The 127,638-nt window shown below is 33.7% G+C and overlaps 3 protein-coding genes across 5 annotated transcripts in view; all 3 read right to left on the bottom strand.

Annotated features, from left to right (window-relative positions):
• The window catches only part of LOC147382917 (uncharacterized), a 25,420-nt gene extending 2,713 nt beyond the window's left edge, over window positions 1-22,707 (bottom strand). Inside the window, exons 1-18 of the mRNA XM_086427241.1 lie at window positions 22,131-22,707; window positions 16,718-16,935; window positions 14,449-14,554; window positions 14,208-14,309; window positions 8,337-8,396; window positions 7,437-7,515; window positions 5,237-5,384; window positions 4,150-4,273; window positions 3,800-3,980; window positions 2,905-2,933; window positions 2,546-2,694; window positions 1,843-1,945; window positions 1,590-1,685; window positions 1,426-1,481; window positions 1,184-1,307; window positions 471-533; window positions 277-336; window positions 22-183 (exon numbers count right to left, since the gene is read on the bottom strand). Coding sequence (XP_086283367.1) covers window positions 22-183; window positions 277-336; window positions 471-533; window positions 1,184-1,307; window positions 1,426-1,481; window positions 1,590-1,685; window positions 1,843-1,945; window positions 2,546-2,694; window positions 2,905-2,933; window positions 3,800-3,980; window positions 4,150-4,273; window positions 5,237-5,384; window positions 7,437-7,515; window positions 8,337-8,396; window positions 14,208-14,309; window positions 14,449-14,554; window positions 16,718-16,935; window positions 22,131-22,304 — 2,034 coding nt within the window. The 5' untranslated portion in view covers window positions 22,305-22,707. The remainder of the gene's footprint in view (window positions 1-21; window positions 184-276; window positions 337-470; window positions 534-1,183; window positions 1,308-1,425; window positions 1,482-1,589; window positions 1,686-1,842; window positions 1,946-2,545; window positions 2,695-2,904; window positions 2,934-3,799; window positions 3,981-4,149; window positions 4,274-5,236; window positions 5,385-7,436; window positions 7,516-8,336; window positions 8,397-14,207; window positions 14,310-14,448; window positions 14,555-16,717; window positions 16,936-22,130) is intronic.
• Window positions 22,708-28,056: 5,349 nt separating this feature from the next.
• On the bottom strand, window positions 28,057-30,702 carry LOC147382916 (pentatricopeptide repeat-containing protein At1g26460, mitochondrial-like). Of its 3 annotated transcripts, none has more exons than XR_015173661.1 (3): window positions 28,946-29,767; window positions 28,373-28,851; window positions 28,057-28,259 (listed from the first exon to the last, which is right to left on the bottom strand). XR_015173661.1 is itself a non-coding variant. In XM_086428561.1 (3 exons), exons 2-3 carry the CDS (start codon window positions 29,105-29,107, stop codon window positions 28,423-28,425), a joined length of 591 nt encoding a protein of 196 aa, XP_086284687.1. In that variant the 5' UTR covers window positions 29,108-29,193; window positions 30,479-30,702; the 3' UTR covers window positions 28,057-28,422. The 3 variants fall into 3 exon arrangements, 2 of the variants coding, with proteins under 2 accessions (XP_086284687.1, XP_086284686.1); XM_086428561.1 differs by adding an exon at window positions 30,479-30,702 and having other exon boundaries at window positions 28,057-28,851; window positions 28,946-29,193; XM_086428560.1 differs by having other exon boundaries at window positions 28,057-28,851.
• A 7,528-nt stretch (window positions 30,703-38,230) lies between these two features.
• LOC147382915 (uncharacterized) lies at window positions 38,231-102,519 on the bottom strand. The gene is made up of 24 exons (XM_086429156.1): window positions 102,172-102,519; window positions 89,791-90,008; window positions 87,279-87,384; window positions 87,038-87,139; window positions 80,629-80,688; window positions 79,074-79,152; window positions 76,191-76,338; window positions 75,104-75,227; window positions 74,754-74,934; window positions 73,866-73,894; window positions 73,507-73,655; window positions 72,805-72,907; window positions 72,576-72,671; window positions 72,412-72,467; window positions 72,170-72,293; window positions 71,459-71,521; window positions 71,265-71,324; window positions 71,011-71,172; window positions 70,686-70,759; window positions 70,507-70,600; window positions 69,770-69,906; window positions 69,613-69,693; window positions 68,812-68,917; window positions 38,231-38,375 (listed from the first exon to the last, which is right to left on the bottom strand). The coding sequence occupies exons 1-24, from the start codon at window positions 102,343-102,345 to the stop codon at window positions 38,292-38,294; spliced, it is 2,610 nt and encodes an 869-aa protein (XP_086285282.1). The 5' UTR covers window positions 102,346-102,519; the 3' UTR covers window positions 38,231-38,291.
• Between the last annotated feature and the right edge of the window lie 25,119 nt (window positions 102,520-127,638).

Genomic DNA, 127,638 nt, shown 5'->3' with positions numbered 1-127,638 from the left:
GATACACATATTGACAAATACCTGAAGGCCAACTTCATTCACTTTCATTTCAGCATATTTTAGTTGCTCTTTGGATAGGGTGATACCAGTGTATTTGCATCCAGTTTGTCTAACAACTTCTATAGCTAGGCTTCCCCACCCAGAGCCAATCTCAAGAATTTCATGCCTTCTGTCAATTCTAGCCTAGATACATACACACACACACAAAATTAGAAGTTTCATGCATTAATTAAATCTAAAAAAATAATTTGATGAAATTGTTCTTGGGGGTCTCACTTTTTCAATTAGAACGGACAATTTCCTTAGTTGTGCATCTTTTAAGTCTTCATTCTTCGTCTGTCAAATGATTTACACACATTAAAGTTAGTATCATATAAATTATGTACAATGTATAACATGTAAAATAGGAAAACTTGAACTGCATTAACGTATTGCTAAAGATAAACTCGTCAGAAGGGCATGAGATGAACCTTAAATATTCCAGAGGAATACGTCATTGTTTCATCCAAAAATAGAGCGAATAGATCATTACTCTAGAGAGAGAAAAAAAATTGAAGAAAAACTATTAGATTTATAGAAAAGTAATCAAATTAATGCAACAATAACATTATCAAGAAGATGAAAACTACAATTGAAATGGGAAGAAAAACTATGCTCAAATTGGAATACTCAAGAAAACAATCACTAGCGACATGATCTAAACCTTGATATGGTCAATTAGACTACCAAAAAAGAATAAAAAGAATTTTGGAACCTAAGGTTCTTCTATATATATGGGAAGCGTTCAGCGGCCCTAAAGAGAGCCAAACATTGTGCCAAACATTTTTCAAAATAAGGGTTACAAGTTTCAGAATTGACTGATTTTTTGTGAGGATGATCTCTATGGTGAAGAGATCATCCTCACCAAAAATCAGCTCATTCCGAAACTTTTAACCTTATTTTACAAGTTAAAAAACCGTGGACTGTTTGTTTTTTGTAAACCACTTTTGATGGAGTTCGAAGTTTCGGAATGGGCTGATTTTTGGTGTGGATGATCTCCTAACCCATACATTGAAAAAATGTTTGGCACATCGTTTGACTCTCTTTAGGGCATCCTAACGCCACCCTATATATATATATAATTAAAGAAAATTGAAGAAAGATTAAGTATGAGAATTAAATATCTATATGAACAAAAGCAGACCAGATCATAATGTCGGGATATGTTTCTGCGAGCTTGTGTGAGAGTGTTTTTCCTTGACATGTGCCAAAATAAGTACTTTGCAGATGCAATTCCGGCTGTAAAAAGCAATGGTGTCCACCAACCCCTAAAGGCAACAATTGGTCAATGTGTAAGTTCTAAAACTCAACAAACAGATTCCTAATTAATAGACAATTATTAAAAGTAGATTTTGCAGGAAAAAAAAAATAATACTTAGAAAATACCTTTTATTATTATGCTTTTTAACAGACTTTTTTAAATCCCTGTTAGCAATAAAAATCTGTAGAACAAAATTAGACCAAGGGAAATTTATGGAAGTAAATAATTACCAAAGTTATTTTGACAATAGAAGCTATTGTAAATTTGGATTGCCAATAAACTATTTTACCATGAATAAATTTAGAAGACCTTCTTCTTTATCTACAAAAGAAAAATCTCCATTGATGTATGCATCGGCAACGCCCAATTCAGCTTGGGTAGCAATCTGTCAAACAAATGTTGATGTTTCTTAACAAGAAGGTGTATTAATTTCAATATATATTGAAAATGGGAGTTAAATAAAATGGCTACTTTTTCCTACTTGCACACCTAGTGGCACATCATCATTAGAAGAAAAATGGAATATATTTGAAAGGACTTACCTTCCAGTAGAACTGGGGGCTGTGAACTTTCAGGACAGATTTTAGACTACATCTTTTGTTGGCTCCTTCAAAACAAAAAGAATTTCCTCCTTCCTCCAACAAACTGTGGATATTACAAAGCACCCAACATCTAATATCTCAAGTAAATCAAGAGTAAAATTGGATAAGGAACTGAAATAATCATGGAATGAATGTGAAAATCTTTGAAAAAAAGTAAGGAAAGGCTAGTGGAGAACATCATAAATTGCGATGCACAGAGCTGTGGGGGTGCAGGGGGACAGTGAGCCTGTCGGGGCGTCCTAAATTTTTTAACTGGTATGAAAAGGTTAATCATGTAAAATTTTCTTCAGGGTTTTCTATTTTGGGGAGTTTTACATATTTTGGTAACTCTCGATATTATAAATAGAGATCTCTAAGGCTGTAAAACTTATGAGAAAATAGTAGTTGTTCTTGCTCTGTTTCGTGGACATAGGTACACTGCCAAACCATGTGTCATTGCCATTTCGATTTTTTCACATTACTCGATGTCTCCCCAAGAAGGGTCATAGATTCACAAAATTTGGATAATTCAAATAAAGAGAACTAAAAGTTTGGAAGATATAGAAATAGTAGTAGAGTTGGAAAAGAAGCCAGAGATTGCTAATTGCAAATCAAAATACATGAATGGAAGCTATATATCCCTAAAACTAGGAAACATACTTACATTAAACAACCTGTAGTGATAAAATTCTCAAGGAACCTAGTAACGAAAAGGCGCGCTCCTGTTTCCATCAGAGAAGGAACCATATACTTTATGTCTCTCAAAAGTACACAATTCTTTCCAAGAACACTATATGCAGCAACCATGCCAGCCTGCAACAGAACCAGACTTTATTTATGAGTTATGCATGACATATACGATGAGTCTCATTTTAATAATAGTTTTAGATCAATCAAGTAAATAGGAATCACCATGATTTGCTCAAGACCCTATATCATTGGACATGAGTAGGACACAATGCCATAGATTGTTTCAAATACCAATATTAACAATTCATCAAGGATATATCCAATAACCATTACCTTCAATCCATCTTCGTGGAAGCCATAGCCTGTAAACAAAGTATCTTACTAAGTCATTGTCCAATAGACAAAAAGAAAAAAATAAACAACAAAAATATGTTTTTTGAACAAAGCAATGCCAAGTTCTATGACCTTGATACAATAGTGACTTAGAAGTATCCTTCTCGAACTTGTAATTAATAGTTTTGAGCACTAGAGAGTTATTACTTCTAGTATAAATAATTGAGCGAATTACCATTTCGTGAGCTAAAAATGAGTTATTTACGATTTCGCCTAACTATTCATTTTAATTACCAAAACATGATTGATCACGCTCTCGTTAAAGAAAAATTCAGAACAGTAACGAATTTGGTGGTTTTAGAGTGACAATTTCGTAGGTTTAAAGTGACTATTTCCAATTAGTCACTTTAAACCTGTGAAATAGCCACTTTAGAAACTTCCGAATTCGTTATCGTTAATGTTTTGGTAATTAAAATGAATAGTGAGCCGGAATTGTAAATTCGTCAAAAGTTGATCACTTTTTCGTAAATATCCCTAAATAATTCTCTTATTTCTGTATCCACTTCTGTAAATAGAGAATGGGTTAAGACTTCTAGTGTAAATAGTAGAGAAGGAGCACTTGATGCCGGTTGAAGGCCCTAATATAAAGGAAAAAAGAATAGTCAGTTTGAGGTGCTAAGAAAGGTAGGTTATGGGTTCATTAATTTCCAACATGTTACAACGCACTTTATGTGGTTTCGTCAAACTTTCAGTTTATATCTTTCACAAATGGAAGGCAAAACAAACATAAACACTTTTTTTGCATCAAGTAAATTATGAAGAATTTGTTTATTGTTTCTCAGGTTAGTCTAATCATCTACATATTTAAAATAGCAATTAAGAAACTAGAACTCACCTTGGTATGCTCCACAAAACCATATTCCTCTCTTCCCTTGGATTCTGTCTATCTCAAGAGAAGCTTTTGAGGCACCAACTGATGGAACAGGATAACTTGTTGACCATCTAAGCAAGGTATGTTCTGGTGTATAAGGTGGATTGAGAGTCACAAAGAAAGGTGGTCCGGTTTCAGTAATATTCTGCAAGTGTACAAGTTCAATATTATTAGAGCACTTCAATTGCCGGCAAAGCCATATTGAAGGGCATAATGTTCTATTCCTATTAATGTTAGATCAATTGTATATCAACCATATAACAACTTCAGAACACACAAAAATAATATCTTACAAAAGAAGATATGTCACAAACCTGAAGTACATTGAGCCAATATGTCAAACATACTTTATTGGATGCGGTTCCAAGATAATTCCATGCACTCCATGCTGTTTGGTTTTGGGGCATTAAGTTTTTGTCACGATGAAGATAAATATCACTGCCAATACAGCATTATTGAATGATTATGCATTTAGACTTTAAATAATAACAAAACAGAACCATTCATTCATATCTTGACAGCGCAGTTTTATAAAGCAAAAAAAAAAAAAAAAGCATCAGAAAGGACAGCAATAAAAAAATTTCTTAGATATATATGAAGCAATGCTTACATATATTTAACACTTCTAACCATCGAAAAACTTTTGCACTGCAAGTATACATGTAATGATCAAAAGAAAATTTTTATAAGACAGTGGTATGACCAGCTATGCTTTTATGGAGTTGAATGTTGTGTCACAAGCAATTAAAGACCAATTGCATGTGGTGAAGTTAGAAGGAATATTCAACTTGAAGGTCTTAAAAGAGCATAGGAGGAATATCCAAACAAGCGTCGATGGAGATATAGAAAGCAAATACGAACTTGCTCTCTCCTTGGAAGAAGGGTCACATTTGAAATATGAAAAATCAGATAGTTAACTCATGTCCAACTACTTATAAACTAGAGATATTTATGAAAACATGACCAACTTTTGGCAAATTTACAATTCCAGTTCACTGTTCATTTTAGTTACCAAAATGTGAACGGGAATGATATCGGAGGTTATTGCCACTATATAAATCAGTGAGATTGTCACTTTAAATCTGTGTTCTCGTCACTTGAAAAACCTGTGATTCTGCACATTCACCTTTTGGTAATTAAAATGAACAGCTAGCCGAAATCGTAAATTTGTCAAATTCAGCTCACAAAATGGTAATTTACCCTATAAACTATCACTACAAAAGGACAATAGTCTATAAATATACCCCCATGTGCTACTCATATAAACTATAGACATTTACAAACAAATACAGTAGCACTGATGTCTGATTCCTACAAATTATAGCTAGACATTTCTTAACAATGGCACTAAAGTAATTCAAATTAATTACGCAATTGAAGGAAATGAAAGAAAAAACATACTTGTAGACGTATTGGTAAGCACCAAGTACTCTTGTTTCCTCAGATGTGGCTTGTTTTCCTAATATACTCAAAGAATCTGGTGCATTAAGAGATATTATGCACCCATCAAACATTTCTTGTGAACCATCTATGCCTGATACAATGCAGCCTGCAAAAAAGTCTTTTCTTTGTTTAAAATCCAAACATATCAAATATCATAGTTATTTATATATTTTAACATTAAATTCAATCAAATTACTAACTACAACCTTCATTTTCAAGGGCTTACTAATGGGAGAGGCCTTCGATAAGCAGGCAGCATGGTCAATTCATGGTGCATGAGTAGGAATTAAACTCTAGTGGTGTGTGCAAAATGAATGGTGTGTCTTAATAAAAAAATTAAAAATCCTTACAATTATCCAAAATCAATTGAGTAGGGCTAATTTAGAGTTTGACACCTTATATCCCCAGCAGAGTCACCACTATAATAGCCTAGGTTTGGATTTAGCTTGCATCTTCCTGGGTCCAAGCTGACTAGGTCACTAGATATCATATTTTTTCTTAAATGGTGAGGACTTTAGTAATTTAATCCTTTTTAATGATTTTAGGGTTTTGATTAGAATCACCACCTAATTTTATGGTCTAAGAATAGAACTACAGTATGAGGGTTAGGTAATATAATTTGAAAGGTGTTAGACACCTGTTCTACCTGATAATTATCGACCCATACTAGGCTATTAAATAATTTAGGATAATTTTATTTGTTTTTCCACATGCTCTATTGAAATTAATGCACTGTAGTCCCTCACGAATGGGAAACAAATTGATTACACTATTAAAAGACATTAAATATGCAATGTTAGGGTAATTATAAAAAGGTCACGACCCTTTGACTCCTAAGAATGACTCATGAGAAAACACATATGATGCCAATCCTTTAAATACAAAATCCAATGGTTGAGATTTATCCTTGGGTAAGTATCTCCGAGATTTGTGTTATCAAGATACTCATAAATCTCAACCATTGGATTTTGTATTTAAAGAGTTGGGATCATGTGTTTCTTTCATGGTCATTCTTAGGAGTCGACAGATCTCAACCCATTACAAAATTAGAGAAAACTATTATCTTTCAAGAATACTCCATTTTAATTTGAAAAACAGTAATTTAACATTTTCAGAACTAACTTCTTCCTAGTTTCTATATTAAATGGTTAAAAAAAGGGGGCTACTAGTTGCAGACCACCCACTATAAATTGCACCTAATCACTTAAAAAAAAAAAAAACCTTGAACTCCATTTGCATGACTACACTCCAAAAAAAAAAAAAAAAAAACTGAAAAGGCTGCACTCCTTTCTTCTTCTTCTTCTTTCTCTAGTATACCCACACAAACACACACGAAAAAACAAAAAAAAAAAAAAGTCAATTACCCTACCAATATTGTCTCTTCTACTTAGAAGTGTGTATAAAATTAAATTAGGGTGTGTTTGAAAATTGAGTGTTGGTGCGAGAGTTCACAACTCGCGTAAGTTGCAGAAATTTCGATGTTTGAAAAACTCAACTCACACTAGTCCGGAACTCGCCAAACTCTCCAACTTGCAATTTCTTAAGGATTTCAATATTCATCAAAGTGATGAAAGTTGACAACTCTCACACTGTTTACAAAAAACAGTAAACAATCAAAGAAATTAATTCCAAAATGATAAATACCCTTTTCAGAATTAAAATGAATAGTGTCCTAGAGTGATAATTTTGCAATTTTCAATACCATGTTAATAAATAGTCATGCTGGGGTGACTTTAAAATTTACATAGATTCACACTTAGCTGATGTGGAAGTACACATGGAATCATAGATGTTTTTCACTCGCATCTCGCTGAAACGAGTCGATGGTTCTGTACTTCCATCCACATCAGCAAAGTGTGAATCGGTGTGAATTTAAAGTCACTCCAGCATTATTCTACTAAATAGCCTATTGAAGAAAGCCAGTTTCGCATTGGGAAGCCAAGACTCATGATGAACCCAATACATTAATGTGACTCCATGAATTGGTGTGAATTTTAAAGTCACTCCAGCATTATTCTAATAAATAGCCCATTGAAGAAAGCCAGTTTCGCATTGGGAAGCCAAATGTCACCATGATGAACCCAATACCATAATGTGACCACATGAAACTATGCTTCAGGAAATAGAGGAAAACTATCTCCAAGAATAAAAAAATTACCTCCATCATATGTTGAAATTGAATGTACCGCACAACCAATTCTTAATTGACAACCTCTTGTCTCTAGCTCTTCTCCAACCTGTTTGTTTCTCTGTGTTATTGATACTTAAAGAATTTATGCTAAGTTAATACAAGTACACAGCCACCCTACACAATGGTGTAAAATCATAGTTTCAAATCTCGTTTTCATCTCTTATTCCGTTCATAGATGAGACCGAGTTGTCTTGGGCTAGTCAACTTGTCTTGCATGAGATAAATCATTTAACTCAGTTTACAATTATTTGTTCATATATATTTAGGCAATGTTAACATTCAAGACCTCATGTGAATGTTAATAGTGTCCATCACATTTACTTTTCAACAATACCTCTGGTTATTTTGTCTTTTTGTGAAAATGAAAATGATATATTTTATATAATAAATGCTTGTTGGTATTGATTGTCAAAACATTAAATGTTTGTTGGCATTGATTGCCAAAGAATTTATTATAAACAAGGCATTTAAATCTAAAGACTAAAATACACTTAATATTTATTATAAAAAATAAGTATTTATTATCATTATCTTTTTTATTAAAATAAAAAATGAATAGAGGTATATTATTGAAAAATGAATGTATTGGAGAACGCTAATGTCCTTACAAGGTCTTAAACATTAGCATCCCCCTTATATAATTATATGAAAACAATTACAATTCTTTTAGAAAATAATAACAATTTGTTTTTAATTAGCATTCCTCTATATAATTACAAGTTTTATTGACTCATCAGAGATTTTCAAAAAATTTCCCAAATCAATTCATTTATCAAATGATTATGTGAAGGTTGATATGCGGTGCAAATTCATCTCGTCAAAGATGAGATTTGAAATCATGTTTAAAATCAAAAGATAAAAATGTACCTTATTGACATAAGTACGTGAACTCCATCTTATTGCTAGTTGTTGAGGACGACCAAAAAGCTGCACAAAGAAATCTCATTTTAGAATACTTAGAAGACATTACACATGATGACTACATAAGAAGACTTGATTTGAAAACTACTAAGTAGAGAAGCCTAGTAACTTAATTTGAAAATCATATAGAGAAGCTTAGTAACTAATACCTAATGCTACTTAATTTGTAGAGAAGGTGTCAACTTGCTTAGTTGGTAAAGGCTATGAGTGATTATACCAATAACACTATCATCGAGTCATTGATCTTATTAAAAATAGACTTAATTGGTGGCAACACAAAAAAAATTTACTGATAAAAATGAAAATTCAACAACACCATCAAAAACATGAATAAGTCAATGTAATTGAAACTCAAAACCTATCAATAGTTGTTTTAGAAATGAATCTAATAAGAAATATTAATGATTGGTGGTTGGATATAAGAGCCACCAAACACATATGCTCTGAGAGAGACATGTTTTCCTCCTATGACAACGTTGGAGATGAAAAATTATTCATGAAAAATTCATTCACATTCATTGCTATCGAAAAATGAAAAGTAAATCTGAATTTCACATTTGACAAGGGTATAACTTTGAATGAAGTGCTTCACATACAAACATTCGAAGAAACCTGATTTCATATATTCTTTTAAGTAAGAGAGGTTTCAAAATGGTGTTTGAGTATGATTTCAAGTCTTATTAATAATCTTACTTCTTCTGCTTATGTTTTTGAGTATTATAATATCTGGTATGTTAAATTAGTCCATTTTAATAATAGATCGGTTATTAAATTAATGAACAATGGTATGATTCCTAAAGTAAATATTGATACATCTTAAAAATATGAAATTTGTGTTGAATCCAAATTTGCTAAAAATTCTTTTAAAACTGTTGAAAGATTTACAAAACTTTTAGAATTAATACATTTTGATTTGTGTGATCTCAAATATGTTCAATCTAAAGGTGGTGAAAAATATTGCATTTCTTTAATTGACAATTGCACTAGATTTTGTATAATTTATCTTTTAAATAATAAAGATGAAGCCTTAGAAATATTTAAAATTATAAATCTGAAATTGAAAATCAACTTGAAAAAAAATTAAAATTTTAAGATCTGACCGAAAAAGAGAATATCAATCTAATACTTTAATTATATTTTGTTAAGAAAATGGTATTATACATCAAACTATTGCTCTTTATTCTCCCCAACATAACGGTAGAGTAGAAAGAAAAAAAAAACTTTTGAAAGACATGATTAAGTTCAAGTGTACGTCTAAATTTATAGGCAGAGATATCTTTTTATATTTTAAATAAAATTCTATTAAAGAATTCTGAAAATTTATCTTTTGAACTTTGAAAATCTAGAATACCTACTTTTAAATACATTAAAATGTAGTGGTATTTAACCAAAGTGGTTGTCTCCTTGCCTAAAAGAACCAAATTAAGTCCTAAAATTATAGATTGTATTTATATTGGGTACGCTATTAATAGTAGTGCATATGGATTTCTTGTGTATAAATCTGATGTAAATGGTATTAATCCAAACATTATCATTATATCCAGAGATACTGAATTTTTTGAGGATGTATATCCTTATAAGGATAAAATAGTTAAAATTTTTGAAAAACCTTTAAAAAGATCTCATAATGAATTATCTAATAACAAACTTAAATAATAAGAATCTGGTATAAAATTTAGGAAAAGCAAAAGAATTAAAATAGCAACATCCTTTGAACCTGATTTTATTAATGTTCTTTTAGAAAGAGATCCTCAAATTTTCAAAGATGCAATTTCAATACCTGAGACTCCATTTTGAAAAGAAACTATAAATAGTGAAATAGATTCAATTATGAGTAATAATACTTGGGAGTTAGTCAATTTACTTCTTAATAATAAAACAATTGGTTGTAAATGCATTTTCAACAAAAAATTAAAATTCATTGGAATTATAGATAAATATAAGGTCAGATTAGTGACTAAAGGGTACAAACAAAAAGAAGGCATTAACTTTTTTGACACTTATTCCTCTATTACTAGAACCATTTCTCTTAGACTTTTTATTGCTATAACTTCCATTTATAATTTAGAAATTCATCAAATAGATGTAAAAACTATTTTTCTACATGAAAAACTTGATGAAGAAATATATATATATATATATATATATATATATATATATATATATATATGGATCAATCGGAAGGATTTATAATTAAAGAACATAAAAATAAAATTTGTAGATTAATTAAATCCTTGCATAATTAAAACAAGCTCCAAAACAGTGGCATGAAAAATTTGATAATGTAATGATATCAAATAAATTTAGAATCAACGAAGTTAATAAGTATATTTATTATAAAATTATAGTTGATTCCTATGTGATTATTTGCTTAGATATAAATGACATGTTTATTTTTAGATCTAATATAAATGTTGTGAATCAAGCTAAAAAATTATTATTTAGAAATTTTGACATAAAAGGCATAGGTCTTGCTAATGTAATTTTTGGAATAAAATTTTTAAAATGTTAATGGATTTGATTTATCTCAATTTCGTTATATTAAAAATGTTTTGAAACATTTTAATCACTTTGATTGTATTCCTGCAAAAATAGATTTTAATCTAAATTTTAAATTGATAAAAAATATTGGTAAAGGTATTTCTCAATTAGAATATTCTTAAATTATTGGTTGTTTAATGTACATTATGAATTGTACAAGATCAAATATTGCGTATTTAATAAATAGATTAAGTAGATGCACTAGCAATCTAGGACATGATTATTAGGAAGCTGTAGTGAAAATCATGAGATACTTAAGATATACCATGAGTTATAGGCTATATTATAATAAGTATCCTATCGTATTAGAAGGATACAATGATGCCAATTGGATATTAGACTCAAAAGAGTTAAAATCCACTAGTAGATATATATTCACACTTAGAGGTGCAGCAATCTTATGAAAATTTACCAAGCTAACATGCATAACTCGTTCCACCATGGAATCTGAGCTTATTGTCATGGATAAAATTGGTGAAGAAGCTAAGTGACTTAGGAATTTTCTTATTAACATTCCTATTTAGCTTAAGCTAGTATTTGCTATATCTATTCACTGTGACAACTAAACTGTCATTGTGAGATCTAAAAATAATATATATAATGGAAAGTCAAAGTCTATTAAACGGAGACACAACTCCATAAAACAATTGTTCTCTAATGAGATTATTTCCATTAACTTGTAAAGTCTAAGGAAAATTTAATGGATCTTTTAACAAAGTGATTATCTAGAGAGTTAGTTGCATTAACTTTGAGGGGCATGGGCCTAAAGTTTATTGATTAAAAATTACTTCAATGGAAACCTAACCTAATTGATTAGAGATCTCCAGATCTAGGTTCAATGGGAAAACCAGTTGGATGTGATTTAAAAGAAAGCATTAATGAAACATATTGTTCAAAGTCCATTCCTATGAACTATTTAGTGTTGCATGTAAAGAAGAAAGATTAAAGTATAATTTCTTAATGTTGTCTATACTTATAAAAGTAAAATATAACATGGTATTTATCATAGCCATACCTAAATGAGTGTAGAATTGAGTCGATTCTATGAGAATTTAGGCTAAACTCTCTAAAATACTCATGATACTAGGTTTATTCAAGGCCAACATGAACACCATCGATAGAACTTGATAGTTGATTGAGTAACCTGTGTCTATAGTTTATTATTTTGGTTTACACTAAAAGTTGGCAGTTCAATCCTTAAAGTCCACTGACCAACTAATAAATTCAATAGACTTATACTAGGTATAGTTCAAATCTAAAAGACACCTCTACTGAAATATGATTGTTCAAAAAGTGCTAATATATTTATGTTTTCTGCATTCATGTGTGGGATCGTTGGAATTTAGAGGGTTGAATTTTAAAACCCTTTAACATTCAATGGGTTTAAACCATAGGGAAAAAAATTCAATCCCAATTTTTTTACTATATTCTTTGTGCTTTTTACTTTTGCTTTATGTTTTATGTTTTAGTTGTTAATATTAAATTTTCCTTGTGTAATTTTAGTCCCACATCGATTAAGAGAAGAGTTGATTTACAATTCTTAAATAGTTGTACTTTTAATAGTTTTAAAGTTAATAGAAATAATGGATGAGCTCACACACGCACTAGGGCCCAAGAGGAAAACCCAAGATTCCAATTGGGATTTGGAACAACCGGTCTGAAAACCTTAATACGTGTGCGCACGTACGATGTGCATGCATTTTTAATTCATTTGTATTGGTGTCTGTTTGAACTAGTACTAAAATATTTATTCTGAACCAGTACAATACGAAGAGATTTGTGACCGTTTTAAACAATCATTTTTTTTAAAATTTATATGCTTCTGTTTAGTCGATTTAACACACACACACACACACACACAAATTTATCATCTCTTACTTAAAAAATTTCATTGTTTTATCGCCATCAATATACTTATATTCTTCTATATGAGAGCATACAACATTGTCAAGTTTGAAGTTAAGTACCAATTAAAGTACACTTTTGGAAACGTGGGTTGTTGTATGTTGGAAAGCGAACGCCTACAGACTATAGTATAGTAGCAGGACGAATTTCGTTTTAAGACGGTGCTTTATGCATGCCTCAACCATTAATTTAAGGTAATGTATTTATGTTACATTCAATTAAAAAAATCATGAATTATTTCAAACTTATTCTCTCTCTTTCCATAAGAAATCAGTGCACATTAATTAACATTATATATATGCCCTTGTATTTTATTTGCGAAAAGGATTGTATTAAGGATGTCAATGGGTAAGCATTTAACCAAAATCAAAATTAGAACTTATTGGACTGTTCCAGGTCCCTTTTTATTGGAATTGACTAAAGTTAGGTCTCTCGGAATCGAGAACAGATCCTCTGCAGTAGTTTTTTCCTGTAGTTCCTTGCAATGGTTTTTATAGTGATGAATCGATTTTATAAATAAATATAAAATAAAAAATCAGCTAATGGATTTCTTTTTAAACCACAAACAATGGCTTTGAAAATGACCAATCCTTAAATTCCTAAATTTAAAGAGTGTAGATTTAGTCTTTTGTTGATGTGGCGATATCTCAGCAAAATTGAGAAAATTCCTATAAAGAAGGATTTGAGAATTTTCTTTGGAATCGTGACAATTTGACTATCCCATGTGGCACACTCAATCAACTCCCCTAATGTGACAAGTTCGGAAATCATAGATCTCTACACCTCGGGATACATAATTGCACTTCCCAAAAAAAAAAACATTGTGTCCCGAGGGAACCATGTATCAGGAGGCTTATAGATCTAAGGCTCCCGAACTTATCACGTCAAGAGTGTCGATTGAGTGTGCCACGTCCACTACAGGAAAATTGAAAAATTCAACAGAAAAAATTGACATGCAAAGTTCCACGAATTTTAGAAATTGAATTTTGACAGTCTAGGACCGTCGAAATTCTTGATGTTCCCAGATTTCAAGGCTTAGAGTTGTCGAATTTTTCCAATCCTTCATTAATTTAACAGTTTCAACTCGTCGAAAAATAAAATTTTGACAATGAAAAACTCGACTCTAATTCGACCCTTTGGTCCATCGAATTTTATGAAATTTAATGGCCCAGGGCCATCAAATTTGGTCTTTTTTCACATTGTGGTGGGGTAGTCCGATTATCAGGACTCTTTTCTTTGTACTATAATTCCATGTAACCACCTTTTAGTAGATGCAATGAAATTGATCATCCTCCTTTAATTTCTCTTTGTTTTTATAAGTACTTTTCTCCAACCTAAATAATTTCTGAAGTAAATTTAAGGAAAATATACCTGAAGTAGATGGTGGTTGCGGAAGAAAGAAAGTACAGAAAAAGCTGAAAAGCTCATTATTCCTTCTAAAGGGCACGACCAGATGGAAGCACATATTGGAACCTATAAGATTTCATTATAAAGACACCAATATTTTTTGGTTAGTAAAAGAATGAAGTATAAAACCACTTGTAACAACATTATGTATAGTCGATTAATGAATGATAAAATCTAACAAGATAAAATACATCAGTAATCTCACAATATAAGCCTTCTGAAATAGTTCAGAATAACCATGTAACTTGATGAAATGTCCCAAAGTTTCATTGCGAACGATGTCAGGGTTGCACTCAAGATCTTCAAGGTACCTGATCATAATAGTAAGGGTGATTTACCAAATCATGTGCTGAAAATTGAAAAATTACCGAAACAGCACTTTTCATTTTATTCTGAAATTGATAATTTACAGTTTTCATAATTAAAATATTTTCGTTAAAGTAGGGGAAAATTAACTATTTTGCAAAACATAACTTTTTTTAAATTGTTTCACTGAAATTAAAACGGCAAAAGTATTTACTATTTTTACAGAATAAGAAAAAAAAATTCGCACTTTAACAAAATTATTTAAAATTTTTTTAAAAAAAAGGACAATTTACCTTTTTGGAATCACAATGAATAGTTTACTGTTTTGTGAAATTTACCCTTTTGGGGCATTTTTTCCTAATAGTAATGTAGTCAAATAGATGAAAGTTAATAAGCGGGCTAGCCTAATACACTTGGTAAGATTTCAAATTTTACAAAGGGACATTAGGTCCACATGGATTTCCTCATTGACAATCCAACCTGTAGAATATTTCTTGGAAAAACATTGACTATTAAGAGTTCATGAAAAACTTTGATTAAAAAAAATCTAATATGACATAATGGTTCACTTCTAATATTTATCCCTCTCATAAGTAGGGGTTGGGATTTAATCTCCCAAAAATTTTTTGGGGATGTTTCTCTATTTTATTACCTTTTTCTCTTCCACTCCTTTCCAAGAATACTACTGGAAGCCTCCAACTTTGTAGTCTTTTTACTTCTTCACAGTTTTCAATGATACCCTTTTAACTTAATTGTATTTCCTCAACTACCCCCCCTAACCCCAAAAAGGATGCTAGTTCCATAGGCACTAACAAACTCTAGTTTATATAATAAAACACAACAGGTCTCTTTCATAAATTAGTTCTACAAGAGTTAGGATTTAATCTTTCCATGAATCATAAGGAACAATTTCAACTTCATTCTTTTTCTCTCCTCATTTTTCAGAGTGCACTAACTTTATTATATTTTCTCTTCTAATCCTTTTCAATAATACTCCCTCCAACTTTACTATCCCCTTAGTCCTATAGAGGATGATCATATGGTAGGCACAGGCAAACTCTACTCTCTATAATAAAACACATTGATTGTTTTCCCCCAATTTCAAATTCAATCTTACATGCATCTTAAGGAATATTTTCAACTTTATTCCCTTTTCAAGAATACTCCTTTAATTTTATTATATTTTCTTTTCTGCTCGTTCTAATAATACCCTTCTAATTTTATTCTCTTTCCTCTTATTCTCCCTTTGATGTAGGGCAAAAAATAATGTTCCAATTAGTTCCTTAATTCTCAAAAGAATATTGAATAATTGAACATTAACAACTTATTAATATATTCACAAAGAATACTAAGTAGAAAATAAAGAGAAAACTCTCTAAAAACATAATTTTTATTAATTTCGAACTTATTTCTATATTGGAGTTACAATATTATTTATAAAAAAAGTCATATTCCTAGAAAATACCAAAATACCTAAAATAGAAAGTGAAAAATATCAAAAATAGTAAAAATGAATTAAGCATGAAAATAGAAACTACTTAACCTTAGAAATATGGCAGAATCAATGGTGTATGACTCTGACTTCTAAAACAAAATTTATTACCACAACGAAAATTATCAAAATAGCGAAAACGCCGAAGAAATAAGGTAAACGAATGAGATGAACTTTAAAAAAATCTCAATGTTTCCATTCAAGAATAGGTCTCTTCAGATGATTATGACTCTATTGCCTATCTAGATCCGTGGACCTAGACCTTATGCTTGGACATTTGGTGATCCAAGCATTCCATGAATTATTCTATAGCAAAAGAACCACGTACAGCCTCAACTGAGGTCCTCATTTGGGCCATGTAGATTGTCATATTAGTTAGTCTTCTACAATTGTTATATTCTGTGTAACCTTCCTAAATTGTTAAAAAATATTAGCAAATTCATAAAACTCTCAACAATTAACTAGAAAAGAAAATATTTCAATATCAAATAATGAAATAATATTGAACTAATCAACAAATAAAACACATTCATTAAAATCTCGATAATCGCCGAGTATTTAAAAAAATCTATGATTAATTGATAATTTAACTTACTAATTGCCGATTTTTTCAAAAAGACCCCCTTTTTTTCAGTGATTTTTATGAATACTTGATAATAAAAAAAATATTACTTACTTGATAACATCATACTTAAACTTGACTGTCTCTCGGATCATTTGGTAAAAGTAAGGATTCAGTAAGTTCTTCTTTTGTGCAAACAAACTTGACAAACCGTTTCGGCTTCCCCATTCGCAGCCATGGCCTTTGTCTAAGCTCACAGAGAACGACATATCTGACGTCTCCATATCAATTCCAAGACTCTCAAAGAATTCCATCATATTTGGATACGTGATCTGTCCAATTATCCAAACCGTCCATTTTCAGTATCATTGTATTATGTAACTAATGCATACATGGTCCACCATATTGAATTATACAAACAAGGAGTAAGAACATTGGAGCAATATATATTAACTAGAAAATTTGAAGATAAAATAAAGAACAAAGAATTTCTTGGTTTGACAGGCTAATAGACTTTGACATATTTCTGAATTACATTTGCGTGACAAATTTAGTTGGGCACCTAATCTTATTAAGGCTTGTGGAGCCCATGTGGACTGCCACGTTGGTCAAATATCACCTCATCAACAAACAGATTTTTGTCTCTATACCACGTGGTGCTCTCTAAACCATAGAATTGATCGATAGGGAACGACGGAAAAAAAAAATCACAAAGGATCAGCTCCCGAGAGTTTGGGACACTACGTGAAAATTGGAAAATTCGACAGAAAAAATTGAGAGGCCAAGGCCCACGATTTTAAAAAATTAAATTTTAACAGTCTAGGACAGTCGAAATTCTAAATATTCTCAAATTTGATGGTTTAGAGCTGTCGAATTTCTCCCATCCTTCATTAATTTGACAGTTTTGATTTTTCTAAAAAGAAAATTTGACAATGAAAAATTCGATGCCAATTTGACCATTTTGTCCATCGAATTTTATGAAATTTGACAGCCCAAAGCCGTCAAATTTGGGCTTTTTTCACATTGTGGGAGTGGATCCTCTGTGATACTATTTTCATGTAGTTCCCTATAGTATTCTATCAATAAGGGAGAGACCATGTTGAAAAGTTCAACCTAACACAGCAGCCATGTATTCATCATGACTTGGATCAGATTTGAAAAAAAATTCAAAAATCACATCTTTTTCAGCCAGATCAAATGGATTCAAAATGGTCGGTCACTGAATTCCAAAATTTCAACGAACAAAATTTGGTCTCTATATGTACCAAATGGTGGTCTCCACTACATGAAAACTGAAAATTTTGATAAGAAAATTTGAAGGGCCCAAACCCACAAATTTTAGAAATCGACGTTCAATGGCCCATGGTCGTTGAAATTTTTTATGTTCCCCAATTTGACGGCTTAGAGTCATCAAATTTCTCCCATCCTCCATTAATTTGATGGTTTTGATCCGTCGAAAAAAGAAATTTGACAATAAAAATTTTGACTCCTTAGTCAGTCGTATTTTATGAAATTCGACAACCCAAGGCCGTCAAATATAAGTTTTTTTCACGTTGTGCTCCAACCATCAAATTGAACTACAGGAAAAAGAAAAAAAAACAGTATCACAGAGGATCCAATCCGGAGAGTTTGGAGCAGATCCTCTATTGTACATTTTTTCCTGCTGAAAATACAATATTCTAACATGGCGGCCATGTATCATGACTTGGATCATATTTGAATTATTTATAAATAAATAAAAAACATATCTTTTTCAATCAGATTAAACAGATTCAAAATGAATGGTCACTGGATTCAAAATTTTCAATGAACAGATTGTGGTCTATACTACGTGGCGCTCTCTGAACCGTCGAATTGAACTATATGATACTTGTGAGCATCAAAATTTTGAGATGACCTATACAAATGTGGACAAATAAAAATAAAGTCCTTAAAAGTCATAAATAGGCCCGTGCATTGAAATTGAGCCTATTGATGGAGAATGGGTCTTTTTCTAAGACTTGGGTTTGGGTTTTTACAAATAAAGCCTATTATATAAACAAATTCAAGTGATTCATATTAAATGTTGAGCCTTAAACTCCAAATTAATGAGTTTGGCCCACCAAAAGTCCTCAAATTTGGAATTTGACCAAATTAACCTTAGACTAACTAATTAAAGTTCAATAAGTCAAGGCATAGTTGGAAAGCAAAAATTACCCAAAGGCTATAAATAACAAAAACCCCTCATTTGTGAGGAATCAGAATCACTTTCTCTCAGAACATATAAGTTTTTCCTCTAAAGAAGAAGCTCTCAAACCCTCTTCTAGACAAAACAAGTCTCTTAAAGAAAAACTTAGATTTTGATTAAGAGAAAATCAAGTCTAAAAGCCCTTTTGCGAAAGCAGAAAATATTTTTCAATCGATCAATCATGAAGTTCAGAGAAAAGAAATCCATACAAAGACCCTAGAGAATATCAAGCATCAAAAGTAACAATCTATAAGTCAAAAGTCACCCTCTTGATCAATCAAACACGAAACACGAGGAGAAGAAAGCTTCACATAATCATTTTGTATTTGATTGTTAATCAAAGGATTGATCCTTAAGAAATGTGTACCTCTCTTGCCAATTGAGTTAATCTTTGAACTATTTGGACCATAGAAGAAAAGAGTGATTGTTTGCTCACACGTCAACACTATTTTGACATGTGGCACTAATACATAAGCAATAAGAGGGAAATTTTTCCCTCCTACCTCACATCCACTTCCCAAAAATCTTTATTTTTAGACTTCAAATCCTAGAAGATATTGTGGGATCCAAATAGATTATTATATTGGCAATCAAACACCACAACTTTTTAGATTTCATGAAAAATCTTATGGTAAAAAAAAATTAAATCTTTTTAAGGGTTATCAATGGTGTTGAAAATTGACGACTACTGAACATTCAAATTTAAAATTAAAATACAACAATAAAAAATAAATTTTTTTTAAATTTTATTTCTTTTAAATTCTCTGTCAAAAACATAATTAGATGCCACGGGGGTTATAGAGGATGAAATTCTACGATTTTTTAAAATACAATTTAATAAAAAAAAACAAATTATTTTTCAACGTTGAAATTTAATTGTAAATTTGTGTGTTCGGTAACCATTCATTTTCAACATTTTGGTCAAGCTCAAAATTTTTTATTTTTTATTATTTTTTGGATTTTTATTTTAATATGACTTTTTTCATTAAAATTTAGAAGTTAATGGTGTTAGACTGCCATAGTTGTAATCCATGTGGGCCCAAAGACCTACTTATGATTTGAAATCTAAAATGATAAAATTTATTGGTAGAGGACGGGCAGGTGAGAAAATTTCTCTCTCGATGCTTAGGTATTAGCGCCACATGTCAAGCTTCTAATGTGCAGTGAGCAAATTTTGAAAAAAAATTTAAATATCACTCGTTTCGAGTGAGTCAACTCTTTCGTTGAGACATAATTCTTGTGCAAGTGAAGTTTGGCCTTGAACACTAGCAGAAAATGACTGAAATACCCTCACTTTCAAGTTTTGAAAAAATATATTTTTTTTATTTTTCTCCCAAAAGCCAATCTTACCAAATATTAATCTACCTTGCCTCAAGGCCTCAACCCTTAGTCGAAAACTCCTCTTTTTTTTTTTTTTTTTTTTTTTTAATATAGCAAAATTCCTGTTGTCTTCTAACCTCCAAGGGATGGAAATTAAAGATGGTCAAACCCATGTCTTAAGAAGTGGAGGTCTTGAATTCGAATTCGTCCTTATAGGGGCCATCACACGCATTGATCCAAAAATTACTTGATGCATATAGGGAAGGGTATTGCACGTGTGACCCAAGGATTAATCGGATGTTCTAAGAGCTCAGATATGTTGATTAAAAAAATTAATGTCTTCTACTTCCAAAGAATCCCATGCATCTTATTCTTGAAGCTTAAGGATGAAAGAGAGAGGATCTTAAGAGTTGAATACTTGAGTGAGTTGAATACATTAAAGAGATTTGCTATTGGCACTCCAACTTTCACTTATTACATCCCAAAATTTTAAATTATTTATCACACCCCAATTAAAGATTAAAACACACCCTTCAAGCATTACAAAGGTTTTACTCAAATTATAATTTCAACATTGCAAAACATTATAACACTGATTCACACAATTTCAGTGATTTTTTACCATTAAGATTAGGTTCATATAAAATCCTAAACCCAAAAGTAGAAATTTAGAAAAGAAAAATGAGAGAGCTTCCTACTAGCACCCCAACTTTTACTTGATCTTAGCAATTCACTTATTTTCATTATTTTCAATTGGGTTGTAATACGTAAAAGTTGAGGTGTCAATAATAGTTCTCAAAAAAAAAATTAGAACCCCAACTTTAATTTATTCTCAACTATTTACTTTTTTCAATCTTTTAATAAGAGTGAAATAAGTAATAATTGGGGTGCCAATAAAAACTCATGATTTTAATCAAGCTTTTTTTTTTTTATACTAGTGATTGAATAAGATCGCTTATGGTGAATCTTTTACACACAAAAGATCAATTTGTTGGTGATGTGAATCCATTGATAATAGTCTTAAGAATGATTTCTGCTTGTTAGATTCAAATTCCTTTTCAAGAGATAATATCCAATGGAATAAGTTATTAAACATTATAATTTTTTGATACATAAGCTCACCAAGGGATGGACCACATATGCATACGAGCAATTGATCTCCAAAAATGCCATGTGACATAAAACGGATTGCTACCTGACCGTACTCTTAATTCATGTCCTAGATCTAATATGAAAATGTACATAAATATTAATGATTTTGAAAATTAACTAATGAACTTCCAAATATAGAAAGAGTCGTGATGAATGCAAGCGGTCTTAGTACAAGGTGCAATCATTATTATTCATATAAAAATCAAGAATAACAATGAATGCATGCTGTTTGGGTACTTAGTTGATATGGCAAGGACACAAAATCACACATTTTTTTCTTGTGTACTTCGATGAAATCGATCTATGATATATGAACATGTTCCCTTTCCACATCAGCTGCGTACATTCATAATGACTTAAAAATCAAATCCAACAATCCGATAGCATTACCTTTTCTCTCCCTCAATATATATATTAGCAATAATGGAGGGAAATTAATAAAGAGTCATGACAATCTGACTTGGGCACGTGACATACTCAATCGACTTAACTGAGGTGATAACCTTGAAAACTGTAGATTTATTATTCTCGAGATAAAAAACCCAGTTTTCATGGGAAATCGTAATGAATATCTGGAGGAGAACAGATCTACGATACCCAAGCCTGTCACATCAGGTAATAAATCTATTGAATATGCCAGGTGTCAAAGTCAGATTATCGATAGTGATTAATAAATGAGTAGGGATCCAGAGAACAGCATCCCATAGCTGAGAAACGATTATGATTTTTGGTAGGACCACATAAAAATACCAGGTGGCATAAAAATAGCGGTATCACCTGACAGTGGTTGGTTAGGCGACACCCTACTCTTAATACATAAAGACTTACTGGATTGAAGAGCATGAATCCAAGATCTAAACTGACACCATCGATCGTTACAGTCTTGGCATGGCCGCCCAAGTAATTCTCCTTCTCATATAACACAACATCAACTCCAGCTTTCGCAAGAATGTAAGCCGATACCAATCCATTGATCCCTCCTCCAATCACTGCTACTCGCATCTTCGATCGATCTAATATTCTACTAACAGTTGTTTCACTGAATCAAACCTTAAATTTAATGAAAGAAATAAAATGTTCAAAATCTGTTATTTCAATTTAAACATAAATTTCACTGAAAAAGGATTTCAAATTTGTTCAAAATTGTAAGAGAAGAAAGAGAATGTAATTATGAAATAACTTCATTAACAAAATTATGTGTTTGTAAGATTTTGGACGTAAATATATCACAAATACGGAAGATTTCTTGACAAAATGTATTTATGAAATAACTTCATTAACAAAATCATGTGTTCGTGAGCATTTTGGGTGTAACTTCATCACACATACGAAATATTTCTTGACAGAATGTATTTATGAAATAACTCTATTTACAAAATCATGTGTTCGTGAGCATTTTGGACGTAAATTCATCACACATACGAAAGATGTCGTGAGAGAATGTAATTATATATGAAATACCTTCATTAACAAAATCATGTGTTCGTGAGCATTTTGGACGTAATTTCATCACAAATTCAAAAGATGTCGTGACAAAATGTAATTATATATGAAATATCTTCATTAACAAAATCATGTGTTTGTGAGCGTTTTAGACGTAACTTCATCACAAATACGAAAGATGTCTGTGACAAAATGTAATTATATATGAAATACCTTCTTTAACAAAATCATGTGTTTGTGAGCGTTTTAGACGTAACTTCATCACAAATACGAAAGATTTCGTGACAAAACTTCTTATGTGTCCTCCTTTCAAGAACTTAACAGAAAAAAAAAAAAAAAAGGGAAAATGCTGGAATGACACAAATGATGTGGTGGCACGCACATAACTATTGATGCTTTTTACTCGTATCTCGCAGAAAAACATCTACGGTAATATGCACGACACCATATCATGGTTTTACTCCTATGTCTCCCTTTGTGTCACCCCAGCACGACTCAAAAAAAGAAAAAAAAACTTCATTAACAAAATGTATTCATGATCATTTTGGACATAAATTCATCACAAACACGAAAGATTTCATGACAAAATGTATTTATGAAATAACTTCATTAACAAAATGTGTTTGTTATCAAAATGTATTTATCACAAATACGTAAGATTTCGTGACAAAATGTATTTATGAAATAACTTCATTAACAAAATGTGTACGTGATCATTTTCATGACAAAACTTCTAATGTGTCCTACTTCCAAGAACGAAAAAAAAAAAAAAAACTTTAAGAGAAAACCCTTAAAATGATCACACTTCGATTTAACTTGTGCTACTTGAATGTTACAAAAAAAAAAAAAATTGAGGAAGAACAAAACCGAAACACTTGGAATTACCTGAAATTTCAAGTTTTCTGAACCACTGAAATTAATCCTTCAAACAACTTGCATTGGACGAAATCTCGAGTCCAATTTATGGAAAGTCTTGCATCCTATTATGGAAAGTGATGAATTCTATTTATGGAAAGTTATGGGAAGACTGCCGAGGGTCTTAAATTTGCTGTTTTATTTCCACAAGGAGTTTTGATGTCCATTTCCTTGAAAATGCCTAGTAGGTAAGGCATAAAACAGGTTGGACTCGGATCGGATCTAATTATATCCATATTCAAATATGGACAAAAATGGGATCATAATCCAGATCCGGATCTGACTTGCATCATACTATCTAATTTTTACATTTGATAAATGTTCATAATTGATTTATAGCCATTTAATCTGAAACATTTTTTATATAACAATAATTATTTATAACTAATCAAATTAATTTTTAATTTTTGTGTACAGCTCTAACAAGAAAATACCTGAATCTCATACGATTTTTGGACCCATCAATTGTGATGCAATAAATATACCTTTGGAATGGTGCATCAAAATTTTATGTTAGTCACAATAGTAAATTATGTTTTACATTAATGTATCCCATCCTTTGGTACGTGCTTCAACCTATCTGTCAGCTGACTGTGATTCGCATAGTTTTATTATTATCATTATGGTGGTTGAGACAACCTACCTACTTAGTGGATTTAGATAAAATGTAATTGGGTTTGGGTTATGATAGTGTTAGTCCATCTAACATGATTATTAAATGAGTCAGGTTTGAATTCTAATCCTAAACCCATTCAACTTGTTTTGACATGTTTAATTATTTTTATGTCATTAACATATAATTTTAAATATATTAATAATTATTTAAAAAATAATTTAATTATTCATTATTTTCTAAAATTTTCTAGAGCCTTTTCATAATACTTTTTTTTTTTTTTTTCAAATTCTATAAAATATAAAGAGAATTTTAAGATATTTTGAAAGTTATAAAGGGCAAAATTCTATAAACTTAGATTAAAAAAATCAAAAGAAAATTATTTTTTACCATTGAACTTAATTTATGGTTGTGTGTCATTAATTTTAGTAATGGTATTTTTTTTATTGGTGATGGAAATGGAACTTATTTTTTCCAATAAAGAATATAATTTTATAAAATAGATTAGGGTCCCGTTCGCTGGCTAACAGATTGGCAGACGGATTGGCAAACTTCTTTTAACCGTTCGATTAAACGGTATCTGACGGACGAGATTGAGTCTCATATATACGTTATAAGATTTACAATTTTACAGCGCCATCCCTCAAAATACCGTTATTTTGTGCTTCCACCCTCTCTTCTTTAAACCCCTCACAAAACTTCTCTGTTCTATTCGAACAGAACTCCAAACCTCTTCGAACTCTCTCTCTCTCTAACTCGCTCTCACTCTCGCTCTCTCTCTCACTCTCTCATTCTCTCTCGCCTTATTCCTCGCTGCAACTATTCCTCGCCTGAAACACGAATGGTTTTCGCTCTCATTCTCTCTCGCACTAACACGAACACGAACATACCCTATTCCTCCCTGCAACCTGCAACTCACGACCACGAACGGTTGCAAATCTCTCGCCCTATTTGACAGAACTGTAAGTTTTTAAAAAAAAAAATTTGGAAATTTCTCAAACACTGTATGGAATTATTCTATGAACTCCAGGCTTTCTATTATGGACTTTTTTGAGAGTGATTGATTTGAGAGAGAAGATCTGAGAAGCTATTGTTGATGTTTTGGTCTTCTTGTTTTTGAACTTTTTAATGTTCTTAGTTGTTTTATTATGATTATGTGTTTGTATTGGTGATTTAGTTCTTGATTTCAGATGCTTCAAGTTCAAATCAAGGATCTAGATGACTTATTTTCTAGAAAATATTAATGTTTAGTGAACTGGGTTGGTGGTTGTTTGTTCAGCATCTTATTGATTTAAATTTTGAAAAATTTTCTTCTGGAGATGCTCCTTTTCCCCCGTCTTCAAATGATGGTGCTCATTGGGTAATGGGTTCACTTATGCCAGTAGATATTTTGGGCTTAAGGTGGAATTTTTTTTAACATGCAATTTTGATTTCTTATGAACTTGGTTACTGAAAGCATTGTTTGTGGCATCTGGGATAGACTTTTCTTCACCAAACACTTTTATTGTCATTTGTAAGACATGTTATTTGTGGATATACTCAAAGCCAACTCCAAACATTTATCCCCCCAAAAAAAAGCTTCAAATTCAATGAGCATAACAACAAAATTCAAGAATTAATATTGAGCATGTATGAGCATGCAGACTGCCAATCTCAAATTTGTTTACTTAAAAGTGTTAAGAACCGAAAAGGAAAGAAATAATAAGAAAAGTCTCGATGGTGAATCTTATTGATTTGTTTGGAATTCTTTCTTGGGTGTTTTCAAGTGATCACTTCATGATATCTGTTCATCTGTGACTTAAAAAATTCTTTTTTTTTTTTTTTTAATATAAGATATAGTATATGGAGATACTATCTGTTATTTTTTGTGTTAAAAAAATGTTTTTTTTTTAGTGATACTATCTGTGACTTAATTTTGGTAAATAGTTCACCTGTTTTCAATAAGCAAGAATTACCCCTTTGAGTGGAGCTCACCATTATAAACTTACAACAGGGTGTGACCACAATCACTTGCACGTAAAAAAGACCAAAAATTCCCTTAGATAATTTTAATACTTGAGATGCACCTTTCCTCGCTTTGCACCCAAAATGCATCTGCATGTATTGGCTCTTTTACATTTGTGTCACGAAATATGATCTCAATTTCAATGGTGCATATTATTTGGAAAAGAAATTTCCATCAATCTAGACTTAAATGGTGCATTCTTGGACAATTTCTCATTTTATTGTATGTATCATTGTTTGGCATCAGGATGCTACAGACAGGAAAGGAATCTATGCCCGATGATGAGTCATATGATTTGGTCATTGGCATGCTATTTTTGGTCACAAATCATTTTCATCGTACGAGGAAGCCAGAAGGCACTTTATCGAAGATAGGCGTAATCGTGATATAGTTGAAGAAGAATTCCATGAAGTAGAAGATTAATTCCATGACTTGAAGCAAGAATTCCATGAAGTGGAGCTTGTGGAGTTTAAGAAAAAATCCAATGTATTCAAGAGATTTCATGTAATTTATATAATTATTTTCATATTGTCTTTGTTCATGGGTATGTATTTTCTTTGAACTTAATAGTTTTTAAGAGAATAATTGATTTTGAATCTTGATGAGTGAATATATATTGTAAGAAAGAAAAAACTAGATAATATATAAAATTACTATGAGTGTTCTTTGACCATCTTGCTCTAGTTTTACTAAATATAGCAAAATATGTTTCATCAACCATTAGCAATTTCAAGGTACATAGTTATAAATAGTTGTCAATATCATGGAAACCTGCAAGGCAAGTTGTTGGAATTGAAAAGAATTCTCATTGGATTTTTAATAAGAAATTTTAATGTTTTACTGTGCACCCATTTTATCCAATGATCATGACCATCCGATTGACATTTTGGAATTAGCTTGGACAGTTGCAGGTACCTGATCATATCGATTTTTGGGTGAATGGGTCTACCAAAGGCACGGTTCAGATTTAGATTTTAAGCAATAACTTAGTAATGATAAGGTACAAATAAGAAGTGTGAAACTTTTCCTGAAAAGAAGAGATTCCAATAATCCATCCAATTTACTTGGCAGTTAAAATGAGTACTTAGGCCAAAACAGCCAGCCAGTCATGAATGATCAATAGAATTTCTTTACAAATACATTGAAACTAGATACAACTTTTTGGGTTTTGTACACAGATACAACAATTTATACTTTTCAGAATTCACAAATTAAAGTAGAGAGCTATAGAAAGTCCCACTGCCAGTAAATCTTCTCCACAATTCCTCCACCGCTACAGGAGTGTTTAAGAATCAGGCTCCTGAGGCATCTTGGTCTCACCTAAATGGGGCATTGGTGTTACTGGTGAACTATGCCAATGAAGGGAACCAACTGATGACAAACGAACACTTTCACGGCGTAGTTGTACTCCAGAAACTTGTGTACGGTCTCTAGTATTATTGGATGAAGACAAAGAAGAGGCTGTAACTCTTGAGGTAGGAGGATGTGGCAGAGGAGTGAGATTACACAAGTCAGCAAGTCCATCCCACCTAGGCAAAAATTGATCCACAACAGTCCCAGCCACACTGCATTCTAGTTTAAGATCATAAGAAACTATTTCAGCTGAGATTGTACCTTGGAGGAGATCAATATTGAAGTGAGATTACCTATATCAGCTGAGATTGTACCTTGGAGGAGATCAATATTGTTGTTGAGATGGAATGGCAACATCACTTAGCATCTCAATGGAACGACAAAAGCCAAATATGCAAAGTCGACAATTTAATTGTTTACATTTGTTGCTGCAATATAAAACAATGCACCAATACAAAGGCCCTGCTTGGGGTCCATGTAATCACTCTCCTGAAAGACTGAAATCTTTGAGAATCCTTTGATCTCCCTTGCTTCTTCTGCCCATAGATGATGCAGGTGGACTATAAACGTCCCACAGAAGTATTACTTCTGCTGCATTCCATGAAGTTACCAAAGAAATATACACTCCCTGTGTATGTATATAATAAGATAAAACACGTGTATTAAGAATGAAAATAAAGTCAGAAACATCAGTTGTGAAAGCTTAATTGTAGGATTACCCAGACAAAAAGCCATACATACCGAATCCAATGTTTCAAAACCCTTCTTGGAGCACGCCATAACCAGTGGATTTAAAGAAGTAAACGGAGAGAATAGATCTTCTGCCTCAGTAGTAGAAATCTCATAAGCAGATTCAAGCTCATTAAGAGTACTAAAAGCCCTTTGTAATTCCCCAATGATGCGTGGGCATATATCTTACCAAGGTAAGATTCCGGGTTTGGGGCCCTCTTTTGACCCAATGAGCGCCGCAGTATGGCCCACGATGCATCAAGAAGCGTAGGACTGTAGGTCCTACCAGCAGTTCCAAGAGTTGACACAACTAATCCTTCATCAGCGGAGAGAAGGACAGGAGGTCTTGAGGTCTCACCACGAGCTATCCATCTGGCGAGGAACTCCAAGGCATAGAAAGCCAACTTGCCATTGTCCACTTGCAAAGCAACATCAGCAATGTAGTTGCATAGGTTCCAGCTTGGACACAGGGCTTTGTTTTGATCCATTGTCTAATAACACAACAAGAGGAAGAAAGCCATGAAATGCACATCTCCCACACAAAGACTTCAAGGACTAATCAAAGTCAGTGCTTCAGTATCGTACCTTGCACCTTTCTATGATGGATGCCAAGGTATCCAATCTCCCCGCATTAACACAACTCCGCACACAATCAGTGAACACCCTCATCGACAACATATAACCAGATTTCAGAGTCAAATCTAAATATTTCAAGGCAACATCAATTTGATTTACCAAAAACAGCATCAATTTGATTTACCAAAAACAACATGCCAATGACCAAATCATATGACTCATCATCGGGCATAGATTCCTTTCTTGTCTGTAGCATCCTGATGCCAAACAATGATACATACAATAAAATGAGAAATTGTCCAAGAATGCACCATTTAAGTCTAAATTGATGGAAATTTCTTTTCCAAACAATATGCACCATTGAAATTGAGATCATACTTCGTGACACGAATGTAAAAGAGCCAATACATGCAGATGCATTTTGGGTGCAAAGCGGGGAAAGGTGCATCTCAAGTACTAAAATTATCTAAGGGAATTTTTGGTCTTTTTTACGTGCAAGTGATTGTGGTCACACCCTGTTGTAAGTCTATAATGGTGAGCTCCACTCAAAGGGGTAATTCTTGCTTATTGAAAACAGGTGAACTATTTACCAAAATTAAGTCACAGATAGTATCACTAAAAAAAAACATTTTTTTAACACAAAAAATAATAGATAGTATCTTCATATACTATATCTTATATTTAAAAAAAAAAAAGAATTTTTTAAGTCACAGATGAACAGATATCATGAAGTGATCACTTGAAAACACCCAAGAAAGAATTCCAAACAAATCAATAAGATTCACCATCGAGACTTTTCTTATTATTTCTTTCCTTTTCGGTTCTTAACGCTTTTAAGTAAACAAATTTGAGATTGGCAGTCTGCATGCTCATACATGCTCAATATTAATTCTTGAATTTTGTTGTTATGCTCATTGAATTTGAAGCTTTTTTTGGGGGGGATAAATGTTTGGAGTTGTCTTTGAGTATATCCACAAATAACATGTCTTACAAATGACAATAAAAGTGTTTGGTGAAGAAAAGTCTATCCCAGATGCCACAAACAATGCTTTCAGTAACCAAGTTCATAAGAAATCAAAATTGCATGTTAAAAAAAATTCCACCTTAAGCCCAAAATATCTACTGGCATAAGTGAACCCATTACCCAATGAGCACCATCATTTGAAGACGGGGGAAAAGGAGCATTTCCAGAAGAAAAATTTTCAAAATTTAAATCAATAAGATGTTGAACAAACAACCACCAACCCAGTTCACTAAACATTAATATTTTCTAGAAAATAAGTCATCTAGATCCTTGATTTGAACCTGAAGCATCTGAAATCAAGAACTAAATCACCAATACAAACACATAATCATAATAAAACAACTAAGAACATTAAAAAGTCCAAAAACAAGAAGACCAAAACATCAACAACAGCTTCTCAGATCTTCTCTCTCAAATCAATCACTCTCAAAAAAGTCCATAACAGAAAGCCTGGAGTTCATAGAATAATTCCATACAGTGTTTGAGAAATTTCCAAAATTTTTTTTTTAAAAACTTACAGTTCTGTCAAATAGGGCGAGAGATTTGCAGCCATTCGTGGTCGTGAGTTGCAGGTTGCAGGGAGGAATAGGGTCTGTTCGTGTTCGTGTTAGTGAGAGAGAGAATGAGAGCGAAAACCGTTCGTGTTTCAGGCGAGGAATAGTTACAGCGAGGAATAAGGCGAGAGAGAATGAGAGAGTGAGAGAGGGAGTGAGTGAGAGAGAGAGTGAGAGTGAGAGCGAGAGTGAGAGAGTTCGAAGAGGTTTGGAGTCCTGTTCGAACAGAAAAGAGAGGTTCTGTGAGGGGATTAAAGAAGAGAGGGAGGAAGCACAAATAACGGTATTTTGAGGGATGGCGCTGTAAAATTGTAAATCTTATAATGTATATATGAGACTCGATCTCGTCTGTCAGATACCGTTTAATCGAACGGTTAAAAGAAGTTTGCCAATCCGTCTGCCAATCTGTTAGCCAGCGAACGGGACCCAATAGATTATATGTGTTGGGTAAGGTATACCTATTTATGAATGGGTTGAGTTAGGTTTGGGTTTAAATTTGTTACACGATTATTAAATGAGTTGGGTTGGGTTTGGTAAATTTTCATAATACCCTTACCTCAACACGATTAGACCCCACCCTTCGCCACCCCTAATAATTATTACTTGTAAAATGCACATGCATGTTAACTATTAAAAAATTATATTAATCTTTTGATTAAAAAACCGACTTATTTCTAAATGATGACACTTATAGAGCCTTTGAAGTTACCTAATTGAATATGTCTATCTATATTTCTTAAGACCTTTTTTTCTTATTATTTGAAATTATTTAATTTATAGTAGTTGCAAAGACTTTTAATTTTGAACCTTAATATGTGATGAGATGTTAATCTTTATTATTAAAGAATAATAATAAATTAATCTATCTATTGCAAGCAATTGTATCAAACTTGTGTGTTTGATAAATATGATCTAAGGGTTAAGCTAGGATTTTCTTGCAAGGAGGCAAACTATATTTAATGGTGTGGTTCTGAAGCTTGATGATGACTTGTTTTGAGAGAAAAACTCAAATATTTTTAAATGTAATTAGAAGTTTCTCACAAGTCATCAGCTCATGAGAGAATATCTAAGTCAAGAGGATAATGTCTGTTTAACAACATAGGGCATCTCATATTTACCAAAATGCTTGCACAGCCCCCTTGACCTCATTATTCTACTAGATATTGAATCTATCTTATCTTTCAGCCTCACCTAAAAATCCTACAATTTAATAACGAGGATCAAGAGATGAAAATCCCCTAAAACAATAGAAATTTCAAAAAGAAAGAAAATCCAGAACCTAGAACTATAAACATCATAACAACTCCAAATGCATTTAGATATCCAAAATAAAATGCTATAAAAAAAAATTGGAGATCAAAGAAAAGTAAGAGATTTAGAAGAGATGAAATTACAAATCTCAGTGTTAGATATTTCAGATTTTTATTCAAATTTAAAGCTCTATTTGATATGGCGAAGAACTCGTCTTGAGAAAACTACTCTAGATATCAATTTCTACTCTTTTGTTTATGTATGAACAAGAAATCAAAAACAAATTGAAACCACATAACCCTAATAGCATTTTAAAAAAAAAATAAAAAGTAAAAGTAACAAAATAAGATAGAAACTTATTTTAAAGTTAAATGAATTCTTAGCCTTAGCCGATCACCCATAAAATTCTAAAGAATCAAAACCCTAGTATTCTCTCTTCCTCCTCTTTTCCCATTGACCTCTATATTAATATTCAACAACGAAACTTTCAACTACCAAAAAATTTTGTTTACTAAGATGTAGAAGACTTTGAATGTATCTAATTTTAGGAAGAAAATTTACGGATTTTTGGTTACAAGTTGAAAATAAAGATATTTAGATTTTTTTATTAGTCTGGAAAAAAAAAATCAAGATCAAAGAAGGGCATGTCATTAGTTTTAAAATCAAGGGGTATCTTAATTATTAATCATTTTAATAGGAGAGCTGCTATTGGCACCCCAACTTTTACTTATTACATCCTAATTAAAAAGCTAAAAATTAAGTTAAAGGTTGAGAATAAGTAAAAGTTAGGTGCCTATGAAAACACCCTTTCTCTTTTTTGTTTATATTTTTATTTCTTAGATATAAGATTTTATGCGGTAGTCTTATATCTTGAAATGAGACCTTCATCATTTTAAAAGATTAAATAATCATAATTATAGAGGTTGATTTTTACAATAAATCGACCTCAATCATGATTTCCTTATTCAATCAACAAAATAATAAGAACATGAAAAAAATAAAGAAGACAGGGATTTTTTTACATGATTCAACAAACATGCCTATGTCCACGAGTTCGGGGAGTCGTTTCACTATAAATCTCACGGTTACATGGCCTCCTCACTTCCCCTCCCTTTCTCTACCTTCTTACTTTTTTTCCTTTTACAATGGTCTCAAGCCCTTTAAATAGAAAAACTTTAAAAAGACTTCTAACCCTAATTTAATTACAATTGACCAGATTACCCTTTTATCCAAATTAATAATTACATAAAAGAAAATGAACCCTCTTTAAATGATGTTAAGTATTCGCCTCGAGATACATGTTAATGGTGCGGATAAACAATCTAGATGAGAGACGATTTTATCTCTCCACATATGAGGTGGAGATCGATGTATTAAGAACTTCCTTCGAGAAATACTTTTGACCTGAGTGAGTACCATATTTGATTTTTGAACTGGTATGATACTTTATCCCTCGAGTTTATTTTCTTTCTTATTTTTTTTACAAATTTGAAATTCAACTTTGTCGAGCTTTCATAATAAGTAGGTGTTTCAATAATAGAATTGACGACGAACTGGGCTTGGTTTCCTTAATGAGCCAAAATTTTGACAAATGATAGAAGAACCGACCGCTCTTATTAGATTTTTGCATCACTCATGTCATAGAGTGATGCTCGGGTCCAAGGAGAACCTATTGGGCTTTCGCATCACTCACCTCATAAAGTGATGCTCAGGTCCAAAAGGAGCCGGCCTTCTAGCCTTATTTGATTTTCACATCACTCACCTCATAGAGTGATGCTTGAGTCCAAGGGGGACCAACCTTATTAGGTTTTCGCATCACTCACCTCATAGAGTGATACTTGGGTCCAAGAGGAACCAACCTTCTTGCTTTATAAAAGTTTTTGAATCAACTTGAAGAACTGAGAATTATTTCAATTTGTCAAGTTCACCTTGATTTATAGAGTAAAATTATCAAGGATTTGACATTAGCATCCTTCCACCTTGCTTAAACTTGAATTGTACCAATTTCCATATTTTTGGAGTTATATTTTCCTAGCGTAACGTGGTTTCTAAGGTTTTGTTAGTTTGAGATACCTCATTTGAATTTCTGAAACATATCTAGTAATAAAATAAGACATTAAAATAATCATCCATCATTGGGAGCCATTGCAATCGGGTTGACGAGTTGATTAATCAGGCGAGTGCAAAAATGTGGTGTCTACACCTACCTAAGGTCCATAAACCCTTGATCATCCAAACTCAATCTCTCACCTTTCCCCCTAACCTAAACTTAATCCCACATCACCCAAAATCTAAAATCAACCTATCCACCCTCCCAAATCCAATCCAAAATTATCCCAACAAATTCCTAAAATCCAAAATCATTTCATAACCCAAGCACAAAACACTCCAAAGCCCACAAACCCTTATCCATATCCAATTCATATCTAACCCACAACCCTAACCTATAAATCACAACCCACATATACCAATTACTCTTTTATTATTAAAATGTGACACATGTCATCATCCCCTCTCACCTCCCTCATCAAACTACCCACCCCATCACTTTTCTCTAAAAAATTAATTACCCACATCACCTTTTCTTTAAAAAATCACATCAACGCACACCCTCTCCTAACCTACCCTCATTACTCTCTATAACTCTCAATTCTCTCAAATCAAACACCTCCAACCCATACCTCCCCCTAACCTACCCTCATAATTCCCTAACCCTTATTCTCTCAAATCAAACACCTCCAACCCATACCTCCCCTTAACCTATCATCATCATACCTCCTCCTAATCTATCATCATCATTTCTTATAAACCCATCTCTATAATCTAAACCTACATTTCTTCTTTATCCTTTTCTTTTTACATCTCTTAGCATACAAACGGCCAACACATGAAACCGCCACTAATGCCTTCCTTTGTACCCTCATACGAGAGCACTGGATGCAAACATAAGGGTATCTCTAACATCAATCAAAATCAATAGGGTTGGGGAGGCCAAATTATTTTCCCCAAAATGTTGAATAGATATTAAAGGTGAGGATCCTTAAGTCATGTTCCATTGAAAAAATAATTTCCTTACTAAGTTAGTTAGGAAAGTTGATCACATCACCTTGTTGTATCCGAAAACCTGATCCAATGCTACTGGGTCATAGATGATGAAATTCTAAGAATTTTCAAAAATAAATTTAAAAATAAAACTTATTTTCACAATTAAATTTTAATTTTAAATTTGGGAGTTCAATAGGTTCTTTTACACTTTGGATCAAGTCCAAAAATAAAAATCATTTTGGTATTTTTTTTAATCTAAAATTTTCTATAAAATCTAGAGGGCTGTGGTGTTGGATTGCTAATGTGGGCTCAAATATCCTTAGTAAGATTTGAAACCTTAGTAAGTTATTAGGCCAACTCTTTTCCATTACTATTAGTGTTGGGATTAGTCTTAGAATCTAGTTTCAAAATGGCCATCACCATGTGTTTTTTGTTTTTTTTTTATAACTTTTTTCTTTTCATAGAGTTCAATGGGACTATGTAGCGGATGTATGTAATTTAAAAAGCAGGGGTGCATATCTAATATGGATTAAAACTTAAGTTCTAAATTATAAAAGAAAAAAAAAAGTGCAAAAGTTCATTGGGGCTATAGCCCCCACTCGTCCAATCTTAGCGCCGCACCTCCCAATATCTACCATAGAGTCTCGGATACTGTTTTGAGGTAAATTTGGTAATAAAAACAATATCTAGTAAAAGTTGCAGATCTCGCTAAATCCATCATAAAAATATTAAGTACTTGTCATGATTACATCACCAATATGTTACTCCAGATAGGGGTGCCAATGGGTCGGTCCGGATTCGATTTCAAAGGAATTTAGAATCACAATCATTTTCTTTAGTTTTGTTCCGACTTTTGTTCCGACTTTTGTTCCGGGTCTGATTTCAAAATAAATAAAATTAAAACTGTCAAAAATCATGAGTATCCATTGGTTTTAATTCTTGAGGAAAAAAGTATTTCAAATCATTATAATTTTTTTTCTTTAAAAAAGTTAACATATTATCAACAAAATTATTAACTTCTTTATAATTTGTTATACTAAAAATTTAAATTGATAGTTTTTTTTTTTTTTTTTAAAATTTATCTTAGTTAAAAGTAATAAACTTTTAGAAGAATAACTCATTTTAAGTTTCAATCGATAATTTATATGAAAAATTGAAGAATTGTATATAATATGCATTTACTTTGAAATAAAAACAAATATGTTAAATCATCTATAGTATAGAAAGGAATGACAAAATAAATCGGTTCCGAGTACCCACAGATATTCATTGGATAAAATCTAATGGTTCCGATTCCTATCGGTTCAATTTAATTTTAGACCCGACTCTAATCACTTCCAAAAAAGTTCTGTTTGGAAAAGCTGTATGTAAAGTTGCTGAAGTTGAGAGAAAGTTGTTGTTGCTGTTGCTGAAGCAACTTGCTGAATTGAATATATTGTTTGGTAACATGCTATTTAATTATGCTGTTAAGATGTTGAACTGTTTGGTAACCCGCTGTCTAAAAATTGCTGGATGAAATTAAAAATAATATTAAAAAAAAAAATTATTTATTTGATATAAATACTAATATGTTAACAATAAGTATAAATGTTGATAATTTTGTTACTGTGTTTGAGCCCACTTGTTGAACATGGAGATTGTGCCTGCTCAATTTTCCATCGGTGATTATCTTGATGGACTCGTACATACTCGATGATTCCTATAAAATATGTTGTTATTTCCTAGTTATTCTTTATTTCTATTTTGTTGTTTGTAAGTAGATTTTCTTGGCCTCCTTTGTATAATTGATTTATTTTTTCTAACAAACTTCTCAAATAATTTTTTATTTTTATTTTTGGTTAGTGGGTTCAAATTTGTTTTTGATGTTTTTGGTATTGGATGTAAAATCGATTTGTTTTTAGTATGGTATGAGTACCAAAAGATCAAGGCCTAAGATTCACGTTGTTAATTTTAAAAGCATGACGGTCTCTCTAATATCGATAGAAAATTTGGGGAGTTAAATAATTTTTTTTTCCTTTTTTGAGTTTCTATTGGCACCCAAACTTTTATTAATTATATCCCAAATATTATTACACTAGTTCAAACAATTTTAGTAGTTGTTTTACAATTATAATTAGGCTCGTATAAAATCTTTAATCCAAAAAATAGACATCTAGCAAAAAGGAGAAACAAAAAAGGGCTTTTACTGGCACCCCAATTTTTATTTATCCTCAATTATTAACTCTTTTTTTTTTCTTTCTTTTAATTTGGGTTTAATAAGTAAAATTTGGAATGCCAATAACAGTTCGTTATTGAAAATAAAATTGAATGGGCTCCAGCTGGATGCAAATCGATAGTTTGAAAATTAGGCGAGGTGTATCAAATATCAATTAAAACATAGGTTTTAAAATCTACTTTTGTGTATTTTATAAGTGCAGACAACAACTTTGGTGCAGTGGGGTTATATATTATATTATTATTTTTATTATGTATGTTGTCAGTATGAGAAAAAGGGGTAAATTCTAATATACCTCAAAGGTAGGGGGTTAAATCAGAGTTTTTTTTTTCTTTAAAAAATTCAATGACTTGCCCCTAGGTAGCTCTGCCCCTAACCCCATCTCAAGCGAGAGAGTTTCTGAATTGGTGGTGTTGACGTTGAGTCTTCTACGTTGAAGGACGAATGGGTCAAAAAGACTCGTGTGTGGTGTCGGAGAAGGTTGAATCATGAACCTGATCAAGGTTTTGGGTTTTGTAGGAGATGGGTTGAGATGGTGGAGGCGAAAGGAGAGTGGGAAGGTTGAAGAGGCCATTAGAGAACTTTGAAACAGTGAAGTAACATAGAGGATTGAAGAAGACAGAGTTGAATTTCACAAATCGAGTTACGAACTCGGTGCTTCAATCAAGGGAGGAATCGGGTAGAGTTTTATCAACTGTGTGATTTTGCTGAGGCTCGTTGAAGAGTTGGCAGTCGAGAGAATAGGCTGATTTAGCCGAACGAATCGGCAACTAAAATGTGTTCTCATCGATTCCAAACACAGAAGTTTCAAAAACGGAATGAGTTCGGTGTGATTTTAGCCGTGCGAAGGCTTTTCCAAACGGAGTATAAAAAGGAACCAGAACTGGGGTTTCTGGTTCGATTTCGGTTAAATGGGTACCCATTAACAACCCTACTCGGTAATAAGAGTTGTCGATCTCAAGAATATATGTAAAAGTTGTAGATCTCACTAAACCCATCATAATAACATTAAGTACTTGTTATAATTATATCTACTAATGAGTCACAGACACTGTTTGAATGTAAACTTGGTAATAAAAGTTGTAGATCTCACCAGAAATCTACAAGTAAACACTGTTTACAGCTGCAGGAAATTTTGTTAAATAGAAAATGTAACATCTCTTGCAATAATGAAACAGAAATCTTTATAGAATACATAGCAAAGCAACAGATGAACAATTGGAGATGATTTCACCTTGCTTGAATGAGAAGGCTCTCACTACATCTTCAGAGGAAGCATTGATAGGCTGAAGGCATGCCTTCGTATGTAGCGTTGAAAGCTGAAAGGTTGCCTGGACGTGATAAAACAATCTACATGCACCATGACAAGAAGTCAAATAATAATATGAATTATTGCTTTTGGTGTAAAACTACTAAACAAATGGATCATAAAACTTAAAATTCAACTTGGATTTTTCTTGAAGAGTTAAAAATATTGAATAAACAAAAAAATATATAATGTGCCTAGCTACTCCATAACTCAATTATATAATGTAATGGTTTTAAACCAATTGTTGCAAATAATAAGAAGCATAGTTAATGGGCAATTTCGGAACAGGAATAATTAGTATAGAGCTTTAAAAGTATAACAATAAGAAAAAGAAGTTTGCATGAGAGTACACTTCGGAGGGATAGTTTTCTTGGGTCTAGATAGCTTTTCATATGACTCTAAAGTCCAAAGAACCATCACAAAGTCTATTTTAATTCCACCATATTCCATAAAAATCAGAATTTATTGGAAGATAAAGTGTAGGGAAGCATTAACTGTTCGTACCCCAGTACGATTACCAAGAAAAATTTCAGTCCTATAACTCCCTCTATATAACTCTGATTGAGATACTATCAATTCTAAATCAATCATTAAGAAGTCTAGTTCAATAAATCAAATTACTTAATAGTAGTTAGTTTAGTTTAATTTAATTATTTTAGTTTTTTCATGTTTATGTTATTTTTTGTCTTTTCTAATTTATTTGTATAAGTATATAAAAAATATACAAGGAGAAATAATCAATCTGATTTTTTTTTTTCCAGAATTTCTTCACTTCTCTTTCTCTATATCTTTTCTAAAACCCTAGATCAGTTTTTACATGTTATAAAAGCATTGGTGACGACAGAGAAGATTGAAGGGAGCCCCAAATACTCCCCATAGGTGCTATCACAACCCACAGTAGCCACCACAGGTGTTACCACAAGCCACAACAACAACCATAGGTGTTGCCACAGGTCCCCATAGCCATCTAGGTGTTGTTGTAGGCCTCACAGTCACTCTAGGGGCTACGTAGGTCCCCACAGCCTCCTTAAGGGTTGTCGTAGGTTCTTAGGGTTACCTTAGGTGGTGTTGCAGGTTTCCTATTTCAGCCATCTAGACCCCTTCTTTCGTCCGGAATGAGACAATAGGGGCCCCTCTTAGGTTTTAAGTAGTTTGGTAGTGTTTTCGAGTAATTTTTTAGTGTGATTTGGACTCTCTGAAGTCATGTCAAAAGTAACTTCAAGGCATTCTACCAATAACGGGTTTGGATCCTCGCAACTCAAAAATGATAATTCAAACCTCCAAATCACCACAGTCAAACTCAATGGCACAAATTACCTAGAGTGAGCTTAGTCTGCGAAGTTAACCATTCATAGAAGACGGAAGACAGGCTATTTGAATGTAAATGAGAAACAACCTAATACTTTAAATCCTAAGGACAACCAATGGGATGCTAAGAATGCCTTGGTTATGTCATGGTTGTTGCATTCAATGCAATCTCATATTAGTCAAAGATTTCTCTTCTTGAAGATCGTACAACATAGTTGGGATTCGGTAACACAAACTTACTCTCAGGCTCAAAATATTGCGAGACTCTTTCCGGCTACTTTTCTGAATTACATAGCATATAGGAAGAGCTTAATTACTACTTACCCTTCAATTGGGAAAGTTTTAAAGATTGTGCTCAGTTTAACAAACATATTGAGATCCATCGTACCTTTTAGTTCCTCGCCGATTTGAATCCCAAGTTTAAGATGGTTAGAGTTCAAATTTTGACCAAGGATCCCCTACCTTCTTTGAACACCTTGTATTCTTATGTTCAAAGTAAGGATAGTTGACTTTTGGCTATGGGACATCTGGATATTTATGTAAGTGATAGATCAATTATGGCAACTAGTAGACAGGGAGATGGACAAGCTTCAAGAGTGAAGAAGTTTGATAAACCCACCCGAGCACCCAATAGTAGAGAAAGGCCGAAGTGTGACCACTGTAGAAAATTTGGACATATTCGAGTGAAGTACAAGGACTTGATAGGTCGTCCTGAGTCATTTCAACCTAAGGGCTGATCTTCTTCCACTCATCATGTTTTTAATGCTAATATGTCAGATAATACTCTAAGTTTTGAAAACACCTTCTCCAGCAGTACATGCACCATTATCTGTGGAAGATATTACTCGCTTGAGAGCTTTATTGGATGGTGCCATCTCTTCCTCCGCACACATAGGTACTCCTGCCACTACTCATCATGTTTCTCATCTACTCCAACTTCTGGATTCTTGATTTAGAAGCTTTAGATAACATGATAGGTATGTCGTATTTTTGTTAGTCATATATCCCATGTTCAAGCAAGAACAAGGTCCACCTAGCTAATGGTTTTTTATCATCCATAGCTGATAAATGAACCATCATAATCTTTCACAACTTTTCTTTGTCCAATGCTTTACATGTTCCTAATCTCACTATTAATCTTGTGTCTGTTAGTAGTATTACAAAAAATTTGAATTACGGTGTTATCTTTTTTTCTTTTCATTGTGTCTTTTAAGATTTGATAATGAAGAGGGTGATTGGCAATGGTCGTGAAGCAGATGACTTGTACCTTCTCAATGTTTCAATGTCTCAGCGCATTCCACATGCTCATATTTCTCATAGTAATAGTAATAGGGTAGTCAATAAAACTCCAATAATACGAGGGCATATTTGCTTGAGTCATGATTCTTGTAGACACCCAAATTTGAGCGGGTACTCGATGCAAAATGCCTCAAAAATCGAAAAAAAATTGGAATGGGCTCCGAGGCCCAAACTTACAAAAACCCAATGAATTTTGTCATTCATTTTTCAATAAATGACCCAAGGCTTCTTACGTGGCCCACGGACCAAAAACTTACTCACTCAACTCAACTCCCAAACCCATCCTTATCCTACCCACTACCCAAGCCCATTCAATTCAACCCATTCAACCTAAACCCATCCTTATTCTACCCATTACCCAAGCCTATTCAACTCAACCCAACATATTACCCAAACCCAATTCTCTACCTAAGCCCAACATCACAACCAATCACCCAATATGACACATGTCATCACCCCATCTCACCTCCCTCATCCAACCACCAACTCCCATCACCTTAACTATCCCATTATTTTTCTCTAAATATCATCTACCCACATTTACAACCTACACCCCCCTAACCTATCCTATCCATTCATTCAAATCAAATACTTACAACCTACACCCTCCCTAACCTATCCTATCCATTCTCTCAAATCAAACACTTATAACCTACACCTCCCCCTAATCTACCCCCATCATTCCCTACAAAACCCATCTCTACAATCTACACCTACACCTATCCTCTCAATTCAAACACTCATCCTTTCCTATCAACTTATCTCAACCCTTCATTTCCACCCACTTTGACACATGTCATCATCTCCCTCACTCTTCCAAAATATCATCAACCACCTCCTTAAATCCTCCATTCTCTTAAACCAAATACCATTTAATTACAACCACCATCTTAAACTCACCTCACCAAACACTCTACCCAAATGGGTTGGGTAGGATCCAAACCATTTGGGTCAAAAGTCACCCATTTAACCCCCCTTCCCTAAATACGCTCTAATCTCCTCTAAATTACACATACCCTTCTCTTTCAAACTCATAACCATTCTATCCTTTTTTTTATTTCACCCAACTCTACCCCTCAAAATAACTCCCACAATTCTATAAATACCCACTCATTCTCAACTCTCAATCCCTAACGAAAAATCCAATATCCCACAACTAATGAAAATTTGATAAAAAATCTTCCAAAAACTATAACTCTCTACTCTACTCTCCTCTCAACACCCAACTCTCAACTCATCTCACAACTCTCAACCTTCTCTCAAACAAATCAAGCAAAGAAAAAGAAGTCAAGGAAAGTCAAAGGAAGTCAAGGAAGGAACAAGGTGGGTTTGACAAAAGGAACACCCCCCTCAACTGCCCTCCTCTACTCACCCCTTTCTCCACACATTTGCACACACCACCATGATTTAAATCACCAAAGGGCCCCTTTTTCAATAAGGGTGCCCTTAATGATTTGGATCAATATCGAAAGCCCCTCACACTTGAGGGCATACAGCGAATATTTTAAATTTTATTTTCTTTTTACTTTGGAATACCGAATCCGAGGTTACCACATTACGTGGATGGAGTAGGGTGCCTAACACCTTCCTTACTCCATAAATGGACCCCTTTACCTTTGAATCAAAGGTTGGACTATGCACCTTATCCTACGAGAGTCATCAAAAATGTCAAAATGACATGTTTTTCAAAAAATACAACTTCGAGTAACCATTCACACCCATTTCCGAAAAATGAATGGTGGCGACTCCAAAATCCCCCAAAGTGGAGGGATGTTTCATAGTGTTGAAAATCCCATGTCCACAGCTTGGCAACTCCACTGGATAAGACTATACTAGTAGGCCCGACCCTCTTCCTTAATTCAATTATTTAAAAAAAAAAATGTTTTCTTTTTGTTTTGCTTTCTTTTGGTTTATCTACTAACGTTTGCCTTGTTTTTTTTTTATTTTCACAAGTTTCATATGCGAATGGTTGTAATATTTATTTACATATGCTTCTTGTTTTATTTTTTATTTTGGGACAAAAAAGATGTAAGGATGGATACACTTCAAAAAAATGCACGCACATGCACATGCGATTCATACCCCTATGCATAAGCCACCCCCCTCCTCTTTAATTTTCTAACCCCGGATGCCGGTACTCTCAAGCCCCTGAGATCGTTATTTTGGGTGGCTGGGAGGAGAACATCCACCCCATTCACCAACGTAAGACATGCACACGTTGGTGTACATCGAGGTTTGAAGAATGGGTAGCCGAAAAAACTACCTACAAACCGCATGCATCAAAGCGTAATTAATAGACAAAGGACACTAAGGCTTTCAAAATCAATTCCGTTTCCATCCCATGCTCGTATGTGATGTAATTTTTTTCAAGCCCACGATGGCAAGTTGTATAGATATTAGGAAGTTTCCCGTTTTATGTGTTGTTTTATGTCCCCTTAGATAAATGGGGAAGTCATTTTTTATTTATGTTTGCATCATAAAAAAAAAGTGACATTTTTGTGGCCCAAGCCAAAAAACAGAGGCTATGTGCCTCAAAACCCAGAAATTTTGGGCAAAAATGGGATGAGGATCAAAAACAGGACAACTTTGGAAAGCTAGAAAAGGTTTTGGTCCGTGTTTGAAGCACGGACTCAAGAAAAATTGTTAAGTCTGTGCTTAGAAAACGTACTGGGCAAATTTTCTTAGGTCTGTGCATTAAGCACGAACCAGTGTAAAAAAAAAAAAAAAAATTATGTTCTGGTCCGTATTTGAAGCACGGACCAGCCAAAAAATGGTAGGTCCGTACTTGAAAAACGGACCCCCTTAAAAAAAATAAATATTTATGTTCTGGTCCATATTTGAAGCATGGACCAGCCAAAAAATGGTAGGCCTGTACTTGAAAAGCGGACCAAAAAAAAAAAAAAGATTTTGTTTTTTTTGCTCATTTTGTTCCTTATTTCAGTCCTGACAACTTTCCTTCTCAGAGTTTTTTTTATTTTGAGTTTTAAAGCTCGAAAATAATTAAATGAATCACTTTTTTGTAAAACTCAGGGCCTACCACTCATAATCGATTCCGCTCAAAACGGATTTTACCCAACGTGGCTCACTATCGATCTCGGTCATAATCAAACTTGTCCTTCACTAAGTATTCATGTCAAAGTGGGCCATGACCCAGATCTATTCCAAACTGGGTCCACGACCCCAGATCCATTTCAAACTAGGTCCACGACCCAGATCCAATCAAACTGGGTATTCGACCCAGATCCATATCCATTTAAACTGGGTCCTCGACCTAGATCCATTTTCAATTGGGTCCCTGACCCAGATCCATTTCAAACTGGGTCCACGACCCCAAATCCGCTTCAACTGGGTTCCCGACCCAGGTCCATTTCAACTGGGTCCACGACCCAAATCCACTTCGACTGGGTCCACGACCCAGATCTGTTCCAAACTGGGTCCACGACCCCAGATCCATTTCAAACTGGGTCCACGACCCAGATCCAATCAAACTGGGTCCTCGACCCAGATCCATATCCATTTAAACTGGGTCCCCGACCTAGATCCATTTTCAACTGGGTCCACGACCCAGGTCCATTTTCAACTAGGTCCACGACCCGGATCCATGTCAAACTGGGTCCATGACCTAGATCCATGTCAACTGGGCACGACCCAGATCCACTTCAACTGGGTCCACGACCCAGATCCATTTCGTTTGGGTGTCCGACCCAGACCCACTTCGACTGGGTCCACGACCCAAATCTATTCGTTTCGATCCACAACCCAGATAAACCCACCTCATTTGGGTCCATGACCCATATCCATTTCAAATCGGGTCCACGACCCATATCGAATCAAGTCCACGATCCATCTATGATCTAACAAAGATGACAACCGAACAATCGACTCAAATGCATTCAACTTTTTCAACAAAAAAAAAAGGTGGGGATTTCAAAAAGCACCAATTGCAGTCCTTCATCAAAGTCGATGCCTAGAAAGATCTTACCCTGTTGATACGAGGGGGATAGACTACGTCTATTCAGGGAATAAGGTGATTTAAGAGTGCCATTGTGCGCATCTTCTTCCTTGGAGATCGGCCTGGCCGACGATGATTTCAGATAACTGAATTGGAGGCTACCAAAAATAGGGGTTATTCCAACATGATTTATCTCAGAAATTACTTTTTAAAATATTTTACCGACTCTGTGTCGATGCCAGCTCCGTGCTGATGTAATTCATTTTCAAAATGTTCTACCGATTCCGTGTCGATGCCAGCTCCGTACTGATGTAATTCCTTTTCAAAATGTTCTACCGACACCATGTCGATGCCAGTTCCGTACTGATGTAATCTCTTTTTCAAAACACTTTATCGACTCCGTGTCGATGCCAGCTCCGTGCTGATGTAATTTCTTTTTCAAAACGCTTTACCGACTCCGTGTCGATGCCAGCTCCGTGCTGATGTAATTTCTTTTTAAAATGTTTTACCGACTCCGTGTCGATGCCAGCTTCGTGCTGATGTAACTCCATAAAAAAAATGCTTTACCGACTCCGTGTCGATACCAGCTCCGTGCTGATGTAACTTCTTTTCAAAATGTTTTACCGACTCCGTGTCGATGCCAGCTCTGTGCTGATGTAATTTCTTTTCAAAATGTTTTACCGACTCCGTGTCGATGCTAGCTCCGTGCTGATGAAGTTTCTTTCTCAAAATGTTTTACCGACTCCGTGTTGATGCCAGCTTCATGCTGATGTAATTTTTTTCTTCCAAACGATCCAGCTCCGCGCTGACAAACCACGTTTTTAAGTTCACCTAACTAAATTTCTCTTTTGAGTACCATCCCTAATAATTACCGGACTTAATAAAACATCATGCATTTTCCTTTTTTGTAAGTAAGATGGTAATGCTTGATATTCTGTACTCACAGGTGGCCAAACGAAAAAAGTACAAGCACCCTAAGAAACCTTCGTATTTCCTTCAATCTTCATCAAGTATGAGTAACTCAGAAGACCCACAACCTGCCATGAATGAACTAGCTGAGGCTAATGCGATGATAGCAAAGTTGTTAGAAACAATGAAAAGGCAGGAACAAATCTTGACGACCGTTTTAAGTAGCACTAACTTTCTGCAAGCACAGGCAGCTTAGCACCAAGCATCTGGGTCAAACCCTGAACTCCCTGAACAAACACGACCAGATCAATAGACCACCCACTTCCTGCTGTACCAGTATACCAGGGCCCTCCACTCTATATCCCACAGAATCAACCACCTCCGGTGGTGATCACAGATGATGAGTGTAACTTCAGGGTTCCCGAAGCCAAAAGTTCTACTGATGACAAAATGACCCAACAAATCGAGTCTCTCCAAGAAGAAATGAGACGAATGAAAGGTACAAATACTTTAGGAGGGACAAGATTTAGGGACCTTTGTTTTTACCCTAACGCATAGTTGCCGGCTAAGTTCAAGTGTCCAGAATTTGAAAAGTACAACGGGGTTGGGTGTCTTTTGTCGCACCTCAAATTGTATTGTGGATCGATGTGCCAATATGGCGAGGACGACAGATTGCTGGTAGAGTTATTTTAGAGAAGTTTAACAGGGCCAGCACTCAAATGGTTCTCGGGATTGGACCATACACTCATCAAGAGTTGGTAGGACTTAGCTGAGATGTTCTGGCACAATTATCGGTTCAATACGGATGTCGGTTTGGATAGAAATGACATGGCACGAATGACGAGGAAACACAAAGAAACAGTAAAAGAGTATGCCCAGAGGTGGCGAAAGTCAGCTTCTCAAGTACGGCCAGCCATAACAGAACAAGAAATGAACACCACGTTTATCTCTACACTGGGGCATTTATTCTACACACATCTGGTAGGGCATACCACGGGCACTTTCTCCAATTTGGTTCAAGTAGCAGACCGAGTCGAGGACGGGATCCGAACCGGTTTAATATTTGACTTTACAGCCTTGAGTGCAACGACGGGGACCTCGACATAGAAGAAATCAGTGCCTTTTGTCAAAAAGAAAGAGGAAACCCAGGTCAATAATGTACAACTCAGCCAACCTCTCATCATTCAAGCACCAGCTCAGCGGTCACAGGCACCTCAGGCCCCTTGGGCGCCAGTACCTCGAGCTGCTTGGGCTCCAGTACCGTAGAATCCCTTCCGGACAGTTCCTCCACAAGCCATGCCAGCACAACCAGCGCAACAGTATGGGCAGAATCAACAAGCAAGACCGAACATGGTTAATAGAATGTTTACCAGGCTACCCATGACACTATCTGAGTTACTGCCAATCTTGCTCAGGGGTGAGTATCTTGCAAAACGTCCACCAAATCCTGAAGTTGCCAACGGGCCAGGGTACAACCCCAATTTGTTCTGCGAATTTCACATGGGTGCACCAGGACACTCCACAGACCAATGCTGGCAGCTCAAACATCAAGTACAGAACCTGATTGATAAAAAGACTCTCATCCTAGATGGGCCTGCCAACCCGTCCCAACAACAGAATATCAATCAAAACCCCCTGCCTACTCATAATGGGGAGGGGAGTGGGCACAGGGTAAATGTCATCTGTGGAGAACTCGACTTCAATCCCTTGGATCTGATAGCGCCTATCGGAGTAAAAATCAGGGTACACTTCACAAATGAGTCAAGGTCGTCAACAGTTAACACAGTCAACCATTACACAACAAATTCATCGCAGAATTCACAGCTACCCCTCAGAATGGCCAACCTCACCATCCATCCCACTCATCGAAATACTGCTACCCGACCACCTCTAGTTATACCCTACGAGTCACACAACCCTCAAAATGCGACCCGACCTCCTCTAGTTATACCCTATACACCATCAAACTTTCAAGGATCAACTCGACCCCCCTTCCATATACCGTACACTTCATCTCCACGTCCACCACTCGTCATTCCATACACTCCATTGACTCTACCAACTTCCACCATCACTACATCCAAATCACCACCACCTCCTCTCATTTTCAATATGAAACCCGATCCACCCCCCATAACCATACACTCACCTAAATCATTCCCCTATAGCTCCGATCAGGCAATTCCCTAGAGCTATGAGACTACCATCACCACAACCGCCGGGGTCGAAATAATGAAGAAAACAATGGTGGCTGATATCGGCCGTATAACCAGGACGGGAAAGTGTCAGAAATTGTCAGAAAATTAGGTGAAAATCAGGGAAGAAAGCAAAGAGACTGTAGAAGAGGTGACCGACGAAGAGAAAAGAAAAGCAAAGGGAAAAGGCAAGCTGTATAAGAATGAAAAGATGGAAGAAAGGGTGAAAGTAACAGACAAAGAAGTCACAGACTTTATTAAGCTCATCCTCAAGAGAGAGCATAACATAGTAGACAGATTGAACAAGCAGCCAGCCCAAGTTAGCATCCTAGGACTAATGCAAAAATTGGAAGAGCACCAAGAGGCATTGTGAAAGCGCCCTCGATCCGCTGGGTGCGCGGATCCGCTTTTGACCCTTGAGGTTTGGGAGTCGCCACCTAGTTATTACGGTCTAGGAACCAATCAATGACTCTAAACGGATAAAACTAATTAAAACAAAAAAAAAACTGAATTCGGGGATCAAGTTACGGGGTTGGAAGGTGTTAGGCATCAACCCCGCCCGGCCAAAGCCGGTCTCTACTAAATTCCCAAGTAAATTACATTGCTAAAACCTAGATAAGAAAATAAATAAGAATAAAAGGTTTACCTTTCCGATGGCAAGGACTTGGTTCCCTCAGATTTGACAAAAAGAACTCCTTGTACCGTGCTCCCTTACTTCGTTCTACTTCCGGATTTGACTTCGGATCTCCGAGGCAAGGTATCTCCTTGTTTTTGAATCTGAACTCTTCAAGTTCATTGCGAATTTGGGGATGTTTTTAGAAGGCTTTTGGGTGTTTTCTAGACTAAAATTGAAGGAGGGATGTTACCTAAGGAGTTGGGGCTCCAAAACTAGGGTTTATGGGGGGCTAGGGGAGCTTCTAGACCTACTTTTCTTAGGGTTTATGATTTGATACGAAAATAGGGTGTGAGCACCTCTATTTATAGATGTTTTTAGGGGTTGATTTGGATAGAGTTAGTGTTTAATTAGAGTTGTGTTTTAATTTGACTTGTTTTAGGTAGAATTGTATTTTAATTAGAATTGTTTTAGGTAGAATTGTGTTTTAATTCAAATTGTTTTAGGTAGAATTATTTTTAAGTTAGAACTCTATTAGATAGAGTTATTATTTAATTAGAATTCTATTATGACTTTTGGTCTTATTTGATTGACTTTTAATGTTTTGACTTCAGTCTTAATTGATTGACTTTTAATATTTTGACTTCAGTCTTGCTTAATTGACTTTAATTTTGACTTCAGTCTCACTTGATTGACTTTAATACCTTGACCTTTGTCTTGCTTGATTTACTTTGATTTTTGGAGAAGGCCCCTCTATTATATTTTAATTCTTTGGACCCCCAAATGGAGGGGTCCTTAAAGAAATATCCCACGAACCCTCAACAATTTTGCCTGAGAATCTGATTAATCGATTTTTTAAGTTCAAAATTTTAAATTAATTTCATTAATGTTTAAATTTAATTATTTAATGTTTTATTTATTAATTTCGAATTTTTTAATTATGAAAATTGTGAAATTACTGTTTTGCCCCCGGAGAGGACTTTTCACGTTTTAAGTCGGTTTTTAATATTCTAGGATGTTTTAGAATCGGTTTTTCGTAGGGAATTCAATGAGAATGTTGGTTTGTGTCATTTATGAAGTTTTTTTTGTGTGAAATGATTGTAAACTTTATGAGGGGCATTTTCGTAATTTTGTCAAATTCTGTTAAAATTGGTGAAATGATTTATTTGATTCCGATTTGTTATTTTATGTGTTCGAGAGAGTTTTCCTAATCGTAACGTAGGCTCTAGGGTCGTTTTGAGGTTAGGGGTATTTTGGTAATTTAATCATTTTTAGTGATTTTTATCGTGAAGCTTCTTTTTGGTCTGCAAGATGATGATTTCTATGTTTCTGGGGTCGTATTTTCCTAGCGTAGCGTGGTTTCTAAGGTTTTGTCAATTCGAGATACCTCATCTGGATTTCTGAAACATATCTGGTAACAAAATAAAGCAACGGAATACACATCCATCATTGAGAATCCTTGCGATCGGGTTGACGAGTTGATTAATCAGGCGGATGCAAAAATGGGGTGTCTACACATTGTTGAAAGTCCTAGGGGGATCACATGTACCTTCGACCACGACACCAGCGCAGTTAGAGCAAACAATCGATCAGATCATGGCCCCCAATCCCATTATTTTCACTAAAAGCGAATTTGTGCCTGAAGGAACGGGACACGTCGAGCCACTAAATATTATGGTCATATGCAAGGGCATGATGGTTGCCAGAGTACTGATTGATAACGGCTCAGCGCTTAATGTCTGTCCGCTTGAAACCTTCAAGAGACTCAGTACTGATTGGTCACATGTCAAACCCAACAATAAGGTCGTCCGAGGTTTCGATAGCTCGAGAAGGGATTCTCTAGGCGAAGTAAACCTACCAATCACAATAGGACCTTGCACCTTTGAAGTGACGTTTGAAGTCATGGAAATACCAACGACCTTCAACTTGTTACTGAGCAGACCCTGGATCCATACTGTCGGGGCTGTGCCTTCCTCATTGCACCAAAGAGTCAAATTTATCATGGGCAGAGGATGATATCAGTATTGGCAGAGAACCTTATTCCAGCTGGGAGAGCCCCAGACGTGCCATTCATTGATATTGAAATGACAAAGGGCAAGGCACTCTACTATTCGTACCAATTCGCGGCTGTCAACCACATCGAGAAAGGAAAGGAGAAGGTAAGGGCAAAGCTATCAAGAGCGAACCTTATAATTGGTCGGGTCATGAAAAATGGAGGTTACCGACCCAAGCAAGGGTTGGGACCAGGAGGAAGAGGAAGAGCTACACTGGTCGAAGTAAGAAAGCATACTCCTTATTTTGGTCTAGGTTTAGGCCCACAAAAAATGATATAGCAGAAATGAACGAAAAGAAGAAAGAACTTCGACTAGCAAGAAAGCAAAATCGGGAATCAAATGTCTGAAACCTGGGCCGAGTCCCTCACATTAGTGATAGCTTCTTAAAGTCCCATATCAGACCCGACAACTTATCAGAACCACCACGGGTAAAAAGGCCAAAAACGGTAAATTTCAAACCCATGCACATTGACGAAGACTCAGTTGTTTAGTCCCAGTCATCCTTCGTAGAAGGCATTGATGTTTTATTCAATGGGGATTCCAACGAAAGTCTATCAGAGACTGCTTTAGAATCCACCAAAGTGGAAGTCACTACTAGCCAAAGGAACAAATCACCCTTTCCAAAGGGCATTGACTGGGCATCAGTCATCATCCCACCGAGTTTGGGAGGGACTATGCCCCAACCTGACAACAACAACAGTCAATCGGAGATCCTGGTTATCTCTGAACCACCAACCAAATCACGCAACAAATCACTTTCACATTTCATCCGCCCCCTCAGAGAAGGGGAGAGTTTGAACAATTGGGAGGAATTCCCTCTAACCCTTGAGGCTACCATAGCCTAAAAAAAAACGTCGTTAGGCAACATCAGTTTACCCGAGGATCATAACGAGTCCTCGTCCTCAGGTAAAGACTGTTTTGAGGGCTCCCTATCTTTACTAATGTATGACTGCTCTTCTTATTTTAGATGTCCGGAAAATAGCACTCAAAAATCAAAAAAAATCAAAAATTCTTCAAAAGGCAAAAAAATCAAAAAGTCTACAAAAAACAAAAAAATTAAAAAGTTTTCAAAATCTCAAAAAAATAGATATATTCCAAAAATCAAAAAAAGAGTTTTTATCAGAATTTAAGGGATTTGTCTCAACCGAATGGACCTTTGGACAGAACAGAATATGAAAATGATGAGTATGACTTCGATCTCGAACTCGACTTCGATCTCATGGGAATTGAAGAAGAATCTGAGGACGAAGTGGAATACCCTCCTAAAGAAATCAAAGACCTGTTAGAACGATATGAAAAAGGTGTTCAGCTAAACATTGAGGATACAGACTCAGTTAATCTCGGTACTGAAGATGACCCACGTGTTGTAAAAATCAGAGTCTTGTTAACCCCTCAGTAGAAAGAAGAAATGATTGAGCTACTACGTAACTACCAAGATATCTTCGCCTGGTCGTACAAAGATATGCCTGGCTTAGACACAGATCTCGTTGTTCACAAACTACCGATCGCTCCTGGGAGCAAACCGATCAAGCAAAAATTGAGAAGGCTTAAGCCAGAATGGACACTCAAAGTCAAAGATGAAGTGATGAAATAGTTTCAAGCATGATTTCTCGCAGTCTCCACGTACCCCGAATGGCTAGCCAATGTCGTTCCGGTACTAAAGAAGGACGGGAAAGTAAGAATGTGTGTTGACTATCGGGATTTGAACAAAGCCAGTCCTAAGGACGATTTTCCACTGCCTCACATCGACACTCTAGTCGATAGCACAACAGGGCATGGTATGTTCTCATTCATGGATGATTTCTCCGGATACAATCAGATAAAAGTGGCAGAAGAAGATCAAGAGAAGACAGCATTCATTACACCCTGGGGTACTTTTCATTACAAAGTCATGTTATTCGGGCTTAAAAACGCAGGGGCAACCTATCAACGTGCAATGACGACTTTATTTCACGATATGATCCACAAGGAAATGAAAATCTACATAGATGACATGATCGCTAAATCGGGTATAGAAGAAGATCATCTGATAAATCTCAAGAAATTGTTCGACAGGTTAAGGAAATACAACTTAAGGCTCAACCCGGCAAAATGTGTATTTGGGGCAACGTCAGGCAAACTGCTAGGCTTCATCGTCAGTAGAAGAGGCATTGAGATAGATCCAGCAAAAACCAAGTACATTCTCGAAATGAAAGCATCGGTATCAAAAAAGGATGTCCGAGCATTTCTGGGTAGAATACAGTATATCAGTAGATTCATCACACAACTCACGCTTATTTGCGAACCAGTATTTAAGCTGCTCAGAAAGAATGTGCCAAAAGCATGGAACCAGGATTGTCAAGAAGCCTTCGACAAGATAAAAAAATATTTGCTCAATCCACCAGTCTTGGTTCCTCCTACGCCAGGACGACCCTTACTGATGTACATCTCGGTGCAAGAAACGTCTATGGACTGTGTACTGGGGCAACACGATGAGTCAGGTAGAAAAGAGCAAGCCATTTACTATCTCAGCAAGAAATTTACTGATTATGAGGCGAAGTATTCGGTACTCGAGAAGACTTGCTGCGCACTGGTATGGGCATCTCAACGACTACGCCACTATCTCCTCAGCTACTCGACTATGCTCATCGCTCGAATGGACCCTCTCAAGTATCTCTTTGAAAAGCCAGTACTAACGGGTCATACTGTGAAATGGCAATTACTATTATCTGAGTTTGACATCACCTATGTCACGCAAAAGGCCATCAAGGGGCAAGCCATCGCCGACCACTTAGCCGAGCATCCATTGCCTGATTACGAACCATTAAAGACAAATTTTCCTGACGAAGCCATATTGCTCACTGAGATTGAAGATGATGACGAAGAACCAGGCTGGAAAATGTACTTTGACGGAGCAACAAATCAAAAAGAGAACGGAATAGGGGCAGTCTTGATCAAACCAGATGGGTCCCACGTGCCAATTGCAATCAGACTGAAGTTCCATGTTCTAACAACGAGGCTGAATACAAAGCATGCATAGCAGGGTTGAAAGCAGTATTGGATCTCGAGGTAGATGAGATCGATGTTTTCGGAGACTCGAGCCTAGTAGTCTATCAGACAACTGGAGAATGGAAGACCCGAGAGCAGAGATTGATTCCTTACCACGAGTACCTCGAAGAATTAAGCTCAAGCTTCAACAGGATTTCATTCACATATATGCCGAGAGCTAAGAATCAATTTGCTGATGCACTAGTAACACTTGCTTCCATGATCAGTATTTCAGAAGACCTCGTCATCGACCCCTCGAGATAGGGATTCAAGATGAACCAGCTTACTGCCTACCCGTCAAAGTAGAAGAATCTGAAGAAAAGTCTTGGTACTCAGACATCAAAGCCTATCTCGAAGATCGAACTCTCCCATCAGACGCAACGTCTAATGATCGAAGGACTATTCAAAAGCTAGCAGGACAATTCTTCCTGAGCAATGGCATTCTGTACAAGAAATCACATCATGAAGTCTTACTACGATGTGTGGCAGAAGTAGAAGCAAAACGACTGATCGAAATAGTACATGGTGGAGTCTACGGACCTCACATGAATGGTCACATGCTTGCCAAGAAGATCATGAGAATGGGATATTACTGGACTACCATGGAAAGTGATTGCAATCAACACGTCCGTAAATGCCATCTCTGCCAGATCTATGCCAATAAGATCAACGCGCCACCATCAGAGTTGCACAATATGACTACTCCTTGGCCCTTCTCACTCTGGGACATGGACGTTATTGGACCGATTTCGCCAAAAATTTCAAATGGGCATCGTTTCATCTTAGTCGCTATCGATTATTTTACGAAATGGGTAGAAGCAGCTTCTTATGCCAATGTCACAAAGAGCAGCGTTCTGAAGTTTGTCAAGAACAATATTATATGCAGATATGGACTTCCCAACGGGTTAGTGAAGGACAACGCCAAAAACTTCAAAAATAAGGACATGATCAAGATGTGCGAAGACTTCCAGATCACTCATCACAACTCTGTACCTTATAGGCCCAAAATGAACGAAGCAGTTGAAGCCGCCAACAAGAATATCAAAAGAATCATCGAGAAGATGGCAGTCACTTATAAGGATTGGCATGACATGTTGCCTTTCGCCCTTCACGCTTATCAGACTTCATTTCGGACTTCAACTGGGGCAACTTCGTATTCATTGGTATATGGAATGGAAGTAGTCTTACCCGTTGAGGTTGAGATTCCTCCCTTTGAATCTTAAAAGAAGCAGAGTTGGATGAAACGAAATGGGTTCAAGCTCGATCAGTTGAATCTGATAGAAGAGAAACGTCTCACAGCTATTTATCATGGTCAAATTTACCAACGGCGAATCGCCCGTGCTTATAACAAGAAAGTCGAAACTCGAAATTTCTCACCAGGAGACCTTGTCTTGAAAAAGATTTTATCGATACAAGAAGATGCTAGGGGAAAATTCAGACCAAACTACGAGGGACCATTCATTGTACAAAAGGTGATAACGGGAGGAGCTTTGATCCTTACAGAGATGGACGGACAAGTCTTCCCTCAACTGATCAATGCTGACACCGTTAAGAAGTACTACGCCTGAGATCTGACCCTGAGATGACGAAATGCCATCTTTGTTATCTTGAAAACAACTATCTAACCCTAGTCAACCCTTTTGAGCCATCACGTTCATTTCTTAACCTAAGACTGGGGCAAGTCAACGTTACAAAAAAAAAAAAACAAAAGAAAAGAAAATTAGAAAGTCTAAGCATCAAGATACTCCTGGCCCGCATGAGGATAAACTGTGAACGGCTAAAAATACAAAAAAAATCAAAAAAGTCAAAAAACTCGGACACTTGATCTTGAGCTCGACCCAAATCTCCAGCCTAAACAAGTTCGAGAGACGCTGGGAGGAGACATAGATCACCTTTTCGAAATAAAAACAGACAAACCCCATGTATAGCTCACTTTAGATAAACTTAGACCTTAACCTCTTTTGTACATTTCCACTACACACAATCTTGGCCAATCCTTCGTCCTATCAAAAGTCCTTTTGGATCAGGGAATGTTCCAAGGCATCATAATGATGGCGGCAGCATCAATGATCTTGTAACTTGATCCGGACCTCAAGTCTTATTAGTCGTTAGAAAACACGAGAGGGGAGTCCAGGTCGGATATTCGAAAAAAAAGAGTACTCGAAGTGTAGAGTAATCGATCTCGCGGCTCACTTGAGTCGCCGAGCCACGAACAATCGTCAGCAAACTTGAGAGGGGAATCTAGATCTGTTACTCGAGAAAGAGTGCCACTACAAGAGTAGAGTCGCCGATCTCGCAGCTCAACTTGAGTCACCAAGCCACAAAGACACAGAGGCTCCAAACAAGATTTGTAATGTAAAAATTCAAAAAAAATACAGGCATAGTCTGAAAGGGTATAGTGAAAATCCGAAAGGGCGCTATGAGTAAAAAAATCAGACTATGGCAAGATCAAAGCCACCGGCACGATGAAAATCCAAAAAGGCATCGATGCGCAAAAATGTGGAAATCGGGTCTGGTGAAAACCGTAATTGGTACCAGGGGCAATAAGGGAAAATAAAATTAAAAAAAAAATAAAAAACAAAAAAAACAAAAAAATTAAAAAAAACAAAAAAAAAATGAAAAAAAAGTGAAAAACTCCTGGCCAGCATGAGTATAAACTGTGAACGGTAAAAATTTTCCAAAATCCTAAGTCTTATGCTCAATCGATATTCACCCAATACTGGGACACTGGAGATGACTCAAAAAAGAGTCCAAAATCTATTGACATCTATATCCTCAGTAGTTGGCAAAAGTACAAATATAATCTAGATAACAAAGGTTTTTCAAAAATCTTCATATTTTGGATCTACAGTATTTATTCGACAAAGACAAACCACCAAAAATTCAAATCTTTTCAAAACTATTATTTTGGTCAGTGATGAAAAATCTAGGACTTACTCAAACTTCATGTTTTCAAAGCACTAGATACACCTGAGGCCAAGTAAGTAAAAAACCTATTTTCTTTTCATAAAAAAAAAAAATTTAAAAAGAAAATACAAAAAAAATGGTGCCAATCACGCATCTCGACGAGAAATGAAGAAGGAATTAAATCTCTCTTCCAAAGTACGGATTCGGACAGCTTGCCTCATCACCACCACCTCAGCGTCCGAAACATCATGACTCGCCAGGTAAGACGCGAAGGCATCAAAATAGGACCCTGAGCAAGCCTCTCCTGAGATCACTCTCTGGACCTACTGAGGGGAACCATTGTGGGTACATAACATTGATCATGCTTATGAGATTCTAAGTGAAGATGAGTACATGCAAACATTCCCGAGGGAAATTGGGCCAAAATCATTTGGATTGAAGACAGAAGCTTCTCGAGAAATCGCCGTTGTTATCATAAATCACAGCATTGTTTCAAGAACAATGACTCTTGAGGTCGTATCAATAGGCTAGTAGAAAACTATAATGGAGCCCTTCAAGTGATGACAACAGAATTTCAAGTCCCTCCACCTCTGGTTTCGACTTGAGAGAGTTTCTTTGTAAGGTATTGTAAACAACATGCCGAGGGGATTAGATTGCGTTCCAACAGCAAAACTCTCTCTTGGATCAGTGACAGCTATTAACAACCATATTGCATGTGGTCCAACAACAGCAAAACTCTCTCTTGGATCTGTGATAGCTGTTAACAACCATATTGCATGTGGTCTAACAACAGCAAAACTCTCTCTTGGATCTGTGATAGCTGTTAACAACCATATTGCATATGGTCTAACAACAGCAAAACTCTCTCCTGGATCTATGACAGCTGTTAACAACCATATTGCCTGTGGTCCAACAGCAAAACTCTCTCTTAGATCAGTGACAGCTGTTAACAACCATATTACTTGTGCTCCAACAGCAAAACTCTCTCTTGGATCTGTGGCAACTGTTAACAACCATATTGCTCGCACCGTTGAAAGAGTCAAATGCGCCATTACAAAGAAAAAAAAAATCATCAAAAAATTAAAAAAATCAAAAAATCAAAAAATCAAAAATATCAAAAATATCAAAAAATTAAAAATATAAAAATATATATATAAAAAAATCAAAAATATCGACAAAATAGTATTTTTGCAAAAGCGAAATTCAAAATTGTTCAAGACTCGTTAGAAAATCCTCGTTTCAAAGTTTTTCTTAAATTATCGCAAATCCGAGACCTCACACGAGCTCCGCGCCACGAGGTCGAGGAAATCAAAAGGCTCACCCTGTTAGACCCCGTGCTTGGGTAGCCATTTCTTACCATCAAATTTATCAAATCAAATCAGTGTTTTCAAAACTTGTCTGAGCAAAATCCTCGGACCCACACAAATCAGGGTTTCGTATATTCTTTGCAGTTCTTTGCACGCAATTCCTGCAAAAAGGGGCAGCTGTAGACACCCAAATTTGAGCGGGCCCTCGATGCAAAATGCCTCAAAAATCGAAAAAAAATTGGAATGGGTTCCGAGGCCCAAACCTACAAAAATCCAATGAATTTTGTCATTCATTTTTCAATAAATGGCCTAAGGCTTCTTATGTGGCCCACGGACCAAAAACTTACCCACTCAATTCAACTCCCGAACCCATCCTTATCCTACCCACTACCCAAGCCCATTCAATTCAACCCATTCAACCTAAAGTCATCCTTATTTTACCCATTACCCAAGCCCAATTCTCTACCTAAGCCCAACATCACAACCAATCACCCAATATGACACATGTCATCACCCCATCTCACCTCCCTCATCCAACCACCAACTCCCATCAGCTTAACTATCCCATTATTTTTCTCTAAATATCATTTACCCACATTTACAACCTACACCCCCTTAACCTATCCTATCCATTCATTCAAATCAAATACTTACAACCTACACCCTCCCTAACCTATCCTATCCATTCTCTCAAATCAAACACTTATAACCTACACTTCTCCCTAATCTACCCCTATCATTCCCTACAAAATCCTTCTCTACAATCTACACCTACACCTATCCTCTCAAATCAAACACTTATCCTTTCCTATCAACTCATCTCAACCCTTCATTTCCACCCACTTTGACACATGTCATCATCTCCCTCACTCTCCCAAAATATCATCAACCACCCCCTTAAATCCTCTATTCTCTTAAACCAAATACCATTTAATCACAACCACCATCTTAAACTCACTTCACCAAACACTCCACCCAAATGGGGGTAGGATCCAAACCATTTAGGTCAAAACTCACCCATTTAACCCTCCTTCCCTAAATACCCTCCAATCTTCTCTAAATTACACATACCCTTCTCTTTCAACCTCATAACTATTCTATCATTTTTCTTTATTTCACCCAACTCTACCCCTCAAAATAACTCTCACAATTCTATAAATACCTACTCATTCTCAACTCTCAATCCTTAATGAAAAATCCAATATCCCACAACTAATGAAAATTTGATAAAAAATCTTCCAAAAACTATAACTCTCTACTCTACTCTCCTCTCAACACCCAGCTCTCAACTCATCTCACAACTCACAACTCTCAACCTTCTCTCAAACAAATCAAGCAAAGAAAAAGAAGTCAAGGAAAGTCAAAAGACGTCAAGGAAGGAACAAGGTGGGTTTGACAAGTGGAACACACCCTTCAACTCCCCTCCTCTACTCACCCCTTTCTCCACACATTTGCACACACCACCATGATTTAAATCACCAAAGGGCCCTTTTTTCAATAAGGGTGCCCTCAATGATTTGGATCAATATCGAAAGCCCCTCACACTTGAGGGCATACATCGAATATTTTCGATTTTCTTTTTTTTTTTTACTTTGGAATACTGAATCTGAGGTTACCACATTACGTGGATGGAGTAGGGTGCCTAACACCTTCCCTACTCCATAAATGGACCCCCTTACCTTTGAATCAAAGGTTGGACCATGCACCTTATCCTACGAGAGTCATCAAAAATGTTAAAATGACATGTTTTTCAAAAAATACAACTTCGGGTGATCATTCACACCCATTTCCGAAAAATGAATGGTGGCGACTCCAAAATCCCCCAAAGTGGAGGGATGTTTCATAGTGTTGAAAATCCTATGTCCACAGTTCATTTTAGTATTTACAAAGTAGATTTCCATCTTTGTTTTAGTCTATGTCATTGTCAAGATTATAGTGTGAAGTTTTTCAATTGTCAAAATATTGTCATTCTTCTTATCTAACAAGTTTAAATAAAATGGGTTCTTTATTTTCTCTATGCATTCTGATGTCTGGGATCCATCCCCCATTACTTCTTTATTGGGTTTCTACTAGTTTGTTACATTTGTCGATGACTATAGTAGATGTACGTGGGTGTACTTAATAAAAATAAAAGATGATCTCTATTCTATATTTCAAGAGTTTCATGCGATGATTCTAATGCAATTTGGAGTAGAGATCAAAATCTTTCATTCAGATAAGGAAGGAGAGTCTACTTATGAGGGGTTAAAAAAATATATGTGTTACTCAAGGTATAGAATAACAAACTTCTTGCACTTCTACTCCCCAATAAAATGACATTGTAGTAAGGAAAAAAATCATCATTTGTTGGAGTTAGGAAGAGCTTTGTTGATTGGGATGAATATTGCTAAGTATTTATGGTCTGAAGTAGTTCTTATAGCATGTTACATTATCAACCATACTCCCTCCAACATCTTGAACTTCCAACCTCCTCTATTGTCCTTTTCTTCTGATCGTCCATTGTTCCCTGTGGTTCTACGAGTCTTTAGATGCGTATGTTTTGCTCACACTAAACTTGACCCTTAGGCATTGAAATGTGTGTTTCTTAGTTATTCTAATTCTCAAAAGGATTATAAATTCTATCATTCACTTATTTATCGTCGTTTTATTATAATGGACGTCACATTCTTAGAAGATCAATATTACTTTCCTCGTCCTGATCGACAATTCTTTTAAGGGGAGTGGTTTCTTCAATCCACAAATGATGAGTTACTTCCAAAGTCCTCTTTCCCAATTTCACTACCTTTACCAATTATTCTTGACTCTAACGAAGAAGTTGAATTACCTATGTCAGTGCCTAACCTTAATTGATAAGGTCCCATAAAATCATTTTTTGAAATCGTAATTACACAAGGATTATGGATACCTAATTGCTATTTATTCCAAATAAACATAAATTATATTAATTTGTCAAATTATTAAAACTAATAGATTTTCTTACTATTTGTAGCTAAAAAGGGTAAAATTCAGAGGTAAATATTTTTGTAACAATTTTTATTACAATGTACAAGCCAAGAGGGAGCAATCAGCCAAAACTCAACAATAAAAACTATCACGTCACCACGCGATGGTAGACCCCTAGTGCTCTATGGTAACCTTGAGGAATTATACCTCGAGAATTATGCCTCGAGATTCGATCAAAACATTTCAGACGTTTTGACCGTTGTAATTGAAGGACCTTCTCAAATCAACTAAAGAAAAAATCCGACCCAATAACTCGATTAGAGAAACTATAAATTGAGGGGTTGTCCCTAAAAGAAGGGGTCCCTCTTGGGCCCTCTTCTTCTCCCTAATTTCTTTATATTTTTCTTTGAGAGAAAGAGTTCTTGTAATTGTGAGAGATCAAGAGTTACCTTTTTCATCTTTCTTCTTTAATTTCTATGTGTAACTCCATTGTAAGATCATCGAGCTTGGAATCAAAGTGCAACACTGAATTTCTTCATCTTCTTCTCCATTAGATTTACTTATTTTACTATTGGTGCAACTTGCTTCTTGCGATGATCAACTAGACTCTCCTTAGAGAGGTCAATGACGTCGGAGTGAGTTCATCTTAGTATTGTTGAATTAATTTTATTATTAATACTTTAATTGTGTTTTTGTGAAGACTCTTAATGAAAGATCATCTAATTTGTACAAATTATTCTAACTTTGATGATTATTGCTTAGATGAGTTTAAACTTAATCGTGCTTTGTGATGAATTTGAGATACAAATTTGATGATCTTCTCTAAGTTTAGGATTCACATTTATATTCTCTAGTTACCTTCAAGAATTAATAGATTTATCTTCCAATCCACAAACAATGATTTGTTACATGAAATTAAAATTATTCAGCAATAAGATGATTTACAAATGTTGATTTGATCTTTCTAAGCTTTTTTACATTGTTTTCAATATCTATTCTTGCTTCAATTTCATTTTACTTCTTAGTTGTATTTTCTATTCTGTTATAGAAAAATCTATTTTCAAATTTTGTTTTGATTTCAATTTGAAAGAAAAGTTGAATCACGATTGTCCATGTAGAACGAATCTTGCTCATCAAGTTTCTTTTATCATTTGTTCAATTCATATCCACAATCAACAATTACAATACTCAATCCAATTGGTGCCGCTGCCGGGGAAAATGATTCGATTCATTTTCATTTAGAAAAGAATCCGAAAAAAATTTGAAATAGAACCGAAACTTGTTTGCTTGAAACAAAAGCTAAACGAATAGAAACAAAAATTAAAATATTTTCATTAGGTATATCAGAAATTGGTCCCAATTGGAAAAATCGATTTTCATCAAAATTTCACCGCTTAATAGTAGCCCCATAGTGCTCCGCAGTGACATGGCAGCATTTGCTCTTGAATTTTTGGGAACAAGTTTCTAACATCATAGACATTCTAATGGGAATATTTTTTTCTTAGCATTTTGACTTGGATAATCTTGATATTTTCATGTGAAGGACTCGATGGAAGTCGATGAAAGGTGACATGTGGAATTTTATCCACCGAATCGGTTTCCTTGCCAATAAGACAACAACTTGTTAATTTTCTGTTCATTTTTTTTAGAAAAAACTTTGTATTAGGAATTTGAATTGTAATAAATTTTAATTTGATCCGAGAGGGTTCGAATTGAAATAGATTTAAGGACGAACGACAGTGGGACGAAATTATCTCGGCCCTTCGGGTTCGAATATCGTATTGGTGTTGGTGGCCTGAGTCAACTCAGCTTGTTCATCCCCCGTCTAGAACGGGAGGTAATTTTTGCACCACTCGTGCACCTCTTGTTAGTAGATTTTCGAGTTGATTTTGAATGATTAAATTGTATACTTCAATTTACACATAGTAATAAGGGCACCCTTACGAGGATATCACTATAAGATAAGAATCTGATTTCATCACTGATCTCTTTTCCTTTAGGAAATTGAATTCACAATAAGTCCAAAATGAAATAAAATTTGGCTAGACTTGACCTTAGGTCCTTTTGAGCTCAATAGGCAAAGTTAGTCTGAGTTGCACCAATTGCACTTTTTGATCGAAATCAGTACCAAAGCGAAATCCTGCCTCGCTGTACCTCGTGTACTAGGAGGATAGACGACGTTTATTCTAGATGAAAGGTGACGTAAGAGTGCCCTTACTCAGCATTGTATGACACCTCTCAACTGGGGATTAAACTGACTATTTTTTATTTTAGAGATTTGGGTTGGAGGCTCAGATTATTACTTTGAAACAGTTAGGAGATGTCTAATCTAAGAACCTAATAATCACATGTGAATTCCTCCATCTCTTGTGTGCAAATCAATAATATATGTTAGGTTAGATGCAGAATTCCAAATAAATTTACATCGTCATGGAGTTTAGGAGAGAATCGTGGATCCTGTGCGTCCTATTTGATAATTACGGTCATTCTCCTGAGCATTGTTCAAGTTTGCCCATGCTTCATGCTACACAGGCCAATATGCATCATTCTCAAAATTCTTATTGGATGCCGACACCTAGTTCGTTTGATCAACCATACCATGTAGATAATTGATTTTCCTTAGATACCATACTTTGTTAGAACGAGTTCACTCAGGGTAGTTATTTTGATAACCATGAGGATTTTTATATGCACGACACCACGATGATGGATCCAACCATAATTCCCCAATAATCCTATGATTATCAACATTTCTTCGAATATAGAGTTGTAGAGCCAGAGTCATAATTCAATTTTTCAATTTTGTCCTCTCCTTCAATTTTATCATTAGAATCTTTGATGATTGAGTTGTTAAATCAACAACAACAGTTCATCCAACAATAATAGCTCCATCAACAATAATAAAACATGGGTTAAGCCTTAGTCAGCATAGGAACTCAATGAAGTCAACTAGTGTTATCTTTAGAAGAAGAAAATTTTGATAAATTCGAAAATAAGGATATCTCAATCTTAGAAAATCTTTCAATCTTTCAAAATACCCTTAGCGACCAATTCCATTCCTTTGAGAAATTCGATGATTATCTATCAATGACTGATAATATTTTATTGATTGAAGTCCAACTAGATCAGCTAACCATGCCCTCAGAAAAAATAGAGAATGATTATTTTTCAAATGAAATAACTTCAAAGAGCAAATTAATGTTTCAAATTCTCAATGAGCAAGTCAATTGTACAAATTTGGCTAAAGAAACTGATTCACCATCTGAGGAGACTATTGTCCAAGAAGAATAAAAGATCAACTCTAATTTATTAGTCACACCAACTCCGACCACTACCGATCTAATCTCGTGCCTCATCCAACCTATCTTTTCACAAGATTTTAAAGACCATGCCTATCTTACAACTTCCATTCTCTCAGGGAATACGATGGTTGAGAATTATTTCAAAAAGATGATGACACTAAGAATTGACGATAAAAGAAGGATGTTGATTATTTTAAAAAATTATTTTAACGTCTTAATGATGATCCAAATCTGTCTTCATATCATTAAGAGTGGGAAGTCGATCGCCATGTCTGTCAAATTAGATACTAGGAAAATACCTAGGATTCAGATCTTTTGATAGGTCCGGCTGAAGATGTTAAACTTAACTTTGTTTGGGAGACTACCCATGTGCTTTTATTTTAATAAGTAGCGTAGTTAGGATACGAACTATCTCAAAAAAAAAAAAATTTCAACCCTAATTCCATTCTTATTCTCTTCCTCTTTAAACCAACTCTCAACCAAACCAATCAATCAATCAACGCTTTTAGGACTGCAGACTAGTTAGCAATTGTTGATTGACTAGTAGAGACATATGTTTGCCTATATTGAGGAGAAGAAGGCACAGGCAACTGAAAGCTTGGATTCATATTAGGATGGGTTTAATTATTAGATTATGACGTTTTTAGGTTAGTTTTTAATTCTTAAGTAGGATTTCATTTATGTAAAAATTGTTTCAGAAATTATAATTGTTATAATTTTTAATCTTTTCATATTAGTTGTAATAAGATTTTGTACATTAATGTCCAATTCGTTTTAGGTGTTATCTAACATTTTTCTCTGTTTTTTTACTATTTACATATTAAGGACAATATTTCATTTAGACTTGAGGGTTTTAGGTTAGATCACAATTGTATTGCATTTCATTCTAATTTAATTTCATGTTTTTAGAAAAAAATAATAAATAAAATTATACAACACTTTCGAAATATTTTCTTCAAAATTTTTGTATGGAATTTTTACATATGAATTTCAAATCTCAGGCTCATGTCCTAACTTTTGATCATAAGTTCTTTTTTTTATTATTCCTTATTAAGAAAATCATGAAAATATTACTTTGAAAAATTCACTTCTGATTGAGTATTTAAAAAAAAGATTTTATGGAATAAGAGTTGACCTTCTTCTTTGTCTGGAGTATTAGGGGAAACCTAATCTAGTGAACTATGACTTCTTTGAATTTTGGTTAGCTTGTTAAAAGAAAAACAACACTGAGGTTAGTCTGACTTGGACATCAACCATAGGATTAGACTGAGTACCTTGAAAATGACTACCTGCTTTTTAAAAAAGAACATTAGACAATGGTGAAGCATGAAAAGTTAAAAAATAAGAAACAGAAAAATATAAGAAAGATGTTAAAGATTGTTAAAACTACAAAAATGAAAAAAGAGTCCAATGAAACCAAATAGTACAGTAGGGTAAAAGTCGTCAATGGCAAATGTGTGAGTAAGTTGGAATATCACAGATAAAGCCCCTTAGAGGTATTAAAGTGAACATTCACACCTCTTACTATCCCAGACATGATGCCTAGTTTCGAGTTAAAACTTAGATAGAATCAACCAATCTTAATAGTTAGGAGGTGTAATCTTGTTCCTGAAAAATATGTTTTTAAAATTAAAAATTTTTACTCAAGTACTAAAGTTATTTTTGAAAATTTCTAAATTGGGGAATAGAAACTTAGAACTTTGTTCAAATGTAACTTACATTTGACTGATTTGTAAAATATCGTTATGTTTGCCTTACATACTTTGATTTTGATTTGATATTTCTGTAAAATGTTGGAATTTTGTAGGTATATTCTCTACAAATCCTCACGAGTTAAACTCGTCTACTAGAGATTTAAAGGCTTATTGCATATTGTAAATGCTGTCAAGAACCTCACGAAAGAGGAGTTGTGTAAATATTACTAATCTATTTGGATGCGTTTATACTAGAAAGGGAAAACAAGCCATTGCAGATCTATCCTACCACACCACAAAGGAGTCAAATCTTGTTTTTTCAGATTCCAATAGTCCTATTGCTCTTTGGAAAGGTAAACGTACTTGTATTTCACATCATATTTCTCAGTTTGTTTCTTATTATGATGTCTCCATCCTATCATTCCTTTGTTACTAATATGTCTTTTGTTTCTGTCCCACCCAGTATGAAATAAGCCCTCTCTAATCCTAAGTGGAAATAGATTATGGATGAGGAAATGCAAGCTTTAGAAAAAAATGATACCTAGGAGTTGGTGTCCTTACCAGAAAGAAATAAGTCAGTTGGATGCAAGTGAGTGTTTACAGTGAAGTACAAGTCTGATGGATCAATTGTCAAGTATAAGGCTAGGTTGGTTGCCAATGACTCTGCATAGACTTACGGCATTAACTATCAATAACTTTTGCTTTAGTAGTAAAAATGAATTCTATTTTTGTTCTTCTACCCTTGAAAACCAACTTCTTGTAGGAGCTTCACCAACTAGATGTGAAGACTGCCTTCTTGCATGGTGATTTACAAGAAGAAGTATACATGGATACTCCTCCAAGAGTTTTTTTTACCTAGTACTGATGGGAAAGTTTGTTGTCTGAAGAAGTCATTATATGGTTTCAAACTATCTCCACACGTTTGGTTTGAACGATTCCGTTCCGTTATGTAGGTTGTAGGTTACAAGCAATGTCAAACTGATCACACATTGTTTGTCAAGCACAGTGGACCTCATACTACAATTCTTATTATGTATGTTGATGACATTGTCATTATAGACAATTGTCCTACTGAGATCCAAACTTTTAAATATCTTCTTGGAAATCGCTTCGAATTAAAAGACCTTGGACTTTTGAGATATTTTTTGGGTATTGAGGTGGCTCAGTCTAATACAAGCATTTTTATCTCACAACGAAAGCATGTGTTAGATCTACCCTAAGAAGCAGGTAAACTTGGGGTTAAACCAATAGATATTCCAATCAAGCTTAATCACCGATTGAGTAACAGTAATAGTGAAGCCCTTGAAGATATTAGTCGTTATCAACAGTTGGTAGGTAAACTCATCTACTTATTTCTTACACGGCCTGACATTGCCTATGTCTTCAGTATTGTTAGCCAATTCATGCATGCCCTTCGCATAACACATCTTGATGTTGTCCTACGCATCCTTCGATACCTAAAAGGGTGTCCAAGAAAATGCTTACTATTTCGTTCCCATGGTCATATGCATGTTGAAGCATGGATCAATGTTGATTGGGTGGGTTCTATTATTGATTGTTGTTCGACTTTTGCATATTGTACTATAATGGGTGGAAATTTGGTAACTTGGCGTAGTAAGAAGCAGTCGGTAGTCGCCCACTCCAATGTTGAAGCTGAGTTAAGAGCCATGGCTCTTAGTAAATGTGAGGTACTTTGGTTGCAACTATTACTACGTGAACTAGATTGTTCACCTCCTATGCCCTATTAGTTGTACTGTGATAATAAGACTGACATTAGCATCGTTCATAATCCAGTTCAACATGATCGCACCAAGCACATTGAGGTCGACCGTCTTTCATTCGGGAGAAAGTCACTTCTGGTGACATCTGCACCATCTTCGTTCCTACCACACAATAGTTAACTGACGTCCTCACTAACGCCTTAGGTCATGAAATTTTTGATAGTATTATAGGCAAGTTGGGCATGCGTGATATCTTTTCCCCAGCTTGAGGGGGAGTGTTAATAGTAGTTAGTTTAGTTTAGTTTAATTATTTTAGTCTATGTCTATTTTAGTCTTTTCATGTTTATGTCATTTTTTGTCTTTTCCTATTTATTTGTGTTAGTATATAAACAATACAGAAGGAGAAATAATCAATCTGATTTTTTTCAAGAATTTATTCTCTATTTTTTCTCTTAATCTTCTCTAAAACCCTAGATCATTTTTTACAATTACAACTCATTCGGAGCACATTAAGTGGGATTTTGAAATAGATTGATTCTTCATAGACATCATAATTTCATAATGTTTTTATTTTTTATTTTTTATATCATTATACTCAAGTATGTGATTTACAAAATTTTAGTTTAAAACCTCATTCCATGAATCTTTCCAACTTTATTTGCACAAAATGGACTTGCTCACTCAAAGAATTAGTACCCAAAAAAATATTTAGGCCAACCTAAGACATTACTCCAAAATTAAAACTCTAACTTGGGTCTCTATTTTTTTATTTTAGTTTTTACTTTTCATTATCAAATTTTCTTGAAAATGAAAAGATTCAAAAGATAACCACTGAAAGTTGGGGAGACTAGCTAGGGTGTCTAAAACTTTCCCCATTCTTTAATCAAATTCCTTTTAGATCATACATGGGCCACTTTTTCTCTAAAAAAAGGTATAAAAAATGAAAAGAGAAGAAGATATTTTTGGGTGAGCCTTCACACCCTAAAATCCAATGAATGGTGGGGACTGCAAACTCTAAGTTGTTCCGATTTCCCGAAAAGGAAAATCCATATAGCTACATTAATGTTGGAGAAATATTTGACACATTTTTATGCATGGGAAGCTCGGTGTTTATATATCTGCCACTTTTCTTTATTTTTCAAAGTAGTTCTTCTTTTTAAGTATAGTAATGAATGCAGAAGGTAGTAGTTTTTCACCCATATATGCGAAATGCCTTAAAAGAAATTATGCTAATCCAGTTAAATACCTGATAATTCCCAAGTGCACGTGTTTTAAAACCAGCCGCACAATATATAAAATAATATTCCCATGTCCTAATGAACTTCTCATCGAACCCCAATGCCAGAATTTTACTGAAATTTAGTAAGTAACATAATATCAGTGTCTAAGAATTATGTGAGATGCTGAAGTAAGCATTTGGTGGGATCATTTGCAATATCAGAATTAAGAATAATTCAATGTTGAGTGTTCCACAAATAATCTACAATAATGAAATATCAAACAAGCCTAACTACCAACATGGAGAAAATTGGGAACAATGTTGGTCCAACACACAGTAAAGGGAGACAAACTTAAAAGATGAAGTTCTATTCCTTGGATTCAGCAAAAGAAGTCTCAATGTAAAAAAAATATTCTTCTTTTTTATAGATGAAGAAATGCATTAAAAGGGGGGAAAATGATAAACAAGATAAGGAGGTAGAGAACACCATCCTATAAAATGATTGAAAGTCAAATAGACAAAGAAAACAACCCAAAATATGAATTTTGGTATCAATGGAAAACTTTAAATCCACCACCTTGTTTATTTGATCATGTCCCATACTGAGATTCTTCATGATATTAATAGCTAATTTCTTGATATTAGATGCAATATGAATATATGAATCTCTAGCATAGTAAAAGCAACACCAAAAAATAGAATCCTTGATAAATTCAATAGATAGTTGTGAGGTAAGATATACTTCTTTATGTGTAGACCTAATGACTTCAAATTAAGCTAAGTCTCAATCTCATACTGAGCTAATCCTACGATGATTATTGTCCATACCTCTTATTTTCCATGAAATTATTCCTCCAACACATGAGTGTTTGGTAGAAATGTATTCCTATGTTTTCCAGGTGCTCCACACTGCATTTATGATACTTCACAAAATGGTTAGTTTCCAAAAGAAAAAGAAAGATGGGAAGTTGATATAAAGTTTTACCTGAGTCTAGATGCAGCAACCAAAGCAGATGTTACTCTACTCAAAGACGGAATGCACGCACCAGGGAAAATGTATTCTTTTATAAAATCTGAGCTTCGTTTATTTTCCTCATATCGTTCATCCGGCATTGATGTAAACTATAGACGTTCACCACAACAAATCATAAAATCAAGTGCATCTGAGAAACTCCAATTTGCTAAATCTAAAAAATAATTGGAAGTAGAATTAGAGCCAAATTCTTTTTACTACTGAGAGGGTCATTTAAATAAATAATTTTTTTTGTGTGAAAAAGGAGATCCAAAAAAGCTTTAAATTTTAAATAAAAGTAAAGTTTTAAGCAAACTCCACTAGAATCAATGCTTTGTTGCATGACTGCTTGTCACTTGCTAACCAAATAATTAATGTGCTTAGTTACTTTCAGTACCAAAAGTAAATCTTTGCCAAATAAATAGAATTTTGGATTAACATTTAGGTTATGTTTGGTAACACTTCTGTAGTTTGGAAACTAAAAAATCAGACTTAAGTAGTTTCATTCAACATCCCCCATCACTGGTTCAAAACTTTTAAATTTCAATTCTAAAGTCTGAAACCTGAAACAAATGGAAATAAAGCTTGTGAAGTATGAATTTTAAAGGTGGACCACCTCCATTAAGACTTCAGTAGTGTTACCAAACACACACTTAGGTTCACCCATAAGTCTAAGAAGAAGAAGAAGAAGAGGTCTCTGGTTTTGTTACCTGTAAAACTAGAAGACCATTTTCAGCTAAGACTGATTCGCAAGATCCAAAGAAATCCTCCATGTACTCATGACCCAAGTGTTCGATCATCTCACTGTTAAAAAAACTATGTCAATTTTCCAATGAAATTTAGTTCAATACATAAACTGGTAGAGATTTAGTGGTGATACAGAACTCACCAAGATATAATCCTATCATATTTGTGAGATTCAGGCAATTGACGATAGTCACATAAAAGGAATTTTATACGGTCCTGAAAGTAGAGGCGATTTAGGTCAGACATCAATGTAGGACAAATAAAATTTTGAACGTAACTACCTAAAAATAAAATTTTGAACAAATAATTATAGTGCTCTAATATTATTTTGTTTGCTTTATTAACTTTAAACTATTCTACAGTGATCCACCACTATAAGTGAGACTTTTTACAAAATATAATTAGCAAAATACAAAGACTATACTATGATACAGTGTAATTATGGTGATACACATATTGACAAATACCTGAAGGCCAACTTCATTCACTTTCATCTCAGCATATTTTAGTTGCTCTTCGGATAGGGTGATACCAGTGTATTTGCATCCAGTTTGTCTAACAACTTCTATAGCTAGGCTTCCCCACCCAGAGCCAATCTCAAGAATTTCATGCTTTCTGTCAATTCTAGCCTATATAGACACACACACACACAAAATTAGAAATTTCATGCATTACTTAAATCTAAAAAACAATTTAATGAAATTGTTCTTGGGGGTCTCACTTTTTCAATTAGAACGGACAATTTCCTTAGTTGTGCATCTTTTAAGTCTTCATTCTTCATCTATGAAATGATTTACACACATTAAAGTTAGTATCGTATAAATTATGTACAATGTATAACATGTAAAGTAGGAAAACTTGAACTGTATTAACATATTGCTAAAGATAATTTCGTCAGAAGGGCATGAGATGAACCTTAAATATTCCAGATGAATACGTCATTGTTTCATCCAAAAATAGAGCGAATAGATCATTACTCTAGAGAGAGAAAAAATAAATTGAAGAAAAACTATTAGATTTATTGAAAGTAATCAAATTAATGCACAACAACATAATCAAGAAGATGAAAACTACAATTGAACTAGGAAGAAAAACTATGCTCAAATTGGAGTACTCAAGAAAACCGTCACTAGTCACATGATCTAAACCTTGATATGGTCAATTAGACTACCAAAAAAGAATAAAAAGAATTTTGGAACCTAAGGTTCTTCTATATATATGGGAAGCGTTCAGCGGCCCTAAAGAGAGCCAAACATTGTGCCAAACATTTTTCAAAATAAGGGTTACAAGTTTCAGAATTGACTGATTTTTTGTGAGGATGATCTCTATGGTGAAGAGATCATCCTCACCAAAAATCAGCTCATTCCGAAACTTTTAACCTTATTTTACAAGTTAAAAAACCGTGGACTGTTTGTTTTTTGTAAACCACTTTTGATGGAGTTCGAAGTTTCGGAATGGGCTGATTTTTGGTGTGGATGATCTCCTAACCCATACATTGAAAAAATGTTTGGCACATCGTTTGACTCTCTTTAGGGCATCCTAACGCCACCCTATATATATATAATTAAAGAAAATTGAAGAAAGATTAAGTATGAGAATTAAATATCTATATGAACAAAAGCAGACCAGATCATAATGTCGGGATATGTTTCTGCGAGCTTGTGTGAGAGTGTTTTTCCTTGACATGTGCCAAAATAAGTACTTTGCAGATGCAATTCCGGCTGTAAAAAGCAATGGTGTCCACCAACCCCTAAAGGCAACAATTGGTCAATGTGTAAGTTCTAAAACTCAACAAACAGATTCCTAATTAATAGACAATTATTAAAAGTAGATTTTGCAGGAAAAAAAAAATAATACTTAGAAAATACCTTTTATTATTATGCTTTTTAACAGACTTTTTTAAATCCCTGTTAGCAATAAAAATCTGTAGAACAAAATTAGACCAAGGGAAATTTATGGAAGTAAATAATTACCAAAGTTATTTTGACAATAGAAGCTATTGTAAATTTGGATTGCCAATAAACTATTTTACCATGAATAAATTTAGAAGACCTTCTTCTTTATCTACGAAAGAAAAATCTCCATTGATGTATGCATCGGCAATGCCCAATTCAGCTTGGGTAGCAAACTGTCAAACAAATGTTAGTGTTTCTTAACAAGAAGGTGTGTATTGAAAATGGGATTTAAAACTTTTTCCTACTTACACACCTAGTGGCACATCATCATTAGAAGAAAAATGTAATATATTTGAAAGGACTTACCTTCCAGTAGAACTGGGGGCTGTGAACTTTCAGGACAGATTTTAGACTACATCTTTTGTTGGCTCCTTCAAAACAAAAAGAATTTCCTCCTTCCTCCAACAAACTGTGGATATTACAAAGCACCCAACATCAAATATCGCAAGTAAATCAAGAGTAAAATTGCATAAGGAACTGAAATAATCATGGAATGAATGTGAAAATCTTTGAAAAAAAGTAAGGAAAGGCTAGTGGAGAACATCATAAATTGCGATGCACAGAGCTGTGGGGGTGCAGGGGGACAGTGAGCCTGTCGGGGCGTCCTAAATTTTTTAACTGGTATGAAAAGGTTAATCATGTAAAATTTTCTTCAGGGTTTTCTATTTTGGGGAGTTTTACATATTTTGGTAACTCTCGATATTATAAATAGAGATCTCTAAGGCTGTAAAACTTATGAGAAAATAGTAGTTGTTCTTGCTCTGTTTCGTGGACGTAGGTACATTGCCAAACCATGTGTCATTGCTATTTCGATTTTTTCACATTACTCGATGTCTACCCAAGAAGGGTCATAGATTCACAAATTTGGAAAATTCAGATAAAGAGAACTAAAAGTTTGGAAGATGTAGAAATAGTAGTAGAGTTGGAAGAGAAGCCAGAGATTGCTAAGTGCAAATCAAAATACATAAATTGAAGCTATATATCCCTGAAACAAGGAAACACACTTACATTAAACAACCTGTAGTGATAAAATTCTCAAGGAACCTAGTAACGAAAATGCGCGCTCCTGTTTCCGTCAGCGAAGGAATTATATATTTTCTGTCTCCCGAAAGTACACAATTCTTTCCAAGAACACTATATGCAGCAACCATGCCAGCCTGCAACAGAACCAAACTTTATTTATGAGTGATGCATGACATATAGGATGAGTCTCATTTTAATAATAGACTTAGATCAAACAAATAAATAGGAATCACCATGATTTGCTCAAGACCATATATCATTGGACATGCGTAGGACACAATGCTATAGATTGTTTCAAATACCAATATTAACAATACATCAAGGATATATCCAATAACTATTACCTTCAATCCATCTTCATGGAAGCCATAGCCTGTAAACAAAGTATCTTACTAAGTCATTGTCCAATAGACAAAAAGAAAAAAATAAACAACAAAAATATGTTTTTTGAACAAAGCAATGCCTAGTTCTATGACCTTGATACAATAGTGACTTAGAAGTATCCATCTGGAACTTGTAATTAATAGTTTTGAGCACTAGAGAGTTATTACTTCTAGTATAAATAATTGGGTGAATTACCATTTCGTGAGCTAAAAATGAGTTATTTACGATTTCGCCTAACTATTCATTTTAATTACCAAAACATGAATGATCACGCTCTCGTTAAAGAAAAATTCAGAACGGTAACGAATTTGGTGGTTTTAGAGTGACAATTTCGTAGGTTTAAAGTGACTATTTCCAATTAGTCACTTTAAACCTGTGAAATAGCCACTTTAGAAACTTCCGAAATCGTTATCATTCATGTATTGGTAGTTAAAATGAATAGTGAACTGGATTTGTAAATTCATCAAAAGTTTATCACTTTTCCGTAAATATCCCTAAATAATTCTCTTATTTCTGTGTCTACTTCTGTAAATAGAGAATGGGTTAAGACTACTAGTGTAAATAGTAGAGAAGGAGCCCTTGATGAAGGTTGAAGGCCCTAATATAAAGGCCAAAAGAATAGTCAGTTTAAGGTGCTAAGAAAGGTAGGTTATGGGTTCATTAAACATGTACAACGTACTTTAGATGTTTTGTCAAACTTTCAGTTCATATCTTTCACAAATGGAAGGCAAAACAAACATGAACACTTTTATTTGCATCAAGTAAATTATGAAGAATTTGTTTATTGTTTCTCAGGTTAGTCTAATCATCTACATATTTAAAATAGCAATTAAGAAACTAGAACTCACCTTGGCATGCTCCACAAAACCATATTCCTCTCTTCCCTTGGATTCTGTCTATCTCAAGAGAAGCTTTTGAGGCACCAACTGATGGAACAGGATAACTTGTTGACCATCTAAGCAAGGTATGTTCTGGTGTATAAGGTGGATTGAGAGTCACAAAGAAAGGTGGTCCGGTTTCAGTAATATTCTGCAAGTGTACAAATTCAATATTGTTAAAGCACTTCAATTGCCGGCAAAGCCCTATTGAAGGGAACAATGTTCTACACATACTAATGTTAGATCAATTGTATATCAACCATATAACAACTTTAGAGCACATAAAAAAGATATCTTACAAAAGAAGATACGTCACAAACCTGAAGTACATTGAGCCAATATGTCAAACATACTTTATTGGATGTGGTTCCAAGATAATTCCGTGCACTCCATGCTGTTTGGTTTTGGGGCATTAAGTTTTTGTCGCGATGTAGGTAAATTTCACTGCCAATACAGCATTATTGAATGATTATGCATTTAGACTTTAAATAATAACAAAACAGAACCATTCATTCATATCTTGACAGCGCAGTTTTATAAAGCCAAAAAAAAAAAAAAAGCATCAGAAAGGACAGCAATAAAAAAATTTCTTAGATATATATGAAGCAATGCTTACATATATTTAACACTTCTAACCATCGAAAAACTTTTGCACTGCAAGTATACATGTAATGATCAAAAGAAAATTTTTATAAGACAGTGGTATGACCAGCTATGCTTTTATGGAGTTGAATGTTGTGTCACAAGCAATTAAAGACCAATTGCATGTGGTGAAGTTAGAAGGAATATTCAACTTGAAGGTCTTAAAAGAGCATAGGAGGAATATCCAAACAAGCGTCGATGGAGATATAGAAAGCAAATACGAACTTGCTCTCTCCTTGGAAGAAGGGTCACATTTGAAATATGAAAAATCAGATAGTTAACTCATGTCCAACTACTTATAAACTAGAGATATTTACGAAAACATGACCAACTTTTGGCAAATTTACAATTCCAGTTCACTGTTCATTTTAGTTACCAAAATGTGAACGGGAATGATATCGGAGGTTATTGCCACTATATAAATCAGTGAGATTGCCACTTTAAATCTGCGTTCTCGTCACTTGAAAAACCTGTGATTCCACATGTTCACCTTTTGGTAATTAAAATGAACAGCTAGCCGAAATCGTAAATTTGTCAAATTCAGCTCACAAAATGGTAATTTACCCTATAAACTATCACTACAAAAGGACAATAGTCTATAAATATACCCCCATGTGCTACTCATATAAACTATAGACATTTACAAACAAATAAAGTAGCACTGATGTCTGATTCCTACAAATTATGGCTAGACATTTCTTAACAATGGCACTAAAGTAATTGAAATTAATCACGTAATTGAAAGAAAAGAAAGAAAAAACGTACTTGTAGACGTATTGGTAAGCACCAAGTACTCTTGTTTCCTCAGATGTGGCTTGTTTTCCTAATATACTCAAAGAATCTGGTGCATTAAGAGATATTATACACCCATCAAACATTTCTTGTGAACCATCTATGCCTGATACAGTGCAGCCTGCAAAAAGTCTTTTCTTTGTTTAAAATCCAAAAATATCAAATGTTATAGTTATTTAGATATTTTAATATTAAATGCAATCAAATTACTAGCTACAACCTTCATTTTCAAGGGCTTACTAATGGGAGAGGCCTTCGATAAGCAGGCAGCATGGTCAATTCATGGTGCATGTGTGCAAACTGAATGGTGTGTCCTAATAAAAAATTAAAAATCCTTAAAACTATCCAAAATCAATTGAGCAGGGCCAATTTCGGGTTTGACACCTCATACCATCAGAGTCACCACTATAAGAGCCTAGGTTCGGATTAAGCTTGGATCTTCCTGGGTTCAAGCTGATTAGGTCACTGGATATCATATTTTCTCTTAAATGGTGAGGACTTGAGTAATTTAATCATTTTTTAATGGTTTTAGGGTTTTGACTAGAGTCACCACCTAATTTTATGGTCTAAGAACATAACTACAGCATGAGGGTTAGGTAATATAATTTGATAGGTGTTAGACACCCGTTCTACCTGATAATCATCGACCCATACTAGGATATTAAATAATTTAGGATAATTTTATTTGATTTTCCACATGCTCTATTGAAATTAATGCACAGTAGTCCCTCGCGAATGGGAAACAAATTAGATACACTATTAAAAGACATTAAATATGAAACATTAAGGTAATTATAAAAAGGTCAGGATCCCTTGACTCCTAATAATGACTCATGAAAAAAACACATGATGCCAATCCTTAAAATACAAAATCCAATGGTTGAGATTTATCTTTGGGATAAGTATCTCCGAGATTTGTGTTATCAAAATATGCATAAATCTCAACCATGTGCATGACTTTACTTCAAAAGAAAAACAGAAAAGGTTGCTCTCCTTTCTTCTTAGAAGTGTATATAAAATTAAATTAGGGTGTGTTTGAAAATCAAGTGTTCGTGCAAGAATTCACAACTCGCGTAAGTTGCAGAAATTTCAATGTTTGAAAAACTCAACCCACGCGAGTTCAGAACTCTACAACTTGCGATTTCTTTAGGATTTAACATTCATTAAAATGATGAAAGTTGACAACTCTCGCACTCGCGACTCTGGGTCCAGGTATTCTCTCTCTCTCTCCTCCAGCCCATGTCCATTCTCCTGTCCTCCTGCTCCTCTCTCTGTCTCCTCCAGCCCATGCCCATGCTCCTGTTCCATCCTCCTCTCTCTCTCTCTCTCTCTCTCCCCTTCCTCAGCCATCACTTCCTTCTTCTTCCCCAACACCAACCCCAGCCATAGTGAATGCCCTGCCCAGCCCTCTCTCTCTCTCTCTCTCTCTCTCTCTCTCTCTCTCTCCATGAATTAGAGATTCTTACAATGAAACCCCAACTCGAGTCATTTGCTCTTCATTCATCCCTAACAATCAAGATCTACAAAACGTGAAAGTTAAAATTTACACTCACTGTGAACTCTCTATAGTCGAATTCAGAGAGTTCAACTCTCAAGTTTCACTCTCACTTATCAAACATACCCTTAGTCCTCTTAAAATATAGATGGGGCAATTCAGGTCCAATGTAGATCCTACTTTCTATTCACTCATGTGATCTGGGCGGTCCAAGGGGGGACCACCACGGCTCCTCTCTCCTCAAGAATCCATACATCCCTTATTAGTGTATGGACAGCTATTTCTCGAGCACAGGTTTAGGTTCGGCCTCAATGGAAAAATAAAATGGACCACCTAAAAACGCATCTTCACAGACCAAGAACTATGAGATCGCCCCAGAATGAAAGGGGTGACAAAGGGATCATACCATTCGAGCCTTTTTTCCATGCTTTTACCGGAGGTCTGGAGAAAGCTTCAATCAATAGGATTTCCAATAAATGTAGCCCTTTACACTAACCTCTACAAAACCGCAGGTTATCCTAATGAAGTGCAACTGGTAAGTTAAGATATAATAAATTTTAAAAAATAAAATAAAAAGATGTACTTTCAAGACTGCGGGTTATCTAATGAAGTGCAACTAGTCGATTCCTAAAAAAAAATTTTTTTTTTTTTGTATAAAAGTAAAATTTTTCCCACTTTAGTTTTAATAATCAGTTTATAAATTTTTCTAGTTCATAAAACAATGACTTTTTTCCTCTAGTCTTAGGAAACAATTAAAAAAAGGATTTACAAAACAGCAAACAATCAAAGAAGTTAATTCCAAAATGATGAATGCCCTTTTCAGAATTAAAATGAGTAGTGTCCTAGAGTGATAATTTTGCAATTTTCAATACCATGTTAATAAATAAAGTCATGGTGGGGCGACTTTAAAATTTATATAGATTCACACTTTGCTGATGTGGAAGTACACACAGAATCATAGATGCTTTTCACGTATCTCGCTGAAACGAGTCTATGGTTCTATACATACATCCACATCAGCAAAGTGTGAATCGGTGTGAATTTTAAAGTCACTCCAACATTATTCTAATAAATAGCCTATTGAAGAAAGCCAGTTTCGCATTGGGAAGCCAACTGTCACCATGATGAACCCAATACCATAATGTGACTCCATGAATTGGTGTGAATTTTAAAGTCACTCCAGCATTATTCTAATAAATAGCCTATTGAAGAAAACCAGTTTCCCATTGGGAAGCCAAATGTCACCATGATGAACCCGATATCATAATGTTACCCCATGAAACTATGCTTAATGAAATAGAGGAAACTTAATGAAATAGAGGAAAACTATCTCCAAGAAGAAAAAAAAACTACTTATTTACCTCCATCATATGTTGAAACAGAATGTATGGCACAACCAGTTCTTAATTGACAACCTCTTCTCTCTAGCTCTTCTCCAACCTGTTTGTTTCTCTGTGTTATTGATACTTAAAGAATTTAAGCTAAGTTAATGCAAGAACACAGCCACTCTACACAATGGTGTAAAATCATAGTTTCAAATATCGGTTTTCATTCATGGATGAGACCGAGTTGTCTTGGACTAGTCAACTTGTCTTGCAAGAGATAAATCATTTAACTCAGTTTACAATTATTTGTTCATATATATTTGGGCAATGTTAACATTCAAGATCTTATGAGGACGTTAACATTGTCCATCACATTTATTTTTCAATAATACTCATCGTCATTTTATCTTTTAGTGAAAACGAAAATGGTATATTTGTCTTTTCATAATAAATGCTTGTTGGTATTGATTGTCAAAGCATTAAATGTTTGTTGACATTGATTGTTAAAGAATTTACTATAAACAAGACATTTAAATTTAAAAACTAAAATACTCTTAACATTTATTGTGAAAAACAAGTATTTACTATTATTAGAAAGTGAATATGGTGGAGAATGCTAATGTTCGTGTAAGGTCTTAGACATTAACCTCCCCCTTATATAATTATATGAAAATAATTACAATTTAAAAAATAATAATAATAACAATTTGTTTTTAATTAGCATTCTTCTATATAATTACAAGTTTTACTAACTCATCTGAGATTTTCAAAAAATTTCCCAAGTCAACTCGTTTATCAAATGATTATGTAAAGGTTGATATGCAGTGCAAATTCATCTCGTTAGAGTATTTGGAGCGGACTCCTCAAATCTCTCCCTTCCTATATTTAAGGAGGAAAAGATGAAATTTGGCTCTCTCCTCAATCCTCTCCCTATTATGTTTCTCCACATTTCCCTCGCTATATTTGGGGTAAGATTTGAGGAGAATCTTCCAGACTTTTTTTCATCCTCAAATCCCAAATAATATAATGAGAGTGCCACTACCCATATTGAAAAATTATGCCATCTATCCCCCCATTATTAACACTATTCATAGATAACAATTTTTTATTATTAAATAATAATTTTTTTTAAATACCCAAGAACATATTATTTATTATTAAATATTATTTATTTATTTAATTCTTCAAATACTCAATTTTGGCTAGATTTTTATTCTTATATTTAAGATTTTATATGATCCTAATCATAATTGTAAAGAACTATTGAAATTGTTTGACCAAGTGTTATAATGTTGAGATTGTAATTTAAGCCAAAACTTTTTAATGTTTGAAGAGTGTGTTTTAATCTTTAATTCGGGTGTGATAAATAATTATACAAAAAAAAAAGACTATTTGAAGATTAAATGTTTTAAAATGAATACATGACACTTTTAAAATAAAAATGACTTTTTAAGGATAGGAAAGAGAAGTATAGCACATCTCTCCCCTCCCCTCCCCCTATGCTCTTAGTTAGCAAGGATGATTCCAACAAGTCATCTTAGTCTTAGATGAGATTTAAAACCATGTTTAAAATCAAAAGACAAAAATGTACCTTATTGGCATAAGTACGTGAACTCCATCTTATTGCTAGCTGTTGAGGACGACCAAAAAGCTGTACAAAGAAATCTCATTTTAGAATACTTAGAGAACATTACACATGATGACTATATAAGAAGAGTTGATTTGAAAACTACTAAGTAGAGAAACCTAGTAACTAATACCCAATGCTACTTAATTTGTAGAGAAGGTGTCAACTTGTTTAGTTGGTAAAGCGTATGAGTGATGATACCATAGACTTGGGTTCAATAACACTATAACCGAGTCATTGATCTTATTAAAAATAGGCTTAATTTGTGAGAACACTAAAAATATTTAGTGATAAAAATGAAAAATCAACAACACTATCAGAAACATGAACAAACCAATGTGACTGACACTTAGAACCTACCAACGGTTGTTTCAAAAGTTAATTTGATAGGAAATACCAATGATTGGTGGTTAGATACAGGAGCCACCAAACACATATGCTCTGAGAGAGGCATATTTTTCACCTACAACAATGTTGGAAATGAAAATTTGTTCATGGTAAATTCATCCACATTCACTATGATCGATAAAGGAAAAGTAAATCTAAATTTCACATCTGATAAGGTTGTAACTCTGAGTGAAGTGCTTCACGTGCAGACATTCGAAGAAACCTGATTTCAAGTCCTCTTTTAAGTAAAATAGATTTTAAAATGGTGTTTGAGTCTGAAAAATGTGTAATCACAAAGAGTGGAATGTTTGTGGGCAAGGACTATCTATGTGATGGATTCTTTAAATTCAATGTAATTTTTTATTTTATTAATAATATTACTTCTTCTACTTATGTTTTTTAATGTTCTAATATTTGACATATTAAATTAAGCCATGTTAATAATAGATCGATTATTAAATTAATGAATAATGGTATGATTCCTAAAATACATATTGATACATCTAAAAAAAATACAAAATTTGTATTGAATCAAAATTTACTAAAAAAAACCTTTAGAATTAATATATATTTATTTATGTGTTCTCAAATATGTTCAATTTAGAAATGGAAAAAATATTTCATTACTTTAATTAACGATTGCGCTAGATTTTGTATAATTTTCTTTTAAGTAGTAAAGATGAAGTATTAGAAATATTTAAAATATATAAATCTAAAGTTGAAAATCAACTTGAAAAGAAAATTAAAATTTTAAGATCTGACCAAAGAAAAAAATATGAATCTAATCATTTAACTATGTTTTATCAAGAAAATGGTATCACACACCAAACTATTGCTCCTTATTCTCTCCAATAGAACGGTATAGTAGAAAGAAAAAATAGAACTTTGGAAGACATGATTAGCTATTTACTTGTTAATTCAGGTGTACCTTCAAATTTATAGGCAGAGATATCTTGTTATATTTTAAATAAAATTCCATTAAAGAATTTTGAAAAATCACCTTATAAATTTTGGAAAAGTAGAACACCTACTTTAAATACATTAAAGTGTGGGGGTGTTTAACCAAATTGGTTGTCCCCTAGCCTAAAAGAATCAAATTAAGTCATAAAATTATATATTGTATTTTTATTGGGTACATTATTAATAGTAATGCGTATAAATTTTTTGTATATAAATCTGATATAAATAATATTAATTCTAACACTATAATTGAATTTAGAGATGCTGAATTTTTTGAGGATGTGTATCATTGTATGGATAAAATTGCTCAAAAAATTGAAAAATATTTAAAGAGATCTCATAATGAACCTAAAGAACAAGAATTTGGTATAGAACCATAACTAAATTAACAAGATCTTTTAAACTTGATTTTATTAATTTTCTCTTAGAAGGAGATCCTCAAACTTTTACTGATACAATTTCAACAGCTGAGACTCCATTTTGGGAAGAAACTAAAAATAGTGAATTAGATTCAATTATGAGTAATAGTACTTGACAGTTAGTCAATCTACCTTTTGATAATAAAATAATTGATTATAAATAGATTTTCAAAAGAAAATTAAAATCCGTTAGAGCTATAGATAAATATAAGGTTAGATTAGTGGCTAAAGGATACAAACAAAAAAAAAACATTGATTTTTTTTACATTTATTCCCCTATTACTAGAGTCACTTCTATTAGACTTCTTATCGATATAACTTCCATTTATAATTTAGAAATCCATCAAGTGGATGTAAAAACTATATTTTTTAAATGGAGAACTTGATGAAGAAATATATATAGATCAACCGAAAGGATTTATAATTAAAGGACATGAAAATAAAGTTTGTAGATTAATTAAATTCTTGTATGATTTAAAGCAAGTTCCAAATAATGACATGAAAATTTTGATAATGTAATAATATCAAATAGATTTAGAATCAACGAAGTTGATAAGTGTATTTATTATAAAACTATAGTTGATTCTTATGTGATTATTTGCATATACGTAGATGACATGTTTATTTTTTAATCTAATATAAATGTTGTGAATCAAACTAATAAATTATTATTTAGAAATTTTGACATTAAAACTTAGGTCTTGCTGACGTAATTTTTGGAATAAAAATTTCTAGAAATGTTAATAGATTTGATTTATCTCAATATCATTATATTGAAAATATTTTTAAACATTTTAATTAGTTTGATTGTACTCCTACAAAAAACACCTTTTGATCCAAATTGTAAATTAATGAAAAATATTGATAAAGGTGTTTCTCAATTAGAATATTTTCAAATTATTAGTTATCTAATGTATATTATGAATTGTATAATGTCAGATATTACGTATTTTGTAAATAAATTAAGAAGACATAATAACAACTCAGGAAATGATCATAGGAAATTTTGAGCAAGAATCATGAGATACTTAAGATATACCATGAGTTATAAACTGTATTATAATAGGTATCCTATTGTATTGAAAGGATATAGTGATGTTAATTGGAAATCAGACTAAAAAGAGTCGAAATCCATTAGTGACTATATTTTCACATTGAGAAGTACAACAATCTTATGGAAATCCACCAAGCAAACATACATAACTCGTTCCACCATAAAATTTGAGTTTATTATCATGGACAAAACTAGTGAAAAAGTTAAGTGGCTTAAGAATTTTCTTGTTAACATTTCTATTTGGCCTAAGCCAGTATTTGTTATATCTATTTACTGTGACAACCAAACTTCCATTGCGATAGTTAAAAATGATGTACATAATGGAAAGTCAAGGCATATTAAATGGAAATACAATTCCATAAAATAACTACTCCCTAATGTGATTATTTCCATTAACATTGTAAAGTCTAAAGAAATTTAACGGATCATTTAACAAAATGATTATCTAGAGAATTAGTTGTATCAATTTCGAGAGGTATAGGCATAAAGCTTATTAATTAAAAATTACTTCAATAGAAACCCAAGATCTAAGTTCAATGAAAAAAATCAGTTGGATGTGATTTAAAAGAAATCACTGATAGAACATATTGTTCAAAATATATTCTTGTGAGGTGTTTAGTGTTGCCTATAAAAAAGAAAGGTTGAAATATAATTCTTAATGTTGCCTATACTTATAAAAATGAAGTATAATTGAGTACGCCTCATAGGCACACCTAAATGAGTGTAAAATTTGGTCAATTCTATGAGAGTTTAAGTTAAGCTCTCTAAAGCACTCATAATACCAAGTTTTTTTCAAGGCCAAGATGAATACCATCAATAGAACTTGATAGTTGATTGAGTAACCTGTGTGTATAGTATATTATTTTAGTTTACACCAAATGTTGGCAATTCAAAGCTTAAAGTCCACTGATTGATTAGTAAATCCGATAGACTTATACTAGGTATGGTTCAAGTCCAAAAGACACCTATACTGAAATATGATTACTCAAAAAGTGCTATATATATATTGTGTTTTCTGCATTTATGTATGAGGTTTTTGGAATTTAGAGGGTTGAGTTTGAAATCCCTTTAATATTCAATAGGTTTAAACCATAGGATAAAAATCCAATCCCAACTTTTTTGCTTTCTGTTTTATGCTTTTTACTTTTGCTTTATGTTTTATGTTTTAATTGTTAATATTGATTTTTCCTTGTGTAATTTTAGTCTCACATCGACTAGGAGAAGAGTTGATTTGTAATTCTTAAATAGTTATACTTTTTATCACTTTAAAATTAATAGAAGTAATGAGCGGACTTACGCGCACACTGGGGTCCAAGAGGAAAACCCAAGGTTCCAATTGGGATTTGAATCAATCAGTCTGAAAACCTTAATGCATATGCGCACGTACGACCTGCACACATTTTTAATTCGTTTGTATTGGTGTTTGTTCTAAACTAGTACAATATGAAGAGTTTGTAACTGTTCTAAACAGTTACTCTCTCTTTTATTTATATGATTTTGTTTAGTCGATTTAACATACACATACACACACACACAAATTCCCTCATCTCCTACTTAAAAAATTTCGTTATTTTATCGCCATCAGTAAACTTCTATTCTTCGTTGTGAGAGCATACAACATCATCGAGTTCAAAGTTATGTTCCAATTAGAGTACCCTCTTGGAAACGTGGGTTGTTGTATCCTAGAGAGCAAGCGCATACATGCCCTTGTATTTTATTTGCAAAAGAGATTGTATTAAGGATGTCAATGGGTACTCATTTAACCGGAATCAGAATTAGAACTGGTTGGACTATTCCAAGTCCCTTTTTATTGGAACTAACTCAAGTCAAGTCTCTCGGAATCGAATCAATTGAGAATCAAAACAACAAGAATCGATAGGATCTGAGAATTAGAGCTGTTTAAAGAGAAATTATTTTATGATTTCAATTTTTATTCTATTGATTGCATAACCGAAACAGCGTAGAACCAGAATCGAGAAAAATTAACCGTTATGATTCTTATCTGAACCAACTCGCTAACAGACTTGAACTGTATCCACTACCAAAATAAAAAAAAAAAAAACTTTAGACATCACTTTTTAAACGATGTCTAAACGAGTGGTGTCTAATGAAAAAAAAACACATAAAAAGGGAATTTTAGACATCGGCTTTTCCAAAGTTGATGTCTAAAGTTCATACATAAATTATTGTCTAATATCCCACACATTTTGGCTTGATTTCATGTTTTTAGAAAGCGATGTTTTTTTTCTTTTATTTAAAAAAAAGTATTATATATTTTTCATGGGTCCTAATTTTTCATCCAATTTTGTAATTATTTACCTAAGAGGCAAATATGATGTTTTGGGAAAGAAAAGGAGTTGGTTACAATTTGGTAACCAAAAGGAAGATTTGTTTTTGAATTTTAAATTTTCAATATTGCCTGTTTTCATAGCTTCTTGTTTATTCCATCCTATACATCCCTCAATTTAGGGATTCAGACTCATAAGTTTCTTGCATTCTAGGCAAGTCTTCAGAGAAGTTTATTTACATTTCCTAGACAATTAATACTTGGAACTACAAACCTTTACTTGGGAAAGGATTTTTTCTTTAACTTCGGGGAATCATTTAAGTGATTGAGAGTAGGTGAGATATTTAACTATGAGTCATTCTAAACTGATTTCCTTCAACATGGCACTCAACATTGTGTTGATGTGGCAGTTGTGAGAACCATAGATTTTTCACCTCAAGTTAAAGGGAAAAAATCTATGGTTCTGTCAATGCTTCAACTTCAGCACGGTGTTGAGCATAGTGTGGAAGGAAGTCAATTCAGCATTTCCTTTAATTATTTATGTATAATCATCAATGTATATGTCAAAGCAAGAGCAAATCCTCTCTAGTAGTTTTTTTCCTGTAGTTCCTTGCAGTGATTTTTTTATAGTGATGAATCGATCACTTTTAAACATAGTAACACCAGCATCCTCTAGTTTACAGAGCATAGCTCAGATTTTATAAATTAAAAAAACAAAAAAAACAAAAAAAAAAATTTGGCTAAAGGATTCTCAGTTTTGAAAATTAACATTCCTTAAACTCCTAAATTTAAAGAGTGTAGATTTAGTCTTTTGTTGATGTCGCGATATCTCAGCAAAACTGAGAAAATTCCTATAAATAAGGATTTGAGAATTTTCTTTGGAATCGTGATAATCTGACTACCCCACGTGGCACACTCAATTGACTCCCCTAATGTGATAAGTTTGGGAACCGTAGATCTGTATGCCTCGGGATACACAACTGCACTTTCCCAAAAAAAAAAACAAAAAATTTGTGTCCCGAGGGAACCGTGTATCTGGAGGCTTATAGATCTACAGTTCCCGAACTTGTCACATCAGGAGAGGCGATTGAGTGTGCCACGTGGGGTAGTCAAATTATCACGAGTCTTTTCTTTGGACTGTAATTCCATGTAACCACCTTTCAGTAGATGGAATGAAATTGATCATCCTCCTTTAATTTCTCTTTGTTTCTATAAGTACTTTTCTCTGACCTAGTAATTTTTGAAGTAGATTTGAGGAAAATATACCTGAAGTAGATGGTGGTTGCGGAAGAAAGAAAGTACATAAAAAGCTGAAAAGCTCATTATTCCTTCTAAAGGGCACGACCAGATGGAAGCACATATTGGAACCTATAGGATTTCATTATAAAGACACCAATATTTTTTGGTTAGTAAAAGAATGAACTACAAAACCCCTTGTAATAACATTATGTATAGTCTACTAATGAATGATAGAATCTAATAAGATAAAATACATCAGTAATCTCACAATATAAGCCTTCTGAAATAGTTCAGAATAACCATGTAACTTGATGAAATGTCCCAAAGTTTCATTGCGAACGATGTCGGGGTTGCACTCAAGATCTTCAAGGTACCTGATCATAGTAGTATGGGTGATTTACCAAAACATGTGCTGAAAATTGAAAAAATGCCGAAATGGCACTGTTCATTTTAATCTGAAATTGCTGATTTACAGTTTTCATAATTAAAAATATTTTCGTTAAAGTAGGGGAAAATTCACTGTTTTACAAAATAGAACTTTTTTTTAATTGTTTTACTGAAATTAAAACGGCAAAAGTATTTACTATTTTTACAGAATAGGAAAAAAATTCCCACTTTAACAAAATTATTTTAATGTAAAAAAAGAGAGGATAATTTACCTTTTTAGAATCACAATGAATAGTATATTGTTTTGGGAAACTTTTCCATTTTCAATTTTGTTTACCTTTTGTGGGAATTTTTTCCTAATAGTAACGTAGTCAAATGGATGAAAGTTAATAAGCGGGCTAGCCAGATAAACTTGGTAAGATTTCAAATTTTACAAGGGGACGTTGGGTCCACATTGACAATCCACACTACAGCCATTTTAGAATATTTCTTGGAAAAACATTGACTATTAAGAGTTCGTGGAAAAACTTAGATTAAAAAAAATCTAATATGACATAACGGTTCACTTCCAATGTTTATCCCCCTCATAAATAGGGGTTGGGATTTAATCTCTTAAAAAATTTTGAGAATAATTCTTTATTTTATTATCTTTTCTCTTCTACTCCTGTAATAACCCTCTAAATTTATAGTCTTTTTTCTTCTCCACATTTTTCAATAATGTCCTTTCAACTTAATTGCCTTTCCTCAACTACCCCCCTAACCCCAAAGAAGATGCTCATGCCATAGGCATCAACACACTCTAGTCTATATAATAAAACACTATGGTTCTCTTTCATATATTAATTCCACACATAACTAGGGGTTAGAATTTAATCTCCCCATGAATCATGAGGAACAATTTCAACTTCATTCTTTTTCTCTCCTCATTTTTCAGAGTACTTTAACTTTATTGTCTTTTATCTTCTAACCATTCTAAGTAATACCTCTCCAACTTTACTACCCCCTTAGCTTCATAGAGGATGATCATATTGTAGGCACGGACAAAATCTATTATTTATAATTAAACACATTGGTTGTCTTCCCCCAATTTCAAATTCAATCTCACATGAATCTTAAGAATATTTTCAACTTTATTCCCTTTTCAAGAATATTCCTTCAACTTTATTATCTTTTTTCTTTTGCCAAGTCTAATAATATTCTTCCAGCTTTATTCTCTTTCCTCTTATTCCCCCTTTGATGAAGGGTGAAAAATAATATTCCAATTAATTCCTTAATTCTTAAAAGAATATCGAATAATTGGGCATTAACAACTTGTTGATTTACAAAGAATACTAAGTAAGTGGAAAATAAAGAGAAAACTCTCTAAAAACATAGTCATATTCCTAGATAGAGAGTTTTCTCTTTATTTTCCACTTACTTAAAATTATCTGAAGAGAACTATTCTTGAATGGAAACATAAAGATTATTTTTAGGTCCAACTCATTTGTTTTCCTTATTTCTTAGGTGTTTTTACTATTTTTGATAATTTTCGTTTTAGTAATAACTTTTGTTTTAGAAGTCAGAATCACGCACCGTTGATTCTGCCTTAATTCTAGGATTAAATCATTTATATTTTCATATTTAGTTCATTTGTATTATTTTTGATATTTTTTTTCTTATATGTTTGATATTTTGATGTTTTCTAGGAATATGACTATTTTTCTATAAATAATAGTGTAACTCCAATACAAATAATTCTAACTTTGCTGCTTGTCCGGGTCTGTGGGCCTAGACCTTATACTTGGACATTTGGTGATCCAAACATTCCATGAATTCTTCTAAAACCTCTGCATCACCCTTTCAATATAATACTCATCAAACTTTATTGCCTTTACTCATCTACCCTTATTTCAATAAATATCCATAAATTTTATCGTCTTTCATGTTATACTCCTTAACCCCAAAGAGATAACCGTATCATAGGCATGGCCAAATCTGGTATATAGTGTGTGTGGAAAAGGTTGTATGGACAAAAAAAAACCACACACAACGTCAACTGAGGTCCTCATTAGGGCCATGTAGATTGTCATGTAAGTTAGTCTCCTAAAATTGTTATATTCTGCGTAACCTTCCTAAATTGTTAACAAAAATTAGCAATTCATAAAACTATCAACAATTAATTATAAAATAAAATATTTCAATATCAAATAATGAAATAATATTGAAATAATCAACAAATAAAACACATTCATTAAAATTTCGACAATCGCCGATTATTTAAAAAAATCTATGATTAATTGATAATGTAACTTACTAATTGCCGATTTTTTCAAAAATACCCCCTTTTTCATTGATTTTTATGAATACTCGACATAAATCAGAGAATTTTGTGATGGTGGATAAAGATTACTTACTTGATAACATTATCCTTAAATTTGACTATCTCTCGGATCATTTGGTAAAAGTAAGGATTCAGTAAGTTCTTCTTTTGTGCAAACAAGCTTGACAAACCATTTCGGCTTCCCCATTCGCAGCCATGGCCTTTGTCTAAGCTCACAGAGAACGACATATCTGACGTCTCCATTTCAATTCCAAGACTCTCAAGGAATTCCATCATATTTGGATACGTGATCTGTCCAATTATCTAAACCGTCCATTTTCAGTATCACCAATCATCATTGTATGATGTAAGTAATGCATACATGGTCCACCATATTGAATTATACAAACAACAAGATCACAAAAAATCTGTACACCCTAACAATTTATGTCAGATTACATGAATCTTTTTTATTCTTCTAATTCAAGTTTTATGTCACTATGGAATAGAAATTGTGCAACGATCATCCCTGGTGAGCGGGTGTACAAACAAGGAATAAGAACATTGGAGTAATATATACATTAACTAGAAAATTTGAAGATAAAATAAAGAAAACCAAGAATATCTTGGTTTGACAGGCTAATAGACTTTGATATATTTCTGAGTTACATTTGTGTGACAAACTTAGTTAGGCCCCTAATCTTATTAAGGCTTGTGGAGCCCATTTGGACTGCCACGTTGGTCAAATATCACCTCATCAACAAACAGATTTTTGTCTCTATACCACGTGGTGCTCTCTAAACCAACGAAGTGACCGACATGGAACGACAGGAAAAAATACCAGAGGATCCGCTGCCGAGAGTTTGGGAGCAGATCCTCTGTGGTACTATTTACATGTAGTTCCCTATAGTATTCTATCAATAAGGGAGAGACCATGCTGAAAAATTCAACCTAACACAGCAGCCATGTATTTGTATTGATCATGGCTTGGATCAGATTTGAAATATATATAAATATATATATCAAAAACCACATCTTTTTCAGCCTGATCAAATGGATTCAAAATGTTCGGTCACTGAATTCCAAAATTTCAACCAACAAAAGTTGGTCTTTATATATACAAAGTGGTGCTCTCCACTACATGAAAACTGAAAATTTGAAGGGCCAAAGCCCACAAATTTTAGAAATTGAATTTCAAAGGCCCATGGTTGTTGAAATTTTTTATGTTCCCCATGGTTGTGAGGGACCAAGATCACTTTTTCTCAAAAGATATAAGTTCTTCTATAGAATAAAAAGCTCTCAAGCCCTCTTCTAAAGACAAAACCAGGTTCTTAGAGAAAGACACGCATTCCGATTAAAGAGAAGATCAAGCCTAAAAATCCTTCTGCGGAAGTCAAAAAATCATTTTTAATCGATCAATTGTGAAGTTTGGAGAGAAGAAATCTACACGAGACCCTAGAGAATATTAAGCATCAAAAGCAATGATCTACAAGTCAAAAGTCTCCCTCTCAGTCGACCAAGCATAAAGCACGAAGAGAAGAAAGCTGCACATCATTATTTTGTATTTAATTGTTAATCAAAGAATAATATTGAGATATGTATCTCCTATTTTCTTCAAATGAATATAAAATTCATTTGCGATCTCATTTCACACATCTCGAGGTAGGTCATGACATTTATTGTCGACATTTAATCTGCTACCCTAAAGTTCAAGGTTCAAATTACAAAAAAAAAAAAAAAAACATAAGAAATAATTCTTTTGTCTGATAAAAACTTTCAAAATGGACAACCACTAAACTCCTAATTTTAAAATTCAAATCCAATAATGAAAAATTATACGTTTTCAATTTATCTTACTTTTTAAAAAATTCTTAAACCTTTTAATTTTGGCATTTGATCATGCTTTTGGTTGCCATAAGGAGGTGTGGTCAATGAATTAATTTGAATGTGATACTTAATTTGAATGTCTTTAGTATTATTATTGTATTCAGACATGCTATCAGTTAGAGTTTATAATTTTTCGCTTAACAAATAGCCTCTCTAAGTTAGTGATCAAGAAAGTGTTTTTTTTTTTTTTTTTTGTCTTTAACCTTCGTGGCATGGCTATGATTCAAAAACACGAACTAATCATATACAAATTTTATAAAAAAAATTCAAGAAATTTTTTTATGTTCAACATAAATACTAATGACAATACAGATGTTTATGAACCTTTCTCTTGTGCGACTATTAAACAAGTTTTCTTGTCAAACACCAATCAAGCTTTAAAAATAAAACTTGCACTTAAGATATTGACTCTGAATATATAGTTGATGAAACTTTTAATATATTCCCCCTCTCCCCCCTCTCTTTCGAGAGTTCAATCTGGATGTTCGATCTTTCTCAAATAAACAATGATAAACAAAAAATAAACATGGACTCAAAGATCATGTAGAACCTAGACCAAGGTCCTCATTTGGGGTAAGTGAACCGACATCTTGTTCCTAATGACACCTCAACCATCTAGAGTTCATGGTCTGGATTGGGTTTAAAAATAAGAATCCAAATGGTACACACTCAGGGAGGAAGATTAAAATCAGTTTCTCACACTTGGATCTTTCTAAATTTATCAAAAGGAATCTTTTTTTTTTTTTTCATTTAATTAATGAGACAGAGAGATATATTTGGAAGGATCTTAGGTGTAGGAATAGCTTAATTGGATTCGATCCAAACTTAAAAAGATAATTTTAAAAAAATAAATTCTATTTGTTTGATAAAAATCTTTGGATATATTAACCACTGAACCCCAAAATTTAAAATCCACAGGTGAAAATGCCTTCTTAAATTTTCCATTTTCAGAGTTGTTAAAATTTTGTTCTCTACATAGAGTCAGATCCGATCATGTTTTTGGTACCACATAGACGTGACGTCCATATACAGGTAAGTGTCTTTGAAAGGTGTTATTGTTTTGTTTTGGGTTGAAAGGTGTTCATATTTTGTTTTAGTTGAGAAAAAAGCAGGGGTTGATTTACTATGAGTAAGGCTAGCCTTACTAACTTAGTAACTTAGTAAGATTTCAAATCTTCCTAAGTGTTGTTGAGATCACTTTGTGGCATCCAAAAACATGATCTGGTGCCACAGAGATGTAGAGGGGGGAAAATTCACTGAACTTTGAAAATAAAATTCCAAAAAAAAGTTATTTTTCACTATTAAATTTTAATTTTAGGTTTAGAAGTTCGATGGGAGTTCAATAGCCGTCCGTTTTAAAAACCTTTGTTAAAGTCGAAATTTTTTTTTTTTTTTTTTTAATTTCATGTTTTGGATCTGAGTTTTTCCATGAAATCTAGAGGGTTGTGATGGTGCATTGTCAATTGAGTCATGATGATCTGACTTACCCACGTGGCATACTCAACCGACACCTAATGTGATAGGTTCAGGAACCCTAGATCCGCTTTCCTAGTGATACAAACCTGCACCTTTTTACAAGGAAGTGCGGTTCTGTATTTCGAGGAGAGCAGATATACAGTTCCCGAACTTGTCATGTCAGGAGTGTCAATTGATTATGTCATGTGGGTAAGTTAGATTATCACGATTCTTGTCAATTTGGTTATCCATTTGAGCTCAGCGACCCTTAGTAAGATTTTAAATCTTACTAGGTTTAGTAAGGAAAGTGTTTTTCCCTTGTTATTGGTGGATGGAACTTTTGTAAATAATTTTTTTTTTTTTAGTAAACTCTAATATTTAAGAAATTATCAAATTAAAAGAGTTGATATTGCCACATCAATTTTTACTAACACCACACCAATTGTATGCAATTCTTTGGTGATTCACATAGGAATTGGTGTGGCATTAGTAAAAGTTGATGAGGCAATAGTAGCTCTCTAAATTAATTCTTGCTTTTTTTTTTAGTAAAAGAAAAAATAAGATTCATGGCATTTTGAATTTATGTCATGCTCTTACATTTCCACCAAAATTTGGAATACCTACTTAGAAATGCCACATGTAATCCAATGGAGAAGGCTCCTTCAAAATTTTGAAGCAACCGACCCGCTTCAAAGCTTTTTTCCCAATAATACATATCATGGTTTTAAACCTTATTCTAGACCGGGATGACTCGTCCAATACGTCTTGGTATCATCCACCAAATTGGACAAGATTTAAAATCATAGCTCATTTTTCTCATTGTTGAATGAGATGACTCAAATATATAAAAAAATTCGTTCGAGACGACGCAATCTCATTCATGCACAAGACGAGATTTCAAAACTAAGTTTTAAAACTATGATACAAATCCCTCCTAGAATTACCTTAAAAAAATTGATTCATAACTAAGTTGTTCTGATCCCTAAGAACAATATTTTGGTCAAGCTCGAATTTATTTTTTATTAATTTTTTTTTAATATGAGTTTTTTCATGAAAATCTAGAAGTTTGTGATGTTAGATTGCCAAGGTTGTAATCCATGCGGGCCCAAAGACTCTAGTTATGATTTAAAATCTAAAATAATAAAATTTCTTGGTAGAGGACATCGGGCAGGGGAGAGAATTTTTCTCTCGATGCTTAGGATCTTAAGAGTTGAATACATTAAAGAGACCTTCTATTGGCACTCCAACTTTTACTTATTACTTCTCATATTTTTAATTATTTATCACACCCCAATTAAACATTAAAACACACGCTTCAAATATTACAAAGGTTTAGCTCAAATTATAATCTCAACATTGCAAAACATCATAACACTGGTTCACACAGTTTCAGTAATTTTTTACCATTATAATTAGGCTCATATAAAATCCTAAACCCAAAAGTAGAAATTCAGAAAAGAAAAACGAGAGAACTTCCTACTGGCACCCCAACTTGTACTTAATCTCAACAATTCACCTTTTTTTTTTTATATTTTCAATTGGATTGTAATAAGTAAAAATTGGTGCCAATAGTAGTTCTCAAAAAATAGCACCCCAACTTCTATTTATTCTCAACTATTTACTTTTTTTTAAATATTTTAGTTGGAGCGAAATAAAGTAAAAGTTGGGGTACCAATAACAAATCTCGTTTTTAATCAAGCTTTTTTCACTAGTGATTGAATAAGAGCGTTTATGGTGAATCTTTTACACACAAAAGATCAGTTTGATTGGTGATGTGAATCCATTGATAATAGTCTTAAGAATGATTTCTACTCATTAGATTCAAATTCTTTTTCAAGAGATTAGATCTAATGGAATAAGTTATCTTTGGATACATAAATTCACCAAGAGATGAACCACATATCCATATGGCCAGTGAGTCCCAAAAAATGCCATGTGACATAAAACGGATTGCCACCTGACCTTGGTTAGGAATGGGACACATGTCTGGATCCCTACTCTTAATTCATGCCCTAGATTTGATATAAAAATGTACATATACATTAGTCTTATAAATATAAATATTCATGATTTTGAAAATTGACTAATGAACTCCCAAATATAAAAAGAGTCGTGATGAATAAAGGCAGTCTTGGTACAAGGTGCATTCATCATTATTCATATAAAAATCAAGAATAACGTTGAATGCACGCGGTTGGGTATGTAGTTGATGTGACGAGGGCACAAAACCACACATCTTTTTCCAGTGAATTCCAATGAAATCGATTTATGATTTTGTGCCCTTGCCATGTCAGCTGCGTACATTCATAATGACTTAAAAATCAAATCCAACAAACAAGATAGAATTACCTTTTCTATATATATATATATATATGGGGGGCGTTCAATGGCCAACTTTTTGGCAAAACATTTTTCAAAACATGAGTCAGAGGTTTTGGAATGGGCTGATTTTTGGTGAGGATGATCCCTATGGTGAGGAGATCATCATCACCAAAAATCAGCCCATTCCAAAACTTCTAACCCCATCAAAAACAGTTTACAAAAAATGGACGGTCCACGATTTTTCAGCTTGTAAACATGGGTTAGAAGTTTTGGAATGGGCTGATTTTTGGTGATGATGATCTCCTCACCGTAGAGATCATCCTCACCAAAAATCAGCCCATTCCAAAATCTCTAACTCATGTTTTGAAAAATGTTTTGCCAAAAAGTTTGCATTGAACACTACCCTATATATATATATGGAAATATTCAACACCCTACACTTTACCAAACGTGTTTTGATCTACATGGGTTAGAAGTTTTGGAATGGGCTGATTTTTACCAAGGATGATCTCTATGGTAAGAAGATCCTCCTCACCAAAAATCAGCCCATTCCGAAATTTCTAACCCCATGTTTACAAGTTGAAAAATCGTGGACCGTCCATTTTTTGTAAATCATTTTTTATGGGGTTAGAAGTTTTGAAATGGGCTGATTTTTGGTGAGGATAATCTCCTTACCATAGAGATCATCCTCACAAAAAATCAGCCTATTCCAAAACTTCTGACCCATGTAAGACAAAACACGTAGGGCAAAGTGTAGGGTAAAGCGTAGGGTATTATATATATATATATATATATATGGGTCCCGTTCAGCAACAAACATTTTGGCAAAACATTTTTCAAAACATGGGTTAGAGGTTTTGGAATGGGCTGATTTTTGGTGAGGATGATCTCTACGGTGAGGAGATCAGTCTCACCAAAAATCAGCCCATTCCAAAACTTCTAGCCCCATGTTTACAAGTTGAAAAATCGTGGACCGTCCATTTTTTGTAAACCATTTTTTATGGAGTTAGAAGTTTTGGAATGGGCTGATTTTTGGTGATGATGATCCCCACACCGTAACGATCATCCTCACCAAAAATCAGCCCATTCCAAAACCTCTAACCCATGTTTTGAAAAATGTTTTGCCAAAATATTTGTCAAAATGTTTGTTGCTGAACATTTCCCATATATATATGGGTCCCGTTCGGCACCCTAAGTTTTACCACACACTTTAACAAACGTGTTTTGTCCTACATGGGTTAGAAGTTTCGGAATGAGCTGATTTTTGGTGAGGATCATCTCTATGGTGAGGAGATCATCCTCACCAAAAATCAGCTCATTCCAAAACTTCTAACCCCATCAAAAATGATTTACAAAAAATGGACGATCCACGATTTTTCAACTTGTAAACATGGGGTTAAACATTTCGGAATGGGCTGATTTTTGGGGAGGATGATCTTCTAATAATAGAGATCATCCTCACCAAAAATCAGCCCATTCCAAAACTTTTAACCCATGTAGGACAAAAAACGTTTGTTAAAGTGTGTGGTAAAACTTAGGGTGCTGAACATTTCCCTATATATAAAAATTAACAATGATAAACCCCAAGGAGTTGCCTCAATGGCAATTTCAGACTAATAAGCGATTAATGCTCATAGGTCGTGAGTTCAATACCCAATATGAGCATTAATTCCTCATGGGCCACCCACGATGGGGCACCCTCACCTACTTGGTGTGTGTGATGTTCGTGCATTGCACGTTCCCCGGGACTAGTCCTTGGGCAAGACCATCCTCTATGGACTAGGCAAAGCCAAGATAGATGCCCAGTCTACTATCTACTGGGATACCCGATTATCCAAAAAAAAAAAAAAAACAATGACAAACAAAAAATAAACATGGACTGAAAGATCATGTAGAACCTAGACCAAGGTCCTCATTTGGGGTTAGTGGACCGACATCTTGTCCCTAATGACACCTCAACCATCTAGAGTTCATGGTCTGGATTGGGTTTAAAAATAAGAATCCAAATGGTACACACTCAGGGAGGAAGATTAAAATCAGCTTCTCACACTTGGATCTTTCTAAATTTATCAAAAGAAATCTTTTTTTTTTTCATTTAATTAATGAGTCAGAGAGATATATATAGAAGGATCTTAGGTGTAGGAATAGCCGAATTGGATTCGTCGAAACTCAAAAAGATAATTTTAAAAAAATAAATTCTATTTGTTTGATAAAAAACTTTGAATATATTAACCACTGAACCCCAAAATTTAAAATCCACAGGTGAAAATTCCTTAAATTTTCTATTTTCAGTTGTTAAAATTTTCTTCTCTACATAGAGTCAGATCCGATCATGTTTTTGGTACCACGTAGACGTGACGTCCATATACAGGTAAGTGTCTTTGAAAGGTGTTATTGTTTTGTTTTGGGTTGAAAGGTGTTCTTATTTTGTTTTAGTTGAGAAAAAAGCAGGGGTTGATTTACTATGAGTAAGGCTAGCCTTACTAACTTAGTAACTTAGTAAGATTTCAAATCTTACTAATTGTTGTTGAGATCACTTTGTGGCATCCAAAAACATGATCTAGTGCCACAGAGATGTAGAGGGGGAAAAATTCACTGAACTATGAAAAAAAATTCCAAAAAAAAGTTATTTTTCACTATTAAATTTTAATTTTAAGTTTAGGAGTTCGACGGAAGTTCAGTAGCCGTCCATTTTAAAAACCTTGGTTAAGGTCGAAAATGTTTTTTTTTTTAATTTCATGTTTTGGATCTGAGTTTTTCCATGAAATCTAGAGGGTTGTGGTGTTGGATTGTCAATTGAGTCGTGATAATCTGACTTACCCACGTGGCATACTCAATCGACACCTGACGTGATAGGTTCAGGAACCCTAGATCCACTCTCCTCGGGATACAAAACTGCACCTTTTTACAAGGAAGTGCGGTTCTGTATTTCGAGGAGAGCAGATCTATAGTTCCCGAACTTGTCACGTCAGGAGTGTCGATTGATTATGTCATGTGGGTAAGTTAGATTATCACGATTCTTGTCAATTTGGTTATCCATTTGAGCTCAGCGACCCTTAGTAAGATTTTAAATCTTACTAGGTTTAGTAAGGAAAGTGTTTTTCCCTTGTTATTGGTGGATGGAACTTTTGTAAATAAATTTTTTTTTTAGTAAACTCTAATATTTAAGAAATTATCAAATTAAAAGAGTTGATATTGCCACATCAATTTTTACTAACACCACACCAATTGTGTGCAATTCTTTGGTGATTCACATAGGAATTGGTGTGGCATTAGTAAAAGTTGACGAGGCAAGAGTAGCTCTCTAAATTAATTCTTGCTTTTTTTTTTAGTAAAAGAAAAAATAAGATACATGGCATTTTGAATTTTTTTCATGCCCTTACATTTCCATCAAAATTTGGAATACTTATTTAGAAATGCCACATGTAATCCAATGGAGAGGGTTCCTTCAAAATTTTGAAGCAACCTGCCCGCTTCAAAGCTTTTTTCCCAATAATACATATCATGGTTTTAAAACTTATTCTAGATCGGGATGACTCGTCCAATACGTCATGGTATCATCCACCAACAAGACGGATAGCCAAGTCAAAACATATCGAACAAGATTTAAAATCATAGTTCATTTCTCTCATTGTTAAACGAGATGACTCAAATATATCGAAAAATTCATTCGAGATGACACGATCTCATTCATGCACAAGACGAGATGTCAAAACTAAGTTTTAAAACCATGATGCATATCCCTCCTAGAATTACCTTAAAAGATTTGATTCATAACTAAGTTGTTGTGATCCCTAAGAAATGTGTACTTCTCTTGCCAATTGAGTCAATCTTTGAACTATTTGGACCATAGAAGAAAGGAGTGATTGTTTGCTCACACGTCAACACTGTTTTGACATGTGGCGCTGATACATAAGCAGTAAGAGGAAAAAATTTTCCTCCAACCCACATATCCACTGCCCAAAAAATTTTATTTTTAGATTTCAAATCCTAAAAAGTATTGTGGGATCCACATGGATTATCATATTGGCAATCGAACACCACAACCTTCTAGATTTCATGAAAAATCTCATGGTAAAAAAATAATTTTTTTTCAAGGTTTATCAATAGTGTTGAAAATTGACAGCTACCGAACACCCAAATTTAAAATAAAAATACAACCGTGAAAATAAATTTTTAAATTTTTTTTATTTTTTATTTTTTTAATTCTCTTTCAAAAACATGATTAGATGTCATGGGGTCGTAGAGGATGAAATTCTACGAATTTCTAAAAATTATTTTTTTGAAATTCTCTTTCAAAAAAATATATATATATATATATATATATATTATATATATATATATATATATATACTTTTTTTTTTTAATTCTCTCTCAAAATTTTTTTTTTTTACCATTGAATTTTAATTGTATGTTTGTGTGTTTGGTAGCCATTCATTTTCAATATTTTGGTCAAGCTTGAATTTGTCTTTTTATTTTTTATTTTTTTTAATATGAGTTTTTTCATGAAAATCTAGAAGTTTGTGATGTTAGATTGCCAAAGTTGTAATCCATGTGGGCCCAAAGACTCTATTTATGATTTGAAATCTAAAATAACAAAATTTCTTGGTAGAGGACATCCGGCAGGTGAGAGAATTTTTCTCTCGATGCTTAGGATCTTAAGAGTTGAATACATTAAAGAGACCTTCTATTGGCACTCCAACTTTTACTTATTACTTCTTAAAATTTTAATTATTTATCACACCCCAATTAAACATTAAAACAAACTCTTCAAACGTTACAAAGGTTTAGCTCAAATTATAATCTCAACATTGCAAAACATCATAACACTGGTTCACACAATTTCAGTGATTTTTTACCATTATAATTAGGCTCATATAAAATCCTAAACCCAAAACTAGAAATTCAAAAAAGAAAAACAAGGGAACTTCCTACTGGCACCCCAACTTGTACTTAATCTCGACAATCCCCCCCTTTTTTTTATATTTTCAATTGGATTGTAATAATAAAAAATTGGAGCCAATAGTAGTTCTCAAAAAATAGCACCCCAACTTCTATTTATTCTCAACTATTTACTTTTTTTAATCTTTTAATTGGAGTGAAATAAAGTAAAAGTTGGGGTACCAATAACAACTCTCATTTTTAATCAAGCTTTTTTTTACTAGTGATTGAATAAGAGCGTTTATGGTGAATATTTTATACGGTGACGTGAATCCATTGATAATAGTCTTAAGAATGATTTCTACTCATTAGATTCAAATTCCTTTTCAAAAGATTAGATCTAATGGAATAAGTTATCTTTGGATACATAAATTCACCAACAGATGAACCACATATCCATATGGCCAGTGAGTCCCAAAAAATGCCATGTGACATAAAACGGATTGCCACCTGACCTTGGTTAGGAATGGGACACATGTCTGGATCCCTACTCTTAATTCATGCCCTAGATTTGATATAAAAATGTACATATACATTAGTTTTATAAATATATATATTCATGGTTTTGAAAATTGACTAATGAACTTCCAAATATAAAAAGAGTCGTGATGAATAAAGGCGGTCTTGGTACAAGGTGCATTCATCATTATTCATATAAAAATCAAGAATAACATTGAATGCACGCGGTTGGGCATGTAGTTGATGTGGCAAGGGCACAGAACCACACATCTTTTTCCAGTGAATTCAATGAAATCGATTTATGATTATGTGCCCTTGCCATGTCAACAGCGTACATTCATAATAACTTAAAAATCAAATCCAACAAACAAGATAGGATTACCTTATATATATATATATATGGAAATGTTCAACACCCTACACTTTACCCTAGGCTTTACCAACGTGTTTTGTCCTACATGGGTTAGAAGTTTTGGAATGGGCTGATTTTTGCCAAGGATGATCTCTACGGTAAGAAGATCCTCCTCACCAAAAATCAGCCCATTCCGAAATTTCTAGCCCCATGTTTACAAGTTGAAAAATTGTGGACCATCCATTTTTTGTAAATCATTTTTTATGGGATTAGAAGTTTTGGAATGGGCTGATTTTTGGTGAGGATAATCTCCTGACCAAAAATTTGCCTATTCCAAAACTTCTAATCCATGTAGGACAAAACACGTAGGGTAAACTGTAGGGTAGAGCATAAGGTGTTGAACAGGATATATATATATAATAGTAATAATGGAGAGAAATTAATAAAGAGCCGTGATAATCTGACTTGGACACGTGGCATACTCAATCGACTTAAATGACATGACAATCTTGGAAATCGTAGATCTGTTGTTCTCGAGATACAAAACCCTATCTTTTATTGAGAATCGTAGTTTTGTATCCCAAGGAGAGCATATCTATGATTTTCAAGCCTGTCACACCTAGTAAATCAGTTGAGTATGCCATGTGCCTAAGTGTCAGTAGTGATTAATAAATGAGTAGGGATCAGACTAGCATCCCATAGCTAACCAAGGTCAGGTGGCATCCTATTTTATGTCACATGGCATTTTTATGACTTACAGATCGTATGGATATGTGGTTCATCATTTGGTGAATCTATACACAAAAGTCCAATTTGATTGGTGATGTCTATTCATTGTCTTAAGAATGATTTCTAATTGTTGGATTTAAACTCTTTTTTAACAGCATAGATCTAGTAGATACAAGTTATCAAACAGAAACATTATGGAGCACATATTCATACTGTCAGGGGGTCCCTAAAAAAAAAGGTGCCACGTGGCATAAAAATAGGGGCATCACCTGACGGTTGTTAGTTAAACGACACTGTTCTGTATCCCTACTCTTACTAAATAAGACTAACTGGATTGAAGAGCATGAATCCAAGATCTAAATTGACACCATCGATGGTTACCGTCCTGGCATGGCCGCCCAAGTAATTCTCCTTCTCATATAACACAACATCAACTCCAGCTTTCGCAAGAACGTAAGCCGATACCAATCCACTGATCCCTCCTCCAATCACTGCTACTCGCATCTTCGATCGATCTAATATTCTACTAACAGTTGTTTCACTGAATCAAACCTTAAATTTAATCAAAGAAAAAGTTCAAAGTCTGTTATTTGAATTTAAACATAAATTTCACTGAAAATTATATGAACGATTTCAAATTTGTTCAATTGTGAGAGAAGAAAGAGAATGTAATTATGAAATAACTTCATTAACAAGAAAATTAAGGAAGAATAAAGTCAAAACACTTAGAATTACCTGAAATTTCTAGTTATCTGAACCACTGAAATTAATCCTTCAAACAACTTGCATTGGACGAAATCTCGAATCTGAGAGATTCCATCTTATTTATGGAAAGTGATGAAGACTGCTGAGAGTCTTGAATTTGCTGTTTTATTTCCACAAACAGTTTTGATGTCCGTTTCCTTGAAAATGCCTAGTAGGTAAGGCATAAAACGGGTTGGACCCGGATCGGATCTAATTATATCCATATTCAATTATGGACAAAAATGGGATCATAAACCAGATCCGGATCTGACTTGTATCATATCATACTAACTAATTTTTACATTTGATAAATGTTCATAATTGATTTATAGCCATTTAATCTTGATCATTTTTTATATAACAATAATTATCTATAGCTAATCAAATTAATTTTTAACAGCTCTAACAAGAGAGCACCTGAATCTCATATGGTTTTTGGACCCATCAATTGTAATGCAATAAATATACTTTTGGATTGGGTGTATCAAAATTTTATGTTAGTCACAATAGCAAATTATGTTTTACATTAATGTATCCCATCCTTTGGCATGTGCATCAACCTATCTATCAGCTGACTGTGATTCACATAGTTTTATTATTATTAGGGTGGTTGAGACCGCGACAGCTCTGGAATCAACATGTAGTTAGTGGGTTTGGATAAAGTGTAATTGGGTTTGAGTCATAATAGTGTCAATACGTCTAATACAATTATTAAATGGGTCGGGTTTGGGTTCTTGTCGTAAACCCACTTAACCTGTTTTGACACGTTTAGTTATTATGTCATTAACATATAATTTTAAATATATCAATAACTATTTATAAAAAAAAAATTTAATTACTTTTTTTTCTAGAATTTTCTAGAGCTTTTCAATAATATATTTTTTTTTTCAAATTCTATAAAATATAAAGAGAGTGTTTTAAGATATTTTTAAAATAATAAATGGTTAAGCTTTCGTTTGGGAAGAAAAACACTTTTCTTACTAAGTTCTTTATTTATATTATAATTTTTTACTCGATTTTTTTCATTGAAATTTAGATGTACATAGTGTATGATTCCTAATATTGGCAAAATGACATCCACGAAGATTTAAGATCTTACTTAATAAGGCTAGCATGTCTCATGTGATAATAAAATATACTTTGCTTAGCCAATAATAATAGTAATAATAATAATAATAATATTGAAAAACACTTTCCTTACTAAGGAAAGTTTTCTGACCACATCACCTTATGGCATTCAAAAACATGATCCGATGCCACAAGTTATAAATGACAAAATTCTATGAACTTTGAAGAAAAAAAAATCAAAAGAAAGTTATTTTTTACCATTGAACTTAATTTATAGTTGTGTGTCATTATTTTTAGTAATTATATTTTTTTTGTTGGTGATGGAAATGGAACTTATTTTTTTCAATAAAAAATAGAATTTTATTAAATAGATTATATATGTGTTGGGTCAGGTATACCTATTTATAAATGGGTTGCGTTTGTGTTTAAGTTTGTTACACGATTATTAAATGGGTTGCGTTTGTGTTTAAGTTTGTTACATGATCAGACCCCACCCATCGCCACCCCTAATTATTATTACTTCTAAAATGCACATGCATGTTAACTATTAAAAAATTATATTAATCTTTTGATTAAAAAAATTGACTTATTTCTAAATGATGGCACTTATAGAGCCTTTGAAGTTACCTGATTGAATATTTCTATCTATATTTCTTAAGACCTCTTTTCTTATTATTTGAAATTATTTATTTATTGTAGTTGCAAAGACTTTTAATTTTGAATTTTAATATGTGATGAGATGTTAATCTTTATTATTAAAGAATAATAATAAAGTAATCTATCTATTGCACGCAATTGTATCGAATTTGTGTGTTTGATATGTATGATCTAAATCAGGGGTTGAGCCAAGATTTTCTTGCAAGGAGGCAAACTATATTTAATGATGAGGTTCTAAAGCTTGATGAGGACTTCTTTTGAGGGAAAAACTCAAATACTTTTAAATGTAATTAGAAGTTTCTTAGAAGTCATTAGCACATGAGAGAATATCTAAGTCAAGAGGATAATGTCTGTTTAACAACATAGGGCATCTCATATTCACCAAAATGCTTGCACACCCCCCTTGACCTCAATATTCTACTAGATATTGACTCTATCTTACCTTTCAACCTCACCTAAAAATCCTACAATTTAATAATGAGCATCAAGAGATGAAAATTCCCTAAAGGAATAGAAATTTCAAAAAGAAAGAAAATCCAGAACGTAGAATAATAAACATCATAACAACTCCAAACACATTTAGATATCAAAAATAGACTGCTATAAATAAATAAAAAATTGGAGATCAAAGAAAAATATGAGATTTAGAAGAGATGAAACTACAAATCTCTTAGTGTTAGATATTTCAGATTTTTTTTTAAATTTAAAGCTCCATTTGATATGGCGAAGAACTCATCTTGAGAAAACTGCTCTACAGGTCAATTTCTACTCTTTTGTTTATGTATGAACAAGAAATCAAAAACAAATTGAAACCACATAACCCAAATAGAAATTTTTTTTAAAATTAAAAATAACAATAGAAACTTATTTTAAAGTTAAATGAATTCTTAGCCTCAGCTGATCACCCTTAAAATTCTGAAGAATCAAAACCCCATTATTCTCTCTTCCTCCTCCTTTCCCATTGACCTCCACATTAATATTCAACAACGAAACTTTCATACCAAAAATTTAATTTATTAAGATGTAGAAAACTTTAAATGTATCTAATTTTTGGAAGAAAATTAACGGATTTTTGGTTACAAGTTGAAAATAAGGATGTATAGATTTTTTACTAGTCTGAAAAAAAATGAACAAGATCAAAGAAGGGCATGTCATTAGTTTTAAAATCAAGGGGTATCTCAAATATTAATCATTTTAATGGGAGAGCTGTTATTGGCACCCCAACTTTTACTTATTACATCCCAATTAAAAAGATAAAAAATTAAGTCAAAGGTTGAGAATAAGTAAAAGTTAGGTGTCTATGGAAACTCCCTCTCTTTTTTGTTTATATATTTTTTTCTTAGATATAGGATTTTATACCAGCCTAATCATGATTGTAAACAATTTCCTAAGTTGTTTGAATGTGTTATAATGCTTTGTAATGTTGAAGTAATAACTTGAACCATATTTTTGTAATGTTTGAGTGGATTGTGTCTTTTAATCTTTAATTAAGGTGAGATAATAAGTTAAGAAATTGGTGTGTAACAAGTAAAAAATTGTTGTCTAGTAACAACTTCCTTAACCAGATAAGTGTCTAAATCACCTAAAAGTTTTGAAAATAATTAACAAATTATAGGGTATTTAAAACAGTAAAAAAATTGAGAGGGTAAAATTGCCCCTATGACACCTCCCTGACTCCACCACTAATCTAAAACATACGCAAATCGCTAGCATGAACATATATAATTCAGAATTTTAAATTTATTCATGATAATTGGGCATTAGTACATTTTGCCTCGAAGTGACACCACATTGATATGTGAACTTGGGATTAGAAATATCTTATTAATTTAAAGTTGGGAGATTTATCTAGTAGTCTTATATGATGTATTTGTATTACAACAATTCTTTGGGAGTTTTAACAACTGCAAACAAATCCTACTTTTATCTTGAATGAGACCTTCATCATTTTAAAAGATTAAATAATCATAATTGTAGAGGTCGATTTTTGCAATAAATTGATCTTGATAATGATTTCATCATTCAATCCATAAAATAATAAGAAGAACATGAAAAAATAAAGAAGACAAGGATTGTTTACGTGGTTCGGCGAACATACCAACGTCCACAGGTCCAAGGAGCCATTTCACGATAAATCTCACGGTTACATAGCCTCCTTACCTCCCCTCCCTTTCTCTACCTTCTTTCTATTTTCTCTTTTACAATGGTCTCAAGGCCATTAAATAGAAAAATCCTAAAAAAAGTCCTAACCCTAATTTAGTAATAATTGATCATATTACCAATTATCCAAATTAATGATTACATAAAAAGAAAAATAACCCTCTTCAAATGATACCAAGTGTCTATCTCAGGATGCATGTTAATAATACGGATGAAGATCCAAATGAGGGACATTTTATCCCTCCACATAGCTCCCCTCTTGAAGGTGGAGATCGATGTATTACACGGTGATGTGAATCCATTAGTCTTAAGAATGATTTCTACTCATTAGATTCAAATTCCTTTTTCAAGAGATTAGATCTAATGGAATAAGTTATCTTTGGATACATAAGTTCACCAAGAGATGAACCACATATCCATATGGCCAATGAGTCCCAAAAAATGCCATGTGATATAAAACGGATTGCCACCTGACCTTGGTAAGGAATGGGACACATGTCTGGATCCCTACTCTTATTTCATGCCCTAGATTTGATATAAAAATGTACATGTACATTAGTTTTATAAATATAAATATTCGTGGTTTTGAAAATTGACTAATGAACTCCCAAATATAAAAAGAGTCGTGATGAATAAAGGCAGTCTTGGTACAAGGTGCATTCATCATTATTCATATAAAAATCAAGAATAACGTTGAATGCAAGCTGTTGGGTCCGTATAGTTGATGTGGCAAGGGCACAAAACCACACATCTTTTTCCAGTGAATTCCAATGAAATCGATTTATGATTATGTGCCTTTGCCATGTCAGCCACGTACATTCATAATGAATTAAAAATCAAATCCAACAAATAAGATAGGATTACCTTTTCTACATAAATATATAGTAGCAATAATGGAGAGAAATTAATAAAGAGCTGTGATAATCTGACTTGGACACGTGGTATACTCAATCGACTTAAATGACGTGACAATCTTGGAAATCATAGATCTGTTGTTCTCGAGATACAAAACCCCACCTTTTATGGAGAATCGTAATTTTATATATCCCAAGGAGAGCATATCTATGATTTTCAAGCCTGTTACATTAGGTAAATCAATTGAATATGCCACGTGCCTAAGTGTCAATAGTGATTAATAAATGAGTAGGGATCAGACTAGCATCCCATAGCTAACCAAGGTCAGGTGGCATCCAATTTTATGTCACATGGCATTTTTTATGACCTACGGACCGTATGGATATGTGGTTCATCATTTGGTGAATCTACACACAAAAGTCCAATTTGATTGGTGATGTCCATTCATTGTCTTAAGAATGATTTCTAATTGTTGGATTTAAACTCTTTTTTAACAGCATAGATCTAGTAGATACAAGTTATCGAACACAAACATTATGGACCACATATTCATACTGTTAGGGGGTCCCTAAAAAAAAAATTTTAATGCCACGTGGCATAAAAATAGGGGTATCACCTGACGGTAGTTTGTTAGACGACACTGTTCTGTATCCCTACTCTTACTAAATAAGACTTGCTGGATTGAAAAGCATGAATCCAAGATCTAAATTGACACCATCGATGGTTACCGTCCTGGCATGGCCGCCCAAGTAATTCTCCTTCTCATATAACACAACATCAACTCCAGCTTTTGCAAGAACGTAAGCCGATACCAATCCACTGATCCCTCCTCCAATCACTGCTACTCGCATCTTCGATCGATCTAATATTCTACTAACAGTTGTTTCACTGAATCAAACCTTAAATTTAATGGAAGAAAAAGTTCAAAATCTGTTATTTGAATTTAAACATAAATTTCACTGAAAATTATATGAACGATTTCAAATTTGTTCAGTTGTGAGAGAAGAAAGAGAATGTAATTATGAAATAACTTCATTAACAAAATCATGTGTTCGTGATCATTTTGGACGTAAATTCATCACAAATACGAAAGATTTCGTGACAAAACTTCTATTGTGTCCTACTTTCAAGAACTTGAAAATTAAAACTTCTTGTGCTACTTGAATGTTACAAGAAAATTAAGGAAGAACAAAACTTGGAATTACCTGAAATTTCAAGTTATCTGAACCACTGAAATTAATCCTTCGAACAACTTGCATTGGATGAAATCTCGAGTCTGAGATTCCATCTTATTTATGGAAAGTGATGAAGACTGCTGAGGGTCTTGAATTTGCTGTTTTATTTCCACAAACAGTTTTGATGTCCATTTCCTTGAAAATGCCTAGTAGGTAAGGCATAAAACGGGTTGGACCCGGATCGGATCTTATTATATCCATATTCAATTATGGACAAAAATGGGATCATAAACCAGATCCGGATCTGACTTGTATCATATCATACTAACTAATTTTTACATTTGATAAATGTTCATAATTGATTTATGGCCATTTAATCTTGATCATTTTTTATATAACAATAATTATCTATAGCTAATCAAATTAATTTTTAACAGCTCTAACAAGAGAGTACCTGAATCTCATAGGGTTTGTGGACCCATCAATTGTAATGCAATAAATATACCTTTGGATTGGGTGTATCAAAATTTTATGTTAGTCACGAGATAGCAAATTAGTATTTACATTAATGTATCCCATCATTTGGCATGTGCATCAACCTATCTATCAGCTGACTGTGATTCATATAGTTTTATTATTATTAGGGTGGTTTAGACCGCGACAGCTCTGGAATCAACATGTAGTTAGTGGGTTTGGATAAAGTGTAATTGGGTTTGGGTCATAATAGTGTCAATCCGTCTAATACAATTATTAAATGGGTCGGGTTTGGGTTCTTATCGTAAACCCACTTAACCCATTTTGACACGTTTAGTTATTATGTTATTAACATATAATTTTAAATATATCAACAATTATTTATAATAAAAAAATTAATTACTTTTTTTTTTCTAGGATTTGTTAGAGCTTTTCAATAATACATTTTTTTTCAAATTCTATAAAATATAAAGAAAGTATTTTAAGATATTTTTAAAATAATAAATGGTTAAGTTTTAGTTTGAAAGAAAAAACACTTTTCGTACTAAGTTATTTATTTATATTTATAATTTTTTACTCTATTTTTTTCATTGAAATTTAGATGTACATAGTGTATGATTCCTAATATTGGTAAAATGACATCGACGAAGATTTAAGATCTTACTTAGTAAGGCTAGCATGTCTCATGTGATAATAAAATACACTTTGCTTAGCCAATAATAATAATAATATTGAAAAACACTTTCCTTACCAAAGAAAGTTTTCTGACCACATTACCTTATGGCATTCAAAAACATGATCTGATGCCACAAGTTATAAATGACAAAATTCTATGAACTTTGAAGAAAAAAAAATCAAAGAAAGTTATTTATTACCATTGAACTTAATTTACAGTTGTGTGTCATTATTTTTAGTAATTGTATTTTTTTTGTTGGTGATGGAAATGAAACTTATTTTTTTCAATAAAAAACAGAATTTTATTAAATAGATTATATATGTGTTGGATCAGGTATATCTATATATAAATGGGTTGCGTTTGTGATTAAGTTTGTTACAGGATTATTAAATGGGTTGCGTTTGTGTTTAAGTTTGTTACATGATCAGACCCCACCCATCGCCACCCCTAATTATTATTACTTCTAAAATGCACATGCATGTTAACTATTAAAAAATTATATTAATCTTTTGATTAAAAAAATCAACTTATTTCTAAATGATGGCACATATAGAGCCTTTGAAGTTACCTGATTGAATATTTCTATCTATATTTCTTAAGACCTCTTTTCTTATTATTTGAAATTATTTATTTTATTGTAGTTGCAAAGACTTCTAATTTTGAATCTTAATATGTGATGAGATGTTAATCTTTATTATTAAAGAATAATAATAAAGTAATCTATCTATTGCACGCAATTGTATGGAACTTGTGTGTTTGATACGCATGATCTAAATCAGGGGTTGAGCCACAATTTTCTTGCAAGGAGGCAAACTATAGTTAATGATGAGGTTCTAAAGCTTGATGAGGACTTCTTTTGAGGGAAAAACTCAAATACTTTTAAATGTAATTAGAAGTTTCTCAGAAGTCAATAGCACATGAGAGAATATCTAAGTCAAGAGGATAATGTCTGTTTAACAACATAGGGCATCTCATATTCACCAAAATGCTTGCACACCCCCCTTGACCTCAATATTCTACTAGATAGTGACTCTATCTTACCTTTCAACCTCACCTAAAAATCCTACAATTTAATAATGAGCATCAAGAGATGAAAATTCCCTAAAGGAATAGAAATTTCAAAAAGAAAGAAAATCCAGAACGTAGAACAATAAACATCATAACAACTCCAACACATTTAGATATCAAAAATAGACTGCTATAAAAAATAATAAATAAAAATAAAATAAAAAATAAAAAATAAAAAAAATTGGAGTCAAAGAAAAATATGAGATTTAGAAGAGATGAAATTACAAATCTCTTAGTGTTAGATATTTCAGATTTTTATTCAAATTTAAAGCTCCATTTGATATGGAGAAGAACTCATCTTGAGAAAACTACTCTACAGGTCAATTTCTACTCTTTTGTTTATGTATGAACAAGAAATCAAAAACAAATTGAAACCACATAACCCTAATAGAATTTTTTTTTTAAATTAAAAATAACAATAGAAACTTATTTTAAAGTTAAATGAATTCTTAGCCTCAGCTGATCACCCTTAAAATTCTGAAGAATCAAAACCCCATTGTTCTCTCTTCCTCCTCCTTTCCCATTGACCTCCACATTGATATTCAACGACGAAACTTTCATACCAAAAATTTAATTTACTAAGATGTAGAAAACTTTGAATGTATCTAATTTTAGGAAGAAAATTTACGGAATTTTGGTTACAAGTTGAAAATAAGGATGTTAGATTTTTTACTAGTCTGAAAAAAAATGAACAAGATCAAAGAAGGGCATGTCATTAGTTTTAAAATCAAGGGGTATCTCAAATATTAATCATTTTAATGGGAGAGCTGTTATTGGCACCCCAACTTTTACTTATTACATCTCAATTAAAAAGATAAAAATTAAGTCAAAGGTTGAGAATAAGTGAAAGTTAGGTGTCTATGGAAACTCCCTTTCTCTTTTTTGTTTATATATTTTTTTCTTAGATATAGGATTTTATACCAGCCGAATCATGATTGTAAACAATTTCCTAATTTGTTTGAATGTGTTATAATGCTTTGTAATGTTGAAGTAATAACTTGAACCATACTTTTGTAATGTTTGAGTAGATTGTGTCTTTTAATCTTTAATTAAGGTGAGATAATAAGTTAAGAAATTGGTGTGTAACAAGTAAAAAAATTGCTATCTAGTAACAACTTCCTTAAATAGATAAGTGTCTAAATCACCCAATAGTTTTGAAAATAATTAACAAATTATAGGGTATTTAAAACAGTTAAAAAAATTGAGAGGGTAAAATTGCCCCTATGACGCCTTCCTGACTCCACCACTAATCTAAAACATACGCAAATCGCTAGCATGAACATATATAATTCAGAATTTTAAATTTATTCATGATAATTGGGCATTAGTACATTTTGCCTCGAAGTGACACCATATTGATATGTGAACTTGGGATTAGTAATATCTTATTAATTTAAAGTTGGGAGATTTATCCAGTAGTCTTATATGATGTATTTGTATTACAATAATTCCTTTGGAGTTTTAACAACTTCAAACAAACCATACTTTTATCTTGGAATGAGACCTTCATCATTTTAAAAGATTAAATAATCATAATTGTAGAGGTCGATTTTTGCAATAAATCGATCTCGATAACGATTTCATCATTCAATCCATAAAATAATAAGAACATGAAAAAATAAAGAAGACAAGGGTTTTTTACGTGGTTCAGCAAACATACCTACGTCCACAGGTTCAGGGAACCATGTCACTATAAATCTCACGGTTACATAGCCTCCTCACCTCCCCTCCCTTTCTCTACCTTCTTTTTTTCTGTTTTACAATGGTCTCAAAGCCATTAAATAGAAAAATCCTAAAAAGAGTCCTAACCCTAATTTAGTAATAATTGACCATATTACCCATTATCCAAATTAATGATTACATAAAAAGAAAAATAACCCTCTTCAAATGATACCAAGTGTCTATCTCGAGACGCGTGTTAATAATACGGATGAAGATCCAGATAGGGACGTTTTATCCCTCCATATAGCCCCCTTTCGAAGGTGGAGATCGATGTATTGAGATCTACCTTCGAGAAATACTTCTAACCTAAATGAGCACCATCTTTGATTTTTGAACTAGTATGATTCTTGATTCCTCGAACTTATTTTCTTCTTTATTTATTTTTTTGCAAATTTGATATTCAACTTGGTTGAACTCCCATAATAAGTAAATGTTTCAATAATAGAATTGACCATGAACTGGGCTTGGTTTCCTTAATGAGTCAAAACTTTGACAAATAACAGATGAACCAACAGAAATCCCACATTGGGTTTGTATCTCAAAATAATTCAAGACTTAGATAAACAATAGAATAACCAACCAAAGTCTCAAATTGGATTTGAATCCCAAAATGACCCAAGACTTTGATAATAGAATAACCGATCGAAGTCTCTGATCGGACTTGAATCCCAAAATGATCAATGACTTAAATAAATAATAGAAGAACTGACTGAAGTCCTAGATCGGGTTTAAATCCCAAAAAGATCCAAGACTTAAATAAATAATATAAGAATCGATCAAAGTCTTAGTTCGGTTTTGGACCCCAAAATGATCCAAGACTTTGATACATAATAGAAGAACCATAGTCATCCTTTCCTTGTAAAAATTTCCTTCTCTTCCCTTAGAGTGAAGTTCGATTCACATAGAACCGACTTTTTTGCCTTATTTGGCTTTCTCATCACTCACCTCATAGAGTGATGCTCAGGTCTAAGAGGAATTTACCTTATTTGATTTTTGCATCACTCATTTCATAGAGTGATGCTCGGGTCCAAAAGGAATCGACCTTATTTGGTTTTCGCATCATTCACCTCATAGAATCGACCTTATCGGGTCTAAGGGAATCAACCTTATTGGATTTTTGCGTCACTCACCTCATAGAGTGATGTTCAAGTCCAAGAAGAACCGACCTTATTTGATTTTCGCATCACTCACCTCATAGAGTGATGCTCAGGTCTAGGAAGAATCGATCTTATTGGGTTTTCACATCACTCACCTCATAAAGTGATGCTCGAGTCCAAGGGGAACCGGCCTATTGGATTTTCACATCACTCATCTCATAAAATGATGCTCAGGTCCAAGGGAAATTGACTTTATTTGATTTTTGCATCACTCACCTCATAAAGTGATGCTCGGGTCCAAGAGGAATCGACCTTCTTGCTTTATAAAAGTTTGTTAAATCGAACTGAAAAACTAAGAATTCTTTCATTCTACCAAGTTCACCTTGAGTCATAAAACGAAATTATCGAGGATTTGACATTAGCATCCCTCCACCTTACTTAAACTTGAATTGTACCAACTTTCTTAGTCTACACATTTCTTCTTTATCCATTTCTTTTTACATCTCTTAGCATACCAATGGCCAACTCATGAAACCACCATTAATGACTTCCTTTGTATCCTCATACGAGAGCACTGGATATTTACCACAACAAGTATTGAATCATGCCCCCAACACATGAACCTTCTCTTAGTAAAGAACACATTTGTCATGGATGTTTTAAACCGATCATAACTAATCGACAACCACTATCAAATAAAGAGAAACCCTCCACTATGAATAGAAATCCAGACCTAACAATCTCTAAAAACTTGATTCCATCATTTTTCCCTAAATCAAAACACCCTAATTTCCCTTCATGAGGGAAAAAATAGCTCAAATTCACAAAACTTCCATTAATAGGAGATCTACAACCCAATCCAAATATTTGATTGTCTTTATCGTCGTTGGAGAAGAAATCATTATCTAGGGTTCCGACTCAACTCAATTGGAGGAATGGTCAGCGATGGCGATTTCTGACAATCGAATATCTAAAATTTTCCGAGGGTCTGACGTTTTTCTCGAAGAGATCAAGACGTGAAAGTAGGGCTTTTATTGAGGGGTCTCGATCGATAAAAGAGGTTACGAATAGGTTTCTTTTGTTGTTGTTGATCAAGTGAGAATTCTTCGCTCATATTTTTTATCATTGCTGAAAACATGTGGAGAGTGGTGTGTCTCTGTATGTTTTTACTGAGGAGGGATTTTGGAGAGGGATAAAGGTGCAACTATGCCCTTTCTGAAGTGCACCATGGTACAAGTTAGCAAAAGTGGCTGTCAAAACTCCAATCATGATTAGGTGTGAACAAACCGTGGGATCGGATCAGAGGTGTTATTCCTTTCTATCATATTTGCTCTCTCTCTCAATCAATTGATCGATCGAATTCCGTTCACCTCGATATAACCACATCGAAAACCCTAGATCCACCAAGGATTCATCATAGGGGTAGCCCCCAACTTTTGATTGAGACCTCGATAATATCGCATGGTTTTTCGTGGTTTTTCTTCTTCGATCCCATAGACGGCGCCAATTGTAGAGGTCGATTTTTGCGATAAATCGACATCGATTATCATTCAATCCACAAAATAATAAGAAGAATATGAAAAATAAAGAAGATGAATATTTTTTATGTGGTTCGGCAAACGTGCCTACGTCTACGAGCTCGAAGAACCGTTTCACTATAAATCTTACGGTTACAAGGCCTCTTCACCTCCCTTCCCTTTCTCTACCTTCTTTATTTTTTCTCTTTTACAATGATCTCAAGGCCTTTAAATAGAAACCCCTTAAAAAGAGTCATAACCTTAATTTAGTTACAATTTACCATAACACCTCTTATCCAAATTAATAATTACATAAAAAAGGGGAAGAATCCTCTTAAATTGGGATTCTTCCTTAATAAGATAGAGTTATCTTCTCTACCTTAAATAGAAAAATTCAAATGATACTAAAGGAGAAATTTAAGAGAATATTTTATGTATGTGGCAGAATTTAGAGAATCCTCCAAAATCGTTTCGGTTGAGAAATTTTGTGGAAGCACTAAATACAGATGAGTTTCTACACATGAAATATTGTAGGGGTGAACCTATGGAACATCAAATTTGATGTACACTATAGTATGTCAGAACATAGAATGGTAAAAATGCATTAAATGCTTCCTTTCCACATCAATTTTGATGTTAGCAAAAAAGTGAACATTGATGGCCATCATTATTATAGTAGGAATTGGTAGATGGTGAGGTTGTATGATACTCCTAAGCATTATCTTTTGTGGTGTCCCTAACTGTAGTGGAGGATAAAGGTATATAGTGCTCCCTAATATCAATGGAGGGTGTGGTAATCCCAAGCATTTTGTTATATGGTGTTCCCTAGCATTGGGGAAGGAGAAGATTAGGTGGTATTCCCAAGCATAGATGGCGCATCACATAGGCAGTGATACAATCGGATATTTTTTCCACAATCAAGTTTGTGTGATAGTAATTTGTGATTACAACTTTGATACGCAAGCTTCTTTTGAGGTATCATCTTAAACTCTAACTCACTATCTGTTAGTTCGGTAGAGATCAAAAAGTAAAAAGGAAATAGGGTTAATTCATTGTTGGAGGCTCAAAACCCCGTGTAACCCAATTTATTTTTCTTTATTGAATTGGCCAACATAAGGAAAAACTTGCGGGCTAATTTTATGCTTAACTCATTCGAGTCTATAAACTCTGCTGAGTTAAGAGTTCGATTTATAATCAATTGTTGTATGTTTGGGGACTTAATTTGAGCTTGCAATAAAAGTCCCATGTGACCTAATTTGTTACTTAAGGTGGCTCGGTTTAAAAGTAGTATAGGAGCTAACCTCATACCAAATTTGATTGAGTTTAGTGACTTTGTTGAGGTGAGAGGTTCAACTCATAATTCTAACCCACCAAGATAAAAGAATTATATTCTATGAACTTTGTGATCCCTATTTGTTCAAAATTTTCAAGTCGATCTAGTAAATTTTTCTAAGGCAAGAAGGTTGGTTCCTCCTAGACCCAAGCATCACTCTATGAGGTGAGTGATGCGAAAATCAAATAAGGTGGGAAGGTCGGGTTCCCTTGGACCTGAACATCACTCTATGAAGTGAGTGATGTGATAACCAAATAAGGTTGGTTCCTCTTAGACCCAAGCATCACTCTATGAGGTAAGTGATGTGAAAACTAAATAAGGTCGATTCTTCTTTGACCCAAGTATCACTCTATGAGGTGAGTGAAACGAAAACCCAATAAGGTCGGTTTCCCTTAGACCCGAGCATCATACTATGAAGTGAGTGATTCGAAAATCTAATAAGGTCGATTCCTCTTGGACCTTAGCACCACTCTCTAAGGTGAGTGATGCAAAAACCAAATAAGGCAAAAAGGTCAGTTCCTCTTGGAATCAAGCATCATTCTATGAGGTAAGTGATGCAAAACTCAAACAAGGCAAGAATGTCGATTTTATGTAAACCGTGTTTCACTCTGAGGAGAGTGAAAAAAAATTTTACAAGGCAAGAGTGGCTACGGTTATTCTATTATTTATCAAAGTCTTGGATCGTTTTGGGATCAAAGCTTAGTCTGGGACTTTGGTCGATTCTTCTATTGTTTATCTAAGTCTTGGATCATTTTGGGATCCAAGTCTGATTTGGGATTTCGATTGATTTTTTTATCATTTGTCAAAGTTTTTGTTCATTAATGAAATCAAGCCCGATTTCTAGTCAATTCTATTATTGAATATCTACCTATTATGGAAGCTCGATCAAGTTGAATATTAAATTTGCAAAAAAATAAGCTCGAGGGATCAATAACCTTACTAATTCAAAAATTAAGGATGGTGCTTACTCAAGTCAGAAGTATTTCTCAAAGGCAAATCTCAATATATCGATTTCCACCTTTGAGAGGGGGCTATGTGGATGGATAAAATCGTCTCTCATCCAAATAGTTAATCTGTACAATCAACATGTATTCCGAGGCGGACACGTGACGACATTTGAAAATAACTTTATCTTATTAAGGAAGAATCTCAATTTAATAGGATTCTTCCCCTTTTTATGTTATTATTAATTTGGATAAGGTGGATATTGATGTATTGAGATCCACCTTTGAAAAATACTTCTGACCTGAGTGAACACCATCCTTGATTTTTGAACTAGTAAGGTTATTAATCCTTCGAGCTTATTTTTTGCAAATTTGATATTCAACTTAATCGAGATCCCATAACAAGTAAATGTTTCAATAATAAAATTGATCGCAAGCTGGGCTTGATTTCCTTAATGAACCAAAACTTTAACAAATAAAAGAAGAACTGATTGAAATCTCAGGTCGAGCTTAGATCCTAGAATGATCCAAAACTTAGATAAACAATAAAAGAACCAATCGAAGTCCCAGATCGGACTTGGATCCCAAAATGATCCAAGATTTTGATAAATAATAGAATAAACATAGCCACCCTTGCTCCATAAAAATTTGCTTCGCTCCTCTTAGAGTGAAGCTCGATTCACATAAAACCAACCTTCTTGCCTTGTTTGGATTTTGCACCACTCACCTCATAGAATGATGCTCAATTCCAAGAAGAACTAACCTTCTTACCTTATTTGATTTTCGCATTCCTCACCTCATAAAGTGGTGCTCAGGTCCAAGAGGAACTAACCTTATTGGGATTTCGTATCACTCATCTCATAGTGTGATGCTTGGGTCCAAAGGGAATCGATCTTATTGGATTTTCACATCACTCACCTCATAAAGTGATCCTCGGGTCCAAGAAGAACTGACATTAATTGATTTTCGCATCACTCACCTCATAGAATGATGCTCGGGTCCAATGGGAATGGGAACCGACATTATTAGGTTTTCACATCACTCACCTCATAGAGTGATGCTCGGGTCCAAGAGAAATCGATCTTCTTGCCTTATTTGGTTTTCGCATCGTTCACCTCATAGAGTGATGCTTAGGTTCATGAGGAACCAATCTTCTTGCCTTATAAAAATTTGCTGAATCGACTTGAAAATTTTGAACAAATGGAGGTCACAAAGTTCATAGAATATAATCATTTTATTTCGATGGGTTAGAACTATGAGTTGAACCTTTCACCTCAACAAAGTCCTTAAACTCAATCAAGTTTGGTACGAGATTAGCCCCCACACTACTTTTAAGTCGAGTCACCTCAAGTAACAAACTGAGTCGCATGGGATCCTTATTAAGAGCTCAAATTAAGTCCCCAAACATACAACAATGGATTATAAATCGAGCTACTTAACTCAATGGAGTCTATAGACTCGACTGATTTAAGCATAAAATTAGCCCTCAAATTTTTCCTTATGTTGGCCAATTCATTAAAGAAAAATCAATTAAGTCACACGGGATTTTGAGCCTCCAACAATGAATTGATCCTATTTCCTTTTTACTTTTTGATCTCTACCGAACCAACAAATAGTGAGTTAGAGTTTAAGATGATACCTCAAAAGAAGCTTGCGTATCAAAGATGTAATCACAAATTACTGTCACACAAACTTGATTGCGGAAAAAATATCTGATTGTATCACTGCCTATGTGATGTGCCATCTATGCTTGGGAATACCACATAATCTTCTCTTCCCCCAATGCTAAGGAACACCATATAACAAAATGCTTGGGATTACCACACCCTCCAATGATGTTAGGGAGCACTATATAACTTTATCCTCTACTATAGTTAGGGAGCACCACAAAAGATAATGCTTAGGAGTACCATACAACCTCACTATTTACCAATTCCTACTATAATAATGATGGCCATCAATGTTCACTTTTTTGCTAACATCAAAATTGATGTGCAAAGGAAGCATTTAATGCATTTTTACCATTCCATGTTACAACATACTATAGTGTACATCAAATTTGATGTCCCATAGGTACACACCAACAATATTTCCTACGTCGAAACTCATCTGTATTCAGTGCTTCTGCAAAATTTCTCAACCGAAGTGATTTCGGAGGATTCTCGAAATTCAGCCGCATACAGGAAAGATTCTCTTGAATTTCTCCTCTGATATCATTCGAATTCTTGATTACAGTTCTCCTTGGTCTCAGATTCCTCGGCTTCAATACTAATTCCTCTCCTCCAACTTCATCTGCACCAACAATTGGAGATTTGTTCTTGAACATTGATCCATCCTTATTTTTTGTAGGAATATCGATTAAAAGCTTTGATCTGGTTTCTTTGTCTAGGATTTTTCCTTCCGAAACGATATCATTCTTCTGTGATTCCTCTTTCAAAGGATTTGATGAACAATGAGAGAAAGAAAAGAGGTTCTTATTGCTATGAGATCCGATCTGGTACTTCTGATTTTCTGATTCTGAAACTTTCTTCCATTGAGAACCACCATCAAATTTAGGTTCGAAAGAAGAGGAACGGCAATTGAGCACTGGTGATCCTCGAGATGTGTGGATGATTTTTTGGCTTCGGTCTGTGTTCGTGTGGCTCTTCCCCTATTTCAAGAAAGGCAATAAGAAATTGTGGAGCGACTGAGATTTCAGTGGTGCAAGTGTAGGTGCAGTCGCCATGGAAGAATTTCTCCGTAACGTTACGGTGTCTATGATTGTCAAACACACCATTGATTTGTAGCATTTCGGAGAAGAGAACGAGGGAGAAATTTTTGTGTAATCATCTTCTAACTTCTAAGTTCAGAAAGACAAACCAGAAAAATAGCTCTGGCATGTAGGAGAGAGTTCTGTGACTTGCAACTTCTGAGATAAGGGTGATTTTAAAATCTAGTATTCTCGTCTTGTCTTGTAGACACCCCATTTTTGCACTCGCCTGATTAATCAACTCGTCAACCCGATCGCAACGGTTCCCAATGATGGATGTTTATTCCAATACTTTATTTTGTTACCAGATATATTTCAGAAATCCGGATGAGGTATCTCGAACTGACAAAACTTAGAAATCACGCTACACTAGGAAAATACGATCCCAGAAATGTAGAAATCATCATATTACAAATCAAAAATAAGCTTCACGATAAAAATCACTAAAAATGATCAAATTACCAAAATACCCCTAACATCAAAACAACTCTAGAGCCTACATTACACTTAGGAAAACCCTATTTTCGTATTAAAAAAAAAACCTTAGAAAAAGTAGGTGAAGAAGCCTCCACAACCTCCCCAAAACCCTAATTTTGGAGCCCCAACTCCTTACCTAACACCCCTACTTCGATTTTAGCCTAAAAAACACCTAGAAACCTTTCAAAAACACCCCCAAAATCCATAATAAACTCAAAGCATCCAGATCTAAGAAGGAGATACCTTACCTCGGAGATCAGAAATCAGATCCGGAGACAGAACAAAGCAAGGAGTAGGGTACAAGGAGCAGTTTCACCAGATCTGAGGGAATAGAACATTTGCGTATCGAAGGTAACATTTTTCTATTTTTTTATCTAGGTTTTGGTCATTAGCAATGTAGTCTTACTTGGGATAAGTAGAGACCGGCATTGGCCTGGCGGGTGTAGACACCCCATTTTTGCACTCGCCTGATTAATCAACTCGTCAATCCGATTGCAATGATTCCCAATGATGGATGTGTATTCCATTGCTTTATTTTGTTACCAGATGTGTTTCAGAAATCCGGATGAGGTATCTCGAATTGACAAAACCTTAGAAACCGCGCTACGCTAGGAAAATACGACCCCAGAAACATAGAAATCATCATTTTGCAGACCAAAAAGAAATTTCACGATAAAAATCACTAAAAAATTACCAAATTACCAAAATACCCCTAACCTCAAAACAACCCTAAAGCCTACGTTACGCTTAGGAAAACTCTCTCGAACACATAAAATAACAAATCGGAACAAAATAAATCATTTCACCAATTTTAAAAGAATTTGACAAAATTACGAAAATGCCCCTCATAAAGTTCACAATCATTTCACATAAAAATTTTCATAAATGACACAAACCAACATTCTCATTGAATTCCTTACGAAAAACCGATTTTAAAACATCCTAGAATATTAAAAACCGACTTGAAACGTGAAAAGTCCTCTTCGGGGGCAAAACGGTAATTTCACAATTTTCATAATTAAAAAATTCTGAAATTAATAAATAAAATATTAAATAATTAAAGTAAAACATTGATGAAATTAATTTAAAATTTTGAATTAAAAAATCGATCAATCGGACTTTCGGGTAAAATTGTTGAGGGTTCGTGGGATATTTCTTTAAGGACCCCTCCATTTGGGGGTCCAAAGAATTAAAGAAATAATGGAAGGGGGTTCTCCAAAATTTAAAGTCAATCAAGCAAGACTGTAGTCAAAGTATTAAAGTCAATCAAGTGAGACTAAAGTCAAAATTAAAGTCAATTAAGCAAGACTGAAGTCAAAATATTAAAAGTCAATCAATTAAGACTAAAGTCAAAACATTAAAAGTCAATCAAATAAGACCAAAAGTCATAATAGAATTCTAATTAAATAATAACTCTATCTAATAGAGTTCTAACTTAAAAAACAATTCTACCTAAAATAATTCTAATTAAAACACAATTCTACTAAAAAAAACAATTTTAACTAAAACACAACTCTAATTAAAAGATCTCTAATTAAACACTAACTCTATCCAAATCAACCTTAAAAAAATTCTATAAATAGAGGTGCTCACACCCTATTTTCGTATCAAATCATAAACCCTAAGAGAAGTAGGTCTAGAAGCTCCCCTAGCCCCCCATAAACCCTAGTTTTGGAGTCCCAACTCCTTACCTAACATCCCTCCTTCAATTTTAGTCTAGAAAACACCTAAAATCCCTCCAAAAACACCCCCAAATCCGCAACAAACTTGAAGAGTTCAGATCCAAAAACAATGAGATACCTTGATCTAGGAGATCCGAAGTAAAATTCGGAGACAGAACGAAGCAAGGGAGTACAGTACAAGGAGCTCTTTTTGTCAGATCTGAGGGAACAAAATCCTTGCTATCGGAAAGGTATGTAATTTTTTTATTTTTATCTAGGTTTTTAGCAATGTGATATATTTGGAAAGTTAGTAGAGACCGACTTTGGCCGGGCGGGGTTGGTGCCTAACACCTTCCAACCCCGTAACATGATCCCCGAATTCAGATTTTTTGTGGTAGATTAGTTCTTTTTATCCATGTTAGAGTCAGTTTGGTTCCTAAACCACAATAACTAGGTGGCGACTCCCAAACCTCAAGAGTCAAAAGCGGATCCGCGCACCCCGCGGATCGAGGGCGCTTTCAGCGGGGTTGGTGCCTAACACCTTCCAACCCCGTAACATGATCCCCGGATTCAGATTTTCTGTAGTAGATTAGTTTTTTATCTATTTTAGAGTCAGTTTGATTCATAGACCATAATAACTAGGTGGCGACTCCCAAACCTCAAGGGTCAAAAGCGGATCCGCACACCCCGCGGATCGAGGGCGCTTTCAGTCTCGCTACACAACGATATGAGACGATGAGCCCCAAATGATGAACCACCCATCCCCACCATCTTTCCCCTCTTCTTGCATCATAGCCCCTACACCTACAACCACCACAATGCCTTGGAGATTTGCATTGACGATGTTCTTCAACTCCATCGTCCTCTTCAAATCGAGATAAAGATATGGATAAGAGATCATTCATGTTGTTGATGATGTAATTAGGTTGTAGAATTAGAGATCTGTAATTCTGTATCAGATTCTTCAGATCTGGTGGAGAGAAAGAGAAAAAAAAAGATTTTGAAGAACTTGTGGCCTCTAGATTAGGTCAGTAGTATTCGCTTGGCTGCGTGAGGGTCAAAAACCCAAAATATAGAGCAGAGACTTCCAACATACCATGTGGTTTCTTGTGGTTCATTGCTTGTTTCTCATGGACTACGCCAATTGTGGAGGTTTATTTTGTGATACATCGACCTTGATCACGATTTCACCATTCAATCCACAAAATAATAAAGAGACCATAAACAAAATAGAGAAAACAATGATTTTTTACAAGTTTGGAGAGCCGTTTCACTATAAATCTCATGGTTACATGGCCTTCTCACCTTCCCTCCATCTTTTTCTACTTTCTCCCCCCTCTCTTACAATGGTCTCAAGACCTTTAAATAAAAAAATCCTAAAAATAGTCTTAACCCTAATTAAGTTACAATTAACCATATTACCCCTTATCCAAATTAATAATTATATAAAATAGAAAAAATCCTCTTAAATTGGGATTCTTCCTTAATAAGATAGAGTTTTTTTTAAATAGTGCCACGTGTTCGCCTCGGGATTCGTGTTGATAGTGAGGATGAACGATTCGAATGAGAGATGATTTTATCCATTCACATAGCCCCCCTCTCTAAGGTGGAGGTTGATGTATTAATATCCGTCTTCGAGAAATACTTCTGACCTGAGTGAACATCATATTTGATTTTTGAACTAATATGATTCTTGATCCCTCGAGCTTTTTTTTTTTTTTTTTTTTTTTTTTTGCAAATTTGACCATATTACTCCTTATCCAAATTAATAATTACATAAAAAAGAAAAGAACCTTCTTCAAATGATGTCAAGTATCTCCCTCGAGATGCATATTAATAGTGTGGATGAACAATCCAGATGAGAAACAATTTTATCCCTCCACAATAATAACCTTATTTCTTTATATAAATTAAAACTATTTCCCTTACTAACTTTAATAAAGAAGTTTTTAGAACCCATCATCTTGTGGCATCCTAAAACATGGTTTGTTGCCACATGGTGGTAGAGTACAAAATTCTTAGAACTTTGAAAAAGGTAATTTCAATCATATTAATAAAAGGTAATTTTCATCATATAAATTTAATTTAAAATTTGGTATTTCAATAATCGTCTATTTTCAACACCTTGTATCAAACACAAAAAGTTTTTTTTTTTTTTTTTGAATTTTTGAATTTTTGAATTTTTTTAATATGAGTTTTTCCAAGAAATCGAGAAGGTTGTGTTGTTAGATTTCCAATGTGATAATCTATGTGGGGCCAGCCTAGTTCAAAGTTTTAAGAAAAACATTTTCCCTACTAACTTAGTAAGATTTTAAGTCTTGCTAAGGATCCTTGAGCTCAAATGGATTAGAGCGTTGGTGATAACATTGTAGCCCTCTAGATTTTACGGAAAACTCAAATCCAAAAAAAAAAAATAAAAAATTAGGCTCAATCAATGATTTTGAAAATTGACAATTATCGAACATCCATGGAACTCCCTAATATAAAATTCAAATCCAACTGTTAAAAATAACATTTTTTTTAAATTATTTTTTCCAAAGTTCATATAATTTTGTCCACTAAAAATTGTCGGATCATATTTTTGAATGTCACAAGATGAGCAAAATGACCCTTTGTCAAATTTGAAATTTCGCCCTCTAGATTTCATGGAAAACTAAAATCCAAAACAAAATTCAAAGTATTGATTTTGGGCCTGATCAATGGTTTTGAAAATGGACCGCCATCGAACTTCCCTAATTTAAAATTAAAATTCAACTGTGAAAAATAAAAATTTCTTTTTTTGAATATTTTTAAATCTGAGTTTTAAGAGCATTTTCAATACAAAATTCAGTTTTCAAGGTGTATTTATTGTAGGGGTAATTATATAAAAAAAAAACCCATAATTTAAATATTATTTATCAAAAAAGTAATAATTTTTATAAATTTATCAAAAGGAACTTATTTCAGCACTTAAGCCACTGAAATATTTTCTTTAAAATTTTTATTCCAAATTTTCAGCACTTAAAGTGTCGAAGTTTTTTCTTTTAATCAAATTTTCAGAACTTAAAGTGCCAAAGGTTTTTTTATATTTTTTAAATCAAAGTTTCGGCACTTTAAGTGCCGATTTTTTTTTTTTTAAATAAAGTTAATTTTGAAATAATTATTTATTATTTCAAAAGAAACGTAATAATTATTTAAAAATTGTAAATACATCCATTAAAAAATTAATTATAAATTAAATTGTAATAATTATTTCATTTTCTTTTGAAATAATAAATAATTATTTAAAAAATAACTTTTTTTTTAAAGGTGAGCAAGGTTAAGGCTTAAAAAATAACTTTATTAAAAAAAAACTTTGGCACTTTAAGAGTTGAAAATTTGATTAAAAAAAAAATGTCACTTTAAGTGCAGAAAATTTGGAATAAAAAAATAATATTTTGACAGTTTAAATGCTGAAATAGGTTCATTTCAATAAATTTACAAAAAAAAAAAAAAAATGTTACTTTTTCAATAAATAATATTTAAAATAATTTTTTTTAATAATTACCCCTTTATTATACTTTAATGCACACGTTAGCAAGACTCTTATTATTATTGAGTTTGACTTTGAAACGGACAGCCCGCTTCAAAATTTGAAGGAACCATCCTCGATACAAGATGTGGAGTTTTGAATTTATTTCACACCTCTAAATGTTTATAAAATTTTGAAATACCTCCTTGAAAATGCATAATACAACGGATAGGTTTACTTAAAAATTTCAAAGAGTATCATTGAGAGATTTACCCGACAGACCCAACTATTGCATTTTTATCATAAGTCTAAGAGAACCTTAATTTATAAAGTTTGTTACCCACCAAACCTCACTTTATCAAGTTTGTTTCCGAGCAAACCCTGGAGTAGGGATATACATCACACAATTCAAATTTATACAGTAAATTTGTTATTTAACATACCTTTGAGTGGATTCTAATCACATCAATTTGGGGCATACAAAAACATGATCTGTTGTCACAAGGTCATAAAGGATAAAATTCTAAGAACTTTAAAATAAAATAAAAAAGATAATTTTCACCGTTAAATTTTAGTTTTAAATTTGGGAGCTCGATGGCAATCTATTTCAACACCTACAATCAAACTCGAAAAGGTTTTTTTTTTTGGATTTTTTCTTTTAAATCTGAGTTTTCCCTAGAAAACTATGTTGTTGATTTACTAATTTTATTATCCATGTAGGAGCAACGACCTTTACTAAGACTTTAGTCATAGTAGCATGATTCATAAACTAAAGGTTTGTTGAGGTTACAACTTCATATAAAGTAAGGGAGTTTTTGTAGTAAAATTGCAGCAGATAGCTCTATCTATTATTGTTATTTTATAAGCATCCGAAGATCTCTTATTCTCTCTCTAAATCTTTTGAATAAATGTTAGACACCCCACCTGAATTATTATTTATTTATTATTTTTATTATTTTACATTTGAGAAATCTCTACCTATTCAACAAATAAAAAGCAGCCGAAGATCTCTTATTCTCTCTGTAGATCTTTTGAATAAATGTTACACGCCACCTCTATTATTATTATTATTATTATTTTAGGATCAGGGTCCCGTTCAGCAACAAACATTTTGGCAAAACATTTTTCAAAACATCGGTTAGAGGTTTTGGAATGGGCTGATTTTTTGTGAGGATGATCTCTACGGTGAGGAGATCATCCTCACCAAAAATCAGCTCATTCCAAAACTTCTAGCCCTAGTTTACACGTTAAAAAATCGTGGACCGTCCATATTTTGTAAACCATTTTTGATGAAGTTAGAAGTTTTGGAATGGGCTGATTTTTGGTGATGATGATCTCCTCACCGTAGAGAGCATCCTCACCAAAAATCAGCCCATTCCAAAACCTCTAACCCATGTTTTGAATAATGTTTTGTCAAAATGTTTGTTGCTGAACATTTCCCATATATATATTATATATATATATATATATATATATACACACAACGTGTTTTGTCTTATGTGAGTTAAAAATTTCGTATTAAACTGATTTTTGGTGAGGATGATCGTTATAATGATGAGATCCTCCTTATCAAAAATCAGTTAATTCTAAAACTTCTAACCTCATATTTATAAATTGAAGAATCGTGAACTGTCTAAAGTGATTTATAAAAATTTGACGGTCCACAATTCTTCAACTTATAAATATAGGAAAAGAAATTTTAGAATTAGCTGATTTTTTATAAGCAAGATCTCATCATCATAGCGATCATCCTCACCAAAAATCAGCTCAATCCGAAACTTTTAACCCACATAAGACAAAACACATTGTAAATATGAGTAAATATATGTGTAGACGGATCCTAACCCATTATTTTATATTTGAGAAATCTCTATCTATTCGACTTGCACACCACCAATTAATTTCCAACAGTGAAATAAGTAAAGATTGA

The sequence above is a fragment of the Akebia trifoliata genome, chromosome 16, assembly GCF_017979445.1.
Source record: "Akebia trifoliata isolate Shusen 1 chromosome 16, ASM1797944v1, whole genome shotgun sequence".
Classification (NCBI taxonomy): domain Eukaryota; kingdom Viridiplantae; phylum Streptophyta; class Magnoliopsida; order Ranunculales; family Lardizabalaceae; genus Akebia; species Akebia trifoliata.
The sequence above is the reverse complement of the archived record's forward strand: the minus strand, read 5'-3'. Positions and strand labels throughout refer to the sequence as shown.

What these genes read in the sequence shown, in the direction of transcription:
- LOC147382916 (XM_086428561.1), bottom strand. Translation starts at nt 29,107, where the DNA reads ATGCTGTTTTTGGTAAATCAAATTGATGTTGCCTTGAAATATTTAGAT. An exon ending in CCATCATAGAAAGGTGCAAG is followed by an intron (nt 28,852 to 28,945) that starts GTACGATACTGA and finishes TTGTGTTATTAG; the next exon opens with ACAATGGATCAAAACAAAGC.
- LOC147382915 (XM_086429156.1), bottom strand. Translation starts at nt 102,345, where the DNA reads ATGCGAGTAGCAGTGATTGGAGGAGGGATCAGTGGATTGGTATCGGCT. An exon ending in GCTTACCAATACGTCTACAA is followed by an intron (nt 75,228 to 76,190) that starts GTACGTTTTTTC and finishes CTGTATTGGCAG; the next exon opens with TGAAATTTACCTACATCGCG. An exon ending in AATTTCATGGAAAATAAGAG is followed by an intron (nt 68,918 to 69,612) that starts GTATGGACAATA and finishes ACTAAATTTCAG; the next exon opens with TAAAATTCTGGCATTGGGGT.